This window comes from Giraffa tippelskirchi, chromosome 2 (assembly GCF_054371585.1).
Source record: "Giraffa tippelskirchi isolate mGirTip1 chromosome 2, T2T-mGirTip1v1.2.pri, whole genome shotgun sequence".
NCBI lineage: Eukaryota > Metazoa > Chordata > Mammalia > Artiodactyla > Giraffidae > Giraffa > Giraffa tippelskirchi.
In genome coordinates this window covers 82,918,661-83,062,839 of record NC_137276.1, presented here as the reverse complement: position 1 = coordinate 83,062,839, position 144,179 = coordinate 82,918,661, and the positions used below count along the sequence as shown (strand labels likewise).

General features: G+C 44.1%; 1 protein-coding gene and 1 long non-coding RNA gene across 2 annotated transcripts; one reads left to right on the top strand and one right to left on the bottom strand.

Annotated features, from left to right (window-relative positions):
* Nucleotides 1-13,779: 13,779 nt before the first annotated feature.
* LOC145538058 (uncharacterized) lies at nucleotides 13,780-15,332 on the top strand. The gene is made up of 2 exons (XR_014076616.1): nucleotides 13,780-14,073; nucleotides 14,937-15,332. It is a non-coding gene; the product is annotated as an uncharacterized LOC145538058 (long non-coding RNA).
* Nucleotides 15,333-44,242: 28,910 nt separating this feature from the next.
* NID1 (nidogen 1) lies at nucleotides 44,243-134,200 on the bottom strand. Its single transcript, XM_081569435.1, has 20 exons — nucleotides 133,876-134,200; nucleotides 108,941-109,240; nucleotides 106,401-106,627; nucleotides 103,418-103,791; nucleotides 97,782-97,931; nucleotides 93,406-93,657; nucleotides 91,619-91,819; nucleotides 88,913-89,158; nucleotides 86,956-87,099; nucleotides 79,654-79,779; nucleotides 74,866-75,015; nucleotides 73,634-73,756; nucleotides 64,648-64,866; nucleotides 62,422-62,594; nucleotides 56,524-56,650; nucleotides 51,303-51,474; nucleotides 49,955-50,112; nucleotides 48,640-48,763; nucleotides 47,300-47,412; nucleotides 44,243-46,332 (listed from the first exon to the last, which is right to left on the bottom strand). Exons 1-20 carry the CDS (start codon nucleotides 134,098-134,100, stop codon nucleotides 46,211-46,213), a joined length of 3,726 nt encoding a protein of 1,241 aa, XP_081425561.1. The 5' UTR covers nucleotides 134,101-134,200; the 3' UTR covers nucleotides 44,243-46,210.
* Between the last annotated feature and the right edge of the window lie 9,979 nt (nucleotides 134,201-144,179).

Sequence of the window (144,179 nt, the reverse complement as noted above, 5' to 3'; positions counted from 1 at the left end):
GGTAAAAAAAAAAAAAAAGAAAAGAAAGAAAGAAAAAAAAAACCCTGCCTACCAATGCAGAAGACATAAGAGATCTGAGTTCCATCCCTGGGTTGGGAAGATCCCTGGAGTAGGAAATGGCAACACACTTCAGTATTCTTGCCTGGAGAATCCCATGGACAGAGGAGCCTGTGGGGTCACAAAGAGTTGGACACAACTGAAGTGACTTAGCATGTGCTATTAATACAAAAATATGTGAGAGCTACTTTTTATTTTAAACTTCCATCATATTCCTTCCCTTCTTGTTTTGATTTTGCTAACACTTACTGAACAGCTAATTTGAACCAGGTCCTGTGCCAGCTTCTAGGAGAATAGAATGAACTGAGCACAGTCTCTGATCACAAGGAGTTCAAATCTAGCATCTCCTACAGACTTCTGAGGGCTAGGCCCTGAGTGTCATATCCAGAGTGTCATACTTGCTGACTTGTGCTTTTGATGGGAGAAGCACAGCGGGCTGGGACTCACAGCTGCCACCCCACGATTCCAGGGCCCCCCGTCTGCCCCTCTGTTCCCCACAACCCACCCAAAAGGTGGAGTGGCTTGGATGGGTCTGTAATCTCAGCCACAAAGAGCAGCCCCACCCTTTGTCCTAGTGAAACTCTGGGTTGTCTTGTAATGATGGCCACACCGCAACCTGGTGCCATCTGATAAGGACAGATTTCAAAATGATGCCCATGACTGATGCCAGCATCAGGCATGAATGTTGACTGACCTACTTGACCTGGGCAGAGTGTTGCGGGCAGGTGCCATAAAGGGGAGGTCAGAACTCACCCACTACCTAGAATAAGGCATGCACTCACTCACTCACACCACACGCTCTCCCCGTTCTTTTGACTCAAGCATTTATGTGACTCCACCCCCACTTTCTAGAAGAGAAAGAGGAAGTGGTCTCAAGCACAGTGCTTCAAAAAATAAACATGAGCAATTCAACAGCTTTGCAGAGAGATCAGTGGGGCAGTGCTGGCTTTCCTCTGGTTCTTGTACAGGAAGAAGCCCAAGGGGAGTTTGAACCAGAGTGATCACTGGTCCTTGGGAGTTGATCAGGAAGGGTCAGGTTTCCTGTGTTTAGAGAGTGAAAGGTGCAGGTCTCATTTGGCAAAAGTTGCTGGTACCCAGCCCATCATATATCAGCCCCATTCCAAGCAGGCAAAGATGTTCTGAAACTCAGCTAGTTCTGCAATCTTTTTCGGGTAACAAAAAAGAAAAGGATGCTAATAACCAAGAATATCCCAGAATGCCTGGTGGTCCAGGCTTCGTGATGAGGGCTTTCCTCATCGCACTGGCTCATAGAATTCTCACCACCACCTTCTGAAGTGATCACCTGCTACAATGTCCATTTCACAAATGGAGAAACCGAGCCTTAGTGAGATTATCCCTTTGCCTAAATGTCATGTATCCCTCGGAGAAGGTAATGGCAGCCCACTCCAGTACTCTTGCCTGGAAAATCCCATGAACGGAGCAGCCTGGTGGGCTGCAGTCCATGGGGTCGCTACGAGTCAGACACGACTGAGCGACTTCACTTTCACTTTTCCCTTTCATGCATTGGAGAAGGAAATGGCAACCCACTCCAGTGTTCTTGCCTAGAGAATCCCAGGGACACGGGAGCCTGGTGGGCTGCCGTCTATGGGGTTGCACAGAGTCGGACACGACTGAAGTGACTTAGCAGCATGTATCCCTGCCTCATGCTCACCCACCTCCTCCTGCAAGCAGGATCGCCCCTGATGTTTTCCTGCATGGCAGAGGAACAAGCACAAAGACTGCCCAGAGGACCCTGGTCCAGTCCAGGGGGCCCTGCCCCTGCCCAGAGGGCCCTAGCCCCGCCCAGGGGGCCCTGCCCCTGCCCAGTGGGCCCTAGCCCCACCCAGAGGGTCTTAGATCTGTAATGCAAGGATGAGAGCAAAGCACATTCATTTCTTTGTACTTGACAACAAAATCTCCCTTCCCAGTTCTTTTTGGACCTCAGGTACATTTGGTTGAGATAACCCTACACCTCAATTCCTGACACCGTCATCCATCCTGGCAACAATTATCTCTTGTTTTATATTTTCCCCCTTCATTCCCCTTCCAAACATCAATTCTTATCCCCATTAGTTTTGCACACTAACATATTTATGCACATGTCCTTGGGTATAGGAGTATACCTGAATGTGGGGCTTCCCAGGTGTCACAATGGTAAGGAATCTGTCTGCCAACGCCAGAGATTCAAGAGACATGGATTCAGTCCCTGGGTTGGGAAGATCCCTTGGAGGAAGAAATGGTAACCCACTCCAGTATTCTTGCCTGGAAAATTCCATAGACAGAGGAGCCATGGCAGGCTACAGTCCATGTGGTCTGTAAAGAGTCAGACACGACTGAGTGATTGAGCACACACATACATGCCTAAATGTACACTCATATATACACGTATACATATGAACACATACATATATATGACATTGTTCTATAAGTGTGTTTTTAAATTCTGTAAGTGATATTGTGCCATCAATTTTATTCTGTGCCTTCTTTCAATGGGCTATGTTTTTAAGTTCTGTTCACACTACTGTTTGTAAACCTAGCTTATTATTTCTGACAGTGCAAAGTATTCCATCCCTGCTCCTCTCACAGTACCTCTGGTGTGAGCTCATGTGTGTGCATTGTGGGCATGTGGGTAATGCTTGTTTATTGTGTGTTAGCACACGCTGAAGTGTATATTCCATGAGAGCAGGAAATGTGTTTTAAGCACAACAGCATCCTCAGCAATTAGAACAGTGCCAGGCTAATAGTGCCAACATTTTGCAAACTCACTTCAGTCGTGTCCAACTCTTTTCAACGCTATGGACTGTAGCACACCAGGCTCCTCTGTTCATGGGATTCTCCAGGCAATAATACTGGAAAAGGATTGCCATTTCCTTCTCCAGGGGATCTTCCCAATCCAGGGATCGAACCCATGCCTCTTAAGTCTCCTAGCATTGGCAGGTAGGTTCTTTACCACTGGTGCCATCTGAACAAAACATTCTTAATAAATGTTTGTTGAATGAATAAGTGAGTACAAATACATCATGGTTTACTTATTTCTTCCTCTGACGAGAAACCCTGAGGTGGTCTTTTATTTCCCGCTACCATAAACACCACACCGAGTAGAGTTGCTGGGCTGGAAGGTGTATTCATATTAAGCTCCCCCTGCATGCCCTCTCATACTTCCTCCCTTCCTCGTTCCCTCCCTTCTCTCTCTCCTCCTTCCTCTCTCTCCCTCCCTCTCTTCTTCCTTACTTTTTTACATATATACCATTCATGGTATACGTAATATACCCCACAGGCAGAGGAAAAGAAGGATATTTATGTTCTTGGAGGCCCCACCTCAATTAACCTTGAATGAAATCTTTCTGAAAGGCATCTCTGCTGAGGCTCTTATTCCTGAGCAGATATCCAGAACCTCTGATCATCTATTTTTAATGCATTTCAATTTGACAAGTATTTATGGAGTCCCTGGTCTATGCCAACCTCTGTGATAGGCAAGGAAGGGGGGAGGGGGCTTCAGGAGCAGACCTAGTCCTCAAAGGGGAGAGGGCACACAGAGAGGAACATACATCTTGGGGGGGGCACCCAGGTGCAGGTGAGGAGGTGTGGCCTTCCGGTCTGTTCTAGAAACCACTGGGTGCAAGTTTGCGAGGAACAGGATATTTACAATTTCGTAGTACCTCCTCACAGATTAAGACTAACATCATGTGCCTCTTGGTGTGATACAGTAAGGAGATATTGTTGTGTAGCATCTCTGCCAAAAGGGCCTCATCTCAACCTAATCATGGAGAATAAATGAGACAGACCCGAATGAGGGGCTCTCTACAAACTCTTTAGAAAATGACAGGAAAGACTGAGCCAGGCCGAGGGGTTGTCCCCCATAAATGGAGATTAAGGTGACTCGGTCACAGTACGCATTGTTCAATTCTGGAACGGAAAGAGCAATGTCTCTAAAGCGGACATTCATTACCGGATCAGTTGGTGAAATTTGAATATGGCATGTATATTAGATCCTATATTGTGTTAATGATAAATTTCCTAACCATGACAATTGTATTGTGGTTATATAAGAGAATATCCTTGTTCTCAGAGGCAAAAGGCAAAATAATGCAATTTAACTCTCAGAGAGTTTAGGAGAAATAACAACAACAGTAGCATATATGTATACAGAGAAACAAAATGATAAAACAATTGTGGCAAAATATTAAAAAATCAGTGGATCTGTGCTATTTAAAACAAAGATGGATGAACCTAGAGGGTATTATGATTAACTCAGACACAGAAAGACAAATATTCTATGTTGTCACTTATATGAGGAACCTAAAAAATAAACTGAATGGATATAACAAAAACAGACTTACAGATGTAGAAAACAAACTAGTGGTTACCAGTGGGGAGAGGGAGAGTGAGGGACAAGATAGAGGTAGGAGATTAAGAGATATAAACTACTATGTATAAAATAGCTAAGCAACAAGGGTATATTGCACAGTACAGGGAAATATAGCCATTATTTTGTAATCACTGAAAGAAAAAAAAGGAAAAATACACCAAAATATTAAGGGCAAAATTGGCTTATGTTTTTGTCTTTTGTTCTTTCTATCAGTGCTAAAAACTAATAAGAATAAAGAATAAAAAAGTTTATAATAGAAAAAGAAGCATATCATCATGTAGAACATTCTGGAATCTGGGGCCCAAAATGTGGTTGCTCTTAAACTCCACTTACTGTATCAGTGGCTGAGAGTAATGAAACAGAAATGAATGACTACAGAAAGAGAGCACGTTTGGGACAGGGAAGTCATTAGGTACAAAACCCGCATAGAGCAGGAAATGCACATACCATAGGAAGACTAGAAACCACAACAGAACATTCTCGAGTTCTAACCTCTTTCCATTTCTAGGCCCTTTCCTGTATTTCATGGTAAATATCACATCCAGAACCATCACTGACATGGAATCCCAAACAGGTTCTTAAAAAGCAAGATAGACAACTCATTCACATTTGGGTCCTGTTTATACTGACAAAATCCTCTGGGTGAGAGGTAGGAGGGCTTGACTCTGTCTGTCTGTCTGTCCTTTTCTGTCTCTACACACACACACAATCACAGCATCACACCATCCAGGGTTCTCTTGGTCTGAATCCCCACCGGCATATATATAACAGCACAATGCTCTGTCTGACATGCTAACCATCCGCTCCTCTGAGAAGCTCTTCTGTTGGGAATGACACAGTTCCCTTGAGTCCCTGTGACAACCACCCCAAGGCAAGAACAGGAACTCTGCTGTTTCAAGACAGATAGGCTCAAAGGGCTATCTTTGACCACAGATGTTCCTTGTGGGGTAGAGAAAGCTGAAGTTGAAGGTTATTTATAGAGAAGGAATATTAGCAACCTAAAAGTGAAATAGCAATCTGGAGGTCAAAGTTCGGTGAAAATGATGATGGATAGGTTGTGGTTGGGAAAATTAGATGGAGATGTCCACAGAAAGAGGAAAGAGTTGGAAAACCTGAAGACAGTATCTTGTAGCCCATCAGCAAAAACTAGTCTGAAAATGACAAGGAACAGGTTAAGAGAAAATGAACTCAGGAATCTGGGCATTTTGGAGGCAACTGACTTAGCTAACTGGAACTGGTTCCTGTTTCTCCTTGGAGCCTGGCTAAGCGGAAGGCAGTGAATTTCCCACCAAGCTTGCTGGGGGCTGTGGTGGGCAAGCTGGATGGGCCTGGCTGTAGGGAGCCAAGGGGCTCAGATATCCTGCAGATACAGCAAAACTTTGGAAGGTAGGCTTCAGGTAATGAAATCTTTGAATCATGTGAATGCAGGTTTAAATTTCTCTCTCTTTTTCTTTAACTCAAGTATAGCTCCTGGTGGCTCAGATGATAGAGAATCTGCCTGCATTGCAGGAGACCCAGGTTCAATCCCTGGGTCAGGAAGGTCCCCTGGAGAATGGCATGGCAACCCACTCCAGTATTCTTGCCTGAAGAATTCCAAGGACAGAGGAGCCTGGCAGGCTACAGTCTGTGAGGTCACAAAGAGTTGAACATGCTGCTGCTGCTGCTAAGTCGCTTCAGTCGTGTCCAACTCCGTGCGACCCCATAGACAGCAGCCCACCAGGCTCCGCCGTCCCTGGGATTCTCCAGGCAAGAACACTGGAGTGGGTTGCCATTTCCTTCTCCAGTGCATGAAAGGAAAAAGTGAAAGTGAAGTCGCTCAGTCGTCCGACTCTTAGCGACCCCATGGACTGTAGCCCACCAGGCTCCTCCGTCCATGGGACTTTCCATGCAAGAGTACTGGAGTGGGGTGCCATTGCCTTCTCCAGTCGGACATGACTGAGTGACTAACATACACACAGTCGATTTACAATGTTGTGCTAATTGCTATACAGCAAAGTGACTCAGTTACACACATATATACATTCTTTTTTATATTCTTTTCCATTATGGTTTATCCCAAGAAATTGAATCTAGTTCCCTGTGCTATATAGTAGGACCTTATTGTTTATTCACTCCATATGTAATTATTTGCATCTATTAACCCCAAACTCCAAATCCATGGTTTAAATGCAGGTTTAAATTATTTTTAGGGAGTTCCTTGGTGGTCCAGTGGTTAAGACTTCACCTTCCAAAGCAGGGGTTACAGATTTGATCCTTGATCAGCGAGCTAAGATCCCATATGCCTCACAGCCCAAAACCCAAAACATAAAACAGAAGTAATATCGTAACAAATTCAGTAAAGATTTTAAAAATGGTCCACATCAAAAAAAAAAAAGTCTTAAAAAAAACAACAAATTATTTTTAGGTGGCTGCCAGTAAAATGTGAAATGTCCTCTGGGACTTGATGTCACACTCTTTAGTTTCAATATCACATTATATCCTTAGCTGCCCTCTGTCTCCACATTGCCCATGAACCTCATCCCAGCACAAATTCTTAAGGTCGTTAAGGTGGACAGTCAAAATTCATGTAAACATCCCCACCGGAGTGAGTAACCATGGGCCCAGCTTCCTCCCAAAGGTGCGTTTATATATTTATGTTAAACAAACAATCACAACCCTTGTGTGTTATCGGCCTGCCTGTGATGAAAGAGAATATTTTGTTGAGGGGGTTGAGTGCCCTGGAAGGAAGTTGCTTAATCTAGGTGGAAACCAAACCCTCACTTTGGTTTCCTTGGGAAATTTTGCAGTAACTGCTTCTCTATAATTAGTGAGCATGGGCCTGACCAAAGTTATCACCTAGACCCCACCTAGCATGGGTAGTTGTGAGTAGTGCCCAGACCAGGGCCATCACAGTGGTTCTCTTTGCCATCCTGGAGCCATGGGTGGTCTGAGTTTTGGATGGAACCACCCAGGCTGGGGGGCTTTCAAATTTTTGTTCTAAGTCGGGGTTTCAGGGGATGGATTGGGAGTCAGGGATTAGCAGATACAAACTGTTATATATAAAGAATGGATAGACAACAAGTTACTACTGTAGAGCACACGGAACTATATTCAAAATCCTGTGATAAATCATAATGAAGAAGAGTATGAAAAAGTAAATGTATACGTATAACTGAATCTGTACAGCAGAAATTAACACAACATTGTAAATCAACTAAACTTCAATTAAAAAAAGAAACAAAAAAAGAAAATCAAAATTTTTTGTAAGTCTACTGTGGATGGAAGGGAAGAGAGAAGAGGAGGAGGGGGAGGAGGAGAAAAATGAGGCTTTGGCTCACAGTGGTATCACTTCCCTCTGTCGCACGTAAGCAGGTCCAGATTTTAATGAGGTTCCTTTAAGAGGTAGTTAACAACCATGGAGCAGTTTTTGCCATTTCACTGATGAGGAAATGAAAGTCCAGAGAGGTTAAGCGACTGGCTTAGGTTGTGAGTTGAGTTGTAACTCAAGTTGTAAGTTACAGGAAGTGGCCAAAGCTGTGACGTCACATCCAGGGCCCCTTCACCAGCCAGTAACACTGAGAACAGCCTGGTGACAGGGGCTGTGGAAAAGCCTGGGATGGGCAGATTGACAGGGGATCAATTGATCAATTACCTGTAGATCCCTACTATGCAGGCAGCAGGTGGTGCTAGTGGTAAAGAACCGGCCTGCCAATGCAGAAGACTTAAAGAGACACGGGTTTGATCCCTGGGTTGGGAAGATATTGGAGGAGAGCACGGCAACCCACTCCAGTATTCCTGCCTGGAGAGTCCCATGGACAGAGGAGCCTGGCAGGCTACAGTCCACAGGGTCACAGAGTCAGACACGACTGAAGCGACTTAGCACACACACAAGTGTAGGCAGCACTGTGCCAGCTTCTGAGAGGTACAGAAAAGGGTTTAAGTCATATCATCTTTCCCACAAAGAGCTTATCCTACACTTGCAGAGACCTGACAAACATTCAAAACGTGTAAATAACAGTGCAAATCCAGGATGGTAGAGTGCAGAAATCAATGCAGGGGGAATGTGAAGAGGGAGAGGGCTCTCTGAAGGAGCTCAGAGGGGAGGCTTCCTGGAGGAGGTGAGCCTGACACAGCCCTGGGGGCCCTGAGAGGACAGTGTCAGCTGCAGAAACAGAGGGGTCCTGAGGACATAAAGGAGTCTCCTAGCATGGGGTTTGTTCATACCAGGGAATACTGAGAGAAGGCAAACAGGTGGGAGCCAGGGGGTTGATGAGCACCCAAAACTCAGTGTCAACAGACAGAGGGAAGATGAAAGGAGATGCTGCTCAGAGTTGCCTGCACCCATCAGCTTTTCCTCCCCCCCCCCCCCCCACTGATCTGAGAGTCACGGTGAGGCAGCATCCCGTCAACACCCACTACTGGGTCCTTAGATTAGACTTTTATCACCCCACCTCCTCCTGGTCCTCTCTTTGCTCCTCTGGCCCCTGATCTGCCTTCCCTACCCTTCTAATGGCCACCAGAATTCTCTTGCTCAAAAGCCAATACCACCATGTCCTCACATTGCTTTAAGACCCAAGGATCCTGTTGTCTGTAGGTAAGTCCACACCCTTATGCAGGGAAGACCAGGCCCTCCAAAATCTGTCCACACCTACTTTATGGCCCCTTCCCTCTTCCCTCTTCCTATAAACCACAAGAATTCCCTCTATGGCTCTCTGAATCCTCCATGCCTTTCTGGCAGAGTACATTCTTTTGCAGCCAGTCTTTGACTGTCTTCTAACTTCTCTTTGAAACTCCCCTCAAACGCATCACCTTCTCCAGGAAGCCTTTCTTCCTTGATGCTCAGTTTCCTGACCCTGAGTTTCAATAGCACATCATTGCACCTATTCTGTCTCCATTTGTTTTGTTTTTGTTTTCTTTGGGGGGGCATGCAGGATCTTGGTTCCCTGACCAGGGAACAAACCTGTGCCCTCTGCAGTGGAAGTCTGGAGTCTTAACCACTGGACCACCAAGGAAGTCTCTGTCCCCCCATTTATTCAAATATCTACCTCTAGGAGCCAGAGCTGGGAACCCATGGGTGATTCTCATTCTGTTCTGCTCAGGGCCTGATGTGGATTACGATTCATAGAAAGTGGCTTAATAAATGATGAATGAACAAGTGGTAGAGTATGAGAAAGGAATAAAAACTGAAGCCAGGCTTTCAGGCTATTTGGAGTAAATTAATAGAAGACAATTTGGACAGAGGTGGCCCCACGAATTGCTCAGGTTTGCCTTGCTGGGGTCACCCCCTGTGTTACTGACACCCTCATTCTCTCATGCTGGGATTAGTCTTCCAGGAGGGGCACCCCTAGACCAAAGCTTACTTCAAGGATTTTTTTGATGTTAGAAGTCCAAACATAACACAGTAATTCAGAAAGAAAAGATGAATTTAGCCATATTCCCTCAATACAATCAATTACTATTACTTTTTAATTTTCCTTCAAGTCTTTTCCCTTATGTCTTGTGATAGTTTTATGTGTCATCATGACAGGGCCAAGGGATGAACTGGCAAAATATTATGCTGTATGTGTCTTTGAGGGTGATTTGAAGGAGATTAGTATTTAGGCATTAGATTGGAGTAAAGACCTGGTCTTTCCTGGTGGTCCTGTGGTTAAGAATGTGCCTTCCAGTGCAAGGAACTTGGTTTCCATCCCTGGTTAGTTAACTAAGTTCCCACACGCTGTGGGACAACTAAGCCCACACACTGCTGAGCCTGCATGCCACAACTAAGACCTGACACAGCCAAATGAATAATTATTTTAAAAAAATCTTTCTCACCCTCGTGGGAGGGTATCGTCTAATTCACTGAGGGCCTTGACAGAACAAGAAGGCAGAGGAAGAGTGAATTCTTTCTTTCTCCTTGAGCTGGGATACCACCTTCTACCCTTGGACATCAGGCTTTAAGACTTGGACTCAGACGTATACCTGGTTCCCAGGCCTTCAGATTTGGACTGAACCACACCACCAGACTTTCCAGGCCTCCAGCTTGCAGATGGCAGACTGTGGGACTTCTCAACATCTATCAACACAGGATCCCATCCCTCATAATAAATCTCTTCCTCAAATCAACACATTGTACACTTTACACTTACTGACATGTCATATGTCAGCTATATCTCAATAAAACTGGCAGTGGTGGGGAAATCTCTTTCCATAGATCTGCTGCTGCTGCTGCTAAGTCGCTTCAGTCGTGTCCGACTCTGTGCGACCCCATAGACGGCAGCCCACCAGGCTCTGCCGTCCCTGGGATTCTCCAGGCAAGAACATTGGAGTGGGTTGCCATTTCCTTCTCCAGTGCATGAAAGTGAAAAGTGAAAGTGAAGTCGCTCAGTCGTGTCCGACTCTTAGCAACCCCATGGACTGCAGCCTACCAGGCTCCTTTGTCCGTGGGGTTTTCCAGGCAAGAGTACTGGAGTGGGGTGCCATTGCCTTCTCCGTCCATATATCTGTACAAATCCTATTGGTTCTGTTTCTCAAGAGACCTCTAATAATATACATCTACTGTTGCAATTCTGGCTTTTTAAATATAATATGTAAGTGGGAAATCAAAATTCTTGATAAGACATCTTTTATTAGCTTCCCAGTGTTCTACACACAATGGGTGCTTAAGAAGTATTCGAGGCAGACTGGCATGTAACCTGACTAGAAGCTTTCCTCAAAGGCACTGTCACCCTGGCCGTGATTCCTGCAGAGGGAAGCCTGTGATCATATCTCTCCGTCACTTCCAGTCCTCTCTTTTCTACCCCAAACCCACTTTTTCCCTTTAAATCTTTCCCCTCCCCAACTTGTGGGATCTCAGTTCCCCAACCAAGGATCCAACCCAGGCCTTGGCAGTGAAAGCACAGAGTTCTAACCAGTAGACAGCTACTGGTTAAATTCCTTCCCTTAACTCTTATTCTTATTTCTTTTTATTCACTCGGTCAACAAACGCAAGTGCTAATCACAGAGCGGGCCCCAGACTGGGCCCTGTGCTCACTTCCCTGGGGCGCGGGCTGCCTGCAGCCAGTACATCGCCCCCACCAGCACTGCTGCAGCACCACTGCTCCAGGAGACGCTGCATTGTTCAAGACTTTTCCAGTTCCAACCAGGAGTCCATGTGCCCCTAGGACCCTTCTGTGTGAGCTGCACTCAGAAGCAGAATAACTATCCAGCTACACTAAGAAAGCCCACGGTTGAGATTGTGTCACTGAGCCTTGTTCCGTTCCTATGAAGGTTGGGCTGTTAGGTAATAATCCATTCCAAATGGAAAACACATCTTTTGTAAAACCTGAAATAAACTCTTGCCACATCCCCCTGAGCCCACAAACAGTCCCTTCCACTCTGAAACAACGAGGCTTAACTAACTACGGAGAGCCCAAAAGGTCGTTTTTAGCTTTAAAGAGAACCGGGACTCTGACCTCAGGGAGATGAAGGGTGAGCTGCTTGAGGCGAGCTCCAGGGAGTGGAGTCGAGGCAGGGGGCCCCCCCTGGACAGGAAGCCACCTTTCCCAAGCTTCTGCTTCAGGAAATGTCCAGGAGATGGGCTCAGAAATGTCGCATTGCCAAAGGATGGGGCTCGGAGGAAGAGATTGCGTGGATGGAGGCAAAATTCTACACCAGCTTGGAAGGAATTCATCTCCAATCCTGAGACCTACAGAACCATAGGCCCCCGGGATTGGGGTGGGGAAGGGGTGGTGCCTTAGCCTCCCCATAAACTCATGAACTCAGGATGAGGCAGGAAAGTCGAATTTCTCACATACCGGCACTCTGATGGGGCAGGCAGCTAAGCAGTGTATCCTTCAGAACTGTGGACTTTCCATATGCATGTGCATTTGTGGGCATGTGCACTTGCATGCGCGCGCGCGTGCACACACACACACACACACACACACACACGCACAGTCATTAGGGAGTTGAGTCTCCCTAATACCCACATGTTGAAGTCTTCGCCCCCAGAACCTCAGAACGTGACTGTATTTGGAGACGGGGCCTTTAAAGAGATGATAAACATAAAATAAGATCATTAGGCTGGGCCCTAATCCAATACGACTGGTGTCATTATGAGAAGAAGTGATCAGGACACAGACAGACACAGAGGAAAACCATGTGGCCACAGGGAGAAGACGGCTGTCTACAAGCAAAGGAGAGACGCCTCAGGAGAAGCCAACCCTGCAGACACCTTGATCTCAAACTTCCAGCCTCCAAATCTGTGAGGCAATAAATGCCATCTGTAAACAGATGCTCAGGTGCTCAAACCATGGTACTTTGTCATGGCAGCCTGAGCAGACAAATGGTCTTCCCACAAACTCACACACGCACACACCCAGACACACTCTCTCATACAAAAATCACTCACCCACAAGAGGCTCACACAGACTCTCACACTCACTTACCCCCCTACACACACATTTACCCCCTTCCACACACAAACCCTTACCTCCCATCCCCATGCCATCTACACAACACTTGCTCCATTCACACACTTTCTCACACGCTCACACATACTTCCTGAGGCCAGAGACTCCGGCTGTGGTTTTGACTGTGGCTCAGGCCCACACCGAAGCCAGTTCCCTTCCTTGAATGGTGGGCTTTGCTCTCTGTCAAGCTCACTCCTCTCTCTAGAACCTCAGCTCCATCCTGGGCCCTTTGTCTGCACTCTTGACTTCCTGCATCCTGACCCTAGCAACATGCTCTCTGTCCTGACCTTGGCCTGGACCAGAAGTTGGGAGGCCTAGACTCTGCTGACCATGGCAAGGAGCAAACACTCAGAACCTCAAGATTCTCATCTCCAAAATCAGGGTTTACGCTAGTACAGCAGTTCTCAAAGTGTGGCCCCCAGACAGCGGCGTCAGGACCACCTGGAACTTGTTATAGGAACAGATACTCGGGCCCCACACAGACCTACTCATCAGAACCTCAGGGAGGGGCAGGGGAGAGAAGCCCAGAAGTCAGTTTTTAACACGTTCTTTGGGCAGTCCTGGTGCAGGCTAAGGTTTGAGAACTGCTGAACTGGAAGATCTCTGAAATTCCTGCTAGGGAGGATAAACCTCCCAGACGTGTGGTCATTATGGTGGGTATTATTAATGAAATAACTTCAATGTGCCAGGCTCTTTGCAAACATTGTCTCTGTAACAACCCTCTAAAGTAGGTGTCATTAAATGTATTTTCCATATGAATGAAATGAGCCCCAGAGAGGTTAAGTAACTCACGAAAGGACACACAGCTGGAGATAAGCAGAAAGATTTGCACCTTGGCCCCCTCATTGTGTGGTTCCCCACCACTCCACCTGGGCTACCACAGTGATGAGGACCTCGCCCCCTGTCAGCATTCTGAGGTCACTCACTTTCTAGTGGTCCTGCGACCTGCTCTTCCCACCTTAACAACTTGCCAGCCTCCCTCACTGCCCTCCCTGTTACAGTACCTTCCAGTTCTGCCCCTCCTCCCACCCTCAGTCCAACGCCAAGTCCTGCCTTCCTCCGACTTCAATGATAATGGACAGTGAGTCATCACAACCGGTCCACAGGTTGACACCACTGTTGGGGCCAACTTGGCTCCTAAAGGAAAGAGACCAGGTCTGAGTTCAAGCCTGTGATGGCCTGAAAAAACACAGCCTCTCCCCTCACAACTTCCTCTAACAGAAAAGCCTCCTGCAGGTGATGTTGAGACTTGATCCTCATGTGATGCAAAATCCTGTGGGAGAACAAGGCTTCCCTAGCGTTTCCATAGCTGAGGCCTGGGGCATGTGGGCACCGAGCAGAAGGAGGGCCCATCACGGGACTGGTGTGAGCAGAGAAGCCAGGTCCCCCTGAGGCTGCGCCGCCTGGTCCCCTAGCACCATCACCCTGGTCTCCTTAGCAGTGCACCACCGGGCTGGGCCCCACCAGGATAACAGGAGTTCTGTCTGTCTGCTCTATCCTTAGTTTTTACATACAGGAAGTGCCATATTTATTGATTGAATGAATGAATTCTTGTTCCAGCTACTAGATTTTTCATCAGGGGGAATTCTTGTTCCAGCTACTAGATTTTTCATCAGGGGCAGCTTTGTATACATGTACGTACATACACACACACGTGCTCATGCTCTGGGGCTGGTGGAGGAGTCACAGGGAGGAGAGGTGAAAGAGACAGGACAGGGACTTCCCTGGTGGTCCAGTGGCTAAGACTCCACACTCCCAGTGCAGGCGGTCCCCAGTCAGGGAACTAGATCCTGCATGCTGCAACTAAAGATCCTGGGTACCACAACTAAGGGGGAGTTCCCAGGTGGTGCAGTGGTAAAGAATCTGCCTACCAACGCAGGAAACACAAGAGATGCAGTTTCAATCCCTGGGTTGGGAAGATCCCCTGGAGAAGGAAACGGCAACCTGCTCCAGTATTCTTGCCTGGAAAACTACATGGAGAGAGGAGCCTTGCGGGCTACGGTCCATGGGGTTGCAAAGAGTCGGACAAGACTGAGCATAGCACCACCATCACAACTGAAACCTGGTGCAGCCAAATAAATACTTTCATCTTTTTAAAGGCAGGACATGACATCCGGGCAGAAGGAGGCTGGTAACGGGGCAGGAGAACACCACAGCGGGACAGAGTGTGAGAATGGATTGTCGCACAGTGCAGGCCTATGGAGACAAATCCGAGCTGAGGCTAAAGGAAAAGAAACACAAATTGGAAATCAAGCCTAAGACCTGATCATGCATGAGGTCTGCTTATAAAAATGATCATTTGTGCTGAGTACAGAAAGGTCACTGACGTGACCACAGACGGTTCTGCACCCGGAAGCTTGGCTGAGAGTCTGGACTCAGACCCAACCGGCCAGTTTCTTTGTGGGCGGGGCTAATTGGGCAGGATCTGGAGGCTCACCAAGGGGGGTTTTGTGGGCTGAACTTTCACCCTAAGTGACGCAAGGTTTGGTTTCACTTACTATTTGTGGATGAGTCCTCCCTTCGCTGCTTTTTCGTTCAGGGAAAGGTTCTGCATAATGTTACATCCGGGTTTCTTTCCCAGGATGTCCTTGTCACGTGACCAGACTGCCCCCCCCCCCCCCCGCCTTCTGTGTCCACATTAAGACCTGATACCCCCAATTCCTTCTCCTCCCCTGGGCTTGGCCCCTCCGACTCAATGGATTCTCTGGGAATCCTGGATAATTCCATGAGCCAAGGCCCAGCCATCAGCTGCATGGACTTGGCTCGTCTGTTTCCCTGTATTCCTCTGGGATGGTCCAGAATTTGGGATGGGTGGGCCCCTGCTGCCCTCTAGGATCTGGAAACAGAGAGCACCTCCCAGACAGATGAGCACTCCAGACAAAATCGGGAAGCTCCTTGCAGTGATAACCTCATGTGTGAGATCAACGGGTGGACACAGGCCAGCACACCCCCGGGGGCACACAGGCTCACCAGGGCCCATCAGGAGGCGGCTGAGGCTCAGAAAGGCAGAGGGGTACAGCCAGCCAAGTGGGAAATCAGAGCTCCAGGCTGCCACTTCTGCCTCCAGATCTGTGTTCCTCTTACCTTTCTGTAAAACCCCAGTTATAACTGATGGGCATGGTTCCTGGACAAGCTGCCTCACTGGGATTCAGCCCCAGAGAAGAGATGTGGTCCCAGAGATGGGTTTACTCAGCTTTCTGGAGGGAGCTCTGTGGCCTGTGTGACCCAGCCTCGTGAGCAGTCTCCTCCCCCATGTTGTGCTCAGGGCTTAGGGGTGATTGATGCCAGCTGAGGTTCTCACGGAGGCTCCATGCAAACACGTAGTGAGTAACCTCACAGGTGTTGAGTTTCTCCCACTCAGCACAGACAGGCAGATGTAAAACAAACAAAACATCTTACTGTAACAATGCATTTACAGTGAAATGGGTCAAGAGATACAGACTGCCAATTATAAGATGAGTAAGTCCTGGAAATGTAACATACAGCACAGTGACTCTAGTTAATAATACTGTATTGTGTATTTGGGTATTTTCCCCTCCATTTTTGGCCAAGTCGCATGGCATGCGGGATCTTAGCTCCTCAACCAGGGATTGAATCCAAGCCCCAGGTTTGGAAGTGCAGAGTCTTAACCACTGGACCAACAGAGAAGTCCCCGTATTGTGTATTTGAGAGCTGCTGAATAGATCTTAAAGATCTTACCACAAGAGAAAACAGAATTTGTACCAACCGTGGTGACAGATATTAGCTAGACTTATGGTGGTTTCACAATATATACAAATGTTGAATCATGTTGTACGCCTGAAACCAATAGAATGTTATGTGTCAATTATATCTCAAAATTTTAAAAAATAGCTGTGAAGTTTTGTCAGAAACCTATAAACACTGGGTGGATATTTGAGTAGTAATGAAGAAAATAATATGGCAAGGGGAGTCTAATCATTAACAAAACCCATGCTAAAATTGCTAATTCCCTTACATTTTTGAAGGACTTGTTAACATTGAGCTGATGATACATTGCCCCAGGGCAAGAGTCCAGTTTCATCTTTGCTGAAACTCTAGCTGAGAAAGTAAATTCTATAAAAATTAAATGAGTGACCAACAACCTCTAGCTTTTCAAAAGAGGAATTATTTCTCAATTGTAACACCAGAGTTTATCAAAGGCAGGGAGAGCTTAGGAAATCAAAACATTAAAGGACTAAGCTCAGAGCTGGGATGATCATAAAGCGCTTGACCCTCCTGCTTCATTCCTGGCCCCAGCATTCTGATAAGAGCAGGGGTGGGCGACAGCTGGCCCAAGGGAATAAGACAGAGGGATGGGGGCTGCAATCAGGTAGTAGCCATAGCAGCAAATGCAAGAGAGGAGAAGGGGGAGCCATGTGGCCCAAGACAGAGCCAGCTGGGTGGACAGCCAAGGGCTTTTTGAGCCCATCTGCCCCAAACCCTGCTGACCTGTCATTTCTTGAGCTCCTGCACTGGTAGCCTTTTTCCTGAGGTAACTGAAGCATCTGTGTGTCCTTCGCATCCCCCAGCACACTGGGGACCTGGGATTTGATTACTGTAAAAACCTCTTTCATTACTGTAAAAACCTCCTTTCTGGCTATTAGATGCTCTGATGTTGTTACAGGCTGAGTTGTGTCCCCCTAAATTCATCTGTTGAAGTCCCAACCCTCACTACTTCAAAATGGGACCATATTTGGAGAGATGATCTTTATAGAGGCCATCAAGTTACAATGAGGTCGTTAGGGTGGATGCTAACCCAGTTCGACTGGTATCCCTATAGAAAGGGGCAATTTGGACACACCCACTGAAAGAATGCCACGTGAATATTGCCATCTACAAGCCAAGGAGGGAAGCCTGGAATGAATCATTCCTCTACAGCCTTCAGAAGGAACCAGCCCTGCCCACGCTTCCATTTCAGACTTCCAGACTCCAGAACTGAGACAACAAATGTCTGTTGTCTACATCAACCTTTCTGTGAGCTCTGTTGTGGCAGCCCCAGGACACTGACACAGCCAGTGAGGTCCTCTGCCCAGCCCAGGAACTCTCCGACCAACACAATCCCACATCTTCAACCACTTCAGTTCCAGCCCTTTAATCTCTGGTCCCAAAATGAAACTTTTGATTTTGTCTTTTATTTTATTTTGTTTTAAATATTTCAGGATGACTGTATATGCAGTTTTAAAACTCAGTTTGTATAAATAGGTTTCTATTAAAAAGTAGCAGCTCCTAGCCTCTTGTCTTCCCAGCCTAGTCCCACTGCCCAGAGGTGAAGGGCTCTAATCGTTCCCATGTTTAGCTGTCAGGGACAGCTCTCCTGAGCAGAGCGCTGACTTGTTGTCTGTTCCAGGAACACCCTCACTAAGAGCATCCCTGGAAAACGCCAGAGAAGGTGAAAAGATGTCTTCCTGGGGAAGCAGTGAAAGTGAAATTGAAAGGGTTAGTCACTCAGTTGGGTCTGACTCTTTGTGACCCCATGGACTATAGTCCACCAGGCTCTTCTGTCCATAGGATTCTGCAGGCAAGAATACTGGAGTGGGTTGTCATTCCCATCTCCAGGAGATCTTTCCAACCCAGGGATAGAACCTGGGTCTCCTGCATTGCAGGCAGATTCTTTACCTGAGAATCTGAGCCACAAGGGAGTTTAGTGGGGAAGCAGGGGTGCTATAAATAGCCAGCTGGCTTGCTAAAGAGACTCAGGTACTTCAGAATGGGATGCTCGGTCCCCAGTGTTCCTGTGGCTCCTGTCACAGAGCAACGACAGGACCCAGAGCAGAGGAGATGGCCAGCCTGGAGACCGTGGGGCAGAAGTGATCATACTACTACACTGTCCTGCCACACCTCTGCGCTTCCTTCCCAGTGCAGTTCCTGGCACAGAGAAGACCCTTGATTTGTAAATATCTGATGCTAATGATGGTTGCAGGGAGAGATTATTACGGCTACCCTGACACTTCCATGTTTCTATGTGTCAAATAATTAGTTGGCAGAGGCTGCTTTTAGGTTTTTTTTTGTTGGTGGGTTGTTTTTTTTTTTATGGACTTTGTTTTGTGAGCTGTTTTATATTTACAGAAAAAATCGAGCAGAAGAAAGTGCATAATGAGGACTTCCCTGTTGGTCCAGCGGCTAATACTCTCTTCTCCCAATACAGGGGGCCTGGGTTTGATATCAGGTCAGGGAACTAGATCCCACAGGCTGCGACTAAGGGTTCACATACTACAAGGAAGATCAAAGATCCTGCATGCCACAACTATGACACAGTGCAGCCAAAATAAATAGAACATAACAGATCCTATTTTTAAAAAGTACATAGTTCCCATATACCCTTCTCTCTCTCTCTCTCTCTCTCTCACACACACACACACACACATATTTACCCAATTATTAACATCTTGCATTAGTGAACGTGGTACACTTGTTACAGTAGATGAACCAATATTGACACATTGTTATGGAATAAAGTCCAATTTACATTAAAGTTCACACTTGGTGCTCTACATTCTATGGGTTTTGTCCAGTATAATGACATGTATTCACTAATACAATACCAACACAATAGTTTCATAGCTCTAAAACCCCTCTGCACTCTACCTATTTATTCATCCTCCCCATCTCCCTGGAAACCGTTGATTTTTATACTGTCACTATAGTTTTTCCTTTCCAGAATGTTATATAGTTGGACTATATATATATAGTTGTATAGTATGTAGACTTTCAGATTGGCTTCTTTCACTTAGTAACACGCAATTAAGGCTCATCCATGTCTTTTCCTGGCTTGATAGCTCATATGTTTTTAACACTAATATTCTACTGTTTGGATATACCCAAGTTTATTGATCCATTCACCTTCTGAAAGACATTTTCATTGTTTCCAAGTTTTGTCAATTATGAATAAGCATTTGTGTACAGGCTTTTGTATGGACATAAGTTTTCAACTTCTTTCAATAACCAAGGAGCAAGGTTGCTGGATCATATGGTAGGAGTATATTTATTTGTGTATGAAATGATCAAGCTGTCTTCCAAAGTGTCTGTTCCATTGTGAATTGCCACAGAAATTAACAAGAGTCCCTGTTGCTCGACATCTTTGTCACCATCTGGCATTTTTAATGTTCTGGATTTTGGCCATTTTAATAGATATATAGTGGTATCTTATCATTGCTTAAATTAAAAATTCCCTAATTATATATGATGCTGAGCATCTTTTCATATGATATTTGTCACCTGTATATCTTCTTTGGTGAGGTATCTCTTTAGATCTTTTGCCCATTTTTAAGTTGGGCCATTTGCTTTCTTACTATTGAATTTTGAGTGTTCTCTGTGTATTTCGGGATACCGATCCTTTATCAGATACATGTTTTGCAAATATCTTCTCCCAGTCTATGACTTGGAGAAGGCAATGGCACCCCACTCCAGTACTCTTGCCTGGAAAATCCCATGGAGGGAGGAGCCTGGTAGGTTGCAGTCCATGGGGTCGCTAGGAGTTGGACATGACTGAGCGACTTCACTTTAACTTTTCCCTTTCATGCACTGGAGAAGGAAATGGCAACCCACTCCAGTGTTCTTGCCTGGAGAATCCAAGGACGGGGGAGCCTGGTGGGCTGCCATCTATGGGGTTGCACAGAGTCGGACACGACTGAAGCGACTTAGCAGCAGCAGCAGTCTATGACTTTTCTTCTCATTCTTGTGAGTCTGTTCTCCTTCCAGATGCTCAGAAGGGCCAATGAGGACAGATACCCAGTGTCTCCAGCATATGTTGTGTATGCCCACACTCACAGGGCAGCAGGCTGACATATAGGGCCACATCTAGTCCGTGGGAGATGGATTGGATTGGAGGAATGAATGAAAGTATGTCAGCTTTCATTGTACTAGCTCCATCCATCCGTCCATCCACCTGATACATAATGTGTGCCTTATGGAAACAAACATGAGGAAAACAAAGGCATTAGGAAAACAAAGATGAGTAAAAACAGAGTCCTTCAAAAACCACACAGGCTGATCTGGGAAGTGGGAAAAGAAATAGGTCATTTCAGTGCAGGATGAGAAGTGCCCAGCAGGTACAGTGGGGGTGGGGAAGACCGTTGGAGGGGAGGAGAATCAGGGTGAAGGTCTCACTTACTCCGTGGTCTACAGGGATCCCCAGGGCAGCACAAGGGAGCATCCCCCTACCGGCTGAGCCTTTTGCAGATGTGCCAGGGGCATTCCATCCCCAGAGAGCAAGGATCAGACCTCTCCCTACTGCACTCTCACTGTTACGGCCACAGCTTCCTCTTTGTCACTTTCACATGGCCCCCAAACAGGAACTGCTGCAAAGCCCTGAGCACCTGTGGGTGAAGCAGCCCTGGAGATGGGTAAGGGGGGCCTTCACACCCCAGAGGGGCAACTGACAGCTCAAGCTTTAATGCAGCAGCAATAGCTACACTCACGGTCAACCTAGCCAAGGACCCTGGGGCGGGCAGTGCCAGATGTGTTCCTTCCGGTGTACCCACCATCCTACCCCACCTCCTCCCCACAAGGAGACCCTCAGGAAGGTGGAGTTATCACGCACTTGTGAAGGGGAACCACGCAACTTCTCATTTTCAAGTTTCTGCGATAGGCAATATCGGGGGAATCTTTCCCCATCTCTCTCTACTGGAAGTTCTTTTAGTTGTCAAGGCAATGTATGCTTCTGGTAAAACCTTCAATGACAGAATGACAGTAGAGGGTAGTCTAGGCTGAAAAGTTAAAACCCTTCTCATTAGCCCACCGCCACATCACTCTCCCCAGAGAGGATCACGGTTACCACTTCTTGTGTCTCCTTCCCCAAGTGAAAAACATACATATCTCTGGCTGGAGGGAAATAGGCAGTGGGATAGAGTGTTCTGTGAGCTCCTTATTCACTTGTCTCTACATTTTGGATATTTTTTCTTGTTACTATAGACAACCCAACTTAACCTTTTCTTTTTATCAATCCCTTGTCTGTTTTTTGAGGCAATGGCTTATGCTAGTGAAAGACCATAAACTAGAACTGGCTGGGGGTTATTGCCCACCTTAGTAGTAGAAGAGGCCACAGAATGAAGTGGAAAAAGCATTCGGCTGATCGAGCCCAGAATTCCAGCGTGCTTGTTGTGTTGTCTTTGTAGATTTCTACACTTCTATGGGCTCAGATGCCACATCCATAAAATGCAGATTACTGATGATTTTAGGTTAAGGGTTGGAGTGTAACAGTTTATTATACTGCTGAACCTATTTGCAGGGCAGCAATGGAGATGCACGCATACGGAACAGACTTGTGGACACAGTGGAAGAAGAGGGTGGGAGGAATTGAGCGACTAGCACTGAAACATGTAAATTACCATATGTAAAATAGAGAGCCAGTGGGAATTTGCTGTATGATGCAGGAAATCTGGTGCTCTGTGACAACCTAGAGGGATAGGATGGGGCAGGAGGTGGGAGGGAGGTGCAAGAGGGAGGGGACATATGTATGCCTATGGCTGATTCACGTTGATGTATGGCAGAAACCAGCACAATATTGTAAAGCAATTGTCCTCCAATTACAAATAAATAAACTTAAAAAATAAAAAATTCCAAAGCTCATATAGTAAAAAAAAAAAAAGAATAGTAGCTCTTCTTAAATACATGGAGAGACATCCCATGTTGATGGATTAGAAGCCTCAGTGTTACTCAGAATTAAGGGCGTGCGTGCTAAGTCACTTCAGCTGTGTCTGACTCTTTGCAACCCTATGGACTCTAGCAAGCCAGGATCCTCTGTCCATGGGGATTCTCCAGGCAAGAATACTGGTGTGGGTTGCTATGCCCTCCTCCAGGGGATCTTCCTGACTCAGGGATCAAACCTGAGTCCCTTATGTCTCCTGCATTGGTGGGTTGGTTCTTTACCACTAGTGCCACTAAGAACTAAGTAATTCTCCCCAAACTGATCTGTAGATGCAACTCCATCCCCATCAACATCCCATTAGGGCGTTTTTTTTTTTTTTTAAACCCCTGAATACTTGCAATGGTTCTCACCTGCTGCACATGGGAATCATTGAGTTTTGAGTGAGCTGGGCCTTGCGGAGGCTCCCGGTTTGGGGTTGTGCACTTCGCAGCTACTGTTGGTTTCCTTTCTGCACCCCATGTGCTCTTTGACTTTCAGGAATTCTCACTTTGGTAATAATTGAAGTGGGGCATCTCGTACATGCATTCATTCCTGGGGCTGCTGTAACGAAGAGAACAGCATTTATAGTTTCACAGTTCTGGAGGCCAGAAGTCCAGGGCCAAGGCTGGTTCCTTTCAATGGCTGGGGAGGAATGTGCTCCTAGCTTCTGGTGCCTTGATGGTCATATTTGACATTTTGTTGCAGATATATCACCTCAGTGCTGGCTTCCATTTCACAGTGTTCTCCCTGTGTGCTATCTGTCTCTGTAATCAAAGTTCTCTTTTTCATCAAGACACCAGCTCACACTAGATGAAGGCTCACCCGAATGACTTTTTTTGAATCTAATTACCTCTGTGAAGACCTTAACTCCAAACAAGGTCACATTCTGAGGTCCTCGGGATTAGGACTTCAACATTTCTTTTTGAGGGGACACAATTCAATCCATAATGGGTGGTAAAAGAATTAAAATGATGCTCTACATTTAAAAAATGGATACCCTGGGACTTCCCTGGTGGTCCAGTGGCTAAGACTCCATATTCCCAATTCAGGGGGCCCGGGTTCGATACCTGTTCAGGGAACTAGATTCCTCATGCCTCAACTAAAGATCCTGTGTGCTGCAGCAAAGGTCAAATATCTCTCTTGCCATGACCAAGACCCAACGCAACCCAATAAAAATAAACAATATATTTTAAAAACACTGGGGTTAGTGATAATATTTTTTGCGTGTGTCTATTCTTCAAATGTTCTGTAACATCATGAAATAACTTTCGTTAAATATTAGAATGATTTATACAGCATGGAAATACCCATTTCTGCCTCTGCCCACAGTTTGTCACAGACATGGCATGGATGTGAAAATCAAGGGGAAGGTTTTGCTTTAGAGGATGATCTAATAATACACAGACACACCTCTTTCTATTGCCCTTCCTTCACTTGATTACACTTCAAAGATACTCCCTTTTTTTTTTAAACAAATTGAAGGTTGGTGGCAATCCTGTAGCGAGCAAGACTATGGGGTGCCATTTTTCCAACAGCATTTGTTCACTGAGTCTCTGTGTCACATTTCGGTAATTCTTACAGTATTTTAAATCTTTTCATTATTACTATACTTGTTATGGTCTGTGATTAGTGATCTTTGATGTTGCTTTAACTCACTGAAGGCTCAGATGATGGTTAGCATACTTTAGCAATAAAATAATTTTTAATTAACCTATGCACATTGTTTTTTAGACATAATACGATTGCACACTTAAGAGACCACAGCATAGTGTAAACATGGCTTTTATATGCACTGGGAAACCAAAAAATCATGTGATTGCTTTAGCACAACATTCGCTTTATTGGAGTGGTCTAGAATGGAATCCCCAGTATCTCTGAGATACACCTATACAAATCCTTCTACTCCAATTGGCTGATATGGTTTCACAGTCCAAAATTTACAATGAATTAAGAAAATGAATGTGCTTTATTTAGCTTCCATGAACCCTTGCTTCTCTAACATGTAGATTTCAGTTGATACCTATGGAATCAGGACTGAGAATTCTTTGTCTCTATTTTCAATATTTTTAATTTGTTTTTTTTTGTTTGTTTCTAAATCATTTGGCCTCACTGCACAGCATGTGGGATCTTAGTTTCCTGACCAGGGATGGAACCCATGCTCCTTGCATTAGCAGCGTGGAGTCCTAACCACTGGACCACCAGGGAAGTCCCTATTTTCAGTTTTCACAAAGGCTCATTGATGGTAATGGGGGAGATGTTATATTTCAGAACCTGTCTGTTGCTCCAGTTTTACAGTTGTTGGGTTTTTTTTTCCTGGACCTTTGAGGCAGGAGCCAGACTATACACCTGTACCTGGGACCAGGAAAGGAAGATAGGAACTCAAGAAAACCAGGAGAGGCTGCTAACTCCATGCTGATGATGTCTCAGAGCCATGCCCTCTGAGGGCTGGAGAGGACAAGATGAGAGCCATGAGTGGGTACCAGTCAGTCTGGGGGGACCCATGGACCAGTGCTGCCCTTCTTCCTTCCTGCAGGGTAGGCAGAGGTACAATTCATAAGTAATGCTCAGTAGGGGCCTCAGGAGTCGAGTTCTAGGAGTCCTGCTCTTTCTTGTTCCCCTTAAAGAGACCTATTGGACTGTCCTGGTGGTCCAGTGGATAAGAATCCACCTGCCAATGCAGGGGACATGGGTTTGATCCCTGGTCCAGGAGGATTCCCCATGCTGCAGGGCAACTAAGCCCGTGTACTACAACTACTGGGTCCACACAGCCTAGGGCCTGTGCTCTTCCACAGGAGAAGCCACCCCAATGAGAAACCTGAGCACGGAAACGAGAGAGTAGCCCCTGCTCACTACAGCTAGAGAAAGCCCAAGCGCAGCAGTGGAGACCCAGAACAGTCATAAATAAATAAACAAAATTATTTTTAAAAAGAAGAGTGGCCCATTGTGGCTCTGCATGACATTTCCGAGTCCCAGACCTCTGTTCATTCTCTTCCTGGTTTTTCAGTTTTCACAAAGGCTCTGGCATCATTGATGGTAATGGGGGAGATGACATATTTCAGAACCTGTCTGTTACTTCAGTTTCACCGTTGTTGGTTTTTTTCCTGGACCTTTGAGGCAGGAGCCAGACTATACACCTGTACCTGGGACCAGGAAAGGAAGATAGGAACTCAAGAGAGCCTTTGTGAAAACCGAAAATAGGGACTTCCTGGATTGCCCATTCTTCCTTTACCTGCTTGGTAATCTCCTCTTTCCCTTCAAGATTCAGCTCAGGCATGGCCCTCCCCATCCTCCTGTTTATCTCTGCACCCTGCTTCTACCCCCAGCATTTGGCACAATACAGGTGCTCAACGAATGCGTATGTTGAATGCATAGAATGAATGAACTTTCAGGCAAGATGAGTGGATTATGGAGACAGCATGGGCTCCTGGAGCTGGAGAGGTCCATTTGCATCTGAGACCTGAAATGTACTAACAGGGAGACCTTGAACAAGAGACTTAACCTACTTGTGCCTCGGTGTAATCACCCAGGAAACAGGACAGAAGCGTTTTACACTGCATTACCCACAGCTTGGCTAAGGTGAAAGCATTACATGAATTTTCTGCCAATGCCAGAAATAACAACGTTCACAACCAGCACTTCTGTGTTCTTGCTGCACTCAGGCTCTCTCACCTGCTATCCCAGGGAGCCCCACAGTGACGGGGAGAGGGATATTAAACCCCTAAGTTTACAAAGAAGAACATGAAGATTCAGGCAGGAGCAGGGACTTGTCTCAACGCATGGCAGACTCAGGCTTTACACATATCCCTCCCACTTCCTGGTGGTTCAGATGGTAAAGAATCCGCCTGCAGTGATGGAGACCTGGGTTCAGTCTCTAGGTTGGGAAGATCTCCTGGAGGAGGGAACGGCAACCCATTCCAGTATTTTTGTCTGGAGAATCCCAAGGGCACGGGCTCGCAAAGAGTCCAACACAACTGAGTGAGTAACTCTGCCACTCCCAGAAGGTACGTCTGCTTGCCGAGTGGCAGGAAGGGGCACATTCCAGAGCAAGGACCCCAAAGAGCTCGACTCTGACTAGCAATGGCCGAAGGGCTGGCAAACAGCCGCTTACTTACGAATTCTTCAAACCAAAGCCCCAGTGAGCCTCTAAACACACCAAAAGTCACCATTTATCTCAGATTCACAGTTTCTTGCTTGCCCTCTCCCGAAGGATTCTACTCTTGCCTCAATGCTAGAAAGATGTTTCTGCATCATATCAGGTTATTTCCTGATTTGGTAGGACAGAGTGAACCAAGACACAAAGCAATTTCAAATCTGACCACTTGCCAAGATGTATTTCAGGACAGGCAGAGGCCAAGGGATCACTCTTCCTCTTCTTGTTTTTCCTGTTGAGTAGAAGGAACCAGGTGTTTCTCAAGGGAGGACAGCCCACTCCCTTGCTTACAGATTGTGTAGAAGATCCTCTGTGTGTCAGCCACGTATGGCAGGGCCGAGGATTCAAGTTCCGTGATATACTGCACAGAGAGCAGGATCCTGCTTGCTTTGTGTCTGTCTACATTTTCCAAATAAGAAAACTGAGCAAGGGCCAGGGCAGTGCCTGTTTCAGGGCTTTTAGTATCAATCAGCCCCAGTGAATGCCAGCTACTCATTGCTGAATGATGAGTTCTCCCTAACACTGAGCTGAAAACAATAATCATTTTATTATTGTCTCCGACGTTCATGGGTGTGAACTGGGGTCACTTGAGCTATGCTCTTGGGGTTGCTATCAGACAGTGGCTTGGGCTGCGCTTTGCCTGTTGAGGGGTGGTCTCCTTACCTGTACATCTGATACTTGATGCCTGTCATTGACTAGGACCTCAGGGAGGACTGCCCTCCCAGACACCTACCCGTGGCCTCCTTGTGTGGCCTGAACTTCCTCACATTATGGAGGATGGGTTCCTAGAGAGAGAATCCAAGAGGACCAGAGGGAAGCTGTTTCACCCTGCATAGCCTGGCCTTGGAAATCACACTGAAGCTCCTATGTAGTCAGTGTTCCCCCGCTCCCAATTCAGAGAGGGAACATGATTCTGCTTCTCAATGGGAGGAATGTCAACATCATATCCACACAACAGCACATCAACACAGCATGACATCAACACAACTCTTTAAGAACATGTGTGATGGGAGATGGTGCTGAGGCCATCTTGGAAAATATTATCTGCGGTGTGGAGCTGGACAAGCTTGACTTCGTGACCTCTAGCTCATTGCTTTTACTTCAGTTCACTGCTTTGAGAGGCATGTGGGGCAGTAAAGTTGACCACCTGTAGATTAAACCCTTCTATATGGTACAGAAACTCTCAGAACAAAACAAAACAAAAAAATCCCTGTGATATATTATTTGCAATATCTGTGACAAAAGGCCTGTTGCTGTTGTTCAGTCACTATGCTGTGTCCAACTCTTTGAGATCCCGTGAACTGTAACACACCAGGCTTCCCTGACCTTCACCATCTCCCGGAGCAACACACCAGGCTTCCCTGACCTTCACCATCTCCCGGAGCTTGCTCAAACTCCTGTCCATTGAGTTGGTGATGCCATCCAACCATCTCATCCTCTGTCGTCCCCTTCTCCTCCTGCCTTCAATTTTTCCCAGCATCAGGGTCTTTTCCAATGAGTCAGCTCTTCACATCAGGTGGCCAAAGTATTGGAGTTTCAGCTTCAGCATCAGTCCTTCCAATGAGTATTCAGGATTGATTTCCTTTAGGATTGACTGGTTTGATCTCCTTGCTGTCCAAGGGACTCTTAAGAGTCTTCTCCATTACCACTAGTTTGAAAGCATCAGTTCTATAGCACCAAGCCTTCTTTATGGTCCAGCTCTCATATCCATACATAACTACTGGAAAAACCATAGCTTTGACTATATGAACCTTTGTCAGCAAAGTGATGTCTCTTTTTTTTATACGCTGTCTAGGTTTGTCATAGCTTTTCTTCCAAGGAGCAAGTGTCTTTTAATTTCATGGCTGCCGTCACTATCTGCAGTGATTTTGGAGCCCAAGAAAACAAAATCTGTCACTGTTTCCATTGTTTCCCCATCTATTTGCCATGAAGTGATAGGACCAGGTGCCATGATCTTCGTTTTTTGAATGTTGAGTATTAAGCCAGCTTTTCACTCTCCTCTTTCACTTTCATCAAGAGGCTCTTTAGTTCCTCTTAATTTTCTGCCATAAGAGTGATGTCATCTGCATATCTGAGGTTATTGATATTTCTCCCAGCAATCTCAATTCCAGCTTGTGCTTCATCCAGCCGGGCATTTTGCATGATGTACTCTGCATATAAGTTAAATAAACAGGGTGACAACATACATCCTTAACATACTCCTTTCCCAATTTGGAACCAGTCTATTGTTCCCTGTCTGGTTCTAACTGTTGCTTCTTGACCTGCATACAGATTTCTCAAGAGGCAGGTGAGTGGTCTGGTATTCCCATCTCTTTAACAATTTTACTCAGTTTGTTGTGATTCACACAGTCAAAGGTTTTAATGTATTCAATGAGGTGGAAGTAGAAATTTTTTTTTTTTTGGAATTCCCTTGCTTTTTCTGTGATCCAGCAGATGATTTCAATTTGATATCTGGTTCCTCTGCCTTTTCTAAATCGAGCTTGTACATCTGGAAGTTCTCGGTTCATATACTGCTGAAACCTAGCTTGAAGGATTTTGAGGATGCTCTTGCTAGCATGTGAAATGACTGCAATTGTGCAGTAGTTTGAACATTCTTTGGCAGTGTTTCTTTGGGATTGAAATGAAAACTGACCTTTTTCAGTTCTGTGGCCACTGCTGAGTTTTCCAGATTTGCTGGCATATTGAGTGCAGCACTTTAACAGCATCAACTTTTAGGATCTGGAATCGTTCAGCTAGAATTTCATCACCTCCACTAGCTTTGTTCATAGTAATGCTTCTTAAGGCCCACTTGATTTCACATTCCAGAGTGCCTGGCTCTAGGTGAATTAACTTTAAAATACATAGGGCTCTGGCGCTTCCCTGGTTGTCCAGTGGCTAAGACTCTGTGCTCCTGATGCATACGGCCAGGTTGGATCCCTGGTCAGGAAACTAGATTCACACATGCCACAACTCTCACAATGTGAGAGTTCACATTGTTGCAACTAAAGGTTCTTCTTGTTTCAACTAAGACCTGGTGCAGCCAAAGAAATAAACATTTTAAAAATATGTAAAGCCCTTATAAATCAATGATTGTCCCAATATTTTAAAAAATAAACACTTAAAGAGACAATTGAAGGTAAAATGAGAATACCTTTAAAAATATAAACACCCTTCCCATGTGTATCTAATCTGATTGTCAAAGATGAAGAAAGAACTTTCCAAAGGCAAAAATATTGCGAATGGGCACTCTCAAGCACTCCTGCTGGAGGGAGGATAAATTGATACTACTTTCTAGGGGCAGCTGGGCAATATTTATTAAAACCTTAAAAATTTTAATAGTGAGTTGGAATTTACTCTGGGCTTTCCTGGTGACTCGAGTGGTAAAGTATATGCCTGCAGTGCTGAAGACCTGGGTTCAATCCCTGGCTTGGGAAGATCCCCTGGAGAAGGAAATGGCAACCCACTCCAGTATTTAGAGAAATAAATAAGGACTTGTCATATCAGAGCAAGGTGTCTCCCTTCTCCCCGCTTCCCCTTTGGTACCTATAAGTCTGATGAATGTCACTTTTAATGACTGTTTATCTATTATATGAATGGATAATAAACTCTCGCCGGCTCTCCTATCTGAATCGCTTTGCTGTGCACCTGAAACTAACATCCACTATAAACCAACTATGCGTAGTCAGTTTGTCAGTCGTTCCAACCTCGTGAACCATATCCCGCCAGTCTCCTCTGTCCATGGAATTTTCCAGGCAAGGATACAACCAGGCAGTTTGTCATTTTCTTCTCCAGGGGATCTTCCCAACCAAGGGATCGAACCCATGCCTCCTGCAGTGGCAGGTGTATTCTTCACTGTTGAGCCACCAGAGAAGCCCAAAAGTTCAATTTAAAAAAATGACTCTGAGAGAAAACACTGGGCTGTTTAGGGGAAACCTGCATTAAAATGTAGAGGCTTGAACACATTTGGGACAGTAAAATTTTGACTTCCTCTGATAGCCGGTTAGGCAACTGGCCTTAAGAAAGTTCTTTAAGAATTCCCTAAGGGGTGCTTCCCTGATGGCTCAGTGGTAAAGAATCTGCCTGACAATGCAGGAGACACCAGGTTGATCCCTGATCTGGGAAGTTCCCACATCCCATGAAGCAACTAAGCCCGAGAGCCATAACTACTGAGCCTGTGCTCTAGAGCCTGGGAGCCGCAACTACTGAGTCCGCGTGCTTCAACTACTGAAGCCCACGCACCCTAAAGCCTGTGCTCTGCAACCAGAGAAGCCACCGCAACGAGAAACGCCTGCACCTCAACTAGAGAGTAGTGCCTGTTTGCTGCAACTAGAGAAAGCCCATGCAGCAACAGAGACCCAGCACAGCCAGAAATATAAATACATAGATTAGATGATAGATAGATAGATGATATAGATAGACAGGTAAAAAGAATTCCCTAAGGGTCCAGTATGACACCACCCTTAAGGTAGAAAGCAAAGAGGAAGTAAAGAGTCTCTTGATGGAGGTGAAAGAGGAGAGTGGAAGTTGGTTTAAAAGTCAACATTGAAAAAACTAAGAAGATCATGGCATCCGGTCCCATCACTTCATGGCAAATAGATGGGGAAACAATAGAAACAGTGACAGACTATTTTCTTGGACTCCAAAATCACTGCAGATGGTGACTGCAGCCATGAAATTAAAAGACGCTTGCTCCTTGGAAGAAAAGCTCTGAGAAACCTAGACAGCATATTAAAAAGCAGAGACATTACTTTGCCAACAAAACTCCGTCTAGTCAAAACTATGGTTTTTCCAGCAGTCATGTACAGATGTGAGAGCTGGACTATAAAGAAGGCTGAGCACCAAAAAATTTCTGTTTTTGAACTGTGGTGTTGGAGAAGACTCTTGAGGGTCCCTTGGACAACAAGGAGATCAAACCAGTCAATCCTAAAGGAAATCAGCCCTGAATACTCATTGGAAGGACTGTTGCTGAAGCTGAAGCTCCAATACTTTGGACACCTGATATGAAGAGCTGACTTATTGGAAAAGACCCTGATGCTGGGAAAGACTGAAGGCAGGAGAAGGGGACGACAGAGGATGAGATGGTTGGGTGGCATCACTGACTCAATGGTCAGGCATTTGAGCAAGCTCTGGGAGATGGTGCAAGTCAGGGACACCTGGAGTGCTGCAATCCATGGAGTCTCAAAGAATTGGCCACGGCTGATCTACCGAACAACAAGGGTCCAGTGGTTAAGACTCTGTGCTTCCATTTCAGCAGGCATGGGTTTGACCCCTAGTCTGGGAAGATTCCACAGGTAGTAGGGACAAAAAAGTTCTTTAGCAGAATGGTGGGGGAAAGCCTGAAACCCACCTTATTTGGGGGAAGTTCTCTGATCACCGACCCAAGCAGTCATTGAGAGGTGTTTCCTGCCCTCTAGTGGTCCCTTCTGGAATTGCCTCCTAGGAGAAACCTTGACTCACCGGGGCTGGAGAGCTCTCACGCTCTCATTCGGGTCCATCTATCCGCAGGTGGCTCAGTGGGTAAAGAATCCACCTGTCAGTGCAGGAGACACAAGAGATGTGGGCTTGACCCCTGGGTCGGGAAGATCCCCCGGAGGAGGGCATGACAATCCACTCCAGTATTCTGCCTGGAGAATCCCATGGACAGAGGACTACAGTGCATAGGATCACAGAATTGGACATGACTGAAGCAACTGAGCACGCGCGTATCCTTCACCTGCACTTCCCTTCAAACCACCAGCAGCCAATCTCAGAGCCTGTTTTTCATGGCTTTTTGGCGCTTCCACCTCATAATGGTGTGTTGTTTTGACAAGGGCCCCTTGTAAGCGTTCTTCTCCAAAATAAGGGACTCTCCTTTAGGCATCCTAGGTCAAGAGTTTGGCGAGCAGCCAGGGCTGGACCTCTGAGCTGCACATGGGCAGTGACCATCCCGCCAGAGTGGCTGGGTCTTTCCAGTCCTCAACCTGCTTGCTCCAGGACCCACTAAAAGAATTTTGCAAAAACAGATTTCCTCTTGCATTTGTATTCGAAACATTTTTCAACAGAGGTTTGCTCAGTTACAGAAGGATGTAACTTCAGGTGTATTGTCCATATTGGTACTTCAAAATTAAACTGCTACTTCACTCTACTAATTTATTCAGCAAACCCAAATACAAGAGCATTTTAGATCTACTGTCAGGGGTTGAAAAGAACTATGAATAAATCCCTCGCGTCCTTTCTCTCTTTGTACTTGTATTCCCATTCCCTAAAATGTTATTGTAAGGGGATATGTTTTTGTCCTAGAAAGTCTTTTATTGACTACCGTGAACTGAACAAACCCGATCTGAGGGAAAGGAAAGAATGCCGGAGTGAGGCATCCCACGGGGAAGGGCAGGGAAGCCTGTCAGGTGGCTGTTGCTGTTGTTCAGTTGTTCAGTCCTGTCTGACTCTTTGCAACGCCATGGACTGCAGTATAACAGGCTTTCCTGTTCTTCACTGTCTCCCTGAGCTTGCTCAAACTCATATCCATTGAGTCGGTGATGCCATCCAACCATCTTCTCCTCTGCCGTGCCCTTCTTGTCCTCCTGCCCTCAATCTTTCTCAGCATCAGCGTCTTTTCTAATGAGTTGGTTCTTCACATCTAATGGCCAAAGTATTGGAGCTTCAGCTTCAGCATCAGTCCATCCAGTGAATACTCAGGTTTGATTTCCTTTAGAATTGACTGGTTACATCTCCTGCAGTCCAAGGGACTCTCAAGAGTCTTCTCCAGCACCACAGTTTGAAGGCATCAGTTCTTCGGCGCTCGAAGGCATCAGTTCTTCGGCGCTCAGCTTTCTTTATGGCCCAACTCTCACATCCATACAAGACTACTGGAAAATCCATAGCTTTGACTAGACAGAGCTTTGTTGGCAAAGTAATGTCTCTGCTTTTTAATATGCTGTCTAGGTTTGTCATAGCTTTTCTTCCAAGGAGCAAGTGTCTTATAATTTCGTGCAGGCCCACAGAGAAGGGAGCAGATGGGGTTCCAGGTCTGAGGAGCAAGGCTGAGGGATATGTAGGGCTGCCTCATGGACTGCTCACTATTATTCTCCGTTCCCTTGCTTACTTCTGGAGGCTCTGCCACCCTCACTGCAGTACCTGGAGCACTGCTGTGGAAGGAGGGGAGGGGGAGGCAGGGTCTGCCCCCTGCTCTGCTTCTCCTTGGAGACCTTTGAGGAGGAAGGTGGCAGTCTGGACTTGGGGGGGTTGCAGGGGGCATGTGGGCATCAGCACCAAGACCCCGGAGGCCCCCGTGGAGCAGAGAGGAACACAGACCCACAGGCTCAGCGGCGGAGGGCAACTCGGCACAGATGTATGCCAGCTAGAAATGCCAGAGGTCCTGGAGCTGCGCCCTCCCAGTAGTGTGCCTGCTTCCAGAGAGCTCGGGTCCTAGGGAATGTGCCTGAACTCCCCTCACCTCTTTTTTTTTTTAATAGTTTGGCCCTGCCTTCCAGCATGTGAGATTTTAATACCCCTACCAGAGATCAAACCTGAGTCTTCTCCATTGGCAGTATGGTGTCTTAACCACTGGACCCCCAGGGAAGTTCCCCCTCACCTACTGCTGTTATGAGACTTTTCCTTTTGTTAGGGGAACCAGAGTGCAAAACTGCCTGCCTTGGCCAGGCCCAATAGTAACCACTTACATGAGTTAGGAGGTCCTGGTAAGGAACTCCGAACTAACAAGCTACCACCAATCAGAACTCAAGAAAAGTCAAAAGGAGAGAGGAGATGCCAGTTCATATATCCCACCAACCTCCCAGAATCCTTCAAATTGGAATCCATCTTGAATGGGTGATGCGTGTGCCGCCAGGAAAGACCCTGAGTCAGCGTGATTGGCCAGAGACAACCTGGAAACTCACCCCATTGCCATAAAACCTGAGACTGGGAGCCAAGTGGCAGAGCCGTTCTCCTAGGTTCCTGTGCCCTCCTGCTCTCCCACCGGGTGCCCCTTCCCAATAAGGTCTCTTGCTTTGTCAGCACATGTGTCTCTTTGGACATTTCATTTCTGAGTGTTAGACAAGAGCCTGCTGTCAGGCCCTGGAAGGGATCCCCATTCTTACAACAATTTCATGCCTCCTGTACTGTCAGAAATTCTAAGTGTTAGTATTTATGTTATCTAAGCCCAGCACCATATTTGCACCTAACAGACACTCAATGCATGATGGTCATTTTTAAACTAAATCTGTGAATGGATAAACAAAACAATGGAAGCCCTCTTGGGATTAGTAATCAGATCCCTGAACATTTATTCCTCATGTAAGAAAAGTTAGTTGCTATAAGTATTAAAATGAAATGGCTTAAGTAATAAAGGGGATTCATTTGGCTTTGAGGACTGCTGATCAAAGCAACTGTATTTGCACAGCATGTCTGTCTTTTAAAACCTAACAGTTTATTTCTTCTGAGAAGCCTTTTTGAATTATTTATACCTGTCAACTACAAATTGGCACTTGCCATGGACACTAGCCATCTACCTCTACAAGGATTAAGTCATATGCTGCTACAGCTGCTGACCTTCAATACCCCATGGAAGGAGTTCAGGATGGAGAGCAGAAACGAAGCATTCTGTCCTCTGAAAAACAGGCAGAACAGTTCTTCAGATAGTTAGATGTTTTCAGGAGCTGATATTATGAACCCAAATCTTGTATCTCCTCATATCTAGGAAAGCACTAAATTCCTTCACAGTGACATCTACTAACTAAACCTTCTGCAAAAATATGTGCTTGATTCTATGAACTCCCTTTTCACCAAAATCACATATGTACTGACCTAGGTCCCTGCCTCTTTGGAACAGTTTCTCAGAGCTATCTGAGGTGCTATCTCTGGGGCTGCAGTCCTCATTTTGCCCTAAATAAAACTTAGCTTGCAACTCTCAACTTTTTTTTAGGTCGACATATCCTTCTTTCTTTCTTCTTTTTCTTCTTCTTTTTTCTTGGCTACATCATGCAACATAAAGGATCTATTTCCCAATCAGGGATTGAACCCATGCCCCCCTGCAGTGGAAGCATGAAATCTTAACCACTAGACAGCCAGGAAATTCCCCATCTTTACTGGCCTCTTAAACTCTGTGTGTGCATGTGTAGGTAAATTGATCATCTGAGGCATCAATCTATGGAATACCCTTTCTCTCCACCCTCTGACCCTCTGGGTCTATGCCACTGGGACTACATTGGTCCCAGGAAGGCTGTAGTTGGAATGATGGTGAACAAGTTTTCAGACAGAAAAGACTGGCACGGCCATGCCTGTGGGCAGAGAAGTCCCCAACCTCATCGCCCCTAGAAGAGTTCAGAGCAGAGGAGAGAGGGGGAGGGGAGGAGACAGAGGCAAGCGCTCTTGTGGGGGTTGCTGGCGGTGGTGGTGGTGGAGAGCAGAGCCTGCGGGGAGTCGGGGGTGTGGAGGCCCCTCTCAGATCCCACAGGGACCTCCACAGGGAAGTCCCCAAGAAAGGGCTCGAGGGAGGTAGGCAGCCCACCCACTGCCCTGTCTCCCTGGGGGAGGGGAGGACAGCTGACCTTACCCCATCTGTAGAAGCACTGGGGAGCTGCTGTCCAGGCAGGGCAAGTGGTCAGGACGAGGCTTCAGAGTGACCCGTGAGGATCAGGCGATCGAAGATTCTGAAACCCACTGAGGGAGACGCTGGGGCAAGAGAGCTTCAGAATACAGGGAGCACCCCCAGAGAGCCACTTGGAGGAAAAGGCTGGACACAATCTAAGTAGCACGTCCGCAAGCTCCAGGTGCTACCAAACAGATTCATGTGCTCGACACACAGTGAGGCAGAGGGAGAGAAAGGAGGAGGGGAGGGGGCAGGGCACAACCTCCAAGAGGATGCCAGTGTCTGAGGATATGACAAAAACTGGTTAGAACTGTTAGACTCAAGATGGTGGAAATTCGACTTCCAGTTGACCTTGAGACTCACGGGGCAGTCATTGTAATGTATGAGTGTATGCTAATGACACACCCACAGGCGCCATGACAGTTCTGAGGCCAATCATAAAAAGCCAAAAGTCCTGGAAATTCCCGCCTCTTCTTGAAAATAGTTGGAACAATTCTCCCACTTGATAGCTGGGAAATTGCCCCGCCCATAGAAAATAGCCACCTCATATTTTAGTGCATGCTCACCTTTTGAGATGGCCCATATTCTGTCAATGGAATGTGTAGCTCTCTAAATAAATCCACTTTTTACCTATCACTTTGCCTCTTGCTGAATCCCTTCTGCCCTGAGGCATAAAGAACTTAAGCTTCATGAACAGGGAGGCAGGTAGGAGGGAGGTTTGGGATGGGGAACACATGTACACCCCATGGCTGATTCATGTCAATGTATGGCAAAACCCACTACAATATTGTAAAGTAATTAACCTCCAATTAAAATAGATAAATAAAATTTTTAAAAAAGATAGTGGGATTGAGTCCCAGCCTGTGGGCTCAAGTCCCAAATCTGAGTTTTGACTGGGTTCAAATCCCATCTGAGTTGTGTGGTTTCAGGAGTTTGGAGCAGAGAAAGGTTTATCGCAGAGCCAAGCAAGGAAAATGAATGGCTCATGCTCAAAAACCCCAAACTGGTTTGGGGAAAGTAGTTGTTATAGGCAAAATGTGGGGTGAGGGCAGCAGGGTGTGTGTCTTTCTCCTGAGTAGTTTGTGGTGAGGTAACTTATGCTCAGCCTGAAGTTACCATCCTCCACCTGGATGAGGGGTTTAGTTCCTGAAGAAGAACTCAAAGGTATTGTTATGTATGAGAAATGAAATGTTTCCTACCATATCAGTAAACAAGAATGTCACAGTCATCAGGGATTGCAGCCCTCCAATGTGAGATGGTGAGCCCTAGGGGAACTCAGGAAGGGGTAGAATATCTGCCATCTAGCAGCCATCAGAAAACAGCCACTCCCTAAGGTGAGCCCTGAGGAAAGGAAGCTCAGGATGTGAAAACCCAGGACACTGGTCCCAAATAGCTGAGGTGCTCTGAAAGGTTTCAGTGAGCCCAGACTCTTACATCTTCCCATACATAGAAAAGCGCTACATTCCTTAAATTGAGATACCTGGTTTTCCTTAAAAGTGAAAGGAGTTGCTCAGTTGGGTCCCTACCCTTTGCCACCCCATGGACTGTAGCCTGCCAGTCCCTGGAATTCTCCAGGGAAGAATACTGGAGTGGGTAGCCATTCCCTTCTTCAGGAGATCTTCCCGACCCAGGGATCGAACCCCGGTCTCCCGAATTGTGGGCAAATAGTTTATCATCTGAGCCACCAGGGAAGCCTACTTTCTTTCACTAACAGTAATCTTTTGATGTTCAGACTACCTGCAAAACTTCTATATAACCTGGATCCTCCCCTCGCCTCCTCAGAGCAGTTTTCTTGGGGGTACTTGAGATGCTGCTTCCCAGGCTTGAAGTCCTAAAAATTCCCACCAAATAAAACATAACTCTCAACTTTTAGGTTGTGAATATTTTTTAAGTCGACATGTATTTCCCTTGAGGAGGAACCAGGATCCTGCTTTAATGGCTGCACCAGTTTCTTGATTGATCCTCTTTTGTTTCTGCATTCTCTGCCTTTCCTGATTAGTAATTGTTTGAATCTGCTCTTTGGTACTCAGGAAGGTCTAGGAGGTTGAAGCCTTTACCCTGCAAACAAGAAACTGGGGACACGAAGGTTTTTGTGCCCAGGAGAACCTCACAGCGTCCTGCTCAGTTACACATGAAGTTGGGATTTGGGTCTGGGGAGAACATGAGGAAGACTGGGGCCATGGTGCTCCTTAATATAACTGAATTATGACCCCAGAGTGACTGAGCAACCACTGTACTGAACTGGAACCCCCCAGTGTGAGCAGATTCTTTCTGCAGTTGCAGGCTCTGTATCTGAAAATCAAAATGAACTATGACATAAATAGGACCTTTTGGTACATTTTTTTGGTACATCTGTATAATTCATACCTTTGAGTTACACTGTAACTGACATGTATCCTAACTGGACACTAGTTTATGTGAAGTGTGGTTATAAAAAAAGATTTTTAATTTTTTTAGACTTAACTACAAACATTTAAAAACAAACTCAAAAAAAAAAAAGCTCAAAAGCAGCTCATAGAGCTATGAACTTACGTATCAGTTAGGGCTTGTGGACTCTCAGTAAACAAAGGATGTTGCTGCCATTAGTCACTGCAGCCACCTTGGATCGCGCACCCTGAGGGGATTCAGGATGGAGGAAAACAGAATACTGGCCCTAGATACCTAGATAAGGTGCATATCAAAGGAACAGTTTTAATAAATCCAAACTTTTGCATCTTCCCATACATAGACATCTTCCCATACATCTTTCCTTGCTGTCGTGGCTCAGACAGTAAAGAACCTGCCTGCAATGCAGGAGACTGGGGTTCCATTCCTGGGTTGCGAAGATCCCCTGGAGAAGGACATTGCTACCCACTCCAGTATTCTTGCCTGAAGAATCCCATGGACAGAGGAGCCTGGCAGGCTATAGCCCATAGGGTCACACAGAGTCAGACATGACTAAAGCGACTTAGCATGCACGTGTGTGTTAGTCACTCAGTTGTGTCTGACTCTTTGTGACCTCCCATGAGCACACGTTTCTCGTGTGTCCGACTATAGCTCACTAGGCTCCTCTCTCTGTGGAATTCTCCAGGCAAGAATACTGGAGTGGGTTGCCGTTTCCTAGCATGCATGGATACATAGAAAAGTGCTAAATTCATTGAGATGTCTGGTTAATTAACAGTAACTTTTTGATGTTCTGACTCTCTATTTTTTGCTTTTTGCTTTTGCAAAACTCCTTTGTATCCTGGCTCCTCTCTTATCTCTTCGGAGCAGTCCCTCAGAGTAATCTGAGACTGTAAAGTCCTCATAAGTCTGCCGAATAGAACATAATTCTCAACTTTCAGATTGTACAATTTTTTTCAGATGGCAGTCTCAACAGATTGGAGGCAGGAGGAGAAGGGAATGACAGAGCACGAGATGGTTGGATAGCATCACTGACTCAATAGACATGAGTTTGAGCAAACTCCGGGAGATGGTGAAGGACAGGGAAGCCTGGCATGCTGTAGTCCATGGGGTCGCAAACAGTCGGACATGACTTAGCAACTGAACAAGAGCAACAAGTTTCAAAAAAAGCCAGATGTAGTCATATCTGGATAATTTGAGGGAAGCTTAAAGTTATGGTTGGGCTGTGGGGAACCTTAGAATAGAGCAGTCCTAGTAGACAGTGCCAGGGGCCTGTTAACTCCCTGAGACCCAGAGACCAGGGAAGGGAATGGTTCCTGGTACCCTAGCAGACAGAGTGGGGAAGGGGACACCTGGAGAGGGGCAGTGACCTTCAGTGGTCAAGGGGTACAGACAGCCTTCAGCAACTCAGCAGGGAGGGAGAGGGGAATAAACACTTGGATTCACGCTCCTCTCTCCCTCCCTCCCTGCTAGGAAGCCAGGTGGCAAAGGAGACACAGGTGTCATCCTTGAATGGATTGGCCATTGGGGTCCAGCTAACCAATAATCTTAATTCCATCTGCCATGCACCTAGATGAGAATCTTGGAAACGTTAGAACTCAGCCAACTACAACAAACAACTACAACAAAAAAATAAGCATTTTGCCAAGCTTATGTTACTCGCTTTTTAAAAAATTATAGCTATCATTAAGAAAGCAGGTTTATTGAGATATAATTTCTATGCCATGCAATTCACCCATGTAAAGTGTACGTTCAGTGTTTTTTGGTATATTAGTAATTTTTAAAAATTGTGGTAGACTATATATTGCATAAAATTTGCCATTTTTAAGTGTACAATTCGGTGGCATTAAGTACATTCATAGTGTTCTGTAACCATCACTGCTATTTATATTCAAAACTTTTTTGTTACGGTCCTTTAATGGACCAGAACTTGGAGGTACAGAGTCGACCAATAAGAAAGTAAAAGAAGGAAGAAAAGAGGCTGAGCAGCCTGAAGGGGGCAGAGAGAGAGAGAGAGAGAAAGAGAGAGAGACACTGGGACCAGTGCTCTGGTGGAACAAAGGCATTTATTTAACATATTGTGGGCATATATATACTCTCTTCCAAGATAGCCCTTTTTAGCAGAGACAGGGTTCGAAATCTAACAAGTCATCCAGAAAGCCAGAGGCTAGAATCATTCTCAAGAGCTGCTGCTGCTGCTGCTAAGTCGCTTCAGTCGTGTCCGACTCTGTGCGACCCCATAGATGGCAGCCCACAAGGCTGCGCCATCCTTGGGATTCTCCAGGCAAGAACACTGGAGTGGGTTGCCATTTCCTTCTCCAGTGCATGCAAGGGAAAAGTGAAAGTGAAGTTGCTCAGTCGTGTCCGACTCTTAGCGACCCCATAGACTGTAGCCTACCAGGCTCCTCCATCCATGGGATTTTCCAGGCAAGAATACTGCAGTGGGGTGCCATTACCTTCTCCAATTCTCAAGAGAGGGGGGTGTAAAAGTTACTTTACGTATCAGAAGGGAAGAGAGTTGTAAATGGCTGCTGTTCACCATATGGAAAAGCTATTTTCCATACAAATGAGATACATGAATTTCTATTATCCCCGAAAGCTGGCTTGCCAGCCCTCTGGCACCTGTATTCAGGTGCTGTTAAGGAACATAGAATTCATGCAAGACTGAAAACAGCACACAGGAAGCCTCCTGTTAAATGTATCCTGATACTTTTTAATTACCCTAAGCAAAAACTCTGAAACCATAAAGCAATAACTCCCCATTCCTCCTGCCCCTAGCATCTGGTAGCCTCTAATCTACTTTGTGTCTCAATGAATATGTCTATTCACATAGGTGGAAAAGTAATATTCATTCCTTTGTGACTGGATTATTTCATTTAACATGATGACTTCAAGGTTTATCCATGTTGTAGCATATGTAAGAACTGTATATCTTTTTATGGCTTGGTATTACTCCATTGTATGTGTACATTAGATTTTGTTTCTCCTTCATCTGTGAATGGACTCAGGTTATTTATTTTTTCTGGCTTTTGTGAATAATGCTGCTGTAAACAGTGGTGTACTTAAAGCATCTGAGTCCCTGCTTTCAATTTTTTGGGTATATTCCTCCAAGTGGAATTGCTAGGTCATGTGATAATTCTATATCCAACATTTTAAGGAACTACAAAACTGACTTCCATGGTGACTGCACCGTTTTACCTTCCCAGTGGAAATACACAAGGGCTCCAACTCTCCACATCCTCAACACTTGTTCCTGTCTGTTTCTGTTTTTGGTAGCCATCCTCCATCTGAATGGGTATGAAGTGGTATCTAATTGTGATTTGACTGGCATTTCCTTAAAGAGTAATAATGTTGACCATATTTCCATGTGCTTATTGGCCATTTGTATATCTTCTTTGAAAAAGTGAAATCACTCAGTTGTGTCCAACTCTTTGTGAGACCCCATGGACTGTAGCCCACCAGACTCATCCATCCATGGAATTTTCTAGGCAAGAGTACTGGAGTGGGTTGCCATTTCCTTCTCCAGGGGATCTTCCCAACCCAGGGATCGAACCTGGGTCTTCTGCATTGCAGGTAGATGCTTTACCATGTGAGCCACCAGGGAATCCCTCTTTGAAAAAATATTTATTCAAATCCTTTGTTCATTTTTTAATTGGGTTGTTTTTGCTATTGTTATTGATGTGTTGTAGTTCTTTATATATTCTGGATATTAACCATTATCAGATATGGGATTCACATATACTTTCTACTCTTTCATGGGTTGGTTGTCATTTCACTCTCTTGAGAGTATCCTTTGATGCACAAAAGTTTTTAATTTTGATGAAGACCAATTTTTCTTTTAAAAAAGTTTTTTATTGGAGTGTAGTTGATTTCCAATGTTGTATCACTTTCTGCTGTACAGCAAAATGAATCAGTTATGTGTATACATATATCCAATCTTTTTTTAGATTCTTTTCTCATGTAGGTCATTATAGGGTGTTGACTAGAGTTCCCTGTGCTATATAGTAGGTACTAATTAGTTATCCATTTTGTATATAGTAGTGTGTATATGTTTATCCTAATCTTCCCGTTTATCCCTCCACCTCCCCCCTGATAACCATAAATTTATTTTATCTGTAACTACTTCGGTTCTGGAAATAAATTCATTTGTACCATTTTTTGAGTACACATGTAAGTGATATCATATGGTATTTGTCTCTCTGTCTGATATATTTCATTCAGTATGACAATTTCTAGGTCCATCCATGGACCTAGATAACAAACAATGCTGCAAATGGCACTATTTCATTCTTTTTATGGCTAAGTAATATTCCAATATACCACATCTTCTTTATCCATTCCTCAGTGAATGGACATTTTGATTGTTTCCATGTCTTGGCTATTGTTAACAATGCTGCAGTGAACATTGAGGTGCATGCATCTTTTTGAATTATGGTGTTTTCTGGACATATGCCCAGGAGTGGGTTTGTTGGATCATATGGTAACTTTTTTTTATTTTTAAGGAACCTCTACACTATTCTCCATAATGGTTGTACCAATTTACATTCCCAGCAACAGTATAGGAGGGCTCCCTTTTCTCCACACCCTCTCCAGCAATTATTGTTTGTATTTGTCTTATTCTTTTGTTGCTTGTGCTTTTGGTGTCATATACAGGAAATTATTGCCAAATCCAATGTCAGGAAGATGTTTCCTCTACACTGGCCCCCAACAATTAGAAGCAGTTGTCAGAACCCACAAATCTGATTTTTGGAGAGCAATGCTGGTTCTTATCGCCCAACCTGGTCCTAGTAAACTGCACTAGGATCATGGGCTGCTGTCCCCATAGCTGACTGTCTTGGGGCTGGGGAAAGGGGATGGCTGCCACTATTAAGGGGAAGCTGAAACTTACCAGTCTCGTCATCAAACTCTCTCCTGGGTGCTGCAAGCATTCTACTAGACACAAAGTTCTAAAGTAGTTTATTCAGATGGCTCCTGCCAGTTCAACTATTGTTTTGATAGAGGGGTGGATTCCTAAAGCTTCCTACTGCACCGTCTTCCCTGACATCACTTTAATGTATCTAGATTTTATGACCAGAATAAAACACTGGTCTTAACATTTAGCCCTAATATAAGTTGTCCCTGTCAGTAAGTCCACATCGGCAGGATGTATTAATAATTGATTCCATTGGTGGTGCCATTTTAGGCAGGCCCTGATGCACCAGGTCCCTTCTCTACAATTATTGCAACCTTATTCCTGCTATTTCTGAGCCCCCTTCACTCTGTCCAAGTCAAAGGCCCATTCTCACCTCCCTCAGGGGCCAACATAGGTGGCATTACCCTTTGGTGGCAGTTGAGAACAGACCAGGGGGGGTCTCACTCCATGGCCAATGCCAGGAAGGTATCTTTGTTCTTTCTGGATATGAAAAGGATGGGGGTGGGGGTGGGGAACACAGTTAATCTTCAGAACTGAACCAGGAAATGCTATTGCCTGTAGCTAAAATTTTTATAAAAAATGAAAACAATGTTTAAAAGGGTGAAGTCCATGACAGAATTATTTTAAAGTCAATTATCAGCCCCTAAGTTAGCAGACTCACTTGGGGAAAAAAACATCCCTTATTAACACTAGGGGCTAAATAGGTTTTGCAGATTATTAAATGACTGTCTTTCCATTGTGAATCTGCCTCCTGAGATTAAGTATCTTCATTCAAACAAGATAAAAGGAGACTTTTTTTAACAAAAAAAGTTTATTTTCTGCACTAAAATTTATACAGCTGTAAACTCAAGGAATTATCCAATACTTGTACAAATCTGGGGAACAGTTAATAAGCACCTTCAATGGTTTCCACAGTTTAAGAATTTACCGTTTAAAAAATTTTAGAATGAATCTAGCAAAATGAATAAAATAGTTATAAACATTATACAAAATCATGACAAAACATTTGATATAGAGGGTTGGATATGGAATGATAAATAGAAAAGGAAAGTTAAACTAATTTATATGGTTGGGCTATATAAAAGACTCATGTGTTCCCCAAACCTTGTGTTTCTTGGGGATATAGTTGCTTCTCGAAACAAACTCCAATTATTCAAGGAAAGGCTCTTTCCATTCAGGCTCCTATGTGCTGCAGAAAAGCAGTGTGTGTAGGGGGTAGTTCAGGGTACTGAGGTTTGTAGATTAGAAGAGGGATATCTTCCTTAAGGAGAAAAACAGGGAAATTCTTCCATGTCTTTTAGTGTAGAAGTGTCCTCTGGCAAAGAACATACCATTTTTCCTTCGGTATTATTTAAGAGTTTTTCTTATTGCTATTGTTAAATCTTCTCCTTTATCCTTCCTCTTGGGTTTTCCATTCCTGCTCTTGATCAATCTCTTTGTGATACTTTTCACTGAGTCTTCTCACTTCCCTTAACCCGATCTTCACTGATTCAAATTCCTTACCCTTAGCTTTCAATTCAAAATTTCTATTCTTTTAGGACTTTGGGAAGCAGTGACCCCACCCCCCTACAAATAACACTAGCTATATATGGTCAGGAGATGTCTTCTAAACAAGCTGTAGAAACATAAATGTGAAATGTGGTAATGGTCCTTTTAATTACACCAATGAGCAACAAAGTGTCTGGAGGACTGATATAAATATTCAGTTTGGCCTTCCTGGATTGTGTCTTTGGATGAGAATACAGTGAGCAAGGGCCGTGGATGGAGGATAAACAAAGGAGCATAGGGCTCATGGTTGATTGTAGATTGGCTCTTATAGGTGGAGGTCAGAGATGAGGGACTACAGGGGGTCACTGGTACCAGTCCAAGCCTGTATCTCAGATGGGTCTCCATGTGGAGGCTGGACACAGGTGCCAGCAGTGGGGCTGTGCTGCCCCAAGAACCAGATGCTAGGATCCAATTGCTTTGGATAAAGAGGAATACTTTGGTAATCTTTGGTATAATTTAAGGCACATCAATAGAATCCCCATCCTCAAACATCTGACTCTACACCTTGAATTTCTCTGGACACTCTTGATTTAAGCCTTTGACTACCAACAACTACTGCAGATATGCCAATAACTTATCTGGGAGAGGCTGCTCGGTATCATCCATCAACTACCCATATATCTTTTGGACAGGGTGAGTTTTGACCAAAAGGCAGGGCTTGCTCACATCCTGCCTTGGGCAGGATGCAGGATGCAGGTGATATAGAACTCAGGGGTTAAATGATAGGAGTATAAAGAGGGAAATCAGAGCACCAAGAAAAACTGTGGGAGAGCAAACTCCCTCCTTCGCTCACAGCCTTGATGTGTCCAGCAGCTGATGGAACAATGGGTGGCTCAAAGTGAGGCTGAGCTCATAAGGCCACAAGGAAGGGGGAAGCTCAGGCCTGGGGAAGCTCTGCTCACCATGGGGGTATGAAGGTTGGGGCCAGTTTCCAGCACCAGGATGGGGCATATAATCCTCACTCAGGGCTGTATAAGCTAGTCTGAGGGTTGGGGTCAGGGAGACTTTCTTTGTGTAGGAGTAGAGGCTTTCCCATTCTAGAAGCTGAGGGCATGTGTTTTGGGGAACAGTGAGTGCAATGCTGTTGGGGCTCAGGCTGGGTTGGACCTGGGCCTGGTGGCCATTCAGCCACCAGGTCAGATAGTTTTCAGTCTGGACCCTTTCAAGAAGGGTGCTGCTGTGAAATACTTTGGAGAGCAAACTAGGAACTCTTCATTTCCGCTCGATACAGTCAACTCCCAGGGTGTTGTCAGGGCAACGGCAGGTCCTGCTTCCTGGGGTGGCCAAGCAGAGGTGGGTGCAGCCACCATTGTTCACTGAGCAGTAGTTGTGACCTGGAAAAGGCAGAAGTAAGCTCAGTGGTTCAATCAGTTAAGAGCGTGACCTCCATACTAGCCCTCTTTTTGGTCTCTGGGAGGCCAAGCTTATGGGGGGGTCCTGGAGAACAAAGAAGCTGCATGGAAATTTTGACTCAGTGTATCTACTGGCTGTTTCCTCATCATTAAGGATTTGCCAAATGTGCAAAAACCTTGATTCATGATCTGGGGGATATGCAGATTTACCATCAAAGCTATTAGCAGAGCTCAGGGAGGGTTTTTCAGCTCTGGTCATAACATGGAGTTGGAATTTTAAAGCAGAATGTGCTTTCTATCTAGCTTGGCTGCTTGACTGGGGGACAGGAGGGAAGATAGGAAGGAGGCAGCATAGCATAGATTCTGCAGCCAGGCTGCCTAACTTACCCCCATTTCTGCTGCCATGAGCACCGGAAGTGACTATGTGACTCTGGGCAAGTGGTTTCAGTATCCTTATTTATAAAGCAAAATAATAATACCTACCTCATAGGGCTGCTATGAGGATTAAGTGAACCAGTGGATACAAAGCACATAGTGACTTTTAATACATGGGATGTACCCAGCTCACAGATTTATCACAGCCATGTTTGCAATTATTATTACTATGAATTATTGTTGTTGCTGTCTGGCCAAATGGATGAACTTTAAAGCAGGAGAGATCCTAACACTGCTTTTCCTCCTTGGAGCCTGAAGACAGCAAACTTTTAGACCCACTCCAAGAGTCAATACTTTTCTTCACCCTTATCCACTATCCACTTCATTCCCTAACATTTTCTATTGATTCATCTGGCTTACCTACTAATTAATGAAGACCCTTGATGGAATGGACTAGGTCTCATCTGCCCTGTAATCAGGGCTACCAGAGGCCACATAGGTAGCAGCCAGAGTGTGGGCTCTGAGCCCCAGGGGCCAACCCAGCCCCTGACTACTTAGAGCACAGGTGAGTTACCTTCAGGACACTGAGACAGGGCGGTGGTGATGCCATACAGCCGGGTCTGCTTGTGGGGGTGGAAGGAATCCGTCTCTTTGGAAATAGCGAGATCTACAGCAACCACAGAATTCCTACAGAGTGTCAAAGGATGGAAAGTTAAAACGCACCTAACAGCAGGATTTCCCTGATGGTCCAGTGGATAAGACTCTTCACTTCCAATGTAGGGTTTGATCCCTGGTGGGTGAACTAAGATTCCCTTATGCTATGCGGCATGGCCAAACAAACAAAACCCAAAAATATACTAACAACAAAAAACACACCTAATGGCTTGAACTTTTCTCTACAGGGCAACCTCTTTTGTCGCTTGGAGGATAAAGTGAAAGTGAAAGTGTTAGTCTCTCAGTCCTGTCTGACTCTGTGACCCTATGGACTGTAGCCTGCCAGGCTCTTCTGTCCATGGGATTCTCCAGGCAAGAACAATGGAGTGGATAGCTATTCCCTTCTCTGGGGGATCTTCCCGACCCTGGGACTGAACCTGGGTCTCCTGCATTGCAGGTGGATTCTTTACCATCTGAGCCACCAGGGAAGCCCTTGAGGGATAAATTGGAGGCCATAAACGGCTTCCCAGGTGTCTCAGACAGTCAAGAATCTGCCTGCCCATGCAGGAGACATGGGTTTGATCTCTGGGTTGGGAAGATTCCCTGGAGGAGGAAATGGCACCCTACTCCAGTATTCTTGCCAGGGAAATCCCATGGACAGAGAAGCCTGGTGGGCTACAGTATGTGGGGTGGCAAAGAGTCAGACAAGACTGAGCACAGACAGATGCAAAAAACAGATACATTGGCCTTACTTCCTAGCCATCCCTCCTTCTTCCTGAAGCCTGCAATTCTCTGGCTTCTTAAAGAAAGGACAAAGGTCAGCTAGCTCTGCCCTGTGGCTCTAAATTCCAAGCTGGGAAATCCACTTTCTGTATTGATGCTCCTGCCATAGCCGCTTGCTTGGTTTAAGCCTACTTTTCTGCAGGAAAGGTCAAGAGGAGCTTTGGGAATACTGCAGTTTAAGAATTATAATAAAATAGTGGCATGGAGTAGGCATGGTCTCTCCTAGGGAGAGAAGGGACACGTGCAGAAGCCCCTATTTGTGGACTTGAAGCTGCCCATCCAGGAGCATCCAGATGATACATGGCACCCCCTGTCCCCTAGGGTCCCTGCCCTCTCCTTCCTTGCCCTCCTCTCTGACAACCAGAGAGCGAGGCAGAGGGGGAAGGTCAAGCCAAGAGGCCGCTTGGAAAGGGTGTGGCCTCCAGAGAGGGTAGCAGGGCAGGTCCCCCAGCCCCCGCGCTGCAGCAGCTGACGTACGTCTTCCAGTCTGTGTAGTACAGATTCTTCCCGAAGCTCGTAACAGCGAAAGGATACTGCAGCCCTTCAAGAACCTTGCGTCTGTTGGGCTGACCAGGCTTCAGGCACTCGGCCCGATGGGTGCCTGTGTGGGGTGACAACAAGTCGTCCATTGTTCACACAAGAAATGGCCCCTTTGTGTCCAAAACCAAAAGGCAAGGAGGGCAAGGGTGAGAGTCAGTGTTACCCGCTCAGATCCGAGAGAACACAAGATGTGCTCTTCTAAACTGGGAAGTTGTCTGTTCACCCTCCCTCGCCCCTCTCATTGCTCAGTCCCACCTCCATCCGGTACCCATACCTGGTTCTGAGGGGGAGAAGGGAGCCAGAGCAGAGGAGGAGCGCCCTGTTTCACCCATCTCTGGAGTAGCCAGGGGCTTAGTAAGAAGGATGCCATCTTCCAGCTCCTGTTCAAATCCCTCCTGCCTGAAGCCTCTCTAGACCTCCCCTCCCTGTTTCCAGAGCCCTTAGAATTGCTAAGCTGCTCCCACTGGGTTAGCAGCTATGCACAGCCGCACATCAGTGCCTGCATTATGACCAACTTAAGGCTTGGGTTTTCACTTAACTGTGCATGCTTTACTTCCTGCATCTCCTATGGTACCTGACAGTGTCTAGAACAAAGGAGGAACTCAACAGAGACTTGAGGGATGATTGACATTCTTTCCCAACTGAGCATCCTGCCCACATCAGGGACACCCCAAATCTGCCCAGGCAGGAGCACACGTCGGGGATCCCTTACTTTATCTTCCTTGTCTTCAAGTCCTGCCTTAGCCCTGCTTGGGGACAAGCAGGAGCTACAAAAATGTAAGTCATGAATTGCTTAATAGGTACCAGAATGAGGACAGGCTCTGGGGGGTCAGCAAACTTTTTCTTAAAGGGCCAGAGAGTAACTATTTTAGGTTGTGTGGGCCAAGAGGTGAAATCAAGGACATTATACAAGCATTTGTATAAGCTTTTAAAATGTAACATTTAAATATGTAAAAACCTTTTACAGCTCCCAGGTTATACCAAAATGGGTGGCCAAACCATTTGGCTCAAGGCTATAGTTTGCTGACCCCTGAGCTGGAAGATTGAGAATACTCCCTGGACTACATCAAGCTGAGGGAAACAATTTCAGAGCAAAGATATGTCCCTGATGTTTGTACAGGAAAAAAGCAGTTATCTTATGCCCTATTCCCCATAATAGCTACTCTTGATAGTACAGTGGGTAACAATGATTATTTGTTAAAAAACAAAGCACTGTTCCGACCCAGGAGCCAGGCCTGGGGCTTTCTGTCACCTGCATCCACCCAGCAGAGCTGAGACGAGTAGGCATCGAAGGTCAGCCCATTGGGCAAGCCCAGGTCATCCTGCACCAGGATCTTCCGGTTTGTGCCATCCATGTAGGAAGTTTCAATTTTGGGGTTATCTCTGTTCCAATCTGTCCAATAAAGATTCCTGGAGGAAAAGGAAGTGAAAGGGGAAGAGAAACAATGAAGATGCATGAGAAAAAGTTCACTTAAAGACACTTAAAAAGAACCTATGATAGGGAATTCCCTGGTGGTCCAGGGGTTAGAACTTTGCATTTCCACTGCAGGGGGCATGAGTTCAATACCTGGCCAGGGAATTAAGATCCTGCAGGTCATGCCGTGCGACCAAGAAATTTAAAAATAAAATAAAAATTAATGACTATAAAGGATCTGGAGGTGCCAAGACACATTGCCTTTGTAAAGACCCTTCTACTTGGTTTTTCACTTGAATCATTCTGTTACTAACAACTTCATTTCCCTTAAATATAACTGACATATCTCAATGAAACTGTTTTTAGAATATAGAGCACCATAACTGGCATAAACATATGGGGATTCTCATATGCTGTCAGCACACAGGAAGGCACAGCAGACCCAGAGGATGAAGCCCAGAAGCAATGCTGGCAGGAGAAGTGGTCAAGGTACCTGAAATCAGACAGGCGGCCAAATGGCCACAGAACAAGAGATGTGGTCTCACGTCAAAGCATCAAAGAGACATGGGCCTAGGGTGTAAGACTCAGAGCCTGCAGTGAGGGAAAGAATGTGCTCACAAAACCCCTAGGGAGGGCCTCCAAGGTGTTCGTGCTGGGTTGGGCCCCAGAAAGGAGCCCCAGAGGGACATCGACGCTACCTTGATATTCTTCTGGGGTTGATACAACTCAAATATTTGATTAACATTCAATCCAAGTAGAAATATCCAATTTCTGAGCCGTCAACTTACAAAGCTCTTGGTAAAAGATTTGAAAGTGGAATATGGTACTGAGTTCATGATTCCAGTGGATTGTAATAAATGTTCTGGCTTCACCTCAGATATCTATAAGCCACCAACTGTGGACTCATTCATCCTAAGCTCATTCGTTTCAGGACAGCAATGCTGGAGTTACAGTCAAACATTGAGAATATGCACAAGGGCAGGTGCAAATAGAATAGACACACACACAGATTTACACAAAGATACCCTTTCACAGGGGCTTCGCTGGTGGCAAGATCCTCTGGAGGAGGGCAACACATCCCAGTATCCTTGCCTGGAGAATCCCAAGGACAGAGGAGTCTAGCGGGCTATAGTCTACAGGGTCACACAGAGTTGGACACGACTGAAACAACTTAGCATGCATGTACCCTCTCACGGAATCTGTTACGATGCCTCTGGGATTCACCAAATCAGTCTCAAACAGCACCCGGCGCTGGGTCCCATCTAGCCTTGCAACTTCTATCCGATCCAGGTGAGAATCCGTCCAGAAGATGTTGCGCCCAAGGTGGTCAAGAGCAATGCCTTCGGGGCTTCCAAGATCTAGAAGCAAACACCAAACACTGTTGATTTTTTTTTTTTTAAATGAGTAAGATGAGGTTTTTCTGATTACTCAGCACTATTTCATCTGGCATCCAATCCTTGCACTTTGAGAAAACCAATAGGAGTGTTAAATGCTTGTTAAGATAAATAACACTTAGTGACAAATGTTACAGTGCTACTCATTCTGTGTACCATACTGCGAACCCAACCCATAAGGATGCTGAAGCTGTGGCCCTGCCTTCAAGGAGCCCACAGCCAGTCACAATTCAGACTGAGTTCCAGGCTCTGTGGGAGCATGGAAGAGGAACACTGGACTTAGCCTGGGGAGACCAAGGAACACTTCCTGGGGGAGGCAATACCTCATAAGGCTGGCTATTGCAGGAACAACACGACTTTCTCAGGCAAAGATCCTGGTCAAAGTTTTCCAGGTAGTGAGACCAGCACACTGATATAAAGGAAGAATGGATATGGCTTGAAGTATACGATGCCATTCTATGTGGCTGGAGACCCCGAGGGTGGAAGGTGGCCAGAGATGAAGTTAGGATGCCTGTGTTAATAAGCTTAGAGCTTATCTCTTATGTAAAGGGGACGCACAGGAAGATCTAAAGATGGGGAATGGGACAGACTTATCTTATTCATCAACGGAGGAAAAAAAGTCATTTCTGAGAAATAATATATGCAAGAAATCACAGTTGTTATTACTTTCATACAAGTGTTAAGAATACAAAGAAGGGGTATCAGTGATTGCAAATGACATCCCAGAAGTCTTTACTAGGCTCTAAGTAACTGATTTTCAAGCCAGGGTTAGCCACAGTATAAGCTGACTGCAATAGGAGCCTTTAGCACCCACTAAACCTAATCAGGAGTTCAATATTGCAATGGTTTCCTGACTATAAATACAACCAAATTAAAAGCTAAAACCCTACCAGGGTTTTACTGGGGTCACCTTGGACTCTTTCCCCTCTGCTGATTGTAGAATTGAAGGTCATCTAGTACGGCTAGAAGTGGAAACAGGAAGGGGAAGAGTCAAGGATGGAGCTACCCTGCCCCAGGGACCTGGTATGAAACCATCCCTGCAGCACTGTGTTCTTTCATCAATAGAGAAGCAGTCCCAACCCTCAGCCCCCTCCATATCAGCTTTCACTAAACTCCTAAGATGATCATGACTATGAATGAGGGAAACATCTAAGCCCCCTTGAAGGACTCCCACCAGAGAAAGCTTATTAAGAATTAGAAACAATAGTTTCTAATTCTAAACAAGGTCTTTATTATTCCAACCCAAAGCAAAGATTTATAAAGTACAACAAACTAGTTCCAAATCGGGAAAGGAGTACGGCAAGGATGTATATTGTCACCCTGCTTATTTAAATTATATGCAGAGTACATCATGTGAAATGCAGGGCTGGATGAAGGACAAGCTGGAATCAAGATTGCTGGGAGAAACAGCAATAACCTCAGATATGCAGATGACACCACCCTCATGGCAGAAAGCAAAGAAGAACTACAGAGCCTCTTAATGAAAGTGAAAGAAGAGAGTGGAAAAGCTGGTTTAAAACTCAACACTCAGAAAACAAAGATGATGGCATCCGGTCCCATCACTTCATGGCAAATAGATGGGGAAACAATGGAAACAGTGACAGAATTAATTTTGGGGGGGCTCCAAAATCACTGCAGATGGTGACTGCAGCCATGAAATTAAAAGACGCTTACTCCTTGGAAGGAAAGTTATGACCAACCTAGACAGTATATTAAAAAGCAGAGACATTACTTTGCCAACAAAGGTCCATCTAGTCAAGGCTATGGTTTCTCCTGTAGTCATGTATGGATGTGTGAGTTGGACTATAAAGAAAGCTGAGTGCCAAAGAATTGATGCTTTTGAACTGTGGTGTTGGAGAAGACTCTTGAGAGTCCCTTGGACTGCAAGGAGATCCAACCAGTCCATCCTAAAGGAAATCAGTCCTGAATATTCATTGGAAGGACTGATGCTGAAGATGAAGCTCCAATACTTTTACTACCTGATGCAAAGAACTGACTCATTTGAAAGATCCTGATGCTGGGAAAGATTGAAGGCAGGAGGAGAAGGGGACGACAGAGGATGAGATGGTTGGATGGTATCACTGACTCAATGGACATGAGTTTGGGTAAGCTCCGGGAGTTGGTGATGGACAGGAAGGCCTGGTATGCTGCAGTCCATGGGGTCACAAAGAGTTGGACACAACTGAGCAACTGAACCGACTAAAAATATTTCCCACATCCCTGGAGGCAAAGGGATGGCAAGACTGACTTCCAAAGACCCCTTCTGACCTTCAGACAAAATCAGAAGAAATCATTCTGGGGTATGTTTGGAACGAGTACATCCTGTCTGAGAGGCATGGGCTATTCAGACATGGTGGGACCAGGGAAAACTGTTTAACGAGAGTATCTTTACAAGTTCCCGGAAGGAACTCCATGCCAATTGTCTCTTTAGAAATAGCCTGGTCTTGACGTCAAACCCATGAGAAACCAGAACTCCTCCCTCAACAGAAAAATACTTCTTTATGGGCTAAGGAGACAAAAGAAAGGCCTGGAAAACCTCATCCTTTCCTGTGAGTCAGGGAAAAATGGGAAAATTGCAGGGTAATATATTCCACACTGATTATATCAAAAGGAAACATATGATGATACTTATTAAAGATATCTGGTTAGGACTTTAACTCAAGGAAAAACAGAGAAGCCCGGGATTCAGACATTATGAAATTAGGAAGAAAAAGAAAAGATACCCACTGCCATTTTCACTCAATAGGAATATACCATGATGAAAATGTAAGTGGAAGTTTCTTTCTCTTTTTTTGAAATTAAAAAGACAATGTATTCCTAGTCATCTTTCTTCTACAAAGATCACATTCTGATTTAATTCTGTTTTTTCACAGTGGGCTTTTGTCTGGAATGTTTCTTACTGGTCTTAAAGCTTTCTTGGATCATTATCAGTTCCAAAAACAACAGGAAATAGAAAACGATGACCTACTCCCCACTTCCTGTGGGTTTTAAAGTCAAATTACAGATAATAGCAATAACATTTTCAACAGCATTAAGATGCAAAAAGGCTTTTTCAAACTTCTATCCATTAGAAATTTCATTCTATTCATCAAAGCAAGCCATGAAAACTAGCAGACATTATTTAAATAGCACACTGGCTCCCAGAAAAGGATTTGAGGTCTGTGTCCATAGTCGACCTGTTTAATTCAACCTCAGCTTAATTCCTGCTATATTATCTCTTATGAAGGAGCCAAGAAAGGAAAAATATACCCCAGGGGCTGTTCCACAGGCACAAGGGCCCTTCTGACGTTATCAAAAGTTGTTAGGGAGACGTTAAATTAGAAAAGCTACACTTAGCCCTTGGAAGAAAAGCTATGACAAACCTAGACAGCATATTAAAAAACAGACATCACTTTGCCAACAAAGGTTCGTCTAGTCAAGGCTTTGGTTTTTCCAGTAGTCATGTTCAGATGTGCGAGTTGGACCATAAAGAAGGCTGAGTGCCAAAGAACTGATACTTTTGAACTGTGGTGTTGGAGAAGACTCTTGAGAGTCCTTTGGACTACAAGGAGATCAAACCAGCCAATCCTAAAGGAAATCAACCTGAATATTCATTGGAAGGACTGATGCTGAAGCTGAAGCTCCAAAACTTTAGCCACTTGATGCTAAAAGCAGACTCATTGGAAAAGACCCTGATGCTGGGAAAGACTGAAGGCAGGAGAAGGGGATGATAGGATGAGATGGATAGATGGCATCACTGACTCAATGGACATGAGTTTGAGCACACTCCAGGAGATGGTGAGGGACAGGGAGGCCTGGCGTGCTGCAGTGCATGGGGTCGTAAAGAGTCAGACACAACTTGGCAACTGAACAGTAACACTCAGCCCCAAGCATCAGTAAAAACAAATACCAAAGAGGCTCAAATATTTTAAAGATGTATCTTTGCTTTTGCCCCCAAGCCAGGAAATCCAAAAACAAATACCAAAGAGGCTCAAATATTTTAAAGATGTATCTTTGCTTTTGCCCCCAAGCCAGGAAATCCTTAAAGATGTACCTTTGAGTGTTTTGCAGAGAAAACAAGATGATTTTACACAGCACATTTCATTGGCATGGCAATATCTTTTGACTGAAAAATATCTGCAAGGCAGCTGGTTAAGTCACAGACTTAGCAATGTGCAATATTTGACCTTTTCAGTTGAGGAGAATTTTTACAGGTCCTTGGACTTTTTATCATAATGGACTTGAATCTTGATAAAACATATCCACTTAAAATAGTCTTGACTTGTTGAATGTAGGCATTAAAATAATAGAGTCCTTGGCTTAAATTGGCACCTGTAAGTTAAGGAATTGAGGTTAAATGTTGAGGGGTAGGCTGTGCCAAAGTGTCATGTGGTTTATCATTAGTGATGCAACAAAAACAGAAATGTCTGTAAAAGTTCAGCCTGATTTACTGTACTCCTCTGGCAATATAAGCAAGGTCCAGTGAGAGTGAGATGGAAGAGAGGAGACCCATCCCACCATGAGGTTACAGGTTGAAGTGATAACCCTTCAACTTGAAAACTGTCTTGGGAATAGACTCACCTCTAAGGGACAGTTTTTGCCAATATGCTTGTGACCCTCCCATCTTTACGAGTTTTTTGCCTAATGCACCACCCCATGGGGCAGACAGTCTGAGAATCAACTCTAGGCTCAGCAGCCAGAGGGAGCCGCATATATCCAAACTGGATGGTTGAGTTTAGCCTTTATTATTCCTTAAAACTGGCTACATAAGCTTTCAGAGACAGGCATGGACACTTACCCTGTTTTAATTTTATTCCAGCAACATATCTTATCTAAGATGTTCATGATTTAGTGATGAGTCCTTGGAGGACTGTCCAGAGAAGGCTAGAAAGGGTGATGTTTGAGCTCAAGAACCCAGCCCATCTCCAATCACCATATCCTGCAAGCAACCATACACCGCACGACTCTGCTGTCTCCCCCAAGAGCCACGTGGGCTCCTAAAAGCAAAACCAAGAATGATGCTTGCTTGCCCACCTTGTCGAATGATGGTGGTTGGCTCTCCGCCATGCAGACTGGCTCTCCCGATGGAAGGCTGACTGATGTCGGTCCAGTAAACCATCTTGTCCACACAGTCGAAGGCCAGTCCAATGATGACTTTATCCTGTAAGTGTAGACCAGTGGTGAGAGTGGTCCATGTACTAGTGCCTCATGATAGTAGGAATGTTTCATGTGCTTACAGGCATTTGGATACCTTTCAAAATGAAGTGTCTTCAAGTCTTTTGTCCATTTTTAAAATTAAATTATTGAGTGGCAGGAGTTCTTTATAAACTTCAGTTAAAAATCTGTTGTCACATGTGTGTAAGTATGTATATGTATGGGGCTTCCCAGGTGGCGCTAGTGGTAAAGAACCCACCTGCCAATGTAGGAGACGTAAGAGACACAGGTTTGATCCCTGGGTCAGGAAGATCCCCTGGAGGAGGGCATAGCAACCTGCTTCAGTTTCTCTCAGCAAATAGCACTTTTTCATTTTCTTAAGTGATGTTTTTTGGGAGCAAAAGTTTTAAATTTTTGTTAAGTCCAATTTATTGTTCTTTTATGGATAAGGCTTTTTGTATATTATCTAAGAAACCTTTGATAAACTGAAGATCATAAAAAAGAAACAAAAGACATAAATATTGGAAAGGAAGAAGTAGAATCACTCTATTTGAAGACAATATGATTATTTATGTAGAAACTCCTGGGGAAGCTATACTAATATTTTCATTAATAATTGAATCTAGCAAGGTTGCAGGATCCAAGATCAACAGAAAACTATATTTCCACATACCAGCAAAAAGTAGAATTTTAAGATAATAATAGCAACAAAACCAAAATATTTTAGACTGAATACTATACAACATTACATAGCAAAATTAAAGAAGATGCAAATAGATGAAGAGATGTTAGTTTAATGGATCATGGGATTTAATACTGCTAAGATGTCAATTCTCCCTAATTAAGAATTAAAGATCCAATGCTATCTATATCAAAATCCCAGAAGGCTTTTCTTTCTTTCCTTTTTTTAAGGTAGAAGCTTACAAGTTCACTTTAAAACGTATATAGAAACGTAAAGTAAGGCCCCTGGACACCACAGAAGTGGAAGACTAGGAAGATGTTTTAGGGGAGAACCAGAGTTATCAGCAAACACTTCCCCTTCAGAGGGCAGGTCATAAAGAACACAGAGACCCTTACCTTACACCATATACAAAAAGAAGCTCAAAATGTATCAGAAACCCAAATGTAACAATTAAAACTATAAATCTCTTAGAAGAAAACGTGGTTGAAAGCCTCATAATGTTGGATTTGGCAATAATTTCTTGGCTATGACATCAAAAGCAAAACATAGATAAATTGGATCTTATCAAAATGGAAAACTTCTGTTCAGTAAAAGTTACAGTCAACAAAGTGAAAAGGTAACCAACTCATGGAAGGTGAGGAAATATTTGCAAATCATGTATCTGATGAGGGGTTGATAAAATATATAAAGAATTCCTACAGCTCAGTGACAACAACAAAGTAACCCAACCACAAAATGGGCAAAGGATATGAATAGATATTTTTCCAAAGAAGATATATAAGTGGCCCATGAGCACATGAAAAGACACTAACAAAGGTCCATCTAGTCAAAGCTATGGTTTTTTCAGTAGTCATGTATGGATGTGAGAGTTGGGACTATAAAGAAAGCTGAGCACCAAAGAATTGATGCTTTTGAACTGTGGTGTTGGAGGAGACTGAGAGTCCCTTGGACTGCAAGCAGATCCAACCAGTCCATCCCAAAGGAAATCAGTCCTGAATACTCATTGGAAGGACTGATGCTGAAGCTGAAACTCCAATACTTTGGCCACATGATACGAAGAACTGACTCACTGAAAAAGGCCCTGATGCTGGGAAAGATTGAAGGCGAGAGAAGGAAAGGACAGAGGATGAGATGGTTGGATGGCATCACCAACTCAATGGACATTATTTGAGTAAGCTCCGGGAGTTGGTGATGCACAGGGAAGCCTGGCGGGCTGCAGTCTATGGGGTCGCAAAATGTTGCACACGACTGAGCGACTGAACTGAACTGAACATCCCTAATCCTTGTGAATGTGAAGTGAAAGTCACTCAGTCGTGTCCAACTCTTTGCGACGCCATGGACTGTACAGTCCATGGAATTCTCCAGGCCAGAATACTGGAGTGGGTAGCCTTTCCCTTCTCCAGGGGATCTTCCCAACCCAGGGATCGAACCCAGGTCTCCCGCATTGCAGGTGGATTCTTTACCAGCTGAGCCACAAGGGAAATGCAATAATACTGCAGTGGGTAGCCTATCCCCTCTCAAGGGGATCTTCCCAACCCAGGAATTGAACCAGGGTCTCCTGCATTGTAGGTGGATTCTTTACCAACTAGAGAAATGAAAATCAAAATCACAAAATACCACTTCACACATATTAGATGGCTACAATTAAAAAAACAGAAAATAATAAGTTAGCAAAGCAGCAGGAAAATTTGGAATTTTTCTGCTCTGGTGGTGGGAATGGAAAATGGTGCAGTTGCTAACGAAAACAGTATGGCAGTTCCTCAAAAAATTAAAAATAGAATTACCATGTAATTCCATGTCTGGTTTATTTCCAAAAGAAGTGAAAGTAAGGACTTGAACAGATGTTTGTAAACCCATGTTTATAGCAACATTATTCACAAAAGCCAAAAAGTAGAAGCAGCCCAATTTCTTCACTGATGCGTAGATAAACAAAATATGAAATACCCATATGATGGAATATTATTCAGTCATAAAAAGGAAGGAAATTCTGACACATGTCACAATATGGATGAAATCTGAAGATATTATGTTATGTGAAGCAAGCTAGTTACAAGAGAGCAAGCACTGCATGATTCCACTTAGAGAAGTTTCCCTACTGCTGCTGCTGCTGCTGCTAAGTCGCTTCAGTCGTGTCTGACTCTGTGTGACCCCATAGACGGCAGCCCACCAGGCTCCGCTATCCCTGGGATTCTCCAGGCAAGAATACTGGAGTGGGTTGCCATTTCCTTCTCCAGTGCATGAAAGGGAAAAGTGAAAGTGAAGTCGCTCAGGCTAATTCATAGAGATAGAAAGTAGAAGGAGGTTGCAGAAGACTGGTGGAGGAGGAGGGAGTTATTAGTGAATGGATCCAGAGTTTCAGTTTGGGATGATGGATGGTGATGGCAGTGGTATTTAATGCCATTTAATGGTGGCATTAGGTACAGTTAAAATAAAATACTAGATGGTAAAAACAGATAGCTAGATACATGTATCCATAAATGGATAAATGATTGATTGATAGATAATAGATAGGAAAGACACAGTGAATATTGTTGTTTCAGCACCTTCCTCTCCACTGATCACATCTCAGTTTCCTGCTTTTCATAGCCTCATTTGACATTTAAGCTTCTCCCCTTGGTGTTGGGGGAAAATGGCTTTCCCATGGAATTTAACCTACTCCTACTACCTGGGAGTGTGTGCTAGTAGATACAAAAGAGGAACAATGATTGCCCCTTGAGGGATTTATGCTTCAGTGAGGCAACAGGAAATCATAAAGATCACTTCTGCATTCCTTCAGTAAATACTTTTCAAGTGCCAAGCACTGTTTGGGGTCTGGAAACACCATTGTGAAACAAATACCTCCAAGAAATAGACGGACAATTTCTGGTCTTGGTGTGCTTATATTCTTTTTTTTTTAATTGGGGTATAGTTGCTTTACAATGCTGTGTTAGTTTCTGCTGTACAATAAAGTGAATCAGCCATATGTATACACCTATCTCCTCTCTCCTGGACCTCTCCACTACCCATCCCCTCTAGGTCATCACAGCACTGAGCTGAGCTCCCTGTGCAAGAGAGCAGGTTCCCATTAGCTATCTGTTTTACACATGGGAGTGCACATGTCAATCCCAATCTCCCAGTTCATCTCACCCAGCACCTCCCCACCCCCACCCCTGTCTCCTCATCCGTTCCCTATGTCTGTGTCGCTATTCCTGTGTTGCAAATAGGTTCATCTGTACCATTTTTCTAGATTCCACACACATGCTTTAGTATATGATACTTGTTTTTCTCTGACTTATTTCACTCTATACGACAGACATTAGGTCCATCCAGGTCTCTATTCTTGGTGGGAAGAGATACATGAGATATAGAACATGTACCCTGATATACAATGTCTTGAGTAGTGCTGAGTGCTTGCTGAAAGACAGAGAAGGGTGACTGGAGGCTGCAGTCTGAACAGGGCAGCCAGGACAGGCTTCTCCCAGAGGTGATGTTCAGCAGAAATTTGTGTAATGTACACGTGAACCGTGCAATGTACATGTGAACCATGCAAGTGTCTAGAGTGAGAAAACTCCAGGCAGGGGACAGCAAATGCAAATACCCTGAGGTGCAAATGTGTGTGGTGAGTTGGGGATCAGCCAGAAGGCCAGAGGGCTGCAGCCAGTGAGTGAGGGGGCAGTTGTAGGAAATGGGGTTGGGACAGGTAGCCAACAGCCATGAAAAGAACTGATCTTTTTTTTCCCTCTGGGAGAAGGGGGAATCCATCAGAGGGCTTTGTGCTGGGGAAGAACAATCAAGGCTACTGTGCAAGAGGCTTTTGAAAAGCATTTTTTACCAAGGATGGACCTAAAGATTACCATCTCTAGTAAGTTAGTAAGCCAGAAAGAGAAAGACAAATACCATATGACATCACTCACATGTGGAATCTAAAATATGACACAAATGAGCTTATCTATGAAACAGAAACAGACTCAGACAGAGAACAGACTTGTGGTCGCCAGGGCAGTGGGGTGTGGAAGGGTAGGAATGGGAGTTTGGGATTAGTAGATGCAAACTATTGTGTAGAGAATGGATAAACAACAAGGTCCTACTGTATAGCATAGGGAACTATATTCAATATCCTGTGATAAACCATAATGGAAAAGAATGTATATATATATATATGTGTGTGTGTGTGTCTGTGTGTGTGTGTGTGTATAACTGAGTCACTTTGCTGTACAGCAGAAATTAACATGGCATTGTAAATCAACTATACTTCAATAAAATAAAATTTTAAAAAAGAAGCATTTTTACTTTGCAGACTTTTTTGACCTTGGTCAAAAAGTAGGGGGGGTGTGGCAGTGCGTGGCATCTGTGATGTGGAGACTGATGCAGGAAGAGAAAACAGGGCAGGCAGCAGAGACGGGAGTGAGAGACAGGGGAGTGGGGAAGGAAGACGAGAAGAAAGTAACATTTCTATTCAGAATGTTCAAGAAGTTTCTGCAACCAGCACTGAGGGGCGACAAGGATTTCTGCTGGACTTTTATCTCAAAGACCCGATAGGGACCACTCACTGCTACTTCTCCCCTCCTTAGAGGACCCTGATGGCCCACCACTGTCCTGGCACCCCTTAAGTCCACAGTCAGAAGCCTCCAACAGGTCTTAAGTTTGGTTTCCTGGCAGAAGGTCAGGATCCCAGATAAAACAACAGCTTCTGAGAAGTGTCTGACCTCTATCTAACAGACAAAAGTTCCCCAGCTCACAAAATGCACCTTTGAAGCTTTGAAAAGCTCTGGTTACTGCCTCCAGGCAGACATGAGGATCTTGAGTGGAGTGGCTGCCAAAAGATGAGTCACTTTGTGAATTTAGCAGGGATGGTGAGACCTAAACTGACAGATGCTCGCAGATAAGATACAGCAAGTGCAGGTTATGCCCCCACTGGGGGTCAGATTCCAGAGTGGTCTCTAGCAGGCATTCCGCGTCTGTTCCCACCCTTGGATCTCATGGGGGGAGGGGAGGGGACTTAGGAATAAAGTGGTCCCATTTAGAGATGGACACCCAGGGTCACACAGAATGAAGAGGCCCTGGGTCCAGGGATCTAGTCCCAGTCCCTGGTCTGACCACACCCTGCCAGCACTCACCGGGGCGTGAAGCAGTGCCTTGGCTTCAGACTTGGTCATGGTGCTTCCCTCCAGGGGAAGGCGCTCTATCTTCCCCGTCTGGGCGAAGAGTAGGTGGGTCCCGGGAGGCAGGGGGATCACAGCAGTAGGAACTGGGGGGCCATGGTGAACTGGAGGAGCCACTGTACTCAGACCTGGGTGGCAGGAGATGGCATTGAGCAAGGCCCGTATGCAGCAGGAATGCACAAATACACGTGTGTGGGCACATGCATGGACTCACACACGTGCACCCACACACCCGGTCACGTCCCCTTCTCAGCACCATAAACTGCATAGTCACATGTGTCTATTAATACCTGAGAGCACAAGGAGCAGAAAGACCGCAGCCCATCAAAGGGCATTTGTGATGAAGATGACACAGGGCTTGAGTATAACATTAAACGTCAAGTGGAAAAAACGGCTCAGCCTCCCCCTTAATGGAACTAACCTGGCTATGGGTGCCCTGCTCTGGATGCTGAGCATCCAGGCGGTAGCAGCAATCCAAAACAATGCAACAGCAGAAACCCCGAAATCCTGGCCACAGGGAACTCACACCCCCATGGGAAGTATCTTCATGCCCAGTGGACTTGAAAGTATAGGCAAGTCCATCAGAGTGGACTTGCGCCACTCACTCCATCCCATAGGGGCAGGAGGGTCTCAGGCCCACAAGTAGGAACACAGTCCTTCTGGACTTTCCAGGACAAAACGATGGGCGAGGCTGATCCTCCCTTAGACGCAGCCTTGCCTCCTACCTGCTGACCTGCATGTCCAGCAAAACTCTGGTTCACCTGACAGGAGAATGTCCCAGGAGGGGACAGGCACCCTGTGCTGAGGGTAAGGAACATGTGATGAGTGTTGGGAAACCTGGGTTCCCGACCTGGTCCTGCCACTCACCACGTGGACACATTATGGACCTCTGCAGTGAGAGGGCGGAACCAGTTCACGGACAAGCTCATTTTCAGTTCTTTCCTCTGGTCCATCTTGCCTGTTATACTTATACCCACTCAGTGACATAAACCAATCTGGTGGATCTTTTTAATATCTCTAGAATCTATCCCTCCAAACACACTGCCTGCTCCTCAGGTCAACCCTCACCATTTCTCACGTGGGTTAATTGTAAATACTACAACAGCCCCCACCTCCCCATGGCCATGGTCTCATTCCTTTCTCTCAGCTCTTCTAAAACTGAAACCTGGTCACATTAGCACCTGCTCAAAACCCTTCCTGGGCTCCCCTCTGCCCTCAGGATCAAGCCAGATCCCTGAACAGAGCCTCTGATGTCTTCACTTCCACTCTGCTCCCCCGGCATGGGACACAAACTCCTGATGGTTTCCTTCCTGCCCCTCAACCTGCTCCTGATACCCGGAGCACAGATCTCCTCAACCCCACTTCCCCGGTGCAGGTGACTCTGGTCCTGTCAAAACCTTGGGTCAGGTGGTATTGCCTGCAAAGCCTTCCCTGGCCAACCCACTACCCCTCCCCCCTCAGTCAGGGACACTGTGGTCCTTGGTCTGCCTCTTTCTCAGGGTTCCTTTCCCTAACCTGCCTCTGTTTCCCTGTCCCCTGAGGTTCTAGCCCTGGTCCCAGCCCCAGCTCGGTGCCTGCCTACCAGCACAGACTGTCACAAAGCCAGCTTGCAGAAACCTTTGTGGCTGTTGGTTCCTGACATCATTACAAATGGATCAAGTACCTAAAGGTCCAGGCACAACCTTGCAGGAGGCCGGTGTGACAGAAGGAGAAGAATTCCATGCCTGAGTAACAGGGTGCTGAGGAGGGGCTCTGGTTGGTCTCTCCCATCCCTGCCATGCCCCAGCACAGAGCCACTGAAAGGCCAGGCTGCCCAGGGCAAGGTTTTCCCTGAGGAGCCCCAAGCACACACACACATTCTCTGCTATTGATTGCAGTCTTATCCAGCAGGCCCTGCCCATCATTTGCACAAGACAGGTTTGCACCGAAAAGGAAAAGAAAAGGGTGAGAGGAGGGAGAGAGTGAGTGGGGAGAGAGATGGTGAGGAGGGGTGTGAGTTATGGGGAGATGGAAAAGGGGGCTGCAGAGGGGAGAGAGGAAGGGAGGGGACAGGCTTCGAGTCAGTGGAGCAGGTCAGGATTCAGGGCAGGCAGAAAGCACCAACTGTGCCCCAAACAAGGGTCCCCAGCAACGCTCGTGGATGCCCAGACTTCCTGTCTCCAGCACTGCTCTCTGACTTACATGGTGGCCTCATCTCAGGCCTAGTCCTGGTCCCCTCCACCTCTCGGCCGTCGCGGTCCACACACCAGCAGTAGCCGGTGCTGCCGTGGCACTGGGTGGGCGCATAGTGTCCGTGCTCGTCACACTCGGGGACGAAGAGCGCAGGGGGCCGGGGCCGCTGGGAGTCCACCGTCCCAAGGATGTGTTCCCGCTCACGCTGGCACCGGGTTTTCTCCACTTCTGTTAGAGAGAGGGGCAAAAGGAGGGTCGTCAGTTTAAGCCCCCGCACCCAACTTGGAACCTGGGGGGCTGCCTGTTCATTGCCCAGTTTTGTTTTATTAATTTTTAAAATTTTTTTGTTCACCTTTATTGAAGGATGTTGACTTACAATATTCTATTAGTTTCAGGTACATGACAATGATTCAGAATTTTTATAGATTATACTCCTTTTAAAGTTATTATAAAATATTGATTTTATTCTTGTTGCAGTTGTTGTTCAGTCACTCAGTTGTGTCTGACTCTTTGCAACACCATGGACCATAGCCCACCAGGGTCCTCTGTCCATGGGGTTTCCCAGGCAAGAATACTGGAGTGGGTTGCCATTTCCTCCTCCAGGGGATCTTCCTGGCCCAGGGATCGAACTTGAATATCCTTCTTGGCAGGCAGATTCTTTACCACTGAGCTACCTCGAAAGCCCTATACTCCCTGTGTTGTGCAATATATCCTTAGAGCTTATTTTTAAAACTTTTTTAAATTTAATTTTTATTTTATATTGGAGTATAGTTGATGTACAACGTTGTGTTAGTTTCAGGTATACAGCTAAGTGATTCAGTTATATATATACATACATGCATTCTTTTTAAGATTCTTTTCCCATATAGGTTATTGCAGTGTATTGAGTTGAGTTCCCTATGCTATATGGTAGGCCCTTGTTGATTATCTTATATATAGAAGTATGTATATGTTAATCCCAGATGTTTTATTAAATACAAATTTTAAACATCATTATTAGATAGTGGACTTAATGGTCAAGAAGAGTATATCTACATTTTCTTTTCCGTTTTAGGCCATTTTTTTTTTCAGTTTGGAAAAACTGAGGCAAAATTGACATAATATATCATCAACCATTTTACAATGAACAATTCAGGGGAATTTAGTGCAGTCACAATGCTGAGTGACCACCACCTCCCTCTAGTAGCAACACATTTTGCTTACCTCAAAAGGAAATCCCAGATCTATTAAATAGTTGTCTCCACTTCCTCCTTCCTTCCAGCCGCTGGCAACCACAAGTCTGCTTCTGTTTCTATGGATTTACCTATTTTGGTTCGTTCTCGTAAATGGAATCTTACAATATGTGACCTTTTGGGTCTAGCTGCTTTCACTCAGCAGGATGTTTTCAAGGTTCATCCACACTGTAGCCATGTAACAGTACTTAGTTTTTTATTCATAGCTGAATAATATTCTATTGCATATCTACACCATTTTGTTGACTGTTCATTACTTTATGGACAGCACTGACATTTGTTTTAAGAAACTTTTAAGTTTTTCTTAAATGTGTTCTTTTTGTCATCACCAGCTTTTTGATTACCCACACTGAGTCCAAGTTAAAGATATGGGTGACCATAGGGTACATTTACTAGCATATGTGTGTTTCCTTTTAATCATGGGCTAGTGTTTGGCATGAAATATGGCCTTTCAACTGTACAACTCATATCACAAGGCTGGGAAATACCACTCCATCTTTGGGGAATTGCTGATGAGATGCTATATTCTAGAATCAACAGTTCTCAAGTGTGCACCACTCCCATCACTTCAAGGCAAATAGAAGGGGAAAAAGTGGAAGCAGTGATAGATTTTATTTTGGGGAGCTCCAAAATCACTGTGGATGGTTACTGCAGCCATGAAATTAAAAGATGTTTGCCCCTTGGAAGGAAAGCTATGACAAACCCAGAGAGCATATTAAAAAGCAGAGACATCACTTTGTCAATAAAGATCCATATAGTCAAAGCTATAGTTTTTACAGTAGTCATGTATGAATATGACAGTTGGACCATAATGAGGGCTGAGTGCCAAAGAATTGATGCTTTTGAACTGTGGTACTGGAGAAGACTCTTGAGAATCCCCTGGACAGCAAGGAGATCAAACCAGTCAATCCTAAAGGAAATCAACTCTGAATATTCATTGGAAGAACTGATGCTGAGCTGAAGCTCCAATACTTTGGCCACCTGATACGAAGAGCCAGCTCATTTGAAAAAACCCTGATGCTGGGAAAGACTGAAGGCAAAAGGAGAAGGGGGCACCAGAGAATGAGATGGTTGGATGGCATCACTGACTCAATGGACATGAATTTGAGCAAACTCCGGGAGATAGTGAAGGACAGAGGAGCCTGGCGTGCTGCAGTACATGGGGTCACAAAGAGTCAGACATGACTAAGCAACTGAACAACAACAACAAAAGCTGCTTCCACACTGAGTAGAGCCTAGCCACGGCAGCATCCAGACAGGTCAGCATCACCATGGCCTGTGCAGCATCTTCCATATAGAGATGCCCAGACACAGCTGAGAGCCACACTTCAGCCAAACTGAACCATGTCAGCTGCCCTTCTTTTGCAGGCCTTTCCATTCCCTCATTCATCCATTCATTCATTTATTGTGTGGCTCCCCCTCCTCCTCCTCGGTGAATCCTATAAGAATCAGCTCAGGCATGTGCTCCCCCCAGGAAGGCTTCTCAGGCCCTCCAAGAGTTCCTAGGATGCTCTGGGTTCTCGTCACTCTGATGCTGAGATTCAGAGGCTGTTCCTCGTCTGTCTCCCTGAGCAGATTTTAGGCTCTGAGAAGACAGCGAGTGACTGCATCCCCTTAGCCTTAACTTGGGAAGCTCTTCCTGGGCTGGAGTCAGGATGCACATGGGAATAACCCCCAGGTCCTGCCCTCAAGGAGCTCATAGTCTGGAGGGAAGGGAACAAGCACACACACAGTGACAATCCAGTGAGTCATTGCTTGACAGGAGAGCCTAGGACACAGAAGATACATACAAGACACCCTTTCTTTTTTTCTTGGCTGCCCCACATGGCTTGCAGAATCTTCGTTCTCCAACCAGGGATCAAAGCCGAGTCCTTGGCAGTGAAACTATGGAGTCCTAGCCATTGGACCATCAAGGAATTCCCAAAATATCCTCTCTGTAGGGCTTGGAGAGCAAAGGTGTGGTGAAGTGCTTTTTTATTTTAATCTTTATTGGAAGACTATGGTTATACAATGCAGGGCAGGCCTCTACTGACTTTTTCTGCTAAGGAGTAGAGAGTAATATATTTTGGGTTTTGTGGGCCGTATGATCTCTGTCACAATTCAATTCTATGGATGTGGCATGAAAGCATCCAAGTTTAATACATAAATGAATGTGTTTCAATAAAACTTCATTAACAGACACAAACGATGGGCCACATTTGGCCTGTGGGGGATGTAGCTTTCAACCCTGGCTCTAGGTCATTGCTAGTTACATTAGGGAGAAATCTTATATAAATACTCGTGTATTAATATATTACTGTGTTAATTCTATATAAATAGTAATAATAGAATAGATAATAATACATTACATATTTCATAGAATTTCACATCTGAAAAGTGTTTTTGTTCCTTAGTTCCACCACTTCTGCTCTTGTCAGCAATGCTGGTCAACCAGTGATGTCAGGAGTAACCAATCCCCTGGTATTATTTGAGACAAGAGTGGAATGTGATGAGACAATGTGCACGGCTGGAATTTTAAGTCCTGCACTCCAGTGTTCATCTGTGACTATATCGTCACCAGGCCTTCAAAGTGACATTCGGTGTGTGCTGCCAGTGAATGTTTCAAGTGTCTTTATCTGCATTGCCAGTTCTCACGTCAGCCTGCTGGATGTGGCTGCCCCCTTGATTAGAAGCAGTGAGCCCACCAGAAAATTGTGTGTTGAGCCTGGCAAGGGGCATCTGGGTCTGCTCTTTTGTTCCCAAAAACCAAAAAAAAAAAAAAAACAAGGTCCTACTGTACAGCACAGCGAGCTATATTCAATATTCTGTGACAAACCAGAAAGGTAAAGAATATTAAAAAAAAGAATGTCCGTATGTGTGTAACTGAGCCACCTCACTGTACAGCAGAGATTATCACAACACTGTAAATCAACTATTTTTGTTCAGTCACTCAGTCGCGTCCAACTCTTTGCGACCCCATGGACTGCAGTACACCAGGCTTCCCTGTCCTTCACCATACCTCAGTTAAAAAAAAGAAAAACAAACAAAAAGTATTTGATGTAGGAAGAGCCGAACAAAGATACAAATAAGTCATCCGGTTGATAATAAAAATGGTCTTGCTCACTCTTAGGTGTAGGGCTTGCTTATACCTCAGTATCTCACATTTGTACAGGGTTTTAGTTTCTGTACCAGCTGTCTCCGTTCATACAGGGTTCACTTAATTCTCACTATAATCCTGTGCAACAGGCAACTATGGCTTTTATGTCAAATGAGAGAATTGAAGTTTGGATTGGCTCCCCCAGGCCACGGCACTAGCAAATGGTTTAGCTCAAGCTAGAATCCAGGTCTCTGGATCCCCAGCTCAGGCCCAGGCCCTCTGCACACACATGCCCAGTGCCCAGGGCAGCCCCCGCACACTGAACGTGTTCACACACACACACACACACACACACACACACACACACACACACACACACACACACTAGCTTAACACACTCACCAAAATTATCTGTGGCCCACAGACTTGTTCTCCGTCAACATCTATATATGGTGCTGCCTTTCCAATCAGAAAACACGCCTGGTGTTCTGTGTACTGTCAACAAAACCAAACTTTTAACAGAGTAGGGGTACCTCTCTTTTCTGTGGCTGACAGGACTGTGAGCCAATACACGAAATCTCCAGTGATCTAGAATTTCCAGTGGAACTTTGAAGTGCTATATCTTGAACTTACATAACAGTGGGGAAGAGACCTCAGTGGTGCCTCAGGAAACAGAACTTAACAAACAAAAACAAAAAGTGTGTTTATGGAAGCTGTGTTTATGATCTCACTGTGTTCCTGGGAATGGCTTCTCAACATGGCCCACAGTGGCCCCTCCAGGCCCACACGGGGAGGGTCCCACTATGGGTGGGGTAGGGGTGGGATGGTAAAGACACATATCCCGTCCTGGCTTCTGGCTGATAAAATGGTAACTGAGGCAAGATTCTCCTTACTCTTTACTCATCTCTACTCTTTCCTCTCTTTACTCATCTCTTTATTTGCTTGAGGGAGGAAGCATTTAGGATATACTTATCTGGGGAACAGCAGGGAGTCTGGGATGACTTTTCTCAAACTGAGGACAAAGAGAATGACAGGAGGTCCTTCAATAGATAAACTTAAAGGATAAGAAAGGGATGGCAGAGGGAACTAGATAGAAAAACAAGCTATGCTCCTAAATTCTTGACCCACAGAAACTGTGAGGTAATATACATTTACTGTTTTAAGCTGCTAACTCTGGAGGATAATTTGTTTCAGAGAAATAGATAACTAATATGGCAGTTTTCAAACTTCCTGACCATGATCCATAGAAATGCATTCCACTCTGCAATTCAGGACACATACACATACACACACTTACACACATACACATGTGCACACAACTCAGTCATGCACTAGACAAGGATATACAACTATCACTTCATGAGACAAGACTTATTCGTACTGCACATACTCTGCATACTCTATTTGCTTGATTATTGTTTTCTATTTCATTCCATTCCATTTAAATGAAAATGGTAATAACAACCCACTAAGCTAATTTCACAATCCACACACGTATTTTGGGCAAAGAGTGCAGAAGAACAGCAGAGAACAAATCACCATTTTTTTCTGTTTTGCTTATCGTTGGTTGATACTGCAATAGCCATGTCTGTAACTGACTAACCTCTAAAGCTAGTTTTTTTTAAAAAAATCAACCCCCTCTGTATAGAGTAGGTACCAAAAAATGCTGAATGTCTAATCCCTACACTTCATTATGTTTGGCAATAGGAGTTTGAATGATACTATACTTAATCTTTTTGTCAATATTTCATTAGGTATTTAATCATATAAAATTTAAAAAAAAATGGTGAAAACCTCAGTGTTCCTATTCCAACTGGAAATACATTAGAAACAGAAATGCAGCAAGGCTCCCTAACCCCAATTTCCTCTCCAGTCATAGAAGGTAACCTTTATCCTGAGGTTTTAGTTTCTCATTCTCATGCGTGCAGCTTATCATTTCATCGTATATGTATATACGTATGCAGGCTTCTTTTCATATAGACTTATATTTCATATAAATGTGATCACACTGTCTATATCCTTTTGTGACTATTTTTTTAATAGGTAAGAAATAAATTTATCAAGAGAGAGACACATACTGAGTGTGGGCCATCTCGAAAAGTGAGAGCTTTGTATGACTACATTTTTTGCCCAATAGACTGTCAAGATTTATTCATTAACTCTAGTTCATTCATTTAATTAATTAATTTTCGGGGCCACACTGTATGGCTTGCAGGATCCTAGTTCCCGGACCAGGGACTGAACCCAGGCCCATGGCAGTCCAAGTGCACACTCCTAACCACTGGACCACTAGGGAACTCCCTTTAGTTCATTCATTTCAACTACTGCTATGTATTATTTCATGGTATGAATTGTACCCAAACTCATTTGTCCATTCCTCCTGTTGGTAGTCTCTTAGATTTTTTTTCTCTTATAAACAATACTTGATGGAGACATGCATATTTCTAAAGTACATTCTCTCTTGAGCATATAAATAGATGATGAGTTTCTTAAGAAAACAGTATTAAATACCAAAATAATCCTAGCAAAGAACTCTAATTGGTTTTATCCTTGTCCCGCTTTTTTATCCCAGGCTACAGGTCTGGATTTGTTTCTGTGTAGTCAACAGAGCCAAGGGGGGCAAGGAGTTGGGTTAAAAAAACAAAAAGAAAAAAATGAAACATCTACTTTCTTTTGAACTGGAGATGTGAAGAAAGCCTAAGGATATAATGACTTAGTCATTTTTAATAGTTGCTGGAATGTTTTAATTAATTTCAGGCACAAAAGGTTGATGCTGCCTGGGTTCATCTAGGCTGGGGGTTGGTAAATTTTTTCTGTCAAGGGCCAGGTAGTAAATATTTCAGGCTTTGCAGGCCTTAAAGGCTCTGCCACAGCTACTGAACTCTGCCTTTGGGGAATGAAAGCAGTTGTAGACTATTCATAAACTAAAGAGTCTGAGTGTTCCAATAAAACATTATTTGCAAAAACACAGGCAGTGGGCCAGATTTGACCTGTGAGTCATAGTTTATTGACCTCTGTCGTAAGCAGAAGAAAACAATTTAGACCAGCAATATGTAGTATTATGTACCAAAATTTAAACTTAATTTAATATTTTTCTCATTTTAGATGCTCAACTATCCTAAAAACCAGTCACACCAGTCCTGCTGAGAGTATGAATAAATAAATACTTGTATATACCACAGTAGGAATGGAAACTAATGCAGTCATTTATTTCCTTGATAACTATAAAGAACTATGAGCCCCACCATGGACCACGTAATTCTGCTGGACACTGGAAACATGAAAATAAAATCCAAGGGACCTATGCTCAAGGCATTCAAGGCTAGTGGAGGAGACAGACATTGAAATAGTTCTTAATCACTCAAAAAAGTGGTTATGTGGAAAGTTCCACGTATTTCTTATTGAAACATTGATAAATAAATTTGACCATCAACAGCAGCAACAATTAAAGTAAATACCAACACAACTGGTTAACTCCAGTCAGAGGCATCAAATGTATCCTTAATCTCATGACAGGTTACCATGTGGTTTGGGGAACTGAATTCGGGTTAGAGTCCATTGGGCAGAGTTTAGTCTTAGTTTGAATCTTAGTTCTAGCACTTACTACCTCTGGGATCTTGATTGTGCTTTTATTTCTTTATGTTTTAGCATCTTTTATATAAATAGAAATAATACTACTACTTAAAGAGATGATTATGAACATTATATGAAACAGTAGATAAAGCACCTAGCACATAGTAGGCTCCACACAAAAGGCAGCCAATTATATGTATTCATTCAAAAGCATTTATTGAGTTCCAGGATCATTCCAGGTACAGAACTAGGGCCATCATTATCCTTATGATCTAACGAAAAGTCTCAGGTCAGTAGGCAACTTTAGAAGCTGCACAGTCCAGGTATAAGAGGTAGTACAGACAATTCTGAAGAGTCCTCAGCCTGCCTCTCCCCATAACTGGTGGCCCTCACCTCCCTTACCCCCACCCCAGCTCTATTCCCCATGACTCTTCAGAACCTGTGATGGTTAATTCTAGGTGTCAACTCAGTTGGGCCACAGAATGCCCAGATATTTGGTCAAACATTATTCTGGGTGGTTTATGTGAGGGTGTTTTGGCCTGAGACTCATCTTTCACTCCATGAACTAGGTAAAGCAGATAGCCCTCCCTTACGTGGGTGGGCCTCATCCAATCAGTTGAAAGCCAGAATTGAACACAAATGTGGACCCTTCCCCAAATAAAAAAGAATTCTCCCTTCTTGATGACCTATGAATGGAACATGAGTTTTTACTGCCTTTGGACTTGAACAGAAACACTGGCTATTCCTGGGTCTCCAGCCTGCTGACTATAGTACTTGCGACTAATGGACCTCTATAACTGTGTGTGGGTCAATTCCTTCTAATAAATCTCTTTATATGTAAATAAATACATTTCTCTCTCTCTCTACACACACATGTTCATTAGATCCACTTCTCTGGAGAACCCTGAATAATACAGATTAGTTCTTACTCTTCTGATCTAGATGTGGTACCCCTGGAATTGTGCAGTATAAAACTGCATTGCTCAATCACCCACCTCAGCTCTCCACGAGCCTCCCACATACCCACCTTGTCTTCTCTCCCAGGGCTATGGACTCAGTACTCATGGATATAGACAGCAATGATTTATCTACTCCAAACACCCCAACACCTCACCTGCAGGCACACAATGGAAGCCATCTCCTTGGTAACCAGGTTTGCACTGGCACGTGAAGGACCCTGGCGTGTTGTAGCAGAAAGCATCGGGGTGGCATCGGCTTGGCTGGCATTCATCCACGTCTGCAAGACAGCCACCAAGCCCAGGGAGAGTGAGATTTCTTCCAGAATTCCTAGTTTACACAATAATATAAGCCACTGGCTCCACTTTTAGGGACCCAATTTCTGATCTGGGAAACATGATTTAAGAACTCACTAAACATTAATTATAAAAACACTGATTCCTCAATTTCTGTCTAGTGCATTTACAAATGTGTTTCACTTTGATGTTTTCATGAAAAACCAAGCATACAAAAGGAAAAAATGAAAGGATTTTTTTTCATTATTTCCTTCTTATGAATGAGAGCTTCAAAAATGTCTAAGAGTTGGGAGACAGATGATTAACCGACTGACAGAAAAATCTCAGAGACCAGAGAAAATTCATATTCTCAGTAACAAAGAGAAAGTATTTCAGAAATCATGATCTCTTAGAAAGGCTTGGACTTTCCAGAAATACTCTAGGGTATAATGTTAAGTAATTTTGCAAACCAAGGGACCAGGAAACTATGTTCAGAGTTATCTTATTTAAAATTATCTTGAAGAGCACTCTGGCCACCAGCGATAGGCTGATCTGAGGTCTGAGAGAATTTTATGCAGTCAAAAAGGGGACTTAATTTTTGGGGTAGCACAAAATTAGAGCAAGTATATATCTTATTAAATAAAAGGCTGAACTTTAAGTTACATGTGTGTAAGCATTGTTAGTCTTTTCATGAAAGACAAACAATCTCCTTAGTCCCTAGCAGACAGCAGGTGTTTAATTATGCCTGAACAACCAAGTGACATGGAACAAAATAGTACAGGGAGAACAGGTGTCTTCTCCAGTAAGATATAGCTCCCCAAACAAAATGCATAATTCAAACTACTAGAGAAACAAAATGCAGCCTGTTTACTCAATAGAGTTGAGAGAATTTGTTGTTTAGTTGCTAAGTTGTGTTTGTGACCCCATGGACTGTAGCCTGCCAGGCTCCTCTGGCCATGGGATTTCTCAGGCAAGAATACTGGAGTGGGTTGCTGTTTCCTAGAGAGACTAATTCTCTTGAATTCAGAGGAGGGTTAGTAATTAGCATATTATAAGCATCACCTAGGGAATTTTTTCAGGTCGCACAGAGAGGAAAGTCAGAGCAACCACGCACCTTGGCAGGCTCGGCCATCCCCAGAGAAGCCTGGGAGGCAGGAGCAGGTGTAGGAGGAGCCGCCCGTGTAGATGCACTGGGCCCGCTGGGAGATGTCACAGTCATGAAGGCCAGTCTCGCAGTAGTTGATGGGGCGCTGGTCCATGACAGCTTCAGACAGAAAGTTAACACACAATGTTTAGGTGAGTCCCCTAAGCAGACCCCAGGCCTTCCAAGCAGTGTAGTCCAATGAGCTGGAGACTGTGCCTGGGGCCCAGACTCCCAGACATCTCTTCAGGTTCATGCCCGCTCACAGCGGGGTGGTACCCCTGCTCTCCTTTGCTTCCTCCCCACTGGATCCCACCTCTGCCAAGTGTTCACAGACTGACCCCACAGTGGGTCATACAGCCTGGCTTTCGACCTCAACTTCAACCCAGGGCTCTGTCTAGGCCACTCTCCACACCCAGTGCCCGGAACCAAATTCCCCCTTCATCTGGATGTGGAGGTGGGCCACTGCAGGCAGACACGCTTCCTGTGTAACTCTGTTGGTGGAGCATTTGGGCCTGACGATCTGAGACTTCCACACAGTATTTCTGACTTTGGCTCATTATGCGTGCGTGAAGTCACTTCAGTCATGCCCGACTTTTTGTGACCCTATGGACTATATCCCACCAGGTTCCTCAGTTCATGGGATTCTCCAGGCAAGAATATTGGAGTAGGTAGCCATGCCTTCCTCCAGGGGATCTTCCTAACCCAGGGATCCAACCTATGTCTCTTATGTCTCCTGCATTGGCAGGTGGGTTCTTCACCACTGAGCCACCTGGGAAGGCCTTGGCTCACTAGGTTGGAGGAATATTTATTATGAATACCAAAGTAAAGTCATCCATTTCCCACCAGGGAAGGAGCAATAACCTTTCCCAGGGAAATGAGACAGGGAGAGTGGAATGACTGCAGGGCTCTGGGGTGGGAAGCCCTGGGTTTCAACCAGGTGCATATGAGTCCACTATGTGGCTTTGGATAAATCCTATCAACTTTCCGGAGTCGCACTTCCTCCCTCTGTAGAATAGGAATGACTTCCAGCTTTCCAAGCACAGAGAGGTCCAGAAGATGGGACTATTATTTTCTAAAGGGTCCTGATGACAAGACTCCTAGGATGAGGACTCAGGAAGTAGGCATGTGACACAGAGGCTAGACAATTAGACTCCATCTTGTACTCTTGCCTCAAGATGACAGTCAAGGGTTGAGATGAACTAACTCTAAAAAATGCTTGAAATAATCAAGGAAACTTGAATATGGACTGAGCATTCAATTATGTTAAGAAATTATTCATTTTGTTAGGTATGGTAACAGCATTGTATTTGTGTTAAAAAAAATGTGCCTTTATATGTCAGATATATATTATGCATATAATGTGCATAAAAAACTAGTAACTCTAGTTAGATGACAGGATATTTGGGGTTTTCTTTAAAGACTGAAATATACCAGCAAAACACTACCACCCTCCCCAGCAGTAGCAGTAGCAGTAATAGGGATGGGAAATAAAAAAAGACAAACAAAATGCTTTATAATACGGAAATTGAATAATAGGTACACCAGGGTTCATTACGTTTTTCTCTCTACTTCTGCATATGTTTGAAATTTTCCATAATAACAATATTTTAAGCCTAAAGAAAAGTCAAGGGCTGAGGTCTAGGAGGTGATTTCTGATGGCTGGTTCAGATACTCTGGGATTCATAAGGTACTTTAACTTCTGGTTTTATAGTTCTAAGGCCCAGGTCAGAGTACTGGCCCTCACAATGTCATAACAGAACCTTTCCTTCTCTCCAAGGAGGCCCTCAATGTTTAGATTATCCTGGATACAAGAGAACTCCTCATCTCTTTCCTCAGTGAGTCTTCCCAAGATTAATTCCAGTTTATTCTGCCTCAAGGGCTTCCGGAGAGAGAGTTCTTAATGTTGCCAGAGGATAGGTAAAGAAGAGGATGCTCTTCAAAGGTCTGGGTCCATGAGAGTTTAGCAAAGTACCGTATTGATGGATGAAGGCCCAGCCTGTGGACTTAGCGGCCTAAACTCCTGAAGTTGAAATGTTAACTAACTCCCATGGAATGGAACAGGGATCACTGAAGCAACTCTTATGGGCCAGAGGGTTACTAGATTTTAAATTGCTACAAGCAGTCCAAATTTCTGCCTGGAAAACAGAAAACCAGATTACATGGAACCAACCCAAGGACACACTCTGTTTCCTTGAACCCCTCCCATCTTCTCACTTCCCATTGTTTCTAACATTCTTCTTTCCTCCAGGGTCTTCTCTTGACCAATTCCTGCAGCTCACAAAATGTGAAAAGGACACTCTTGGAGAACTGGGGTCAAAAAGATAGAAAAAATGTATTCAGACAGAATAACCAGCAAAGGAGTCTCAGTCCTCCTCCATTAAATATTTGTCATTTAAACTAGGTGAGTGATCACTTCACATGTTGTGTTTGCTCCCGCCTCATTTTGCCCCACCCATCATAACAGGGAAGGACCTTGCTGCAGCCTGGATGGACGGGTCCTGCTCAGCCATCACCTTCATCTATGCTTCTATTTATTATTTTTTCGGGGGGGGGGGGTAGCCAAGCTACGAGGCTTGCATTACCTTATTCCTCCAACCAGGGGTTGAAACTGTGCCCCCTGCAGTGGAAGCATGGAGTCTTAACCACTGGACCACCAGTTCCCAGGATCCAGTTTTAACAAGGAATTCCGGGAGAGTGAGACTGATCACTAAATTATCCAGTGATGAGCCAGAGTATTTTTTTTGCATTCAGGCAGACTTGGTTTTATCCAGTGAGCCATCACTCTGTGTGGTTAAGTCTCAAAGGAGCCAATTAAAAGAGACAAAATGCCAAGTAAAATGGAATTGCACAGGGGCTACTGACAGGGGGAGAAGCACTTGAACTCCATGACCTTCAAGTGGTTTTCACACTTGTTTCGGAGAGATGGGATCCATCACTCAAACAAAATGTTGCTCAGAATTTCATATATAGGAAAATGAAATAGTCTGTCCATGGCTTACTTGTGTCCCTATTGGCAGATCCTAGGGCATCTCTAAGGGCTCCTTGGGACACAGGAAGCCCATGGTCCAGTCTAATCACCTCATTTTACAGGTGGTAGAGAAGTTAAGTGTCTTCTTCAAAATCAAAAGCCTAGGAGTAGACATTTATTTACCACCTGTGTTACACCCCGCTCTAGCCCTTCCATGATGGGGGACGCCAGGAACGGCTGCAAACAGAAACCCAGGACATCACGCCTCACACGTGTCTGTCCCAGCACTGTGCGTGTCACCACCCAAGGGTTAAAGGATCTGCCACCCAAGTTTGAGCCGAAATGTAATGTAAATGGTACTACCACAAAAACAGACCTTTGAATCTCCTTCACTGAAAAAAGCAGAGAAAGAAGTCAGGCCAAATTCACAGAAATTGTTGTTCTCAATGGGAAAAAAAAGATAGAGGTAACTTTAGCAGAGCTGAAATCTCAGCTCTGTGCAAGGGGGCCTGGCCGTGTCTCAGTTCACAGATGTTTGGGTCATACTCAAAATATGAGAACGGCCTGTTCCCTCCACCCTCAAGACACCACCTCACCCTAGGACCTTGGCAGCCTCTTATGAGTTTCAAGACAGAGCAAACACAAACCCTGCTAGGGTTTAGTAAACAGCAAGGAAGGGGCAAAGAGATGGTTCATTGATACAGTGAAAGAGAAATATGTTTTAAATTGGGAATAAATGTTGCGCTCAGATGCCCCCTCCAGCATGCTGCCCTCCAGACCTGCGAATATCCAAGAATCTTTGAACTTGAACGTCTTGGAAACTACAGGTCAAAGTGTAGCAGTGGGAAAAAGGGGGGAAATTTAAACAATCTGGCTCTTTGCAGTTGGCCCATCATCACCACCAAAATTATCAATGTAAAGCATAATTAGCCTAATTAATGCCCTTAACTTCTAACTTAAAAAAATTTTTTTTGGCCACATTCCATGGCATGTGGGATCTTATTCCCCAGTCAGGGACTGAACCCAGGCCCTCTGTCTTGGAAGGTGCAGTCTTAACCACTGGACCTCCAAGGAAGTCCCCTTAACTTCTAACTTTGATAGGCTATGAAGTTATGCTAGTATTTGTGGTTTGTAAAATGGAAATCCATAAACAGAAAGGTCCCGAATGAGTTTTAGATGCAAACCAATAGGAATTTAATCAAAGGCATATAATGACACAAATATCTATAAGGTGTTCCCTCCACATGAATCCCAGGCCACTGATTATAAGGAGAAACATATCTAATTGTTTGGATAGCTATTTAAAGAATAATGGAAAGAATTAAAAGGAGTTTTATGAGAAGAGAATGGTATTACTAGTGTAGACAAATAACACTGCTTATGCCCTTGGACCTGTGACTCTCCAGGTAGTCAGAAGAAAGGAGCAGAGACTGATTCACCTTTGTAAACTGCCCTCCCCAACAGCAAAACCAGAAATCTTCTATCTCAGCCAGTATAATTACCTGAGGCAATACCATTCACACAGGCGCTGACATACATCCTATGAGCACTCGTTTTGAAAAGTCACCTACTCACAGACAGAAAGAACAGACTTGTGGTTGCCTGGGGGAGGCAGGTGGGAAAGGGAAGGATTGAGAGTTTGGGATTAGCAGATCCAAACTATTATGTATAGAATAAACAGCAAGGTCCTACTGAGTAATGCAGGGAGCTATATTCAATATCCTGGGATAAACTATAATAGAAAAGAATATAGTAAAAGAACGTAAAAAAAAGTCACCCACAGAACTTACCCACACATGTTCCCGCCTCTGAAAACTGGTAGCCCTCCACACACTCACAGCGGAAGGTTCCTGGGTGGTTATTGCAGATTGCGTGATTGCCACACACCGAGGGCTGCTCTGAACATTCGTCGATATCTAAAGCAAAATTTTGTTTTAAATGCAGACTTTAAAAAAAAACACCTCTCCCAACATCACTATAATAAAATAGAAAGTATTTTGGCCTGCAAATGGATTCATTTTAAAACACATTTTTAGTATTCCAAAAGTATCGCTAAACATTTTCTTCTATGTATAACTAGAGACAGTGATCCCAAGGCCCTCCTCATAAATAAAACTGTGCTTCTCCCATCTCCCCCCAACCCTTCCCACCTTCCATCTCCTGCAGTTGGTTGTTGACCTGGGGACCACTAACATCAGATGGGCAAATCTGTGTTAGAAAGATGTGCAGACAAGTCTCCAGACTCTGAATAAGGTTCCTAAACTACAAACTGTAATTAAATATGTTCTGGTGGTGCTAGTGGTAAAGAATCAGCCTTCAATGCAGGAGACATAAGAGATTCAGGTTCAGTCCTTGGGTGGGGAAGATTCCCTGGAAGAAAGCATGTATTTTTGCCTGGAGAATCCCATGGACAGAGGAGTCTGGTGGGCTACAGTCCATGAGGTTGCAAAGAGTCAGACATGACTGATCATGCACGTGCCACCATCCTGAGTTTAGTGCACTAAAAGGCAAACTATTAAAAGTGATGTTCTTTCATAGGACAATTCTGCAGTCATAGAGTGGTATGACGGGAACAAAGAAATGCACATTTTGAAGTTGAACACATACATACATATACATGTGTTAGTAGCTCAGTCATGTCCGACTCTTTGCAACCCCATGGACTGTAGCCCGCTAGGCTCCTCTGTCCACGGAATTCTCCAGGCAAGAATACTGGAGCTGAACAAGGCTGGATTCAAATCCTGCCTTCTTTGGTGACTAGCTTGTGTGGTCCTGGAGAAGCTGCCAAACTACTCTGCCTCAGTTTCCCTGTTAGTAAGTACATACACTACTATTCATCTTGAGAAGTCCTTCTGACGATTACCAAAAATAGATGCAAGCCTAACCTGCTCAAGAAATGTACCTATTGGGACTTGCCTAGTGGTCCAGTGGTTAAGATTTCATGCTTCCAGTGCAGAGGCATGGGTTTGATCCCTGGTTGGAAAACTAAGATGTCTCATGTCATGTGGTATGGCCAAAAAAAGAAAAAAAATTAAAAATGAAAGAAATGTGCCTATTATTAAGTATAATACCTATACCACCAGCATGGGGATGTTCCATTTCTAGAACACAGCCCTTGGGAAGCCAGTCTACCACTACAGTAAGGCTGGTTGGCCCAGACAAAAAATCAAGCTGATCTGTCATCACCTTGGTTACCTGCCCACTGATGATTTGAAATAAACACAGTCACACAAGATCCCTCTGTGCCAACCTCATTCTCAGGGTGTAGTTACTTCTGGCATTTTTCAAAGTCTTGGCGATGCATGTGAGGAAGATTTCATAACGGCTGAGACCACACAACTCCCCTCCCCTCTAAACCTCCCTTCCTCAGTTTCATAACATGAATCTTGCTCGTGCATCCACCTCCAATGGCCCGTCTAGCCAGTCTCTTCCCTGATGAGGCAAAAGTCCTGCTGGCTTATTAGACAATGTCACACAACACAAGCATTTTTGCCACTTTAGCCCCATAGTTGGACCTACACTCAGACAAAAACACAAACCAAATGGCATTCAGCTTTTTGAAACTATACTGCAACGTACCTTTCTGTGACATGCTTAAGATACAAGATCTCTTATCACTTGTATGTGGAATCTAAACTATGGCACAAATGAACCTATCCACAAAACAGATCAAACCAGTCAATCCTAAAGGAAATCAATCCTGAATATTCATTGAAAGGACTGATGCTGAAGCTGATGCTCCAATACTCTGGCCACCTGATGTGAAGAGCCGACTCATTGACAAAGATTCTGATGCTGGGAAAGATTGAGGGCAGGAGGAAAAGGGGGCGACAGAGGATGAGATGGTTGGATGGCATCACTGACTCAATGGACATGAGTTTGAGCAAACTCCGGGAGATAGTGAAGGACACCTGGTGTGTTGCAGTCCATTGGGTCACAAAGAGTCAGACACGACTTAACAACTGAACAACAACAACAACAACAAAACAGAAACTGACTCATAGACATACAAAACAGACTTGTGGTTGCCAAGAGGTGGGGTGGGAAGAATGGACTGGGAGTCTGGGGTTGGTAGATGCAAACTATTACATTTAGAATGGATAAAAACTAAGGTCCTACTGTATAGCACAGGAAACCATATTCAATATCTTGAGATAAACCATAATGGAAAAGAATATAAAAAAGCAAAGTATTTATGTGTATAACTGAGTTCTTTACTGTATAGCAGAGATTGGCACAACACTGTAAGTCAACTATACTTCAATTTAAAAAAAAGCTACAAGATGTCAGGCCAGGGGACAAGTCCAGGCACCGCTGGAAGGTTCTAGAACAAAGCCTCTCCGAAGCCCCCTCTTAGGAAGCTGGAGCTGGGCTGGGGTAGAGGGATATTCAGCAAGTGTGGCTTCTCGGCTCTATCCACCAGCTGCTGCCTCAGCAGCATGGGAGGAAAAGCTCATTCTGGCTTCATTGTCTCTGCACTGCAGCTCTCAGAGGACATACCGTGCTGACTGCAGGCCTCCACAGCTGAGACTGAACTGCCAGAGCACAGAGCAGCAGTTTTCAATCAAAGGGACAGAACACAATCACCAGGGGAAATTTTCCAAGCTTCATTTCCCCCTGGAAGGTTTTTTAAAAATTATTTACTTATTTGGCTATGCTGGGTCTTAGTTGTGGCATGTGGGATCTTTAGTTGCAGTATGTGGGAGTCTTAGTTCCTTGACCAGGGATGGAACTCAGGCTCCCTGCACCGGGAGTGCAGAGTCTTATCCACTGGACCACCAGGGAAGTCTGCCGCTGGAAGGTTTATAGAAAGGGAGACTGCATGTTTCAAGAAAGCTTCTTAGGGGATTGGAAGGATGTTCTCTGGCAGGCCCTACCAGGAGAACCACTGGCAAATAGGATCTGGGGGCTCCTGGGATGAGGGAGGGAATGGTCCCCTAGCACCACTCCCACCTCCATGCAGGTCTACACATAAAATCCAAGCTGGGTGATGCTTTTTTTTTTTTTCCACAGCAAAACCCTAGCAATCTCCCTGCTGATATCTCACGGTCCTTATAGTTTGGAAATTCTTTGAATGCCTGATCAAAACCCTCTCTTCTGTAAATGGAGGCTAGGACTCTAATCCATTCTTCAGTAGAAACAATGAACTAGTGATAACCGTTCCTTACAGAATATCACAATATCTCCTTGAAGATTATTGTTCTTGTTTGTGTGTGTGTGTGTGTGTGTGTGTGTGTGTGTGTGTGTGTGCGCGCGCGCATATGCTCTCAGTTGTGTCCAACTGTTTGCGACCCTGTGGATTATAGCCCTCCAGGCTCCTCTGTCCATGGAATTTTTCAGGCAAGAAAACTGGAGTGGGTTGTCATTTCCTACTCCAGGGATCTTCCTGACTCAGGAATGGAATCTACATCTCTTCTGTCTCCTGCATTGGCAGGCAGGTTCCTTACCACTGAGCCACCTGGGAAATCCATTACTATTCTTACTGGTCAATATCTGAACAGCATTTTCTCTAGGAAGAGACTTCCTCTCAAATAAATCATTCCCTAACCCAAAAGGAAGATCCTGAATTATTCTTGTAATCACTGCTTCCGTTTTGACTGTTTTTCAGAGTGGCTACTTTTCACATATTTTCAAAAACCCCAACAAATAAAAGTTTCTCCAGTGTGTCCTCCTTATAAATGCCAGGCGGCTCTGGGAAGAGACTTGTCTCAGGACAGATTTGTTAAACGCCTTGAGTGCACTCAAAATTACTCAATGAGAGATTGTCCAAAACTCTCTCTTACAGCCTCCCAATTGAGAAATATAGGGAAGCCGTCCTACCAGGCACCAGAGCTCTGATTCAACTGGATATCTTCTCCAAATTACCTTGGATGGTCACGCTGCAGTGTCCAACCAACCCCATCCTTGTTCTGGATGTCATCTATCATTATATCAATGCTACATACACTGAATGACAAAGGCTCATCCTCATTCTTCTCTTCTGAGGCACTTTCCAGGTCAAAATAATATGTGAAGTGATCTGCTTAATGCAATTTCCTACCAACAGCCTGGTGTCTCAATGCATTAATACTATGAGGCTTATTCTCGTGACCCAGAACAAAAAGTAGCAGGACTGGGAACAGACCCGCGTTCCATGGTGCAAATCTGCCACGTTGAGGGCTAATCACAGGGCAAAACCAAGTACACATGAACATGCCTTCGTGGGTGAGAACGTAAGAAGGGTTTCCAGGAGAGCAACAGATCAATCCATAAAGCATGGCTGGTTGTGCCTTGGGACATGAAGCAGCCAGCCAAAGCAGAATTAGCCAAAGGTTATGGCTTCAGTGAGGAGGGCACAGCAACTCACTCAGTAGTCTTGCCTGGAGAATCCCTTGGACAGAGGAGCCTGGTGGGCTACAGTCCATAGGGTCGCAAAGAGTTGGACACAACTGGAGTGACTGAGCACTCACACATGTATGGCTTCAGTAATTGGAGTAGATGGCTCCACGTTTTATTAATGTTCAGTTTGCTTAGGAAGCTGAAGCTGGGCTGCATAAAGACTACAGAGTTGGAGGCTTCTGTTAGAGAAATGGGGTCACCCCATCTCTATGTGTTGTCTGGCAGGGCTCTGCTCACATACACACAGGATCATGCTGCTCTAAACCAGCCTGAGCCAATTCAGCCATTCAAGACTGGTGGGCTCTCTGGGGAAATACTAGGAAACTGAAGATCAGAGGTGAGTAGGAACTATGTCCCCTACGCAGTGGTATGTTACGAGGAAAACAAGTCTCAGACTGAATTCTATCACACGGACAAACTTATCAGCAAGCTGGCTGAACAATTGTACAAGCTGTTCCTGTAAGCCTAGTTTCTGCTCTTCATCCTTTCAGACGTTCCAGTGAGCACCTTTCATAAATTTCACTCTGAAGCAAACGCAGCATGAGCAGCTAACCTTCACATTAAATCAGCACACTAAAGCTGCCATTAATTGGAGGCATTCAGTGGATTCAATTCAGTGGATTCCAAACCAGAGGCATCATTCCCATACTCCAAATTCTGCTGGGCTCCCCAAATTATTTTGGCTGCAGTCATTCAAGGGGGCTGCTCATCATTCTAACCAAACAGACATGTGCACTAGGGAAGCTGACGTCTAACATTCCTTACATTTGTTGGTGAGCCCACCATGGCAGGTTAAGGAAGCATTCGACATTGTGGGTTTTTGTTTTGGTTTTTGGCCACAAAGCTCAGCTTGTGGGATCTTAGTCCCCCAGTCAGGGATCAAACCTGTGCCCCTTGCAGTAGGAGCTCAGAGTCCTAACCACCGGACCACCAGGGCATTCCTAGCATTTGATATTCTTACAGTAGTTGCATCTGTGTGGATTTTTCATCGAGATAGGCATCAACTAACTGTCTTTTGATGGTGAATTAAAATTTAGTAACAAACATAAATATCAAGCTGTTTATGTGAAAGTATTTAAAGTGAAATTATAAGTAATAAGTATTATACAATGAAGATAGTGGAATATAGGCACTTGAGTCAGGTACTCAAGGTCTAACATGCTAATATCCTTGGTTCAAGTTTCTCATCTGTAAAAACAGGAATAAACTTCCCACCCTTAGGGTGGCCACTATCAAAAAAACAAAACAAGTGTTGGCAAGGATGTGCAGAAATTTCAGCCCTTGTGTACTGGTGGTGGGATATAAAATGAGGCAGCTGCTGTGGAAAACAACATGACGGTTCTTCAAAAAAATCAAACACAGAATTGATGTGACCCAACAATTCTACTTCTGAGTATATCCCCAAAAGAGTTGAAAGCAGAGTCTTAAACAGATATTTGTACCCCCATGTTCACAGCAGAAATATTCACGAGAGCCCAAGAAGTGAAGCAACCCAACTGTCCATAGACAAATAAATGTTTTTTTGTAAAAAAAGGAATATATGCATACCATGGAATTTCTCAGTTTTATAAAGGAGGGGAGGGACAAATTGGAAGATTGGGATAACACAAACACACTACTATATATAAAATAGATAACTAATAAGGACCTACTGTTTCACACAGGGAACTCTACTCAATACTCTGCAATGGCCTGTAAGGGAAAAGAATCTAAAAAAGAGTAGATATATGTATATGTATAACATATTCACTTTGCTGTACATCTGAAACTAATACCACATTGTAAATCGACTATAGTCCAATAAATTTTTTTTTTTTAAAAAGTAAGGAAATTGTGACACAGGCTACAATATATATGAACCTTGAGGATATGATGCCATGTGAAATAAGCCAGTCACAAAAGGACAAATGCTGCATGATTCCACTTAAATGAGTTACCTAGAGTCCAGGAATTTGTAGAAAGTAGAATGGTAGTTGCCAGGGGCTGGGGCCAGGGGCTATGGAAAGTCATTTTTTAATGGCAATAGAGTTTCAGTTTTGCAAATGAAAAGAGATCTGCACATGGATGGTGGTGATGGTCACACAACAACGTGAAAGTACTTGATGCCACTTAAAAATGGTTAGAATGATCAATTTTATATCATGTGCACTTTACCACAATTAAAAATAATTTTTAAAAGACAGAAATGAAAACATCTATCTCATTAGAGTTGCTGAATTAGATGAGATGGTGCTTGTGAAGCACCTAACACAACAATGTTACTAACAGTTACGGTGACATGTGAAGTCACTTCAGTCACGTCAGACTCTTTGTGACCCCATGGACTATAGCCCACCAGGCTCCTTTGTCCCTGGAATTTTCCAGACAAGCATACTGGAGTGGGTTGCCATTTCCTACTCCGTACGGTCATATTATGTGTGTTATAAGCAGCCCTGACTTGCTCTTTCCTTTAAACCTGCGTATTCTCAAGACGAAGTGGTATATGGCCTTATCAATTCTGCTCTGCTGCTTAGAGTCGGGGCATCTGATCAGATGATGCAAGGGCCAGGACCCTTAACATCGTGGGGAAACACGGAGTGTGGGGCTTAAACAACTCGGTATGCCCATCAGTGTTTACCTCCCCTGTGTTGCCTTGCCTCTCCCAGCTCTCTGCTTTACAGAATCTGTTTGCCCCCTGCAAACCTCCTCACACACGTCAGAGCGAATGGCTGTACCGTGGCAGGTCCGTCCATCTCCTCGGAAGCCGATGGAGCACTCGCAGGTGAACTGGGTCCCTGAGCCAGGGCGACAGGCTGCGTTGGCATCACACCCATGACTGCCAATGTAGCAAGGATTCTGAAGAGCGTCAGGGGAGCCATCTGTGAAGGCAGAGACATTGAAACCCCATGAGGATTCAGAAACTCTTACAGGTTACCTCCTCCCCCAGGAAGTAGGGCAGGATTTATGATCAGGAAACCTGCCGACTCCTGCTCACTTGGAGAGGGATCAGCAAACTACATCTCTTTGGACTCATGTCTATTTTTATAAAGCTTTATTGGAAACCAGCCACATGCATTGACTTGCAAAGAGTCTGTGGCTGTTTTCGTGCTACAGTTGTAGAACTGCACTCATGACAGAATTGCATGACTAGCAAAGCCTAAAATATTTACTATTTGGCCTTTTAAGAAAAAATATGCCAATCCCTGATGCCTGGAGCTACAGCAGTCAAAGGAGGGAGAGAAACACCTGCCCTCTTCTGGTTTATGGAGAGCCAAGGGCCAATCTGACCAGCTGGAGAAGTGACCTGGGTATGGAGGGAGAACCAAAAATAACTGAGACAGAGAAATACCACACCCAGACACCAAATATACAGAACCTCTAGGGCTTAAAGATTTGGACTATGTGAGACCTTGAGGCTGGGTGGTTACACTAGCTCCAGCTTCTTCCACAGCCAGAAGCACCCCAGATCAGACCCCAGCTCCAAACTGTGCTGTCCCAGGGCAGAGAGCTCACTGTAGGCTCTGTGCCTGACTTTTAGCAGGTTTGATTTGGATTTCCCCAAGCCCTGAGCACACATTCCTTTCACAGTGAGTGTCAGAGTTTTATAAATGCCCGCCACCAACAGGCACATGAAAAGATGCTCAATATCACTAAATATTAGGTAAATGTAAATAAAAACTACAAGGGGTACTACCTTTCACCAGTCAGAATCGCCATTATTAAAAAGTCTACACATAACAAATGTTGGAGAGGGTGTGGAGAAAATGGAACCCTCCTGCACTGTGGCGGGAATGTAAATTTGTGTAGCTACTATGGAAAACAGTATAGAGGTTCCTCAAAAAGCTAAAACCAGAGTTGCAGTATGATCCAGCAATCCCACTCCTGGGCATATATCCAGACAAAACTACAAATAAATGTGCCCCTATGTTCATAGCAGCACTAATCACAATGGCCAAGATAGGGAAGAACCTAAATGCCCATTGACAGATGAATGGATAAAGATGTGGTACATATATACAACAGAATATTACTCAGCCATAAAAAGGAAAAAGGAATGAAATAATGTCATTTTGTAGCTACATGGATGAACCTAGAGAGTATCATACTAAGGGAAGAAGTCAGAAAGACAAATACCTATGTTATCATTTATATGTGTGACCTAAAATATGACACAAATGAACTTATTTGAAACAGACTCACAGACAAAGACAACAGACCTGTGTTGTCAAGTCGGGGGACAGGGGTGGAGGAGCAGGGGAGGGTTGGACTGGGGAGTTTGGGATTAGTAGATACAGACTATTACATATAGAAGGGTATCAAATGGATAAAGAACAAGGTCCTACTGTATAGCACAGGGAACTATATTCAATATCCTGTAATAAATCATAATGGAAAAGAATAGAAAATAAATACACAAATAGAAATAAATGCCTGGCTGCAGGCAGGTGTAGCCCTTGAATGGTCTACTCTTTACCTTAGGTTTTCTAAGAATCATAGATGAGAAGATGTTTATTTCTGTCAGGAGCTATTTCAGCATGACTTTCTTCTTACGGAGAACAAGAGATGAAAAACAACACATCAAAAGCACAGAGAGGGCCATGCAGGTGGACACATCTCACACACACACACACACACACACACACACACACACACACACACACACGACGCCCAGTCCGAGCTGCCACCTCTTACCCCTCACAGGACCAATGGAGTTGCTGAGAGCATAGCGCAGGATCCTCTCCTCCTGGTTGTACAGGACAAACACACTGTCCACGGAGAGCTGCTGGGTGCTGGGCAGGACCGGCCGGGAGTCGTCGTGGACGCACTCCTGGAAGGTGATGGTCTGGCGCCACTGGTACGTGTGGACGTGCGAAGGGGCAGTGCCATCTCGCTCGGGCTCCATCACTGTGTACTCCCGAGTGGAGGATGATGTGATCACTGGATACGGGCGGCAAGCAGGGAGACAAAGGAGAGAGCTTGAGGATGCAAGAGGCTTAGGACATGAAAATCATCAGCAGGGCTTCCCTGGTGGCTCAGTGGTAAAGAATCTGCCTGCCAATGCAGGGACACGGGTTCAATCCCTGGTCCGGGAAGATACCACAAGCTGTGGAGCAACTAAACCCCTGCGCCAAAACCTTTGAGCTGGTGCTCTCGAGCGCAGGAGCTGCAACTACTGAAGCCCTGGAACCCTAGAGCTGGTGTTCCATAACAAGCGAAGCCACTGCGATGAGAAGCCTGCCCACCACAACGAGTGAGTAGCCCCCACTCACAGAAACTAGAGGAAAAGCCTGACCAGAAATGAAGACCCAGCAAATCCCAAAATAAATAAAATCATCAGCAGTATTCTCTGCTCATAATGCAACCAGATGAGAGGTCAGGTGGAACAGGATAAATAAGACCATTTATTTTAGTGTTGAGATTCATTCCACTACCTAGATTTCCTATTATTGCTGTTATTTGCATTAGTAATATTTATTGTTTTTTCTCATCAAGTGTTTCTCTGTAAGTTCCTAAGTCACCCAGAACCAACCCAGGGACTAAGGCCTGATGGAAAGAGCACCAGCTTGGAAAGAGATACGCAAGAATTCATAACTTGCACCTTCATTCACAAGGAGCATGATCACAGATCAGTTACTAACTTTTTTACCCTGTTTCCTTTACAACATGGACTGGGGTAAGGATGAGATAATGTATATAAAATTTCTGGAATCAAGCAGGCTAATACTCTATAAGACAAACTACCATTTATGGAGCATTGACCACGTGAAGAGCAGAGTGCTAACTGCTTTCTATGGGTTATCTCACTTAGGATTCAATAAATAGTAGCTGCTATAAATAACCCTAGATTAAACAGTTCTCTGATGTATAAAAATGAGACACTAATAGGTTTCAGTAGCCACTTTCTATAAATTACTAAAGAGCTGTGAGCAAATCTGAACAGAGAAGAGAGGCAGTCTTCCCTACTCAGAAGAGAGCTAGTTTACTTTTGGCCCATGCAGTGAAAAATCTTGACTTCCTATTTAAAAAAAAGAAGTACAAAAGGCTCTTTATATTTGTGTGCTCTGCTGTAGTTGGTAATAAAAGCCAGAGGATAAGTAAAAGATTGATGTAAGCTGCCTCTTGTCCAGCTCCCATGTGTTAGACTGCCAGAAACACCATCTGGTCACAGCCTGACTTGCAGGTGGGGTCCTGCTACTCCTCCCACCTCCTACCCACCCTCTCATTTTCCCCAGGAGAGCCCGAGCAGGTCACGAAGTCATGGTAATTGGTACAACCTTTCTAGATGGCAATTTAATAAGAGACTTTAAAGAGTTTCCTTTGACTCATCACTTCCATTTCTAGGAATTTGGTCAGTAAAGAATCAGAAATTTGGTTAAGGTTTATGATGAAGATGATCATTGCAACTCATGAAGACAAGGAAAAATTGGAAATAATGTAAGCTTTAGAAAAGAGAATGGTTTAAATTGACCATACAATAAAATGGTATAGATTCATTAAAAAGTGTTTGCAAAGTCTATTTAATGGAACTATCAAGCAGTGATGATTTGACCTAACTGGAAAAGTGAAGGTATAATAATGTGGTATGATTGCAATTTAAATTGAAACTATATACTTAACTGTAGAGTATACAATAGTATTGCATCAATGTTAAACTTCCTGATTTTGATGATTGTACTGAGACCATAAGAGAATATTCTTGTCATTAGAAAAAACATGTGAAATATTGTAAAATATTTAGGAGATGCAGGATCACAGCATCTATAACTTACTCTCTGTTATATGTAAGGAAGGGAGAGAACAATAAAGAGAATGTAGCAAAATGTTAACAATAGGTGAAGCTGGGGAAATGATATGTGGATATTGTGCTATTTTCAACTTTCTGTAAATTTGAAATAAAAAGTTTAAAAACTATATATATAGAATAAAATTATTTTATTCTGAAATTATATAATATGATGAGCTACTTATGTTGGGCTAGTATACATGTTGATATATATGTGAAAATATGTGTAATATACTTATGTTGGGATTTTTTTATATATAAAGAGAAGTACATGATTTTTCATATATAAGGATAGTATACGTGTTGATATATATGTATATATATGTGAGGTATATATACGTTGGTATATATTTTGTATACAAGGAAAAGGCTGAAAAGAAATACACTTAATTTAATAATCGTGTCCCAGTTTTAGGTCTGTAACTTGTGCTTATTTTCTTTTCTGCACTAAAGTCTCTCCAAGGAGCATGCTCAATGTCTGTAATTAAGGGAAGGTGATTTGAACAAGGTAACCCCTGCATTTCCCTTTCTGGAGGCCAGGAGACAGCATGAGCTCGGGGCCGGAGCCCATGTGCAGCACTGCCCTGGGATGCAGGATGCGGGACGTGGCTCACCCTGCCGTGAGTAGTGGTAGAGCTCCGTGTAGGGCTCGATGTGCACCGAGGAGCCAAAGGCGATCTGCGGCACGCGGCCCTCCAGCTCCGTGTCAATGGTCAGGTGTCCGTGCTCATCAATGCCGCTGAACTGCTGCTTAACAATCAGCTTGTCCGGGTACCCCACAAAGGTCACCTCAGCCTGGCGGGTGAACTCCCCCCCTGCAAAGCAAGGTCAGTCTGTCACTTTGCTGTCAAAGAAGTCACACTCATGCCTTCCCCGGACTCATGGTGGGGACAGGCTCACACCTCCTCTACAGATGCTTTAGTCTGGTGAGTAGAAATAGGGCTGGTGATGTCAAGGAAAGAGCTGGGTCATCCTCGCAGCGCAACTCAGTCACGCACAAGAAACAAAAGCCATTTCCCATCCAAAAACCAACATCTGAGATGGGTGGGCTCAGGATTTGTGCTGGAAAAAGCGGGTATCGGGGTTTGTGCTCAGTACTGGTTGGGTGAACTTGAATGAGTTACTTAAACCCACTGAACCTCCATTTCCTGACGATGAAAATGGTGTACAATATCCATCTTGCAGAAATTAGATAAGTATGTTAAAAAGTGCTCTGCCAAATGTCAAGTGCTCTAAGACATCAGTTAGGGGGATGACTATTGTTCACAGCTAAGCCCCGGCCAGGATGGGTGAGTTGTTCAGGGCAAACCATCACCAAGTCCAGACACCATTCTAGGAGGACATACCATGGGTGCTGGCTCAGGACCTCCCCTTGGTCTATGCAGGGCAGCAGTCCCAGACAAGCAGGAAAAAAATACTCCACCTTCTTCCAGCCTCCTCCCTTTCCCATGTTTGCAGTCTCCCCTGATAGCATGGCTGGCAGCTATTTCATGATATGTGAAAATTATATGAAATTTACATTTCAGTGCCCATGAATAATTTCACTGGAACACAGTCATGCTCATTCATTTGTGTATTATCTATGGCTGCTTTCAACTGATAACAACAGAGCTGAACAGCTGCAACAGAGAACGAATAGCCTAAAATATTTAGGCAAAGCTTAAAGTATTTATTCTCTGGCCCTTTGCAGAAAAAGTCTGACAACTCCTGCTTTACAGTCCCCAGGCCCAGGCAGATATCCCACTGATAATACATGTTCTGGGGCAGTTAAGGACCACTGTAGAAACAAGTTATTTGCTGTTGTAGGGAATTTGTAAAGATTACCTCTGCCTCCCTGAAGTTGATGTAAGTTACAAAGTATCTTCAATTTAAATCAACCCATATACAAACATCACCAATATGAAATCACTCCCTGATCAAAATGCAATTCTAGATAGTTTTAGTTAATGTACTGTTGTTGTTGTTCAGTTGTTCAATTGTGTCCGACTCTCTGCAACCCCTTGAACTGCAGCACGCCTGGCTTCCCTGTCCTTAACTATCTCCTGGAGTTTGCTCAAACTAATGTCCATTGATGTCATCTAGCCATCTCACCATCTCTCACCCGCTTCTCCTCTTGCCCTCAATCTTTTCCAGCATCAGATTCTTTTCCAATGAGTAGGTTCTTTGCTTTAAGTGGCCAAAGTAATGGAACTTCAGCATCAGTCCTTCCAATGAATATTCAGGGTTGATTTCCTTTAGGATTGACTGGTCTGATCTCCTTGTATACTAATGAAAAGCTTGATGATTTTACCCCAACATCTTATTTCCAGAGCCACAAAATATTTATTTGTAACTTATTTGCAGACACGTAGAGTTCTGTTTCCATTCAAGCCAGCCCATTAAGGGTTTTAAGGTCAATTACCTGTGATGCTGAAGCCATTCTTGAATCCATCTTGCTCCACTGCAAACATCCATCCAATGATGCCTCCAATAGGGGCCAGAGGAAGCAGAGAGTACCCGACAGTCTCCGGAATGGTGCTGATGGCTGTGTAGGACCGCCCATGGTTCATCACCACATAAGAATGGAGGTCGGTATTCTCAAAGACAATGGGAACCTGGCTGTCCCCCACAAAGATCCTCCCTTTCACCTTGCCATTAACTCGCTGGGGGGAACCTGAAAGAGAAACAAAGAAAGAAGCCAGCCCTTCAGAATAGAATAGTATGTCTGGTGGGCTCTGTACCTGTAAAGCAAAGAGCTCAACAGTGCCGGGGTAAAGGGCTTTTGGGGTAAGTGAAAGAAGTCATTCTTCCCAAGACGAAGGCAGTCCCTGCAGCTATGTCTATGAGCTGTAGAAATTCCAACTTTCTTCCTCTCTTCCATACTGATAGATAATGGATAGCAGAAAAGTTGGACCCATTGTATGATGAAGGAACATCAGAGGCAAATAAAATAATTTCAAGAGAACAGCATCATGGGTGATCCAGAACTAAGTGATATATAACTGATCACTTTTGAGAATATCAGGGACAGAATTAGTCATTTCACTGGGACAATGGGGCTAAACTGGATGGGACATTAGGTTGCCTGATTTATAACATATCTTTTTTAAAAAAAATAACTATTTTTGGCTGCGCTAGGTCTTTGTTGTTGTGCATGGGCTTTTTTAGATGCAGTATGCAGGGGCCAGGGAAGCTACTCTTCACTGCGATGTGCGGGATTCTCACTGCAGTGGCTTCTCTTATTTTGGAGCACGGGCTCTAGGTGCGCGGGCTTCAGTAGTTGTGGTGTACGGGTTTAGCTGCTCCACAGCATGGGAACTTTCTTAGATCAGGGATCAAATCTGTGTCCCCTGCACTGGCAGGTGGATTCTCACCTACTGGGCCACCAGGGAAGTCCCTAAGACTCTTAGGGACTTCTCTTGAAGAGTATCTCTGGCTCAAATATAAGTTGGCCAGTCTGAGTCCTAGACCCTCACTCAACCCAAGCCAGATAGAAGTAGCCACAGTGGGTATTACAGGTCACACAAATATGCCCTGTGACTCAGAACCGGCTTGTGGGCTAGGGTGTGTTTGTTGTTGATCATTTCCTTTAGATAACTGGGAAAGATGTGAAACTCACTATGGCATATGTAAAACCTTTCTTCATATATTACCAAATAGTGTATGCAGGACACCATTTTTAAAAATTGCATTAATGATAAATGCTAGCATACTCATAGAGGAAAAATGTCTAAAGAGAGGTACACAAAATTGCTAACAGAGGTTAATTCAGGGTGATATGGTGAACTTTCATTTTCTATACTATATATCTCTATAATCTTGGGATATTAATAACTTGAATGTATTTATTATTGCTTAATCAGGAAAAGAAAAAATCTCAAGAAATTAAGTTGTTCTTGTATTTGAGTAAGAAAATGGAAGGTTGCCACATGACTCAGCAATTCCAACTCCTGAGTATATACCCAAGAAAACAGAAAACATATGTTCACTTGAAAACTTGTACATGAATGTTCTTAGCAGCATTATTCATTAATAGCCAAAATGGAAAGCACTCAAATGTTCATCAACTGATGCAAAGATAAATAAAATGTGGAAAATCCATACAATAGGATATTATTTAGCTAGGAAAAAGGAATAAGGTACTGATACATCCTAAAACATGGATACACCCTGAAAACATTATCTTAAGTAAAAGAAGCCAAACACAAAGGTCCCATGATGTATGATTCCATTTACATGGAATGTCCAGAACAGGAAAACCCACATGGACAGAGAGCAGATTAGGTGTTGACAGAGCCTGGGGATGAGGATGAATTGAGGGTGGCAGCTAAAAGATCCAGGTTTCCTTCTGGCATGATGAAAATGCTCTAAAACTAGAGGTAACAGTTGAATAACTTAGTGACTATACTAAAAACCACCAAATGGTATACTTTGATTGTGTCACTGACATCTTAAAAAAAAAAAAGCTGAAAGAAGAGGTAAGTACATCAGGTTTGCTGTAGAATTAAATTCTACCACTTATTGATTGTACATATCATGTTTTTCTTCCTAGATTGTAAATGACTAGAGTCACACCCAACTCCCTGGTTCCATCGTAGCAGAGCTTTCTGTACATGGTAAGTTCTCAGTAAAGTTTGTAGACTAACCTCAGACAAATGAGCTCTCATCTGAGCACCATCGCCTGTGTTCTGAAGACTTTCTGCTGTGTTTAATATGCCCTAGGGCTTCCCCGGTGGCTCAGATGGTAAAGAATCTGCCTGCAATGTGGGAGACCTGAATTCAATCCCTGGGTTGGGGAGATCCCCTGGAGGAGGACATGGCAACCCACTCCAGTATTCTTGCCTGGTGAATCCCCATGGACAGAGGAGCCTGGTGAGTTACAGTCCATGGGGTTGCAAAGAATCAGACACGATTGAGCAAATAAGCACAGCACCGCTGCTAAACAGGGTCACTGAGGGCCTTCCCTGGCAGTCCAGCAGTTAAGATTCCACAGTTGCACTGGAGGGGGCATGGGTTCAATCCTGGTTGAGCCCTCATGCCACATGGTGTAGCCCCCAAAGCAACAAAACCCCCAAAACAAGGTCACTGACAAGCCAAGGCAGATTCGACACACAGAGTATCTCTGCACATAAACTGTATCATTCCACTGGGGGAATGCTATGAAGTTAGAAGACTAATATCGAAAAAATGCCTCCCCCAAACAATTACAGAAACAAGCAGGAAAGCCAAGGGAAGAAAACCAAATTTTTCCCATCAAACTTGGAGCTAGGAAAATATTTCAAAAGTAGTAGGAATCCAACAAATATTTAAACCACAAAACTATGACAGGGCGTGTTTAGAACATCAAAAAATGTAGCTGAGCAATCTTTCATATCCAAGCTTGCTGCCAAATGCAACCTATCAGCATTTCCAGCTCTGACATTTGGCATGGAAAGAGCTCGTGAGATTGATCTTTGAGAAGAAGGGTTCATTGTAGATTGTGGAAGCTCTTCCCAGGGCAAGCGAAATATAAAAGCCAAGCCTAAAGCAAAGCAGCAAAAGTATGTCATTCCGGGGGCAATGGGCAAGAAAAGAGATAACACATTTATAGGTGTTAAAAACATCCCCCCAAATTAATATGCAAAGCATACAGAATCATCTGTCCTTGGTAAAAACAGTATTTAACAAAACTAATTGTGACCTAGAAGGAACCTTTCTTTTTTTTTTTAAGCAAATTAAAATAACTGATTTAACTTTAGCTATGGCAGGGAATCTGAAAAACAGAAAAGCATTCCTCCAACTGAGTTTTATTTAGTCATATTTTGCCAAGCAACTGAGGTTCCTCCTTAAACATACGAGGAAAATGACGGGTGATAAGTGGAGTGATTTGGCATCTGCAGAGACAGGTGTTCAGTATGGTTTGTTTTATTTTTGCTTTCATTCTAATTTATGGTCTTGGGTTCCCATAAGTCTCCTTCTCTAAGTAAACTGTTATATGGACCCTCTAGACTTTTGCAGCGATTTTTCCGACCATCTGAGAATATCAAGACTGGTTGATCCTTTTTGGGGGGGCAGAGCTCAGGACTGATGACAGCCCACAGCCAAATCTGTCTTGGAGTTGACTTGCACAATGGGTCTGGTCTCCCAAGTTAGCTGTGATGCGCCCTTTCTGCTCCTCCATCAGCATGCTGGGGTTCCGGGGACACAAGGACAGGAATACCAGAGAGTAGGGGGACTGGAATAGTCCTTACCCCCCACATATTGGGTTGGCAAGAAAGTTCGTTTGGTTTTAAGTACAAATAAAAGACACATTTTTCATTTTCACCAAGACCTTTACTGAACAAAGTACTCACTGAACAAACTTTTTGGGCAACCCAACATTTTGGTCTTCACCAGCCCACCATGGCCCTGCTGGAGTTGAACCACCATCAGCATAGTCTGAACGATGCCCAAAGAAGAGGTTTGAAAGAAATGGAGGAAAATGAGGGGGGCTGACAATTCATGGTCCAGGTTGCACAATTTCAACATTTCAGCCTGAAGATGGGTTCTCAATGGCCATCATTTCAGAGATGGAGAAACACCACAGGAAAGAAAGAGACCTCCCCTTATTAGTAAAAAGGGCATTCCCCAACCCCCTCACCCCCATAGAGAAATACAGGCAAGAACGAGGAATGAGAGATGAAATATCACTGCCCAGCTGAAAACACCACCTACCTTTAGAGATCTGGGTACAGGCAAGATTTCAAAACAAGCACCAAAGCAAAATCTCCATTCCTCCCTTTTCTCCCCCTTTAAAAGGATCAGACAAAGGCACAGTACCTTCTGCAACACACTGCCGGCCGTTCCCCGTGTAGCCAGCAACACAGCGGCAACAGAAGCCGGTGGCAAAGTCCCTGCACTGTGCATGCACAGAGCACTGGTGTCTGTTGTTGGTACATGTCTGCCGGGAATCCGTGTTGTACCTGAAAACTGCTCGGAGAGAACACAGCACACCAGTAAGCGCTTCACCAGGCTCTGGATGAGGAGGCTTTAGAACACTGCACCCTCAAGTGTGCAAGACTGGACGTCTTCTCAGGCCGTTCAGACACAGGGCTCTCTACCTGCAGAGACGTCTGCTCAGGCCGTTCAGACACAGGGCTCTCTACCTGTAGCCACTTAACTAGTACAGTGGTTCCATCACTCAAATCACTGAGGCATGTAGGTCTAAAAGGAGTTTGAGAAATCACATGGGTGAATCATTATTATTATAATTTTTACTTTTTGGCTGTGCCATGAGGCATGTGGGATTTTAGTCTCCTGACCAGGGATTGACCCTGCTCCCCTTGCGATGGAAGTATGGGGACTTAACCACTGGACTGCCAGGGAAGTCGCAAGGGTGAATTTTTAAAAAATGCTATAATCCAATGTCCTTAGCATCAATGAATCAATATTGGGTGATAGCTGTCCAATGTCATTCTTAATGTGGCATCCATCAAACGTCATCAGATACGCATCAGACTGACCTTTCTAATAAAAACTGCACCCAATTTGGGTGCAGACGTTAAAATATTTTAAAATTATTTTTTATCATGGTAAAATACATATAACATAAAATATGCCATGTTAATGAGCCTGAAGTATTTTAAACTTTTTGGCCCCACTCTTCTCACCAGGGGATAAATCAGAAGCTCTTAGAGTTAAAAGCTAGTTAGAAATAATTCCTCAGTCATACCTGCTCTAACAGCCTTTGGCCCAAGAAACAAGAATTTCTCCCTAGTGCAAATGGCTCTCCCTCCCAGGTTGATTTTATTAGAATGATGAGCCAGCTCATTAAACTTAAAAATCTAGAGCACACTAATTTGGAATGAATTCAAAAGCACAAGAAGAAATGAACTTTGGGAGGGGATAATGACCCAATTTATAATTGTTATGAGTGAAAATAAAAGTAAAGCTTGACCCCAGGTAGATTCCAGGAGTTCTACACACCCAGAAGGGAATTTCCTGGATGTATAAATGGCATTTGGAACCAAGAACACTTGGGCCCTGAGCTGAATGCATGTGATACTACTGATTGCTTAAGCTCAGCTCCCAGTGGGTCTGTTATGGCTGCTGTATCTGTGGATGACTATTCAAATAACACCAGGAATGCACTGCTGGCTACAGAAGACCGACCTTTCTAATAAAAACAGTGAAATAACTGGGATCAAGGGCAGAGAAAGATCTCTTTTAAACACAGTGGGGTTCAGATCTAGACTTTTTGTTGTTGTTGTTACCAGTACCAAGCAATATATTATCATGAGTTGTTGGGACTAGCTATGTTCTCATTTCAAAGTGATGGCTTCACAAATGAGAATCTCAGAGACACCTATGTGGGGTGAAAGCAGAATGAGACTCAAAAATCAATGTGCATGCACGCATGCTAAGTCACTTCAGTTGTGTCTAATTTTTTGCTGACTCTGACTATAGCTCGCCAGGCTCTGTCCATGGGGTTCTCTAGACAAGAATACTGGAATGGGTTGCCATGACCTCTTCCGGGGGATCTTCCTGACCCAGGGATCAAACCCGCCTCTCTTACATCTCCTGCATTGGCAGGTGGGTTCTTTACCACTAAGGGGTTTCCCTGGTGGATCTGACAGTAAAGAGTCTGTCTGCAGTGCAGGAAACCTGGGTTTGATCCCTGGGTTAGGAAGATACCCTGGAGGAGGGCATGGCAACCCACTCCCATATTCTTGCCTGAAGAATTCCATGGACAGAGGAACCTGGCGGCTATAGTCCATGGGGTCACAAAGAGTCAGACACGACTGAGCGACTAACACTTTCTTTACCACTAGCACCACCTGTTCAGTTTAGCTCAGTCACTCAGTCGTGTCTGACTCTTTGCGACCCCATGAATCGCAGCACACCAGGCCTCCCTGTCCATCACCAACTCCTGGCCTGGAGTCTACCCAAACCCATGTCCATCAAGTCAGTGATGCCATCCAGCCATCTCATCCTCTGTCGTCCCCTTCTCCTCCTGCCCCCAATCCTTCCCAGCATTAGGGTCTTTTACAATGAGTCAACTCTTCGCATGAGGTGGCCAAAGTATTGGAGTTTCAGCTTTAACATCAGTTCTTCCAATGAACACCCAGGACTGATCTCCTTTAGGATGGACTGGTTGGATCTTCTTGCAGTCCAAGGGACTCTCAAGAGTCTTCTCCAATACCACAGTTCAAAAGCATCAATTCTTCAGCACTCAGCTTTCTTCACCATCCAACTCTCACATCCATACATGACCACTGGAAAAACCATAGCCTTGACTAGACAGACCTTTGTTGGCAAAGTAATGTCTCTGCTTTTAAATATGCTATCTAGGTTGGTCATAACCTTCCTTCCAAGGAGTAAGTGTCTTTTAATTTCATGGCTGCAATCACCATCAGCAGTGATTTTGGAGCCCAAAAAAATAAAGTCTGACACTGTTTCCACTGTTTCCCCATCTATTTTCCATGAAGTGATGGGACCAGATGTCATGATCTTAGTTTTCTGAACGTTGAGCTTGAAGCCAACTTTTTCACTCTCCTCTTTCACTTTCATCAAGACACTCTTTAGTTCTTCTTCACTTTCTGCCATAAGGGTGGTGTCATCTGCATACCTGAGGTTATTGATATTTCTCCTGGCAATCTTGATTCCAGCTTGTGTTTCTTCTAGCCCAGTGTTTATCATGATGTACTCTGCATAAAAGTTAAATAAGCAGGGTGACAATATACAGCCTTGACATACTCCTTTTCCTATTTGGAACCAGTCTGTTGTTCCATCTCCAGTTCTAACTGTTGCTTCCTGACCTGCATACAGGTTTCTCAAGAGACAGGTCAGATGGTCTGGTATTCCCATCTTTTCAGAATTTTCCACAGTTTATTGTGATCCACACAGTTAAAGGCTTTGGCATAGTCAATAAAGCAGAAATAGATGTTTTTCTGGAACTCTCTTGCTTTTTCAATGATCCAGCGGATGTTAGCAATTTGATCTCTGGTTCCTCTGCCTTTTCTGAAACCAGCTTGAACATCTGGAAGTTCACAGTTCACGTATTGCTGAATCCTGGCTTGCAGAATTTTGAGCATTACTTTACTAGTGTGTGAGATGAGTGCAATTGTGCAGTAGTTTGAGCATTCTTTGGCATTGCCTTTCTTTGGGATTGGAATGAAAACTGACCGTTTCCAGTCCTGTGGCCACTGCTGAGTTTTCCAGATCTGCTGGCATATTGAGTGCAGCACTTTCACAGCACCATCTTGGGAAGCCCTCAAAACTCAACATATGCAAATAAACATGCCCATGACCTACCTTGGGGAGATCACTCTGAGACCCAGCTGTAAGAGCAGAGTGCCACATGTTAGATGTCAGCATCAGCCCAGGAAATCCAGGGTGCCATGTGTGTAAGGGGAGCCCTGAGACATGAAACCATGTCCTCATCATGTCACTAAATGTCACTTCATCATCTCTGTGCCTCAGAATTAAGTAAGCACACTTTCCTGGCCACCAGATCCTGTCCATACTTTGGGATACTCGATAAGAACAAACATTTATAACTATTGCTATGAGACAAACCACAGGTAAGGAGAAATAAAAATGGGTGAATAACATAGAATGGGGTAGATTTTTCTTTTTTTGAGTGTGATTTGTTTATTATTAGCTTCTACTACATTTCTTCAAGGTTTTCAAGTGTGGGAAATGTGACTTTGTTTATCTTAAATTTTTTTTTTGGTGAGGGGAGAGTAGATTTTTTGAGGGCCTTATGATAACTTCATAGTAGAAACAATCATAGTAAGTATCATTTAAAGACTTGGGCCATCCCCTTGACAGGAATATTATTGGTCAACCTGAAGGGCAAAAAAAAAAAAAAGTGAACACAGTCTAGTTCCAATGTCTTTTACAAGACAATTCAAAACATTCTGGGATTCAAATGGTACACTTGAAAATGCTACATTTTCCTCTGAAACTAGCAAAAATCTGATACATTCAGTTCAGTTCAGTTCAGTATCTCAGTCCTGTCCGACTCTTTGCAACCCTATGGACTGCAACATGCCAGGCTTCCCTGTCTATCACCAACACTTGGCGCTTGCTCAAACTCATGTCCATTGAGTCACTGATGCCATCCAACCATCTCATCCTCTGTCATCCCCTTCTCCTTCTGCCTTCAATCTTTCCCAGCATCAGGGTCTTTTCAAATGAGTCAGTTCTTCGCATCAGGTGGCCAAAGTATTGGAGCTTCAGCTTTAGCATCCGTCCTTTCAATGAATATTCAGGACTGATTTCCTTTAGGATGGACCAGTTGGATCTGCTTGCTGTCCAAAGGACTCTCAAGAGTCTTCTCCAACACCACAGTTCAAAAGCATCAGTTCTTCGGCGCTCAGCTTTCTTTATAGTCCAACTCTCACATCCATACATGACTGCTGGAAAAATCATAGCTTTGACTAGATGGACCTTTGTTGGCAAAGTAATGTCTCTGCTTGTTAGTATGCTGTCTAGGTTGGTCATAGCTTTTCTTCCAAGGAGCAAGCATCTTTTAATTTCATGGCTGCAATCACCATCTGAAGTGATTTTGGAGCCAAAGAAAATAAAGTCTGTCACTGTTTCCATTGTTTTCCCATCTATTTGCCATGAAGTGATGGTCTCATATATTGATTTGGCCAAACAGTTAAGTCCGTTTGGGTTTTTCCATAACATCTTACAGAAAAAACAGACATTATACTTTAAAACCATCCTCAAAAAGTGGATCTGGTTATTTTGCATTTTTAATGTTCACAAGCTAACTCTGAAACTGACTGGAGCCTGGAGGAAAAATAATCAACCATCTTCCTTCCGTAAACCAAGAGGAAATAAATGTCAAAGATAAACCGTGTCAACAGAGGAACTTCTAAAATGTTTTTTCAGGTGGGTGAATATATTGCTGATCGCAGAAATCACAAATAAGGAAGGAAATCTGACTTTCAAAATAATTCTAAAGCACTTTTCTCCTTAAAACACACAAAAAAGAAAGAATAGGAAACTTGAAAGAGGACACATTCCACAGTCTCCATAACCCCAGCCCTAATCCTGGATTCCTTGGTGTCTTTGCAGCCTTTGGGTCCCTCCATCCATGCTCTGGTGGCTCAGATGGTAAAGAATATGCCTTCAACGTGGGAGACCTGGGTTCAATCCCTGGGTCAGGAGGATCCCCTAGAGAAGGGTATGGCTACCCACTTCAGCATTCTTGCCTGGAGAATTCCATGGACAGAGGAACCTGGCAGGCTATAGTCCAAAGAGTCGGACACAACTGAGCAGCTAGCACTTTCACTTCTCACTTCACCCATGCTCTGTAGCTGTAAGTTCCACCCCTCCTTCTCCAGGCTCTCATCCTTACAAACCTCCAAATAATGCACACAGCTGACACCCCCCAGCAATGCTCCCCTGTGTGGAAACCCAAGTATCCAATAACATACCACCTGCCACACAAATGGCCTTACCAATTCCTGTTTCCTCAACTTCATCCACATCTATGACTTGTGGCTGCTGCTGAGGAAACCTCTCCCCAGGCAGCTGGAAAGATCTGGTCCTCTCCGTGGGAGGTGTGAGGGGTCTCTCAGTAGCCATGCGTCGGGGGGAGAGGTCACTGGGCGTGTTGTATGTGCCACTGTCTCCCCTTCTTGGGGCCTCATAGGGGAAGGATGTAGTAACCACGTCCTCCAGGCCCAGATGTGTCACTGAGTCATAATCCTCATCGTCATACTCTGCTCCGTCATCCAGTCCCAGGTTCACATCCGCGGGGACCACACCGCTGGCTGTGGCCGGACTCCCAATCTCAAACACCCAGATGCCCTGTTGCCCAGAGTTGCTGCTCCTAGAGGGAAGGACAGGCTTCTTGGAAACAGGTCAGCAACCTACAAACAGCCCCCACCAACCAAGCAGAAGGAACCCCAGAGATCCATGTCAATTCAAACACCATGGCCTGCTACTTCCCACAGCCTTGGTGGAGGATAGGGAGCAGATGTGGTCCTGTCTGGTCCTCACAGAGCTGAGGCCATCCAGCAGGATATGGTAAAGCTGTATCCAGTGGGCCCTAGCAAAGGCTTATTCTCAGCCATTCCAGAGGCATGCTCAGGGATATTTTCAGACCTTAAAATGTGTTTAAACGAATCGCTGGTCAGTGTGAGCAATCCAGTGTTGACTGGATTTGTGTGCATTTTTTTCCATTATGCTCATTCTGGAGACATGCTGTGATATGATGGTATTTGGTCTTTGTCTCTGGTTCTGGCATATAATCCCTAAGATCCTTGTAATCTCTGGAGTGATAAGAATGCCTTTTTGTATGCTAATGAGATGGCTAGTGGCTGGGGACCCTAAGTAGCTTCAGAAAGGCGGTTGGTCACTAGGAAGACCAAGGAAGGCATGATTATAGGGTTGGAATTTTCAGCCCCACACCCTGACTTCCAGGAAGGGGGTGGGGAAGTGGGGTTGGAGATTAGTTAATCACCAATGGCCAATGATTTAATCAATCATGCCTATGTAACAAAAACTCCTAAGTTATCAGGTTGACAGAGCTTTTGGACTGGTGGACACAGTTGAGGTGTGCTAGGAGGGTGGTGTGCCCAGGGAGGGCATGGAAGCCCCTCACCTCCTCCTCCCCTCATACCTTGCCCCTTGCCCTATGTATCTCTTCTATTTGGCTGTTCCTGAGTTGTATCCTTTATAATAAACTAGTAATAGTCAGTGAAGCACTTTCCTGAATTCTGTGAGCCATTCTAGCAAATTATCAAACCTGAGCAGTGTGTCATGGAGACCTCCAATTTATAGCTGGTTGATAGGAAGTGAGGGAGCAATTTGGGGCTTTCAAGGGCTATCTGAAGTGGGGCCAGCCTTGTGGGACTGAGCCCTTAAGCTGTGAGGTCTGTGCTGATTCTAAGCAGTTAATGTCAGAACTGAATTAAATTATAGGATACCCAGTTGGTATCTGAAGAGTTGAAGAATTAGTTGGTAAGAGGGAAAAAAAAACATGTATTTAGTGTCAAAAGTTATCAGTGAAAACAGGACAGATTTGGTTTATTAGAAATCCTAACACTGTTAGCTGTGGAACCTTGGACAGGTCTCAGTTTACCTTTTTATGCTCAGAAGGTATAGTAAAATGCAAATGATATCCAGAATCTAAAGGCATTTTATAGTTATAAAATACAATAGAATAAACCTAATCTCTACTTCTTGCACTACCACTTTTACTGTTCTGATACTGTTTAACTATCAGAAATTGTATAAAGTGACCAGCTTATACGATAGAAAGAAGGGACACGCATTATTCAGTGGAGAACGCTGAGCAAAAGACTGGGCTGGACAGGGAATGAGAAATCAAGAAAGTCCTGCAGCAATTGGAAGTCTGGTCCGTCTGTCTACCAGGGACTTGAGTGAAGACAGTGATGTACAGGGGCTTGCTTGAACCAGCTCATAAAAAATCAAATTATACAAACTTACAATTAAAGAAACTATATTAAAAGCAGAGGCAATAAATACTCAAAACTCATCCCATATGAATTATGTTCCTATTAGCTATGTTCTTAAAGTTATCTGAATCTACTGCACCTCTAGGGTGAGGATACTATATAATGGTTCACCTTTTCTCCACCTCCAGGTGAGTGACGTGATGTAACAGCTGAAAACTGGCCATGGTAGAAGTATTTATACCACAGAAATAAGCAAATGCTATAAATGAGTGAGGGCTTCCCCAACCTGCATAAAGTCAGTTGTTAAATATTTACCAGCACACTATCAAAGGGTAGAGGAGTTTTAGACTCCATTGACAAAATGAAATTGGGAGGAGGAGGTGCTTCATTTCTTAAAGAATAATTAAGTTTAATTATTAGAAAAAAAAGTGTGAGCTTTCCCCTCTTTTGCCAAATTCTACAAAATAGCCCAAGAGAGCACTGTTTCTATTATAACAACATTCCCCGCTCACAGTCAGTGTAGGGAAAAGCCCTCTCAGCCATGGGTTCATAGCAAGAGATAGTTTTGAATAATTTGTATTTCTAACTTTATAGAAGAGATGATAAAGCTGTTTCAAATGAAAATGATATCTAAAAACTTGGATGCCTTTCATTCTAAGAGTATATTCCCTGAGTTCATCAGGAAAAAAGTACTACAGAATATAAAAACTATATACAAAATTTAAATTTTTTGTTTGTTTTTGGTCACTCTGCACAGCTTTGAAGAGACTTAGCAATAGGAGCAGCAGCAGCAGCAGCACAGCTTAAAGGATTTTAATTCCCCAACCAGGGACTGAACCTGGGCTGTCAGCAGTGGGAGCACAGAGTCCTAACCATTGAACTTCCAGGAAAGTCCCCTACAGAATTTAAATCCACATTTTTAGGTAATATTCTATAAAGCCCATTACATTATTCTTAGAAAACAGTCAGATGAGAATCTTATTAAAGGGAGAAGCTACTGAAGAATAAAAAAGCATACTTGGCCAGATTTCCAACTGATTCTCTGTCATTAGCAAATATATTATAAGCTCCGTCACTCTTCCATATTAATCCTACTAAACCTTGGCTGAAAGCAACCACTGCAGGAACCTGGTTCTCCTCCTTCTTTGAGAACGTCGTGTAGAACTGCAGACCATCCTCAGGATAAAGGAAAATGGCATAAGTGCTGGAATCAGAGGAGGCCAGAATGGACTGGAATGTGTTTCTCTGTGAAGATGAGTTAAGATTCAGTTACTCAGGATCTTAAACTGTGCTATTCACCAGACTACATGTAAAAAAATACAGAGATGGCACTATTTGCACCTTATTCTAAAGAAATATTTTTGTAGCAAGGACAGTATTCCGGGATAATTCCACTTAAATATCTCTAAGGCTATGTCAACATGAAATTTTCTAGTTAGTCAATGAATACCTTCTGCATAAACGTGACCCTAAGATTAACCAAAAATTATAGAGATGCTACCTCTATCTCTCAAGCAAATTTGCAAATTCTTATCCCCAGAATTTGTTTCCACAGCCATTAAATATATTCAACCACATTTATTATTTAGTATATTGAGCCCTAGCACTGTTCAGTAAGAAAGCACATGAGCTTTGGGAGAAAACAGATCTGGATCCAACTCCTTGCCCTCATCATTGGCTGAGTGACCTTGGGCACGTTACCTAACCTTTCTGAACCTTGATTTTTGAGTCTGTAAAATGGAGAGAAAATCACCTACTGCACAGAAATGTTAGGAGGACTATGTGAGCCAGCATATAAGAATCAGGCAGAGAACATACTCCTTCATGTTAGTACCTTTCCTGGGCACCAGACATTGCCCCAAGCATTGTGAAGACGAAGGATAAAAATACCTGATCCTGGCACTTGAGAATTTACAGTTTAGGTGGGAAGACTGACATCTGAACAAAACATTCCCAAACTAAAGCATGGATTCTGTAACCAAGCTGCGTGCAGGCAAAGTGCCCAGTGCTGGAAGGGGTGGGGGCAGAGGAGGCTGAGTGAACAAGCAGGCGCTCAACACAAGCAGTGAGGGTCAGGGGGAGGCCATCACAAGCAGAGCACAACTAGTGCATGAGATTGTGGCTAAAACAAACAAGCAAAAAGCCTCATCAGGGGATTGCAAATAATCTGGTCCAGCTGCTACAGGGGGTAGTGGAGAAGTCAGGATGAGAGGAGACTGAGGAGGCAAGGCTCTGCTACAAACAGCAGGTTAGAAGGCTCTAACCATGAGGCAGGCAAGAGCTCTGTACAATGGGTTGGGCAGTTATTACTCAAGTAAAGAGGATGCACACTTGAGAAATTTAAGCTTTTACTTCATTGATTTATTTTTTTGCCATGCCGTGTGGCATGTGGGATCTTAGTTCCCCCACCAGGGAAGGAATCCATGCCCCTGTCATGGATGCATGGAGTCTTAACCACTGGACCACCAGGGAAGTCCCAAGAAATTGAAGGCTTTAAACAGTTTTCAAGCATGCCACTAAGGCAGGTACAGGTGGCAAAGCAAAGCGTGTCAGATTTCTCCAAAGTGTGCTCTATGGGATGCAAAGTGCCTTATTTGGGAGGGAAAACGTATAGCCAAGATGTTTAGGGATGACTAAACTAAACTAAGTTAAGCAGGTTTCTGTACTGTAGGGCTTTCCAGAGTGAGACACCAAGAGGGACCTATAGTTTTAGCATTTCCCAAATTATTTGGCCCAAGGAGTCTTTTTCCTCAAGGACTGTCTATAGGACCAGTATTCTGTGGTACACACTTTGGAAACAACCAGCCTGGAACATTTCCTCCAATAAAGATGCTTTTGGACCTTTCAAGCTGTACTCTACCCTGTCATGCTACAAAACTTAAATAATGGTGGAGTGAAATTATTTTTCCAAGGAAAAACTGAAGCATGTCCTAAAGTCTCACTTCAGATCTAGAGATGGGCTTCTTGACCTGCTCAAATATTCCCTTTCTAAGTGCAGGTCCAAGCTCTACACACCCAGCATCTTTCCCAACCACTGAATCTACAGAAACCGCAGCCCTGGTTATAAAGAAACCTGTGTCCTGAACCATTCACATGGTACAGATGGTGGGGGGTTTGTCCCCCCAACTAGAACGGGGGTCTGGTCTTTATTTCTTCATATTCCATGGGACTGCTTTATTATTTTAAATTATCACTGCATATTCGTAAACTCGTAATAAATTCTCTATCTAGAAACCACCTCCCACTATCTACCACCCAAAGTAAGTGCAGCTAGGGCTGTAATTTATCACCTCTGTTCTTGCCATGTGGCTAGTTATCTCAGGGATCTTGGCTTTCTTTACATCTGATCATCATTATAACACAAATTTAGGTAGCCCTGCAGATAAGATTTTGGACATTTCAGACCTGCAATAAATAGCTTATTAGATTTTGCTTGGATGTCCTGTCTTTATTAATCGCATGGACGTGGTATACATCAGAGTAGTACAAACCAGAAGACCAAAGTGTGCAAAGCCAACGTATTAGACTATTTGCCCCTGTGCCTGAGTGGGTGCTTACCTTGCCTTCCAGGGCGGGGTCCTTGCTAGGCCCTTGGTAGGGAGCCACGGATTCCCAAGTAACAACCACCGCACTACTGGGCTTGAAAGAGACTTCTGGGAACCCTCTCTGGACACACTCCGCTGCCAGCTGAGTAACAGAGGGAGACAAATCTTCCCGATAGTAGACCTTCCCCAGGCCATCTGTTGTGTCCAAGTCCGCCAGGAAAGGGGCAACTGCTCCAAAGGTTGGAGGGAAGGGCCCAGGGTGGGTTTCTTCAGCTGGGGGTTCACTCATGGCAATGATGCCATTTGTGGTGACCTGTAAAACACCAAGCATCGTGAAAAGTAGTGCAGAGACTTAGAACCATGTTTTGTGCATGCTCAGCCATGTCCGACTCTTTATGACCCCATGGACTGTAGCCCACCAGGCTCCTCTGTCCATGGGATTCTCCAGGCAAGAATACTGGAGTGGGTTGCCATTTCCTGACCCAGGGATCGAACCCACGTCTCCTGTATCTCCTGCACTGGCAGGGGGATTCTTTACCACGGAGCCAACTGGGAAGCCCAACCAAATATCGGGAACCACCCAGATACCCATCAATAAGAGAACGGGTAAATAAATTCTGGTCTTAGCATACAGTAGAATACTATACAGTGATTTTTAAAAATACACAAAACAACATGAGTGAATCTCACAAGTATTAAGCTGAGCAAAAGAATCCAGACACAACCGTAGTATATGCTATGTAATTTCATTTATGTGAGATTCAGATACAACAGAATTGGCAAAAGACATGATCTGGAATTATAAAACTCGGTATTCTCTTCCTAGAGAGGACAGCTTACTGGAAGGAGCAAGGGCAAGAATCATACACCTTGGGCGTTCCCTGATAATCCAGTGGTTAAGAATCTGCCTTGCAATGCAGGTGACACGGGTTTGATTTAGTTGGGGAACTAAGATCCCACATGCCTCCGAGCAACTAAGCCCTAACACAGCAACTAAAGAGCCCCGGAGCTGCAACTAAGACCTGACACAGCTAAATAAATACACAAGTAAAAGAATCACAGGATCTGACTCTGGCATATGCCAGTCACCAGATTTGGGCAAGGGTCCTAAACTTTGAGTCTTAGGCTTCCCATGTGTGTGCCTTGTGGCACAAAAAGCACCATTCAAACATAAGTCATCATCAAAGCCTGCCTTAATTTACTCAACAGATGAGCTAATCATGACAAACCAGGGCTGTGCTAAGAGCTGTGGGTCCACAAATGGGCACAATCCAGACTCTGCTCTCAAGGTGGCCCCAATCCAGAAGGATGTAGAGGACTAACACAAACAGATGATGAGACAATAAGCAAATGAGAGTCAAGAAGTAAATGTGAATGGGCCATGATGGTGTCATTACTTTGAACGGATTAATGACCTACATCCACAGCTAACATTATTGGATGCTTACCATGTTCCAGACCTCTTATTAATATCTAATCCTCAAAAGAACCCCATAAGAATAGCTATTACTATTTTTTAAAATTCTGAGGGTCATTTTTATTCTAATAAATTTGCTTTTTCCCCAAATTTTTCATGATACATGTATTATGTGCATGATCAGAAAACAAAGTTTATATGTAAATAAAAAAACATCAAGATTCCAATGGGAAGCGGGTGAAAGGGTATTTCAAACAGTTTTCAAGAAGAAAGACCAAGAAGAGGAACACGTTCCATTTCAACCCACCAGTTATCAAAAGGTGCCAAGAAAAGCAATAAGGTGCTGCTCTCAGCTGAAAGCGTTATTAACATCCCTGCCAGGTAGATAGAAGGCACAGTGTCTGGGGTCCCAAAAATGTTTGCATTTGAATTTCTTTTAAAATAAGAAAAATGTGTATGATAATGAATCAAACCTAGACTAAACCTGTCTTTTGCCAATGAAGTTGTCACATAGAACTTTCGCTATTTGTCATGGAGGACGGACCCAAGAATAGCTGTTACTATTATCCACATTTTTCTGAGGCGGAAAAGTATTAATAAGTGAATCAATTTGTCCAAAGTTACCAATAAGTGGCAGCATCAGGATTTGAACCCAGGGAGACCAACTTCAAATCGACCCTTCTTAATTACTATGTTCTCTTAATTCACTTAGTTCAGTATGTTCACTTAATCACTTAATTCAGCCTTCCTGAAACCAGTTATCAGTTATCACTTCTTAAAATAAGTTATCATGTTTTTTGGTTTGTTTTTTTTTTTTAATCTGCGCTGGATCTTCATTGCTGCATGAGGGCTTTCTTTCTCCAGTTGCAGCAAGCAAGGCTACTTTCTAGTTGCAATGCTTGGGTTTCTCACTGTGGTGGCTTTTCTTGTTGCAGAGCATGGGGCTCTAGAGTGCAGGCTCAGTAGTTGTGGCATATGGGCTCAGTTGCCCCGTGGCATGTGGGATCCTCCAGGACCAGGGATCAAACCCACGTCTCCTGCATTGGCAGGCAGATTCTTAACCACTGGACCACCAAGGAAGTCCAGTTAACATTTCTTGAAGCCAGTCTAAAGCCTATGAAAATATTGCTGTGTTCTTACCCAACTAAAATCCACATTCCCTGGGAAAATGGGGAAGGGATCATAGCCCCCTGGTGGTGGGCATGCTTGGGCCTCCTTGCAAAACCAGGCTTAGGATGAGGCTTTGAGCCTCTCGCATATCCTTCCAGGGCTTCCCTGGTGACTCAGCGGTAAAGAATCTGCCCACAATGTAGGAGATCCAGGTTCGATCCCTGGGTTGGGAAGATCCCCTGGAGAAGAAAATGGCAACCCACTCCAGTATTCTGGCCTGGACAATTCCAAGAACAGAGGAACCTGGTAGGCTACAGTTCATGGGATCACAGAGTCGGACATGACTGAGTGATTAACACACACATATCCTTCTTAATACACAGTCCACTGGGGGCAAAAAACACCACGCAAGTGGTCTTCTTACTTCTGGAGTCCATGAATTTTTAAAAAATCCTGAATCCAATGGGAGCGACATTGCATAAGGCACCCTAGTTTGCACTTCAAGAAGCTACAGACTGGAAGAACAGGGATGCATCGAAGGGAGTTCTAGTTGTTCAGTTGATTAGAAGTCCTGTGAGTTTTCCAGGTGACTTACCTCCCTCCCTCCTCTTCCCATGGCCTCATCATTCAGTCACTTCAGTCCTCATTCCTAGAGGAGGGGGCAGGGGCAGACAAAAAACCCTACAACATGCCAAGACCCAGGTAAAAAGGTTCAGTGGTGATGGAGCCAATCTGGGCGCTGGGAAGGGAGAAGAGCAACAGGTTTGGGAGTTACTGTAGACTTAGCAAAACCCTCCCATTTACCCAAGTTCATGGGCTGTTAAGTGTTCAGGTAACATAACTTCCATCACCACCTGGCACCAGCAATGATTTTCTGGAATGCATGGACAGGCTGTAGAGAAGGGAGTTGGGGAAGGAGCCTCATCCAGCTGGTCTCTCGCCCTTTTCCCCCCAACCCCATCCAAACATCTCCCAGCACAAACATCCTGATTGGGTTGCCGTGTGGGAGCGTGGGAAACAGCTCACTTTCTCAAGCCACCAGAAGTTGGCAGTTACCAGCTGCCAGTGGGAAGTGATCACACGGAGGCCACATACAGACAACTTGGTTTTAAAAAGCTGTTTTCCAGTGAAATTTAAATCAGGCCAACAGTTTTGAAAACGCTCCCGGTGTCTTCTATTATTGAGAATCTGGGCACAAGAATGTTCCTATTTTCACAAGAAATGCTTTAGGAATTGAGGTTTTAGACAAGTATCATGAATCCCTGCATGCAAATACTTTGGACAAAGACCAGATAACCCTCATTAATATTAGCACTATTAGGAAAATTACTTTTAGCGAGTTTTATGGCACATTCAACTCACTTCTCCTGATAATGAAACAAAGACGTCATATACAGAACATCCCAAAGTTTTGATTCTTAAACATCTTAGTAAACACTTTTGATTTTGTTTTTGTTTTTTCCAGATGTAACAATTAATGGCAGACTTGATGAACAATGTTCTCTTACATTTGGGTGCCAGTCTCATTTCACAAATCCATCCAGCTTGTAATGCTCCTACTGGACTGGTTCCTTTTTTCAATCTTTTTAAAGCTGAGCGATTCAATAGAAGGGCAGGTACACAAAAAGAAGGGCCTAAAAGGCCCTAGTGGACCAGGAGGAGAGACTGAGTACAACTGAGACAGGCTGGGACCTGGGACCCTCTACTTGAGTGCCTGCACTTGGACCTGGACAAATGCCTGCCCCAGCAACAGAATACAAAGAAAACTATAAAGTACTAAAAATAACCACACGTACGGGCAGCTGAGACACATTGTAAACAATAAGATACAAAAGGGCCACAAACCAAGGGCCACTTCTGAGGAGCCTGGAACAAAAGCAGGTAACTACACATGATCCCTGCACACAGCACCACCAAGGGGGCGGGCAGACCACATAGGCCTCCCCTTCGGCCCAACTCACCAATCTGCCCCCACCCTCACCCCGTTTAGCAGACCAGTTCACTTCTCTCCAGGAGAGCGAGCAAGGGCACCTGTTTCTTGTTTTTGCTCCCTCGTGCTACAGCGTGAGTCCCCGTAGAGCCTTGCCTGAGTTTCTTGTCTGGCTTCTTATCAATTTCTATTGATTAAAGAATCCAAGAACCAGGTGCGTAACACCATCTCCAAGGGGACTAGACTGCAGACCACAGAGAGTCATGCAGTCCCCCTGTCCAGCTGCCCAGGGCTGTGCCCATAACAGCCATTGATTGACCCAGCTGCTTAAGCCAGGAAACCTGGCATTCGGCCTTGATTCCTTCCTCTTTCTCATCCCATGTTCTGTGTGTCCTGTCTCTGAAGTATGCAGCACTTTCTCCATCCCTGAGACCACCAGCACCCTCTTCCCCACCTCTTGCATCCATATAATGGGCTATTTCTCACATCCTCCAGGGTTCCACTGAAATAACACCTTCTGAGATTTCTTTGGGTAGTATAGTCATTTTCACAATACTGATTCTTGTGAACAGTGGTACACAAGAACATGATATCTCTCTCCATCTGTTCGTGTCATCTTTGGTTTCTTTCATCAGTGTCTTATAATTTTCTGCATACAGGTCTTTAGTCCCTTTAGGTAGGTGTATTCCTAGGTATTTTTCAAAAGAACTAGGCCAAAAAATTTTACAATTTGTATGGAAACACAAAAGACTCTGAGTAGCCAAAGTAATCTTGGGAAAGAAAAATGGAACTGGTAGAATCAATCTCCTCAACTTCAGACTATACTACAAAGTCACAGTCATCAAGAGAGTATGGTACTCACACAAAAAAACAGAAATATAGAGCAATGGAACAAAATAGAAAGCCCAGAGATAAACCACGCACCAATGGGTACCTTACCTTTGACAAAGGAGGAAAGAATATACAATGGAGAAAAGACAGCCTCTTCAATAAGTGGTGCTAGGACAACTGGACAGCTACATGTAAAAGAATGAATTAGAACACTTCCTAACACAATAAACAAATATAAATTCAAAATGGATTAAAGATTTAGATGTAAGGCCAGAAACTATAAAACTCTTAGAGGAAAACATAGGCAGAACACTGACATAAATCAAAGCAAGATCCTCTTTGACCCACCTCCTAGCTCAATGGAAATAAACACAAAAATAAACAAATGGGATCTAATTAAATTTACAAGCTTTTGCACAGCAAAGGAAACTATAAACAAGATGAAAAGACAACCCTTAGAACAGGAGAAAATAATTGCAAATGAAACAATCAACAAAGGATTAATTTCCAAAATATATAAGCAGCTCATGCAATTCAGTATTAGAAAAACAAGCAATCCAATTAAAAAAATGGGCAAAAGACCTAAGCAGACACTTCTCCAAAGAAGACATACAGATGGCTCATAAACACATGAAAAGATGCTCAATACCACTCATTATTAGAGAAATGCAAATCAAAACTACAATGAGGTACCACCTCACACCAGTCAGAATGACTATCATCAAACAATCTACAAACTATAAATGCTGGAGAGGATGTGGAGAAAAGGAAACCTTCTTGCACTGTTGGTAGGAATGTAAATTGATACAGCCTCTATGGAGAACAATGGAGAGAACAGTATGGAGATTCTTCAAAAAACTAGGAATAAAGCTACCATACGACCCAGAAATCCCACTACTGGGCATATACCCTGAGAAAACCACAATTCTAAAAGACACACATACCCCTTGTGCACATTAAGGCTTCCAAGGTGGCACTAGTGGTAAAGAACCTGCCTGCCAATACAGGAGATGTAGAGAATCGGGTTTGGTCCCTGGGTTGGGAATATCCTCTGGAGAAGGAAATGGCAACCCACTCCAGTATTCTTGCCTGGAGAATCCCATGGACAGAGGAGTCTGGTGGGCTACAGTCCATGGGGTTGCAAAGAGTCAGACACAACTGAAGCAACTTAGCAGCAGCAGCAGTGCCCCAATATTCATTGCAACACTATTTACAATAGCCAGGACATGAAAGCAACCTAAATGTCCTTCAACAGATGAATGGATAAGAAGTTATTTTACATATATACAAAGGAATATTACTCAGCCATAAAAAAGAACAAATTTGAGTAAGTTGTAGTGAAGTGTATGAACCTAGGGCTTGTTAATACAGAGTGAAGTAAAGACAGAAAGAGAAAAGCAAATATTGTATATTAATGCATATATATGTAATCTAGAAAAATACTGATGAACCTATTTGCAGGGAAGGAATGGAGACACAGATGTGGAGAATGGACTTGTGGACATTGCAGGGGATGTAAGGGATGCAACAAATTGAGAAAGTACTATTGACGTACATACACTACCATCCGTAAAACAGGTAACTAGTGGGAAGCTGCTATTTAACACAGGGAGCCCAGCCTGGTGCTCTGTGACAACCTAGAGGGGCAGGATGGCAGAGGGGGGGTGGAAGGGGGTGAGGAGAGATAGGTGGTAAGAAGGCTAAAGTAGAAATACATGTGCTAGAAAAATTTATTTAATTGCTTCCACTTCTCCAAACTCACCATGGTGTTTCACCTACTTAACTGTATAAAAGTTTTTGCATCTATGGTTCCCTCGGCCTCAAAGATCCTCGCTCAGCTTTCATCCTTGACAAAGGCCCATTTCTCCCTGTGAAGCCCTCCTGCCCTCTCCAAGCAGGGTTAACCACCAGCTCCTGTACATCTGCACCTCTCTCTCTTTTGCTAAAAAACAACAGGAAAAACAGGAACAAACAACAATAACAAAAAAGGAAAAAACAAACAAAGAAAAAGACAACAGGCCCCAAATGGAGTCACTTATGCTAAACCCCACATCACCAAACTGAGGCTTAATTATAGTTTCCACTATATGGACTGTTAAATCAGGAACCATCTGATTAGCAGTAGTGAGGTAATCTGCTGGGTAGACCCCTGCTATCCTAAAGAAAAATAACTTTGCAATAATACAACATACTTTTTTCTTTTGCCAGATAACTTTCCTTTTCCCACTCCCTTCTACCTAATAAAGCCTTTCATTTCATACAGCTCCTTAGAGCTCCTTTCTATTTGCTAGATTGGATGCTGACCAATTCAAATCAATTTTTGCTCAAATAAACTCTTAATTTTTAAAATATATGCCTCAGTTTATCTTTTAACAGTTTGCAAATTAGCACCTTGGAATCCTGACTCAGGTTCCCTGAGCTGCAATGGCACCAGCACATTCCTTGCTATGGATTATGTAATAGGGAAGAGCAAATCTGATTCCTTATTGGATCTTTCTTTTCCTTTATCCTTTGAATCCTATTGCTTTTGCTACAAGAATGTTGCCTATGGCCTGAAATATACAGGCATTTTCAAGACTCTGACCTTCAAAGGTATAACACTTTCCATTCACTAGAGATTAAAAAGTTGCAGAACAGAGAATAACATTTGTCTTGTTGGAAGTTTATAGGGACATTGTACCAAACCTACATGGAGGACTGTAAGAACAAAGGATTCTCACACCAAAAAGTTTGCAGCAACCAACTCCCTGTTTGGTATAAAAAAACTGACTCGTAACTCTGGGAAGATGGTTTTTTGGGACACAAGTCCACCATCTCCTTGGTCTGCTGACTTTCTGAAAAAGCCACTATTCCTTGCCCCAATCACTCTCTCATTTATTGGCTTGTCATGAGGTGAGCAGTATGAGCTTGGACTTGGTAACTGTGACATGGCAAAACTCTCGTAAATTTGGCAGGGTGGGGGTGGGGGCTGTGCCATGTGGCACGTGGAATCTTAGTTTCCAGACCAGGGACTGAACCTGTGCCCCTTGCAGTGGAAGCTCGGAGTCCTAACCAGTGCACTGCCAGGGAATTTCCAAAACTCTTGCAAACTGAATGCATTCCTGCGAAAGTCTGTCTGGATCATTAACGGCTAAAGTAGTAATAATATTATTGTCTTAGGGTAACTCGCACCGAATACTGCCTAGCTGAGGTTTTTGGTACAGTAAATAATACATTGCTTCTTTATTGAAAAACAGCCACATCTAGCACATCGACCAATGTAAATACCTCCCTGAATCTTGCTGACAGTTTACACTGTGATAAAAGAAGTTCCTTCAGCAAAGGTAACGTTCAGCCTAACATGTTACTAGCACAACTTAACACCCCTGTACAGAACACATCTATTCATTCACTCCAAGGAACACACCAAACACCAGGCTCTTCATCCAGCTGCACCATCAATTACATCACAAAACGCCCCTGGTGAAAATGCAAGCCCCATACAGCTAACAGCTGGATCCACTTACAATCCTTTCAACTCTGTTGACAGTAAGAAGAGGTGGGACAGAGCACAAACTCATAATGGAGGAGTGGTCCCCATTTTAAAAAGCACTTCCAACCTCCATGCATCTTTAAAGTGAACTTAGAGACACGTGAAGCCTAGGAGAAAGTCTAAGGCAGATACTCCAAACATTAAAATTATGTGTTAGATTTCTCACATTTAAGTGCACACCCAGGCAGTGAAACAAAATCCATCTTTTTTGGCTTCAATGAGCCTAGTAGCAGAACCTCAGGGCAGAGAGCAGCCTGCAATACTGAGGGGAAAGCCTTCTTTAGAAGAGATGTGGTTAAGAATACTTGAGGTAGGCACAAATAAGAAACAAATGGGCCCCTTTTAGAAATGCAAATAGCTGTACTGGGAAGACAATGAAATTGCTAGGAATTGCAAAAGCAAACTCCAAGGGTGGGAGGAAGCAGCACTCTAAGGTAAAGTAATTTGGGGCCAAGAAGGAAAAGGCAACAAATGCTTCCTGCTAAATTAGAGGCCTTTTACTAAAGCAGTTCACATTTTTAAAAGTTTAATACCACCACCCTGCTTTTCAGGTATATGAAACAGACAAAGAAATGACAAGACTTAATTTAGCTTCAAGAAACACAGTCCGCAAGAGATGGGACCAAGATTTGAACCCGCACGTGGCCGGGTCCATGTCCTGTGCTCTTTCTGTTATATTCAGCCATGTACTTTAGAGAAATTAGGAGCAAAAGTCCTGGAAGTTGCAAAGCTTCATGGGATGGCTTCATGCTTAGAGGTCGGGCAGCTAGAAAAAGCTGGAAAACAAAAAGGGCCTAAGAAAACAAAAACTTGAGAAAGAAGCCCCTGAAATAGCCTGAACTAGTAACAATCAAGATGGTGGAGGTTGACTGATTCCAGCTTAGAGCCCAAAGCGGGATCTGGGGCCTGACCCACTCTTTTTTTTTAATTTGGCTGCAGCATGTGGGATCTAGTTGCCTTACCAGGGATTGAACCCAGGCCCCCTGCACTGGGAACATGGAGTCGTAGCCACTGGACCACCAGAAAATCCCTGACCCACTTTTGTGGTATTTGACAGTTTACAAAGCATTTTTACTCCAGCTATCACAGTGAATCTAGTAAGTGCTCAGTTGCTCAGTCATGTCCAGCTCTTTGCGGCCGCATGGACTGTAGTCTGCCAGGCTCCTCTGTCCGTGGAATTTTTCCAGTAAGAATACCAGAGTGGGTTGTCATTTCCTACTCCAGGGGATCTTCCCGATCCAGGGATCAAATCTGCGTCTCTTGTGTCTCACTGCATTGGCAGGCAGATTCAATATCATATTCATCCTTCACTTGAGTAAAAATGAATTTCCGTTTATGAGACTTGCCTAAGATCATACACTAGAAGTGCCAGAACAAAACTCTTGAGTCCAAATTGCAAATGTGTTCTCGTAACCCCACTGAGCAAGGGAAATGACTCTGGCTTGAATTAGAAACAAAAGGATTAGCAGATTAAAGACAAGGGGCAACCTAGGGGTAAGAGTTAAAAAATGAGTCAATGTTTTAAACTTAATCCCGCTAATGCCTAATGAGAGGCTCTGGAACCGGTAGCCATTGCTTCTGCAGGGAATTACTACTGAGACATTGAAAAGTGGTTGGGAGTCTTTAAATTTTAACTTTTGATGTGTCTGTCACAGAAGAGGTAGAAGTGTCCTTCAGCATTCCAGAACAGCAGGTGATCAGGGAAGGGAAGAGAAGGACCTTGTCCAAACCGGCAGTCTCTGGGGAGAAGCCTGCTTCTCTAACACCTCCCTCAGATGGAGAAATCAGAAGTTTACCTGTGCTGACTAGGGCACCAGGACTCCCTGAATTTAGATTATATCAACCCCTTAATTTGAACATCAAATATTGCAAGGAAAGAATTAAGCACTCATCTGCCTTTCCAGAATGAACCATGTCAGTATAACCCCAAAGCCCTATTTGATGAAGGACTTTCACTTCACTCACTTCACATGTGAAGATAGCTAATAATGTATTAACTGAAAGAATGCTAGAAACCAACAAGCAAAGGCAACAAGCCAACAGCAAGACAAAATAGAACACCATTTTGCAACCCTTAATTTAGTAATTGATTTAGACAAAGATTATCAATAGTTGCTAAAGACATTAAGTGAAAGGTTGGCAGGCAAGAGGACAGCTGTGTAAAGTCAAAGTATCACCCCATTGCTTGCCCTCGGCTCACAAGGGGAAAAATGTAACCCAACAGACATGATCTAAGCTGTCATCACCTTAACACAAGCAGCTAACAGAGAAACCAGACATCACTTGGCTTCTGATGTTATACAGTGTGACGTACACAGCTTCATTTGTGAAATATTCTTGTTAAATGTTTAACCTACTCATCAATGAAAATATGAACCCAAGTAGAAATGAGCAAGGGATATGAACAGACGTTTCTCCAAAGCAGATATACAAATAGCCAATAAGGACATGAAAAGATGCTCAACATCATTAGCATCAATTCAATCAATTCAGTCTCTCAGTCGTGTCCGATTCTTTGCAACCCCATGAACTGCAGCACGCCAGGCCTCCCTGTCCATCACCAACTCCCGGAGTCTACCCAAACCCATGTCCATTGAGTCGGTGATGCCATCCAATCATCTCATCCTCTGTCGTCCCCTTCTCCTCCTGCCCTCAATCTTTCCCAGCATCAGGGTCTTTTCCAATGAGTCAGCTCTTCGCATCGGGTGGCCAAAGTATTGGAGTTTCATTTTCAACATCAGTCCTTCCAATGAACACTCAGGACTTATCTCCTTTAGGATGGACTGGTTGGATCTCCTTGCAGTCCAAGGGACTCTCAAGAGTCTCCTCCAACACCACAGTTCAAAAGCATCACTTCTTCAGCGCTCAGCTTTCTTTATAGTCCACCTCTCACATCCATACATGACTACTGGAAAAACCACAGCCTTGACTAGACGGACCTTTGTTGGCAAAATAATGTCTCTGCTTTTTAATATGCTGTCTAGGTTGGTCACAACTTTCCTTCCAAGGAGTAAGCGTCTTTTAATTTCATGGCTGCAGTCACCATCTGCAGGGATTTTGGAGCCCAGAAAAATAAAGTCTGACACTGTTTCCACTGTTTTCCCATCTATTTCCCATGAAGTGATGGGACCAGATGCCATGATCTTAGTTTTCTGAATGTTGAGCTTTGAGCCAACTTTTTCACTCTCCTCTTTCACTTTCATCAAGAGGCTTTTTAGTTCCTCTTCACTTTCTGCCATAAGGGTGGTGTCATCCGCATATCTGAGGTTATTGATATTTCTCCCGGCAATCTTGATTCCCGCTTGTGTTTCTTCCAGCCCAGCGTTTCTCATGATGTACTCTGCATATAAGTTAAATAAGTTGGGTGACAATATACAGCCTTGACGTACTCCTTTTCCTATTTGGAACCAGTCTGTTGTTCCATCTCCAGTTCTAACTGTTGCTTCCTGACCTGCATACAGGTTTCTCAAGAGACAGGTCAGATGGCCTGGTATTCCCATCTCTTTCAGAATTTTCCACAGTTTATTGTGATCCACACAGTCAAAGGCTTTGGCATAGTCAGTAAAGCAGAAATAGATGTTTTTCTGGAACTCTTGCTTTTTCGATGATCCAGCGGATGTTGGCAATTTGATCTCTGGTTCCTCTGCCTTTTCTAAAACCAGCTTGAACATCTGGAAGTTCACAGTTCACGTATTGCTGAATCCTGGCTTGGAGAATGTTGAGCATTACTTTACTAGCGTGTGAGATGAGTGCAATTGTGCGGTATTTGAGCATTCTTTGGCATTGCCTTTCTTTGGGATTGGAATGAAAACTGACCTTTTCCAGTCCTGTGGCCACTGCTGAGTTTTCCAAATTTGCTGACATATTGAGTGCAGCACTTTCATAGCATCATCTTTTAGGATTTGAAATAGCTCAAGTGGAATTCCATCACCTCCACTAGCTTTGCTTGTAGTGATGCTTCCTAAGGCCCACTTGACTTCACATTCCAGGATGTCTGGCTCTAGGTGAGTGTGAGTGATCACACCATCATGATTATCTGGGTCGTGAAGATCTTTTTTGTACAGTTCTTCTGTGTATTCTTGCCACCTCTTCTTAATATCTTCTGCTTCTGTTAGGTCCCTACCATTTCTGTCCTTTATTGAGCCCATCTTTGCATGAAATGTTCCCTTGGTATCTCTAATTTTCTTGAAGAGATCGGTAGTCTTTCCCCTTCTATTGTTCTCATCAGGGACATGCAAATCAAAAGCACAATGAGATACCACATTACCCGCACTGGGATGGCTAATATCATAAAGTTAGATGACAACAAGTGTTGGGGATGATGTGGAGAAACTTGAACCCTCATACGCTGCTGATGGGAATGTTAAATGGTACAGCTTCTTCGAAAACTGGTTTGGCAGTTCCTCAAAATGTTAAACATAGAGTTACCATAAGATCTAGCAATTCCACTCCTAGGTATATCTAAGAGACCTGAAAGCAGATGTCCACACAAAGTCTGGACACGACATTCATAGCAGCATTATTCCTAACAGCCAGAAAGGAGAAACAAGCTGAATATCCATGAGCTTATGGATGGACAAATTCAACAACAGAATATTATTCAGTCATAGAACTGGGAACTGATATGTACAGCAAAGTGGACGAGCCTTGAAAATGTTATGCTAGGTGAAAGAAGATCACATGTTGTGTGATTCTATTTATGTGAAAAGTCCGAGCAGACACGTCCATAGAGACAGACAGTAGATAAGTGGTTTCCAGGGACTGGAGGAGGTGGGGAGAGATGGGAATGATTGCTAAAGGTTACTGGGTTTGTTTGGGCAGGGGTGGGGTGGGGTGGGGTGTGAGCAAAATATTCCAGAGTTAGACCATGATGACAGTTGCACAATTCCGTGTGATATACAAAATCACTGAATTGTACACTGTAAAGGGATGAATTTTATAGTATGTATATTACATCTCATAAAGCTGTTATTTAGAAAATCAAGGAAGTGTACAAAACATGAGGGAATGTGTACATACATATGTTTGTACATTTGAGAATCTCTCTGCAAGGAGATAAAAAACTCGTGAATAGCAATTGTCTCGGGGGAGAGAACAATGAAGTTGAAGACCAGGCTAGTAAGAAAACTTAACAGTGTTTTTGCGAGTTTTTTTTTTAACCAGTTGCACTGTCTTACTATTCCCCAAGTTAATTTAAAAATAAAATTCTATCTTTTCTAACAAAAACAATGTTTAACCTGAATATTTCCAAAATTACCAGTTTTCAGAAATTATAGAGATGCAATAACAGGCTAGACAACATTACAAAAAATAGTCAAATGCAGAAAATAGGACATTATATAGGACAATAAGCAGTGACCCTTAAATAACTTGATAAATCAAGAGTGGGGAGAGAATCAGTAAAATTGAAAGAGACTAAAGAGTCAAATGCAGTGCTTGTCATTCTTTGGTCCCCAGTCCAAATAATTCTAGCTTATAAAGACAGCTTTGGGGATATCAGAGATTTGATATGGACAAGGCATAAATTGAAAATAGGAAATTATTATTGATTTTGTTTTTGTTATTATTGATTTTGTTAGGGTTTCCCTGGTGGCTCAGGCAGTAAAGAATATGCCTGCAATGCAGGAGACCCAGGTTCGATCCCTGGGTCAGGAAGATCCCCTGGAGGAGGAAATGGCAACCCACTCCAATATTCTTGCCTGGAGAATTCCATGGACAGAGAAGTCTGGCAGGCTACAGTCTATGCGATCAGAAAGAGTCGGAAACGACTGAGTGACTAACACACACATGTTGATTTTGTTTAGTGTGATAATAGTATGCTGGTTAGCTAAGGAAATGCTCTTATTGTTTTAGGAGTGCATATAAAATATTTAGTGAGGAAATGTCATACTGACTTTAATTTACTTTGGATACATGAGTAAAGAAGAATTAATTAAATAGGGAAAATGCTAACAATGGTTATATTTATGTAATCTGTCTATGGGTGTTCATGATACTAATTTTTTGTATGTGGGTGAAAACACTTCTAAGTAAAAATTAAAGGGACTTCCCTAGCAGTCAAGTAGTTAAGACTGCACTTCCACTGCAGGGGGCATAGGTTCAAGCCCTGGTTGGGAAACTAAGATCCCATATGCCCCGTGCCACAGCCAGAAAAAAAAAAAAATTAAAGAAAAAAATTTACCTGAGGAAAAGCAGTTAATAAGCCTGCTCCTTAAGGACTAGGAACCAACTTTTTTCACAAGCAATGCAATGGTGAGCGTTGTGATGCAGTGTATGTTGTGATGCAGTGTGAGTGGTGTGACAGTTGTGAGTTCCGTGACAGCAGGGACCATATGGGGTGTCACTCATCATGTGATGTAGCCCCACACACCTGGCCCCCAAATCTGTACACTACAGTGCTGATAAGAGACTGTGAAATAAATAAATCAATGAAGGAAGGGAAAAAATCAGTGTCCAAGGTGGCACAGTACAAAGACCATGGAACTAGGAATGGTAAGATCTGAGTTCAAGGTCCACCTCAGCACCAGCTGAGTGTATTTTGACAAGGTATTTGACAACCTGCAGGGGTTAGTTTTCTTCTCTATAATATGGGGCTTGTCCTATCACCTGCCTGAATGACCTCACAAGGCTGCTGCGTGTCTCAGATGTAGCCTCCTTACACACACAACCCCTGTCCAGACACCGTCACATCCTCCCCTGGATGCTGGCAACAGGTCTCTAGCTGTGGACTTTACACTTCCCCCCAAAGTCCTCTATCCAGAGGCAGCATAATTTTCTTAAAGCTTCTTATGATAAGATTACTTATAAGGGAAAAATTTCAAACACACAAGGAAGAATCACCAGAAGTATCCACACTCTCTAGTTCTCATTTTATCTATTTTTTCCATATATGTGCATTGTTTTTTTTTTTTCTCTTTTGAAGTATTTTAAATGAAATCCAAGGCATCAGATTATTTCACCTATCAATAACTCCATATGTCGCTCTTCTAGAAAAGCAGTTTGCCTCAAAAATGTCTTTTCCGGCCACTTTTTCTCCATCAGGATCCAACAAAGTCCTCACTTTGCATTTGACTAACTTGTTTCTAAAACCCTTTTAATCTAGGCAGTTCTCCCTCCTTTTTCTCTAACACCATTTTTTTGTTGAGGAAATGGAAATCTTTTAAAAATAAATCATGTCGGGGGGGATGGGGATAAATTAAGATCGTGGGATTGACATTACACACTACTATATTTAAAACAGATAACCGGATATTGTTGTTGATAACCAACAAGGATACTGTATAACACAGGGAAGTCTATTCAATATTCTATAATAACCTAAATGGGAAAGTAATTTGAAAAATAAATATATGCAGTAATACATGTATAACTGAATCACTTTGCTGTACACCTGAAACTAATGCAACATTGTAAATCAACTATACTCTAATATTGGGGAAAGAAATGGCAACCCACTCCAGTATTCTTGCCTGGAGAATTCCATGGACAGAGGAACCTGGCAGGCTACAGTCCATGGGGTCACAAAGAGTTGACACAACTGAGCAATTAACACACATACATACTCCAATATCAAATAAAAATTTTAAAAAATCAAGTCACTCATCGACTCAGAATCTCTAATGGCATCCCACTGCTGTATAGAATAAAGAAATACCTAGGAGTCATTCATTCCTTCATTCATTCAACAAACCATAACAAAGCACCCATTCTGTCCCCCAGACACCACTCCCAGTACCAGGCAGAGAGCGGTGAATAAGGCAGGTCAGACTACCCCACCCGCAAAGGGCTCAGAATCTAAAGAAAAAGACGAGTAACAAACAAGTGAACAAATAAACAAACTAGTTTTAGGTGGCTATACATGCTGGGATGAAATTAAGACAATGCAACAAAACATCACACATGGGGGTCTGCGTGTGAGCAGAGACCTGAGTGACGGGAAGGTGCAGACACATGGAGATCAGAGACAGAAGAGCCTACACCAGGGTGGGACAAGCTGGCTGTACTCAAGGAAGAAAAAGTGGGTGGTGAGGCAGGAGTCTGGCATGAGAGAAGAGCAGGGTAATAGGATGAGGGCGGATAGCCCGCACAGCTGCACCATGTAAGCTGCAGACACGTGGTGAGAAGCTGGATGTCAAGTGCAAAGGGAAATTCTCAGAGGGCTTTGAGCTGGAGTGTCCAAGTCTGACTTAGCTCCTCCAGTTCTTGCCCCACCATGCTCACTCACATTGGCTCTCATTCCATCCCAAAGATATGCCAAGCTCCTCCTCTCTGCATGCTCCTGGTCTTACACTCAGTAGTGAGCCCCCATCCTGACCTTTCCCTTTTTCACATGGCTAACCCCCTTTTTCCAGGCTTCAGTTTCAGGTTGAGAAGGTCCTCCTGACCCTCCACCTACCTCAGTTTCACCACAATACATGAACTTCTTCATAGCACTTATCATAGAGGCAATTGGTCAATGATCTGTATCATTACTGGTTTAATGTCTGTCTGCCTCACTAGACTATGAAGAGCAAAAACAACACTGGTCTGGGTTCAATCTCTAGCTCCAAGGCTTAGCACTGGTCCTGGCATGTTAAGCAACAAATTAAATATTTGTTGAATGGCTAGACGATGTATTTCAACACTGCACTGCATTTTATAAGAAATAGCCAGTGTCCTGAAATAGGGCTTCCCAGGTGGTGCAGTGGTAAAGAACCCGCCTGCCAGTGCAGGAGACTCAAGACACATGGGTTTGATCCTTGGGTCAAGAAGATCCCCTGGAGTAGGAAATGGTAACCCACTCCAGTATTCTTGCCTGGAAAATTTCATGGACAGAGGAGCCTGGCGGGCTACAGTCCATGGGGTCTCAAAGAGTCAGATACAACTGAGCGAGTAAAGGTACCTATTCAACATCTGGTCACTTGATCAGAGAATATCAAAGATCCACAATAAAATGAACCTTAGAGATAATCTTGTCAAACCTCTTTTTAATAATAAAAAGAGGTCTGGAATAGTAAAAGGGTGATATATGAAGTGACTGGACCTCAATTATAAATCATTTAATCAACATGATTCATCAATTTCCTTTTCACTTCTGATGGAAATTAATACTCTATTAAGTATTCTGTGACTCAGCCAGGGCCACTGTTAGACCATAGGAGGCCTTTAGGCAAAATAAAAGCAGGTACTCTTTTCTCTGAATAGAAAGGCCTATGCTGAGGTTCAGGGCTTGGTGAGTGGCCTGTGGGCTGGACTTTAGCCAGTCTGTCTTCTCAGTCAGAGCCCTGTGCTGCAAACCACTTATATAACCATGGGTGGTGGTCTTGGACTTAACCATAAACTTCCTTTGTGCCAGTAAGTGTGGCAGGTCCATGAGTGATGACAAGAAGCATATGACAATCTCAGGGAGCCAGGCTGGCCTGCAAGCCACTCACAACTAGGATGGAGTTGCATGCAACCTCCCATCAAATCCAGACTCTAGCCTCCCCAAAAAAGTCATGGGAATATGTTGAATATGGAGAAACATCTATTCAGCTTGTAGTCTGCTATAAAAGAACTTAATTGGAATGCCAAGACATATGAGAAATTATAAAAGGTTGGAAAGGGCAAGATTAAAAAGCCAATTCAGAAGAGCAATCCAGAAGTTACAAGAACACGTTAAAAATGCAATCCACCAGAAGAGCCAAACAATTTCTTTTTTGTTGTTTTTCATTTATTTATTTTTAATTGAAGGATAATTGCTTTACAGTACTGTGTTGGTTTCTGCCACACATCAACATGAATCAGCCGTAGGTATACAAGCAAGCAATTAATTTCTTGAGCATGAATGCTGGGCTTCCTGCTGTAGCAGCAGGAAGTTCAAACTACCAGTAAAGTGACAAAGGTCACAGCTGCTGGTTGGGTCTGCAGATGCTACACTAAGGAATATGAACCTTGAAAAGATTTTGCCCTGATGGGTACATGAGAACACCAACTGGAAATGCTGAAGGTTCAAACACAACAAAAGGAAGACACAATGAGTAGTCCCATACCCTAACAATACCACAAAACCAAGTGGGTATGTTGCTTCAGGAAATGGCAGATGACACTATTGATACTATGTATGAAACAGATAACTAATAAGAACCTACTCTATGGCACAGAGAACTCTACTCAATGGTCTGTGGTGACCTAAAGGCGAGGGAATCCAAAAAAGAGGGGATATATGTATACATAGAGTTAATCCACTTTGCTGTACAGTAGAAACTAAAACCACGTTGTAAAACAACTAGACCTCAATAAAAAAATTTTTTAATAAATAATAGAAAAAAAAGGCAATGGCAGATAAAGCTGGTCTTGATGTCAAATGCAACTGCCACGGAGTCAGTAGGTTCTGTGGGCACAAGCATTGCTTCGATGAAACACCATGAACTATGTAAGAGACTTGCTTGCCTGCATGGTCAAGAGCAATTTACAGAACTGGTGCTTCTGTTTACTTTACTGGCTTCTAAAATATTTTGTGTGTATATACGGAAAAGTTTCACTCCAATTACACTAAGAACACTATATATGCCAGAATGTCTAAACACTATTTGTCTGTAATGCTTTCTTTTGCTTTGCTATACTTCCTAGTACATTAAGAAATTGCAGGGAGTTTCCACTTTGACATATTTTATGTTCTGTATATTACGTGTATGAGGGACATCTTTTTGTTGATGTCTTTGAAAGAGAAGCATTAAATTGTTGTGCATGAAACATGTTTCTCAAAAGTTACATCAAAAAATTGAACACCACAGACTTCCTTGGTGGTCCAGTGGCTAAGACTCCTCACTCCCAATGTAGGGGGCCCAAGTTTGACCCTTGGTCAGGGAACTAGATCCCACATACTGCAACTAAGCATTTGCGTGCCACAACTAAAGATCCTGCATGTGGAAACTAAGATCTGGCTCAGTCAAATGAATAAATAAATATAAATATTTAAAAAATCTAATACCAAGAGTGAAGTATAGTAGAAAAGTTTGGGTTTTTTAAAAAAAAAGATGCGATCTCTGCTCTCAGTGGAGAAGAAAGCCTAGTTTTAGAGCACATTGCCTCAGGATAGTGCTTTAAACACAACCCAGAGACGCTGCCATGGAGCAGGCAGATGAAGCCACAGACTTTGGTTACAATCCCCAAAGAAAGGAAAAACTGAACAAAGGAAATGCACCATACTCTACAACTTTAGGGGCTTTGTTATCTATTTGTGGACAGACAGAATAGAAGATGAGATCAGCAATGAACACAGTACAATGTGATCAAAGACTCAGATCAAACCTACTAGGGGTCAGGGACTGAACCCGGTTGAGTGGAGCTCGTCTGGAGACTCTGAGCTCCTCAAGAGTTGAGTGTTGTTCCTTTATCACGATTCACAGTGCAGGGTACTGGGACCACCTGTTCCTCTGTGGCTCCCTCCTGACACTGGGACTTCCTTGAGGGTGCGGATCTGGTCATATTCAGAAGCTGCATTTCACATGGTTTAGAGCCCCAGCACCTAGCACAGTCCCATACAACACACAAGAATCCCTTGGTAATCCCTTGGTGGGAATGAAGCAAGTTTCGAAGAAAATGAGCAGCCTATATTGGCATCGAAGGTAGGGTAAAAGTTGGAAGAATATTAGAAGATCTTAAAAGGAGAGTTAAATTTACCCTACCTAAGGAAAGATTCCTATGTGTAAGCGGTATAATGAAAATCAATTTGTGGAAGATGTGTGTGTGTGAGAGAGACACAGACAGACAGTCATACAGACACAAGGAAGGAAGATGAGGAGATGAGTCAGGAAAGTCAGGATACAATCTTTTTTCTTCCAAGGATATCCTTTTATTGTTTTCCCATCACAGGAAGAATTTTATTTCCCACACCAACTGAACATATTAAATAATAACTAATTCATTTCACCACGTGTATGAATGAAGACATAAAGAATATCATATGCAATTGAATCATGTTCTGGAATTTCTTCTATTGGCCTACAGGCAATTAGAACTTTCAGTCAGCATAAGATAACCAGCCTTAGTAAATCGAGGTAATAAGATTACAAACAAAAGAAGCAAATGTCTTGATTGTTCCGTACAACTGCATTGTGTTTTTGGAGAACTCTTGACTGGGAGAGTTCACAGCATTGGCCAAGGCAGCAGAGCTCGTGGAAAATGCTCATTGGCTCAGTAAGCTGGCTAAGCAGATTTATAGACTGGCCCACTCCCCACTCATTATCCAGGATAGGGTCCAAAGAATGACTGGCTTCATCACTGGGCCTGCGCCACTTCAAAAATAGGAGGTTATTCCATAGGGAGAAATAGATCTTATCATGCAACGGCCCACAAGAGCAAGTTGGGCAACCAAGATGGCCCCTTGCCCCACCATGGCTCAGTCATGACACTTGTTTTAGTCCGTGAGATGTTAGGAAACATGGCCCAAAAGAGAAGACTTGAAAAAGCACTATGCATTTCCGCTTACTCTCTTACACTTTTGACATTCCCATGAAAAAAGAACATGCTTCAGCTGGCCCTCTGAAGCATCACCATCTAATAGAATTTTTAGTGGTAATGCATACATTCAACAGCAGCAATGCCACCACCAGCCACATGAGAGTATTGAACATTTGAAATGTGGCTATTGTGACTCAAAAGCTGAAATTTTAATATTATTTCATTTTAATGAATTTAATTTAAAATAGCTATATGTAGCTAAATGTCTACCATATTAGGCAAAACAGCTATGATAAATGATAGACATTTCCCACCTCCCTGCCTAGAGTAGAACCAGATCATCTCAGTTGCTCCTGCTGAAGCCACCCTATATTAGCCCACTATCTACTAATTCCAGACACATGAGCAACAAATGCTTATTGTTACATGCCACTGAGGTTTTGTGATTGTTTGTTACACAGCAAAAGCTGGCTGATACATTTATTTTCTGACTCCCACCTGCCTATCCCAGGAAGAATCCTCCTATTCCAACAAAAACACTCTGCTCCAATGAGGTCATATTCCTCACTTTCCCAGCACCTGCCAACCTTGTTCCACCATCATGCACTTGACCCTCAAGTATCTTCTATTTCTGGCCTCTTCATTTCCACCTCCGTCTATTGAAATTGAACCCATCTTTCAAATCTTATATGTAATCTCCTCTGTAAAATCTTCCCTCACTACTCTAATTCACAGCAATCCCTTTGGTCCATCACATGTTTTAGGGTTGATGTTGAAAGCATTATGAGTCAGACACAGATTTGGGCTGATATCCTAGCTTGGGCATTTTTAATTGATGCTATGGCCTTGAATAATTACTGATTATTATTTCTTCATCTGAAAAGAGGGGCTGTAAGGATTAAAAAATGTAAGACTAGCTAGACCCTGACACATGTTGATATACTCACCCAATAACTGTTTTCCATTGCGATGGATTTCCTTTCTTTTTCCTAATCTAGCACCCAGAACAGTACAGACCATCTAGTTCATACTCACACTCCCTGTCCATTCACTTTTTCATTCAGAGCCCTGTAAGGGTTTTCACCAGCTAAAAGAGCATTTACACAACAGATAGTGGTGGACGCTGTGATATGGCACCAGATCCCCCTTCAGCTCCTGGGAATGCAGCCCTCAGCCCTCCTCTTTGATAACTGCCTCTTGTTTCCATGGAAAAAACTGCCTCATCCAAGGGTCATACCTACTTCCAGGGCAGCCCTAATCTAATCACTGATCACCTTCTCAGGAGACTTGAGAGAGCTCTGAAAGGCTTATCCCCCTCCAGAGCTCCTCGAGGGGTGGCAGGCATCTTGCTGACCTGCATTGCAGCTCAGCTACTCCCTCCACTCAATCCTTCTTCACTGCTCTCCCTTCCACACGGGTGGATCTGAGGAGCTCCTCCTAATGAAATAACCTGCCTGCTAATCTCTATCTCAGGGCTTCCCTGGCGGCGCAGACAGTAAAGAATCTGCGTGCAAGCTGGGAGACCTGGGTTTGATCCCGGGGTTGGGAAGATCCCCTGGAGAAGGGAATGGCAACCCACTCCAATATTCTTCCTGGAGAGTCCCATGGACAGAGGAGCCTGGCCAGCTACAGTCCATGGGGTTGCAAAGAGTCCAACATGACTAAATGACTAACGCTTTCACTTACAATCTCTATCTCAGGGTCCTTTCTGGGAACTAAACCTGTAGCACAGAAGTTAAGATGTGAAGAGAGCTCTCGGAGTCTTTCTCCTTGATATGCAGATTAAAACCCCAAATAGGCTCAGGGGACTTCCCTGGTGGTCCAGGGGCTAATACTCCACCCTCCCAATGCAGAGGGCTGGGGTTCCATCCCTGGTTGGAGAACTAGATCCCATATGCCACAACTAAGGGTTCCAAAGCCGCAACTTAAAAAAAAGATACTTCAGGCTGCAACTAAAGACTCTGCATGCCACAATCAAGAGCTGGTGCAACCAAATATATAAACATTTTTATAAACAAACAAATAGGCTCAGAAGGTGTGGATTGACAGGAATCATTTTTCAACAATAGATTTTCTAGGTCTGTAGAATGTAATTTGTTTAGTCTGATGACACAAGTAAAGGAAAGGAGGAGAGCCCTAATTTAACATAGGGGTTCTGAGCTTAGGATCCAATGACCTCCCCACCCCACCATAGAATTCATGGGTTTGTTAACTTAGAAAAATAAACTCAATCTTAATTTTCAGTAGCCCATAACCCAAATTTAGCATTTCCTTCCATTGTAAGCGTAGGCAACAATTGTATTAGTGCTTAATGACTTTGCCACTAATAGAAGTCACAGATATGCTCCTATCACATTATAGTCACTATATAGTCATTATAATAGGTGTCTCTGAATACTGTTTACAGTCCCATGACCTTGAAAAGTTCAGTCATTAGCTGACCATACACTGGAGCCACTGCTTCACCTTGTTATTTAATATGATTATTTTTTAAAAATAACATATATTACTTCAAACAATTCTAAAAAAATATTTTAACTCGTATTTCAACAGAATTGATTTCCTTGGCAATCCTATGGATTTTATCTTGCAAATTTAAAAACCTAAGAGGGCGTTTTCTAGGCTACAGCAGACTGCCCAAGGAGGTCAGGGCGGTAGGGACAGCAAGGGGACACCCTCTGTGGGTGGAGACTTCAAGGACCCATTCTTTTTCTGCAAAGCGGACAAGCTCCACGTGGGTGTTGTCCCGGGCGCAGCCTGCCCGGATAAGACCAGCAGAGCCATTTCAGGGGCAGGACAGGCTCCAGCTGCTGTTGGAGCTGTTCCCCCGCCCCTCTTCTGGAATGCACACAGCTTTATATGAAATCCACATGGTGCGCGGCAGCGACAGGAGGCGGCACGAAAGGACTTTACCAAGTTGACAGCGTCCCCGCGCCCAGCCAGCCCGGAGAAGGCTCCAGAGAGCGAAAGGTCCCTCCCTGTCCTGCTCCCCATCTGGCCTCCCACCCCCCATGGTGACAATGGTCAGCTACAGGAAATTGGATAACCGGGCGCCCTGCTTTCCCAGCCCTGAACTCTGGACACAGAGCAGAATCATTGCCAAGACGTATCCGGAGTCCGCACACACAAATGCAGGGGCTGTCGACTGCATTCCTGGGGCGGAGAGCTGGGCTTGGCTTTTCTGCCCCGGCACCTACGGGAGTCCCGGCGCCCGCGCGCCGGCTGCGACCCAGCTCTGGCCTTCGTCCGGAGCCTGGTCCCAAGTGGACCGGGTCCTGTCCCCCAAAAGCAGGGGACAATGACGAGACGCGGACAGACTTTCGGCTCACTGCCGCGGGAGAGGAAACTCCGCCTGGGTCCCGGGGTCCCGGGTCACACAGTCCTGGTTTCTGGCAGTGCGCGCGCGGGGCGACGCAGACGGGGCGAGCTCCCCAGAACCCAGTGCCCCTCCTCGAGCGACCGTGACCAGGCGGCGGGAAGGCGTCGGCTGGCCGGACGGAGGCAGGAGCCCTCTTGGGCTTGGAGACGGAGCGCCGCACCCCGCGCCCCGGCGGCCAACTGGTGCGGGTGCCCGCCCACGACGCTCAGGTCCGTCCGGCTCCGCGGGCGCCCCCGGCCCGCCCGGGCCTTCCTTCAGACGCCGCCTCAGCTCCTCGCGGCCTCCCGCCCAAGTGCCCCCAGCCTCCCGCCCGGGGTCGCACTCACGTAGACCGAGTCGATGTCGGATCTGTCGAAGAAGTGGAGCGCAGTGCTCAGCTCCAGGGCTGGAGAGACGAGGTCGTCCCCGGCCTCCAGCTCCAGGTCCCCATGTTGGGGGCCGAAAGGAAAAAGCTCCTGGCGGCTCAGGCAGCCCCCAGGCACCGCTAACAGCAGCTGCAGCAGCAGCGCCCGCGTCCACGCAGCTCCACTCCGGCCGACCGTGGCCAACATGTTCCCGGAGCGCCGTCCCGCAAACCGAGGGGCTCTGCGGCCGGAGTCTGAGGAAGGCGGAGATGTAACCGGACGCCCCTCGGCAGCCCCTGCGCGCCTCCCGCCTCGCGAGGTTCCCACACCGGGAAATAGGGGAGGGGAACCGAGGGGAGATGGGGAGGGCCCCGCCCCGTCCGCGGAGGCTGCCCAATGGCCGCGAGGGGGAGGGCGAGGGGCGACACCGAATCCCCCAGCCGTTCTGGTCCGGTCGCCCTCGTTCCCCGCCGGGTAATGGGCGCTAGAGGCCGCGATTCCCAAAACCAACCCAGTTCCCACCGAACGGCCCCTCCGAGAGGTAGGAATACAGTGCAGGGCTCTGCATCATTGTCCTTGGCTCAGGGCTAAGTCGTAGAGATCCGGCGACGTGGAAATGCTCCGCATTCGGACACAGTCCACCCCAAAGCTGTTTGGTGGCGTCCGGAGGTCGGACTCACATGGTCAGACTGGTAGGAAGAGGGGGTAGTAGATGCTGAGGATTAACAAGAAGGGATCCGGCCAGGACCACGGCTATTTACTCACACATCCATTCTTTCAACTTAACATTGAGTGTGGTATCCTGTGCTTCGTAATGGAAAGTTGGGCCAAAAATCAGGTTCAACCTCCAGAGTCAAAGTCATGAGTTTAGAACATCATTCAGGGTTAGGCAGGGTAAGGCCCTCAAGTGATAAAGGACATAAGGACTGGAATTATTGGTCAAGGATAGCGTCTCTGGGGATATGGAAATCAAATCAGGTCTTCCGGAAAGGATAGAATTTCACCCAGAGGGCTGGAGAAAGAACTTTCTAGAAGCTGGAGTTGGTGCCGTTCCCCCAGGAAAGGAATCCTATTCCTAGTAAAACCTTTAATACCAAAGCTAGGAATTTGAACTCTCTCTAACATCCACAGAACTATTTAGAGTTTTTGACGAAGGGAGATAAACAGTGTCAATTGTATCCTAAATAATGCCTTGATCATTAATTTGGCCCTGGGTTGAAAGAAGAGACGCAGGGGCCATCCAAGGATCATTGAAAGGAAAAATTAAAAAAAGCATGAGAAAAAAAAGTGGAAGTTGAGAAAAAATGAATCTAAAAGGCATTACAATGAAAGAAGGAATAAAACCTGATTATAAATTTGATATGGGAAGGGAGAGGGGAGAAACGTTTAAATTGAGTGGAAGGTTTGAGCCTAGAGCATTGCAAAACCTCTGCTGCCTTTTGAAGTCAGGGGATGGGAGCTGGGACTTTGGGAGTTCGATTTGTTTGATGTCAGACTTGTTAACCTGGAGAGGTCAACGGGTATCAATCCTTCCCTCACCCCCCCGCCCTAGCCCTGTTGCCAGCTAAAATTAAGGACCTGGGACCCAGTCTGGGAGAATTCTCCCAATAAACAGCGAATTCTGTATCATATTTAGATATTTAGGGAACATGAGTCCTGAACCAGTAGAAACTACAAGGAAAGTCAATGAAATACACCCTTGTTTTGCAATCACAATAACCCAAGGAGACAGAAACCACCCCCACATACAGAAGATGGACAGAGAGAGCCAGAGAGGTTTAAATCACTTTGCCAAAGTTACACATCTGGAAGCCTGTATGGGGACCCAGGGTGGTCCGACTCCAGGGACCCCTTAACCACAAATATTAAGTGGAGCCATTATTGCTACAATTGTTTCCCTTGATGGTAAAGAGTGATTAACACAGCCTGCAATCTGTTGCCAAATTCAGTGGCTTTTCCTTCAATTCCCTCCCAGAAATGCAGTGCCCCAGAGCCTCTGTCCTGCCCGGAAGCCCTCTGACTCTATCCCATGCTATCCATAGTAGCCTCAGCTGCTGCATCACCCATTTCTGTGCTTTTGGTCTCCAGGAGACTCTTCTTTCTCCTCTGTGCTCACCTGAACGGCCTCAAATTTCCCAGTGTGTGCCCAGCCAGTCTCATCCCGCCTGCCCTTCAGATTTGTCCCTTCCAAACCTCCTCCCCACACCTTTTATCTCACATCACTGCCAGCTCTGAAGCTTCAGCCTGCCCCTGGAATGATCTCACCCCTTCTCCCAAATTCTCTGCCTTTTTAGTACTCAGACAGCTTCTGAAACTCCCATTGGTCCATGGAAATCTCCTTCGCTAATACAGAAGCAAGAGCTTTTCTCCACTCTGCCGGTTCAGGGTATCTTGGAGTCCAGTCTGTCTGAGGCCTGGGCTCTGCCATTTACTCTCCCTGTTAACTTGGGCAGGTTTCTATATCCTTCTCCTTTGCATGGAATGTTCATACCTACAATCAAAGAATTGTTATGGGAATTACCGAAGATGATCCACAAAATACTCCTAGCACCAAATTGGAGCATAAAGGAAGTACTCAGTTAATATTAAGTCATCATTATCTAAATGTATGTTTTTCATGATTCTTATTATTTTCGCAATTACTAAGAATCCATTTGGATTCAGACACTGTACTAAGAATTCTAAACACAAAAACCATTAACTCATAATCCCTTTTGCAAGCAGCTCATAGTCTATTGAGAAAGACAGACACACCTTTAACACCATGGGATGTTTAACAGATAGAAAGCAACAGCAGACACCCCTCGTTGAATGCCTGCTTTTGCTAGATGCTTTATGGAGCATCAGATTTAATACTAAAAACAACTGCACAAGCTAGTAGTTTTATGTAGTTTAGATGTAGGGAAAATGAGATCTGCAAAAGTCAATGTGCCCAGTTTCACACAGTTAGTGAAAGTGCCAGGGTTTGAATCCCAGTGTATCTGAAACCAAAGCTGATATTTCTACCACACCTTTCTGTTTATCTGTAGAGGGAGAGCTTTCATCCTCAATTTCCGTCCTCAAAATGTATTTGCTCCCTTGTTTATTATACACAGTGTTCATGCTCTATTTATGTATCCTTGCTAAGTGTGTGCTAAGTAGTGTCAGTTGTGTCCAATTCTATGTAAACTTATGGACTGTAGCCTGCCAGGTTCCTTTGTCCATGGGATTCTCTAGGCAAGAATACTGGAGTGGGTTGCCATGCCCTCCTCCAGAGGATCTTCCTGACCCAGGGACTGAACCCTCTTACGCCTTATCAGTAGTGCCACCTGGGAAGCCTGTTTACATATGTGTGTGTTCCCTAATGTCATTAGTATCATCTTGCTTAATAAGTCTGGGATATACTGTAAACTATCTATTTATGGCCCTGCATTCACTGCACTGGCCTAGCCCCTCTCGGCCGCTGCCCCCGGCCCCCGGGCCCCGGCCCGGCCTAGGCCCTCTCGGCCGCCGGCCCCCGGCCCCCGGCCCGGCCTAGCCCCTCTCGGCCACGCTTCTGCGCCGAGCCGTCGCAGCCGCCTCGCTTCTGCGCCGAGCCGTTGCAGCCGCCTCCTTCAAGGCTGTATATTGTCACCCTGCTTATTTAACTTATATGCAGAGTACATCATGAGAAACGCTGGGCTGGAAGAAACACAAGCTGGAATCAAGATTGCCGGGAGAAATATCAATAACCTCAGATATGCGGATGACACCACCCTTATGGCAGAAAGTGAAGAAGAACTAAAGAGCCTCTTGATGAAGGTGAAGGAGGAGAGTGAAAAACTTGGCTTAAAGCTCAACGTTCAGAAAACTAAGATCATGGCATCTGGTCCCATCACTCCATGGGAAATAGATGGGGAAACAGTGGAAACAGTGTCAGACTTTACTTTTTTGGGCTCCAGAATCACTGCTGATGGTGACTGCAGCCATGAAATTAAAAGACGCTTACTCCTTGGAAGGAAGGTTATGGCCAACCTAGATAGCATGTTTAAAAGCAGAGACATTACTTTGCCAACAAAAGTCCGTCTAGTCAAGACTATCGTTTTTCCAGTGGTCTTGTATGGATGTGAGAGTTGGACGGTGAAGAAAGCTGAGTGCCGCACAATTGATGCTTTTGAACTGTGGTGTTGGAGAAGACTCTTGAGAGTCCCTTGGACTGCAAGGAGATCGAATCAATCCATCCTAAAAGAGATCAATCCTGGGTGTTCATTGGAAGGTCTGATGTTGAAGCTGAAACTCCAATACTTTGGCCACCTCATGCGAAGAGTTGACTCATTGGAAAAGACCTTAATGCTGGGTAGGATTGGGGGCGGGAGGAGAAGGGGACGACAGAGGATGAGATGGTTGGATGGCATCACCGACTCGATGAACATGAGTTTGGGTAGACTCCGGGAGTTGGTGAAGGACAGAGAGGCCTGGTGTGCTGCAGTTCATGGAGTCGCAAAGACTCGGACACGACTGAGCGACTGAACTGAACTGAACTCACCGCACGTTCCGTGAACTGGTGGAACGTGACATCTATGCTGTGCCTCGCATTAGAAAAATGTGGGCTGAGTGCCAGCCACGTTAGAATTTATAGTTTAAAATACATGTAGGGTGTAATCACAATCTACATCATAGAATATTTAATTTTATACTTTGCTCTGGTCATTATCTAAGTGTATTTAACACCTAGATGTTTCTCTCTAGTTGTTTTTTGTGTTTTTTCTTTCCAGCTGTAAGCTTCTTGGAGTGAAGATCACGTGTTCTGTTTCTTTTCCACAGTTCAAGGAGCCTAACCCAATGCTGTATGCAACCTTTAATAAAAGTCAACAGTTTCAGAATTCCCTAGTACTTTTAAGAATCATTTGATATCTGCAGTATCATTCAGTTCAGTTCAGTTGCTCAGTTGTGTCTGACTCTTTGCGACCCCATGTTCTGCAGCACGCCAGGCTTCCCTGTCCATCACCAACTCCTGGAGCTTGCTCAAACTCATGTCCATCAAGTCGGTGATGCCATCAAACCATCTCACATATGCACTCACAGTTACTTGATTACACCAGTTTTTTTCTATGGCTGGAATTATATTTTAAAAGGGCAGCAGAGGATGAGATAGTTAGATAGCATCACCAACTCAGTGGACATGAATTTGAGTAAATTCCAGGAGATGGTGAAAGACAGGGAAGCCTGTCATGCTGCAGTCCATGGGGTAGCAAAAAGTCGGGCATGACTTAGCAGCTGAACAACAACAAAAATTGACTTTTGGGCTGTGCTCTGTCTTTGTTGCTATGTGAACTTTTCTCTAGTTGCAGTGAGTGGGGACTACTCTCTAGTCGCAGTGTGTGGGCTTCTCATTGCAGTGGCTTCTCTTGTTGTGGAGCATGGGCTCTAGGGCATGTGGGCTTCAGGGCATGCGGGCTTCAGGGCGTGCAGGCTTCAGGGCATGCGGGCTTCAGTAGTTGTGGCACATGGGCTCAGTAGTTGCGGCTCTGGGCCCTAGAGCACAGGCTCAATAGTTGTGGCACATGGGCTTAGTTGCTCTGTGGCATGTGGGAATCCTCCTAGACCACAGATTGAACCTGTGTCTCCTGCATTGGCAGGCGGGTTCTTTCCTGCTGAGCCACCAGAGAAGCCCCACCAGTTTTCATTTTGTTTTGAAGTTAAACCCTATACTTTTGAGATGTGTACTCTTTTGTTGATAGCTGTGATCAGATGAGGCAAGAAGACAAAATTTAAAAAGCAGGCTGTAGCTGTAAGAAGCCAAGGTATCTTTTCTATTTGGCTTATTCAGACAGACACCCAGGCAATTGAGCAGAAAAATAATTCAGTTGTCTGTTTCACTGAAGGAGACATCTGTTATAATCTCACTCTCCTATGAGATTTGGCCACTGACCCCATATGGCCAGGGAAGCTTTCTTTATTTACCAGATGTCATGCAGAGTTCAATATAGTAGTGTTTCAATTCCAGGGGAATTCACTTAATTCAGGAATAAGGTGATTGCTCTTTTAAAAAACTTAAGCTCAATTGTTATAAGGATATGTGTGTGTGTATTCAGTTGCTCAGTTGTGTCCGACTCTTTGGGACCCCATGGGCTGTAGCCCACCAGGTCTTCTGTCCATGGGATTTTTCCAGGTAAGAATACTGGAGTGGGTAACCATTTCCTGCTCCAGGGGATCTTCCAACCCAGGGATTGAACCTGTGTCTCTGGTGCCTCCGGCATTGGCACATTTACCACTGTACCAAGGATACCATGAATTAAATGACCATCCCTACTAGAGGATGAGAATCAAGCAGGATTTGGTGCTCAATTTATTATCTTTTCAAAGGAGATTTGAATTAAAAGTACTTAGAGGAAATACGGTTATGTCCATCAACGTATTTCGTTTGGAAGATACCACAGTTTTCAGGATAACATTTAATCCTTCTATTTCTACATCCTATTTTCAAATCTGGACATTTTGCTGGTTCATCAAACCTCCAACATAACCCGCCTCTTGTCGTTGTTTTATTATTTTTATTTTGATTTATGTAATTTGCAGACTTACATAAATGTTGCAAGAGTAATACAAAAACTCTCATATACCCTTCACCCAAATTTCTTAACATATTACCATAATTGCTTTTTCTGTCTCCTTTCTCTCTCTGTTTCTCTCTGTCTAGATAGATACTCACACAAATTTTATCTAGATGATTGAGGATAAGTTTTAACTGTGATGTTTCTTTGTCTCTAAATACTTTGATGTATATTTCCTAAAAACTGAAACATTCTCTTACATAGCCACAATACGATAGTTGAAATAACGATGTTGACATGAATGTTAACTTTGATCAGTTGATTCAAGTAGTGTATGCCAGATTTTTCCACTTGATTTTTTTTCAAAAGTAAAATTAACTTGTAAGGTTTCCTTAAGCACCAGAAGTATTACTCTTATTGTCAATAAAATCTTATTATCTTTCCCATTTTCAGGGTTTCTAAAACATCTGCATGTATTTAACTCCATTTCCAATCTCTATTTTTCAAATTTTTCACTTCATATAAATTTTCCTCTATGTATTTTTCCTCTCCAAAATTATCTGTGAGAATAACATTTATAACCACATTGAATTCCAAGATATGTTCATCCCAAGACAATACTACAGGAAATTTAGGAGATAAGCCCAAAAGCTTATATCTTTATAAGACTTTTTGTCTCCAGTTCATAATTTTCTTATTCCAGTAATGGATTTTCATATGTTAATTTAATTACCCGTATTATTTTTTCTATCCTTATGGAGATATAATTGACAAATTAAAATTATATATACTTAAGCTGTACAACGTGATGATATGATATACATTGTGAAATAATTACTATAACCATGTAATAAACACATCTATCACAATTATCATAATTAACACACCTGCCATTTCACATCATTGTCATTTTGTGTGTGTGTGTGTGTGTGTGTGTGTGGTAAGAACACTTAAAATTGACGGTTTTAGCAAATTTCAGTTCTACAATGGGGCTTCCCTGATAGCTCAGTTGGTAAAGAATCTGCCTGCAATGCAGGAGACCCCAGTTTGATTCCTGGGTTGGGAAGAACCCCAGGAGAAGGGATAGGCTATCCACTCCAGTATTCTTGGGCTTGCCTTATGGCTCAGCTGGTAAAGAATCTGCTTGCAATGGGGGAGACCTTGGTTTGATCCCTGGGTTGGGAGGATCCCCTGGAGAAGGGAAAGGCCACCCACTCCAGTATTCTACAGTACAGTATTGACTATAGCCACCATGCTGTACATTATATCCCCAGAACTTAGTCATCTCATAACTGAAAATGTGTGCCTTTTGACCAGCATCTTCCCATTTTCTTCAGTTTCCAGCCTCTGGCAACCACCATTCTACTTTCTGCTTCTATGAGAGAATAGCAAAGATTTTTATATTGTAACCCATGATCACTTTGGATGACCCACACGTATGTTTCACTGGAAATAGTAGTTGTGGGACTTCCTTGGTCCTGTGGTTAAGAATCTGCCTTTCAATGCAGGGGATGTGGGTTTGATCCCTGGTCAGAGAACTAAGGTCCCACATGCCAAGGGTCAACTAAGCCTGTGCACCACACCTACTGTGCCCTCACCCTCTAGAGCCCATGCTCCATAGCAAGAGAGACCTGCGCACCACAACAGACTCAATACAGCCAAAAAGAAAGCCAGAGAGAGAAAACAATGGTGATTTGTGCTAGATCACACTCATGGCCCAAGATTGTTGAATATCACTCAATCTGAGTTAAGTGCAAATAAAGTTGTTATCTTTTCTGGATTTTCTTTTGTTACTAAATCTTCATAAAGTCCCATTTTCATGTGGTAAAGTTTATTGTAACAAAACTAAACAGATCAAAATTGCACAATGAAGTAAATTCAGCATGAATTGTGATGACTGATGTGATGACTGACTGTATGGAGGAGGTTGTTAGATCTTGATGGCTCATTACTTCATCTTAGCTAGTTAGACGACAAGTAATTACAAAAGTATGTTTATGAAAAATGTCCTTGTTGAAGTGGGATTAAGCAGTTATCACCATTAGGCCTCTGGTTCTATGTGTGATGCTGAGACTGACTAACCACTGAACAAAGTGAGTGGGAAACAGATTTTCCAAAATTAAAAAAAAAAATTACAATTTGTTTCCATATGACATCAAGTATGCTTAGGGGGATAAAGTAAAAAAAAAAGTATATTGAGCTAGAACGTCTTCGGACCACCTAGTTCGTAGTACAGGCTATATGTCATCCCTTTAGTGCTTAGAATCTGTACCTTCTGGCCAATATTGCATTGTAAACATCTCTCCAGATATTTTATCTTTCTACAAAATAGACTAGACAACTGACTTCATAGATGAGACAACTGCCTTCATGGGATTATTTTAGAGGGTATGAAAGACTCCAATTCCTGATTTACCAACTGTTTTTAATTTTGCTTGTTGAGCTTGAGGTTTTCCTTCCAATTAAAATCATTGGCCACTGAAGTTTATGAGTTATGAAAAGCATGTTTTGACATAACAGAGAATTTCAAGGGGCTAAAAGAGGCATGAGGAGAAGGCAATGGCACCCCACTCCAGTACTCTTGCCTGGAAAATCCCACGGACCGAGGAGCCTAGTAGGCTGCAGTCCATGGGGTCGAGAAGAGTCGGACACGACTGAGCGACTTCACTTTCACTTTTCACTTTCATGCATTGGAGAAGGAAATGGCAACCCACTCCAGTGTTCTTGCCTGGAGAATCCCAGGGACAGGGGAGCCTGGTTGGCTGCCGTCTATGGGGTCGCACAGAGTCGGACATGACTGAAGCGACTTAGCAGCAGCAGCAGCAGCAAAAGAGGCATGAGAGAACATCATTGAAAACAAAAATAATAGACTGGGACAATCAGAGTGCTTAAGACACTGTTGGCCTATTTCACAGGCCCATGGGGGTCCGCTGGGTGTATCCATTCAAGTATTCAGGACAGGGCATAATTTTTGATGGGTTAATTGATGCCAAATAATTTTATCTAGTATTTAGAATTGTGCCTTTAATAACCTATACTGATAATTTATCATCAATCAGTATTTGTTGAGAACCTACTAGGTACCTGACGTTGTTCTAACCATGATGTGAATAAAAATAAATTAGCGAAGAAATTAGGATAATAATTTAAATGGGTGAATGGAATATTCTATAGCCATTAAGAGGAATAAAATTGGGTCATTTGTAGAAATGTGAATGGACCTAGAGTTTGTCACACAGAGTAAAATAAGTCAGAATAGAGAAAAACAAATATTTTATTTTAATGCATATATGTGGAATCTAGAAAAATGTTACTGATGAACCTATTTCCAGGGCAGGAATAGAGATGCAGATGTAGAGAACGGACCCGTGAACACAGGGGTGGAAGGAGAGGGTGGATGAATTAGGAGATGAGGACGGACGTATATACGCTATCAGGTATAAAATAGCTAGTTCAGTTCAGTCGCTCAGTCATGTCTGACTCTTTGTGACCCCATGGAATGCAGCACGCCAGGCTTCCCTGTCCATCACCAACTCCTGGAGCTTGCTCAAACTCATGTCCATCGACTCAGTGATGCCATCCAACCATCTCATCCTCTGTTGTCCCCTTCTCCTCCTGCCTTCACTTTTTTCCCAGCGTCAGGGTCTTTTCTAATGAGTCAACTCTTCGAATCAGGTGGCCAAAATATTGGAGCTTCAGCTTCAGTATTAGTCCTTCCAATGAATACTCAGGACTGATTTTCTTTAGGATGGACTGGTTGGATCTGCTTGCTGT

Coding starts and splice junctions, on each gene's coding strand:
- NID1 (XM_081569435.1), bottom strand. CDS start 134,100: ATGTTGGCCACGGTCGGCCGGAGTGGAGCTGCGTGGACGCGGGCGCTG. Junction 91,820..93,405: donor GAATGGCTTCAGCATCACAG/GTAATTGACCTT, acceptor CTTGCTTTGCAG/GGGGGGAGTTCACCCGCCAG. Junction 47,413..48,639: donor TACTACACAGACTGGAAGAC/GTACGTCAGCTG, acceptor GACACTCTGTAG/GAATTCTGTGGTTGCTGTAG.